Consider the following 135,629-nt stretch of genomic DNA (forward strand, 5'->3'; position numbering starts at 1 on the left):
AGCTCTTCTGCCCCCTGGGAGGGTGGTGGCATCCCAAAACTTTGATGACTCCGTTTAGGATAGTCATGACAAGAACTCCTAATTCGTTTCTTCTCTTTTTTTGGCTTGAGTGGCCTGTGGACCTTAGTTCCCAGACCGGGGATCAAACTCAGGCCCACGGCGTTGAAAGGGCACAGACCCTGAACGAACCACTGGCTGTTGCTGCTTAGGTGCTCTGTGAGACCCTGTTGACTATAGCCCACCAGGCTCCTCTGTCCTTGGGATTCTCCAGGCAAGATTCCTCCAGGGAATCTTCCCGACCCAGGGATTGAACTCACATCGCCTGCACTGGCAGTCAGATTCTTTATCACTGAGCCACCTGGGAAGTCCCTTGACTACTAGACCACCAAGGAATTCCCCTGAGCACCTCCAACAGCCCCGCCTGTTCGGAGGAAATCTGTCGCGTTAAATCATACAACGGCCCACATCACCCTTCCTTCTTGGTGTGTTTTTCTAGGCTGAAGTGGGAGTCCGTTGCAACACGTTGTTGGGAAATGAAAGTCCCATTGTGAGATACGTTTGCACAGTGACAAAATGCAGTTTCCACAGAATACCCGAAAGTGAAATCAGAGGATAGAGGAGATAGGCCCTGTATCGCCCCCTTGAGTCACTGAAAGTTCATTCTTTGATCTTTCCGTGGACTTCGGCCGGGAGCGTGTTTGGGGCAGCACTGGTGCTGATGGAGAGTTTGGAATGACCAGAAGTGGAGGCCATTATGTTTATCCAGCCCTTTGTTTCAGAAGCAGCCTAAGGGTTGCCAAGGCAAAAAGATCCCGAGGGATGTGCCTTGTATTGGGCAACCAATGGTGTAGAGGAAACTTCTGGCAGCAGCTGCCTCATTCTGAGAATCAAGCAGGCCCTCTTGGCTAGAAACTGGATTTTTTTTTTTAATGAAATATTTTAAAACTATTTTATTTTATTTTTAAGCAGAAAAATATATTTAACAAAAAACTTACCATCTTAACTAGGTTTTTTTGTTTTGTTATTTTTTTTCTTTTTTCTGGCTCTACCATGTGTGATGCAGGATGTGGGAATCAAATTTTGGTTGCCCAACCAGGGCTCGAAATCATGTCCCCTGCAGTGGAAGTGCAGAGTCTTAACCAATGGACCACCAGGGAAGTACCATCGTATATACCTTTTGACCCAAAAATCCACTTCTCAGAATTGATCCTAAAGAAATATCTAAGCAGATATGGAAAGATAGATGGACAAGGAAGTTCTAGTGTAACAGCAGAAAAAGTTACAACCATCCACATGTTCAGCATGAGGACATTGGTGGAGAAATTGTGGTTACCTCTGTACAGTGCTGTTCTAAACAGCCATCAAAAAGAATGGAGTGATTTTCAGCATGAAAAATGTCCTCCACATCTTATAAGAAAAAGCGGATTGTGGAACGGTGTAGAATATAATCCCCATTTAAAGTGCATGTTTAAAATAATCTTTTAGAATAATTTTAGGTTTACAGAGAAATTGCCAAAATAGTACACAGATTCCTATAAATTCTTCACCTAGTTTCCCATAATGTTAAGAATCTTACACAACCTCAACACATTCGTCAAAACCGAGAAATTAACATTGATGCGTTAATATTAACCAGTCTTTATTTGAATATACCACGTTTTCCACTAATGTCTCTTTTTTTCTGTTCCAGGATCCAATCTAGGACACAACATTGCATATAGTAAGTGTATTTTTAAGTGATTTTTATACGCATAGAAAAATTGTCTGGAAGGATTCATTACAAACTGGTAACAATAGTTGGGGGTGGGAGATGTATTTCATTTTCCCTTTAGACACGTTTTTCTTTTTTTTCCACACCAAGAGGCTTGTGGGATCTTAGTTCTATGACCAGTCCTTAGCAGTGAGAGTCCTAACCACTAGACCACCAAGGAATTTCCAACACTATTTTTAAAGGTAATTTTTAACACTCTGTAATTAAAAGCCAAAACATTGTACAAAAATCCATTTTTCTTAGCTGTGATCAAGGTGACACACTCAGGGACTTCCCTGCTGGTCCAATGGCTAAGATTCCACGCTCCTGATGCAAGAGGCCCAGGTTCGAACCCTGGTCAGGGGTCTAGATTCCATATTCTGCAACTAAGAGTTCATATGCTGCAACTAAAGATCCTGCATCCCTCATGCCACTGAAGAATAAATAAAGGTCCTGCATGCCCCGACAAAGACTGACGATCCCACATGCCACAATTAAGACGCAAATACAGCCAAATATATATGTGTGTGCATACACACACACTAAAACGGTCACTCACTCAGTCAAGTGGGCTGTAAATGTTGTACACAATTTGACATTTAATAATGAAATAGTGAAAAGTTTTCCCGATCGGCTTGCTCTTTATACCCCTAAATCTCTCTCCATTTCTCCCAATGCACAAAGAAATGTGCCAAATCTCAGCCCGTCAGGGTCTCTCCAGCTAAAGTCTGGCTACAGAGTTCACGCAATGGCAGTAGTATCAGTGTTGCGTGTGTGTGTGTGTGTGTGTGTGTGTGTGTGTGGCAAATATCAGCTGCCCCACAGTTCTCACTATTCTCAATCACACATCGGTTAGCTTGTCTTCCCAGGGTGACAGGTAGAAAGTCCTATATTTTAAAGCACCTATTGAGTATCTGCTATGAATAGTTGGGGGAGACAGGCACATATCCATAAATCTTAACCCTTGTTTGTATTGGAGTTATTTATCTGGGCGTGTCTACCTCCAGCCCATAACACAATTATGTGGTATTGACTGAACTGACTTTATTGTAAAGTGTCAGAGAGACAGTAAAGGTTAGAGATAGAAGAACAGGAACTGGAGTCCGATTAATCTGCAATCAAATCTTTGGCTGTTCCCTGGCTGTGTGACCTTGGGTACCACTTGTCTGAGTCTTAGTTTGCACATCTGTGAAACGGGGCCAATGACACTTCCCTAGATGGGTATAAGGATTAGGGTACTCAGCCTAGTCCCCGTGTATTATGAATACATGGTGAGTGGTAATTATTTTTATTATAGCTATTTTATTATTATTTATGAAAGTGCCCTAAAAATGTCACCTTTCTCTTATAATTTGTGCTTTTTTGTGGAGGGAGGGCATGGGGTCATATTTAGGAAATACCCTTCACCTCACTCTGCCCTGCGAGGTTGTATTTCCTTCTAAATGTCTTAATTTTTTGTTCTTTCACATTCAGCTTTTTAATTTCTCTAGGATTCATTTTTATGTATGAGATAGAAATCCAATTTTCCCCCCATATGGATAATACTTGTCACAGCTCCTATCACCGAGCGGCCCATCTGTTCCCCTTGTCGTGCATCATATTTCCACATATGCAAGTGGCTGTTTTGGGCTCCCTTGTCTATTTCACTGTACTTTTTTTTTGTCCTAGCAGCACCCTGCCTTCATTACCACGGCTCTATAATACGTCTTTGTATCTGTTAGGGTGTGTCTCTCACATTGTTCTTTTTCTTCAAAAGTCTTGCTTTACGGCCAAGTAAAGGGCCAACTCAGCCTTTCTATATAAATTTTAGATTAGTTTTGTTAAGTCACACACACACACTCATGCCCACACATGCACGCACACACACAACCTGTTGGGATTTTGATAGAGCTTACAAATTAATTTTGGGAGAACTGATATCTTTGAGATTGCATTTCCCATCCATGAATATGGAATCTCTAATTAGATTATATTCTTTGATGATTTTCATAAATTATTCCTCAAAAATCTTACACATCTTTTTGTTGTCTTCATATTTTGTTTCAGGCATTGCTTTTGGAAACTGGTTAACAGCCTTCTTCTGAAAACAGATCCCGATTGTCCTCTCTTTCACTTGAATCTGACCTAGAAAGGGTTTATTTTTAATCTTATTTTGAAATCCTCTTTACCCTTTACCCATATAGAGCAAATATGAACATTTTGCTATATAAGCTTTCTTTCTGTATATATGTAATATGTGCATATATGTAATTTGCTATATATTACATATTTATCCATATACATGCACACGTATGTATACATGTACATGTGTTTTCACATACACACATGTCTATTTACACATACATAACCTTTTCCTAAACACTGGGCATCAGGACTTCCCTGGCAGTCCAGTCAGTGGTTAAGACTCCACGTTTCCAACGCAGGGAGCTTGGGTTCGATCCCTCGTCTTGGAAATAAGATCACACATGACTTGGGGCAAAAGAAAAGAAAAAAAAAAACCCACTGGGCATCATCTCTTCTCATGAGGAGGCACATGATGTCCTTTTATCCCACTAAATATAGTGTTTATTCGACTAATGGTTAACTCTGACAACGTGGCTAAAGTGCTATTTGCCAGATGTATCCACTGTAAAGGGGCTTCCCAGGTGGCTAAGTGATAAAGGATCTGCCTGCCCATGCAGGAGACCCTGGTTTGACTCCAGGAAAGGGAAGATCCCCTGGAGAAGGGAAAGGCTACCCACTCCAATATTCTGGCCTGGAGAATTCCATGGACTGAATAGTCCACGGGGTCACAAAGAGTTGGGCACGACTGAGCGACTTTCACTTTCATTGAAAGTTTTAGAAGAATTAACTTTGGCCTCCCCATGGGGCATGTGGGATCCTAGTTCCCTGACCAGGGATTGAATCCCAGCCCTCAGCAGTGACAGGCTGAGTCCTAACCACTAAGCTACCAGTGAATCTGTCTCATAGGATATTTTTAAAGTCTTATTTATTTAGCTCTGTCAGGTGTTAGTTGTGGGGCACATGCTCAGTAGTTGCAGCACATGGGCTTAGCTTCCCCAAGACATGTGGGATCTTAGTTCCTTGACCAGGGGTCGAACCCACGTCCTTTGCTTTGCAGGGCAGAGTCTTAATCACTGGACCACCAGGGAAGTGCCCTATCGCAGGATACTGAATGCAGCTCCCTGTGCTTACAATAGGGCCTTGTTGCTTCCCATTTCTTTGTGTCTGTCGCACCATGTGGCCTGCGGGATCTTAGTTCTCTGACTGGAGACTGAACAGTGGGCCCACAGTAATGAAAGTGCCAAGTCCTAACCCCTGGACTGCCAGAAAATTCCCTGTTTCCCATTCTGAATGTCATCGTTTGCATCTGCTAATCCCAAGCCCCTAATCCATCCCTTCCCCACCCACCATCAGCTGATTGTTAACCTGCACTAATACTTCTTGCCTGCATCTGTTACTACTGTGATGATTGCAAACGGTTATTTTCTGAATCTGTTTCTCCTTCTACAATCATTAGTCTGCATTGTACTATAAGGAAGTCTCCCTTTTTATGGAAAAAGCTTACTCATTTGTGTGTTTTTAGCTTCTGCACGGACACTCATGAATTCTTATTTTTTTCAATGTGCTGTCTTATTGTCTTCATTCATTCTGGTGGACAGTTGTCCCCAGGTGGGCCAGTTCCCACAACCCTACCCCATTCATTTGGCTCCTATGTTCTTCTGGCACATCCTTATCATTTCGTGAGCTTTTTTTTTTTTTTTTTTGCATAACAAGATGTTCCAGATTCACGCTGTACTTTCCCGGCCCCAGTCCTGGAATTAGCCATTTCTCCAAGGAGACTTGAGTCCTGCGTTTAAAGAGGAATAGTATTTTAGAAACCACTATGGGCTTTGGGCTTCCCAGGTGGCTCAGCAGTAAAGAATCCAGCTGCAATGCAGGAGACGTGGGTTCCATCCATGGGTCGAGACATCCCCTGAGCAACCGACTCTAGTATTCTTGCCTAGTAAAGCCCATGGACAGAAGAGCCTGGCAGGCTACAGATCATGAGGGTTCCAAAAGAATCAGACACGACTTAGCGACTAAAGCAACATTACGACATCCGGGCTTTAAAAAGTTTTAAGTAAGGGAAAATGCTCTGAGCTGGTGGCGCCGCTTTGGTGCATTCTGGCCGCCAGGGGGCAGCACTTCTCAGAAAAAATGTAAAAGATCCAGAATCTGGTCTGGTTGGTATGGTGGGGCTGGACTGGCCGTGCTCCCAGGGGTGCTGTCTCTGGTCCTTGTTCTGAAAAACAAGAATACACATGCTCACCGCCACCCGTGTGCATATAGACTCTCACCCAGACTCCCCCTACGCTCACCAATTCTTATCTATTTTTCCCCTGAAGCCCTCCATGCTATGATATGCTTAGTTGCTCAGTCATGTCCGACTCTACGACCCCATGGACTGTAGCCCTCCAAGCTCCTCTGTCCATGGGGATTCTCCAGGCAAGAATACTGGAGTGGGTTGCCATGCCCTCCTCCAGGGGATCTTCCAGACCCAGGCATCGAACCCAGGTCTCCCGCATTGCAGAAGGATTCTTTACCATCTGAGCCACCAAGGAAGCCCTCTAAGAGGGGTTAACTCCAAGGCGGAGAGGGGCCGATGGCTTCAGGGATGCCCTCCCTGGTCGCTCATCCCGTCAACCCCATCCTACTCCCAGCACAATCTGAGAACACAGCTGTAGGACTGAGGGGTCCCTTTCCCAGCAGAGGACACAGTCTCTCCGGCTAGCTGTCCCTCGGGGGCCTCAGGCCACAGCTGGGTCTCTGCCTGTGGGCCTGCTAGGCAGGAAACCCAGGTGGTTTCTGCTGTGGTGGGCAGGCCGCCCAGGCAAGCTTGGAGCTTGAACTCTCATCTGCTTCTCTCCCACCACACCCCCACCTGTGTTGATCAAGTCAGAGGAAGTGGTGGGGGTAATCTCTCCCCTTCATTTATTTTCCCACAAGTTTATTAACAAAAACACACACGTTTATTAACAAAATAACAAGTTTATTAACACAAAAACAAAAAACACCTAGGAAGTATATACTTAAGCAACTTACAAGTATGGTTCAATCCCTTCAGTTAGCGTTAGTTGCTTGGTTGTGTCCGACTTATTGCAACCCTGTGGACTGTAGCTCAGATTCTTTACTATCTGAGCCACTAGGGAATTAGAAGCAAGCATTTACAAGAGCACACACTTCTGGTGGTAGAGAAACCACCTGCCAATGCAGAGACATGAGACTGTGGCTGGTTGCATCCCTGGGTCGGGAAGATCCCCTGAAGGAGGGCACAGCAACCCACTCCAGTATTCTCACCTGGAGAATCCCCTGGACAGAGGAGCCTTGCGGGCTACAGCCCATGGGGTTGCAAAGAGTCAGACTGAAGCAACTTAGCAAGCACGCCTGCACTTCTGGTGCCAAAAGCTCAGCTTCTCTGTACACCAGTGCTGGATCAGATCGCAGAGTTCTGGGTGAGGGAGAACAGGATAACTTTGTTACTTTTCCAGACAAAGGGGGACACAGTGGGCTAATACCCTCAAAACCATGTGTCCCCCCTCTTGGAGAAGACAGTGAAAAGTTTTATAGTAATTGTTCAGAGCAGGCATGATCAGCTCGTGGACATTCTTCTTGGGTTGGTGAGGCACATAGGAGTCAGCATCATCAACCTTCAGGTCCAAATGGTCTGGGGTCTATGTGCTTGTGGGAAGCACACCGTTGGTAATCGTTAACTTCTCCCACCTGGAGGGGCTTTCAGTATCTGCAAAATAGCTCAAAGATACTGTTGTGTGTACCCATTCATGGGGAAAGGGCACCTTGCCCCAAGGCTGCTCTTGACTGTTTCTCCCTGGTCTCAAATCCCCTCCCTTCCCTAATTAACAAGTGCTTGAATCTGCCCATTGGAACCCAGGGAAGGGCATGGGGGCTGAATGAAGTCCCTCTCCTGAAATCAAAGAAATGGGGGATACAGAAAGCCTTTTTGTCCAGGAGCCCCACAGCGCCCTGCTTGGTATCACTTCTGCCCCTAGGAATTTAACGCCGTGACTATTTTGAGTTCTTTCTCTCCTCTTGAAGGAATCTCACCCAGACCTGGCAAGGAGTAGGCCGGTGAGTCCTTCTCCACCTCCCCAACCAGGACCGGCGCAGTAGCCCCCCTGACTCTTGTCTTCAGACCTACCCTTCCCCAACTAGAGCTGGCCAGATCACTCATCTTCCCCACCCTACCTCTCTCACCAAGAATAAAGTCCAGCATCTCAGCCTAGCACCTTTAGGATCCTGCCCCAATTTACTTCCCAGCCCCCTAAACTGTCACTCTGGCCCCTAGGGACCTGAGGCTCCAGCAGCTCTGAGTTCCTGAGGTTTTTCCTCGTCTACCCAGTGCCCTGTCTACACCTCTGTTCACACAGATCCTCTGCCTGAACTGCCCTTCCCTGCTACCTCCTATGCGGTTGAGTAGCAAGGACTTCCCTGGTGGTCCAGCGGCTAAGACGCCATGCTCCCAATACAGGGTGCCCAGGTTCGATCCCTGGTCAGGGAACTAGATCCTGTATGCCACAACTAAAGATCCCACGTGCCACAACCAAGACCTGGTGCAGCCAAATAAATAAATTTCGAAAAATGCAATCTTATAAAAAAAAAAAATTAAGTTGAGCAGCAGCCCACAACATTCCCTGGCCTCCTAATGATACCATGGTTTCTCTGCTTGGAAAGAGCTCCCATCTCTGATAAAATTCTCCTCATCCTTAATCAATCCTTAGTCAACGGCTTTCTCCTGGTCTCCCCCAATAATCCAGGCTTCCCAGGTGGCACAGTGGGAAGGAATACGCATCCAATGCAGGAGACGTGAGAGACGTGGGTTCCATCCCTGAGTCGGGACGATCCCCTGGAGAAGGAAATGGCAACCCACTCCAGTCTTCTTGCCTGGAGAATCCCACGGAGAGAGGAGCCTGGTGGGCTACAGTCCATGGGGTTGAAAAGAGTCAGACACGACTGAGCAACCAACACACCCCTCTCTAAGGATCCAGGGTAGCTCTTAGCTCCCTCTCTAGGTGACTAGGGAAAGGCCAGCAAAGGGTGGAAGGAGGGAAGGGGTGAGAAGCTATGCCTGACCAGGCTACCAGCTGATGCTTCTCAAAGCTTAATGTGAATACAGATCACCTGGGGACGGAGAGGGAGCCCGGTCCTGACTTAGGCGGCCTGGGCTGTGTCAGAGAGTCTGCGCTTCTCTCTTTCTTTGGCCTGCCCGCGGTGCCTGTGGGATCTTAGCTCCCCTATCTGGGGTTGAAGCCATCCCCCACTCAGTGGAAGCGTGCCTTCCTGACCACTGGCCACCAGAGAAGTCCCAGAGTCTGCCTTTGAACAAGCTCCCAGGTGAGGCTGGTGCTGCGGGCCCAGGGGCCACTTTGAGCATCAGGGGCCTGGCCCACTTGATTGGCTGGGGAAGAGGGGCAGTTGGGAGCCCAGGTGTGAGTGGCCATCATCAGGGGTATAAGACGGTGGGTGGCGCCTGCCCAGGAGTCGCAGTAGGTGGGAGTGGCTTCGTGGGCACCATGGGGCCGCGCTCTAGGCTGTTCCTCTGCTTTCTGCTCTGGGGAAGCACGGAGCTCTGCAGCCCCCAGCCCTTCTGGGATGATGAAACCGAGCGCTTTAGGCCATCGAAGCCACCCACCGTGATGGTGGAGTGTCAGGAGGCCCAGCTGGTGGTCACGGTCGACAAAGACCTTTTCGGCACTGGGAAGCTCATCCGGCCTGCGGACCTCACCCTGGGCCCCGACAACTGTGAGCCACTGGCCTCCGCGGACACGGATGGCGTGGTTAGGTTTTCGGTTGGGCTGCATGAGTGTGGCAACATCTTGCAGGTGAGGCTTGGCACCCCCTCGGCAGTCCCGGCTTTAGTGGGATGACACGGGAGGGGGCCGGTGATGTAGAGTGTGGGTGCAAGGTGGGGCTGGGGTGGATCCCTTTCATGCGGGGGAGCTGGGTGGGTGGAGCCGCTGAGACCTGAAGTGGGGCCTTGGTGGCGCTGGGGTGGGGGAGTTCTGCCTCTAGGTGCCAAAATTGGGGAGGTGGGTGGAGACCAGGGGTGGCAGTGCATTTTGCGCCAAACCGGGCAACCCCCACTCTGATTCCTGAGGACTTCTAACACCTAGGGGGCAACCAGAAGACATATAGTCAACATGGGTGCGGGGGCATGCGTGATGGGATACTCTGCAGGTAACCCAGTGCTTTCATGGGGCCCTAGAAAGTTGTATGGAAGAGGTGAATTTTGAAACCTCAGAAAAGCCCAGAAGTCATCACAGGGAAAAAAAACCTATTTTGGTGTCCCTTATTCATGTTAATGGCTTTGAAGCCTTGTGTTAAAAATTGTTTGAGGGCAGGGTCAAAGGGCATCGTGGTTGAAGAGGCTCAAAGTGTGTGTCCTGTGGGGGCGGTCTCAAATGGGGGTGTGTGTGCAGGGGGAAAGCTGAGTAATTCAGGCCAGACAGCCCCCCCCAAGGAGAGGGGGAGGGGCAGAGCCTGGGTAGGAGGGCCCTCCTAGCAAGGGCCAGGCGCACTGGCCAGCGGGTGCACAATTCCTGGATCAGCTTCCTGCTGCCCCTCGGAGGGTCTGTCCTCCCCTCCCTTACGCCCCTGACCCAGCTGGCCCTTGGACTCTGGTCTCAGTTTGGGTAGGGGCAGGGCAAGTTCAGCCCCCGGGGTCCTCCTCGGGATCTCTGGTCTCAGGGTGGTCCCTAGGGCTGGACTTGAAGCCACCTGGACCTCATTTTCCTGGGGAGAGCTTAGGCAAGCCAGAGCTGCTCAGTTAAGGAATTATCCTAACCTAGTAGCTCCCAGTCTTAGGGCATCAGAGTCACCTGGGGAGTGGTTAGAACTCCTGGTTCCCATATTCTATCTGAAATTGGGATGGAAGTGGGGGCAGACGTCAGTATCTGTAAGATTCCCCCATGCCTCCACCGTGGAGCACAGCTGGGCAGCTTGCCCGGTCTCCCAGATGAGGATCACGTGGGAAAAATCACGTGGGGTTCCGGCGGCTTGTGGGAAACACCCCCTGTGCTGACCCTGGGGACCCTGCTTGCTTTAATGTTGCTCCACTGACCTGACTTCTTTCCTGTTGGACAAGGAGCCCCACATTTTCCCTTTGCACCGAGTCCCACAAATATGCAGCTTCTCCACCTGGGGACTCACTAATGGACAGCTAGGACTCACCCCTGAAGTTTGAGCGGTGAGGGCGGGCTGGGCAGCTGCTAATTGGGAGGGGGTTGTTGGGAAAGGATGCAAATTGCCCAGCAGCACCTGCTGGTGCTCTTCCGGCCTCGGGCAGCCACCAAACCAGCTTCCCCCTCTGCGAGATGAGCGTGAGAATAAGTCAGAAGAAGGAGGGTGAGTTAGGTGGTAACCGCTGTGGCAGTGAGTTGAAATTCCTGGAACTTTCTAGCCTCTTCCTGGGGGCCTTCTTGGGCCCCTGGCATTCCCTGGAAAAGGAAATGGTGTATGTGGCTTGGGGTGGGGGGCAGCAGCTTGAGACGGGTGCTCACACCCAAGGCCTCTGGTCACAGGGTGCTGCTTGCTGGTGACACGGAGCTGGTCCAGACCCCCGGGGAAGTGTCACTGTTTTGCGGTGAAGCAGAGTGCCTGTGCAGGCCCTCCCACGGGTCAGCGAAGTGGGCTCTGAGCCCAGGGCCTGTGTTCTCTCCACCTTCAGCAGCCCTGGCCCCCCAGCCCCTTGCCGGGCACACCGGGGGCAGGTGATGCTGGTAGAGTTAACCCCTTCCTTTCCCTCAGGTGACCGACGATGCCCTGGTGTACAGTACCTTCCTGCTCCACAGCCCCCGCCCTGCAGGAAACCTGTCCATCCTGAGGACTAACCGCGTGGAAGTCCCAATCGAGTGCCACTACCCCAGGTCTGTGTGGCCGCCCCTGGCCCAGAGGCTCCTCAGCAAGCATGTCAGCCTCCTGGCAGCACCTGGCAGCGAGGCTGTGAGGACGGGGGAGGGTCTGGGGCTGTGGTCGCCGCCCTCAGTCCTGGTAGAGGTGGCCTTGCGGCCTCTGCTCGGAGCCCCTGAAACTGGCCGGGGCCACAGCTGCCTCCTGGGGGAAGCTGCAGGGCTGCCCTGCCCCCTCAGTTCAGAAAGGGTCGCTTGGTAGAGCAGAGGTGGGTTCCAAGCTCTGACCTTGACCATCACAACCTGCACTCTGTAGCTGAGTGAGGGTCGAGGAGGCCCCAGCATGTGCCTGTGACCTTGGAGCATTAGGCTTGGGGACCAGGTGACTGGCTTATAACTACAAGGCCTGGCCCTGTGTGCTGGGTTGAGTGCAGAGTAACTTAAAGTTGCTCAGTTGTGTCCAACTCTATGAGACCCCATGAACTGTAGCCTGCCAGGCTCCTCTGTCCATGGAGTTCTCCAGGCAAGAATACCGAGTGGGTTGCCATTCCCCTCAAGAGATCTTCCCAACCCAGTGATCAAACCCAGGTCTCCCACATTGCAGGCGGATTCTTTGAGCCACCAGGGACACCTAGAAAGGCTTTGAACTTGACTGTGATCTGGGAGGGAAGTGGTGTTGATTCAATGAAGGCACAAGGAACAAAGCATGTGTGGAAGGGCTTCCCCGGACGAGATCCGGGGGGGCGGTGCTCAGGCAGTTGGGTAGACATACCCTAGAGGAGTGTCTCTAGTAGGGCCCAGAGCCGCACGCCAGGTGCGGCAGCTGCTCGTTTCTTCCTAGGCACGGCAATGTGAGTAGCTGGGCCATCCAGCCCACCTGGGTGCCATTCAGGACCACGGTGTTCTCAGAGGAGAAGCTGGTTTTCTCTCTGCGCCTGATGGAGGGTGAGCAAAGTGGGCTGGGAGGGGGCAACTGTTGGGGATGGGGTGCTCTGGCAGGCTCTCACCCCCGGCGTGCCTTGCAGAGAACTGGAGTGCCGAGAAGATGACGCCCACCTTCCAGCTGGGAGATAGAGCCCACCTCCAGGCTCAAGTCCACACCGGCAGCCACGTGCCCCTGCGACTGTTCGTGGACCACTGCGTGGCCACACTGACGCCAGACTGGAGCACCTCGCCTTACCACACCATCGTGGACTTCCACGGGTGAGGCTGGCCTGCCTCTCCGGGGACCCTTCTGGGATGTGACTTGTGTCACCTCCTCCGTCTCTAACTGGGTTCACTTGCTCTCTTCAAAGCTGTCTCGTCGATGGTCTCACTGATGCCTCGTCTGCTTTCAAAGCACCTAGACCCAGACCAGAGATCCTCCAGTTCACAGTGGATGTGTTCCATTTTGCTAATGACTCCAGAAACATGGTAATGGCTTAATAGCCTGGAATAAGCCTGAATTCTTAGGGTCGGGCTGACCAGGCTTCCTAAGCTGATGCTGTCACTCGCGAGCTGTTCTCTTAAGCAGTGATCTGATAGTTCTGACCTATCCTAGTAACTTAGCAAATAAAGCCATGATCTCCAGTGAGATCTTTGAGAAAGCATAGGCCTTAAGAGACTGGTAGAAAATCCATGTGGGATGGAGTGAGAAAATCCATGAAGGATGGAATGAGTCGGATCCTGGAAACAGAACAAGGTAGAGGGAACCCAGGGGACTCAGCTGACAGGTCACATCAGATGACATTGAGTATCTGGTGACCAGGTCACTGACGACATCCTCACTAAGGTCAGCAGGACTGGAACCCAGATGGGCTGAGTAAAGCAGTTCATCAGAGCAGGTGCCTGCTTTTCTGGAGGATTTCTAGAAGGGGCAAGGGAAACAGGTGTGAACTTCTCATGCTAGTTAGCCTCTCAAACTCGAACATAGGCTAGGTCAGTGACTTCTTGAACCCTGAGTTCATCAGCATCACCTGGAGGGTTTGTTGAACTAGACCGCTGAGCCCATACCCTCCAGGGTTTGGTTCAATAGACTTGGAGTGGAGCCTGGCACCTGCATTCCTAACAAGCCTTCAGGTGCCGTTGATGAACCACTAAGCTAGGAAGCTCAGCTTGACACTAAGGCGGGAGTGAGCTAGAATTCGGACCACATGTGATGACTGTGGCAGGAAGAATAGGTAGGACTGGCAGCTAGCCAGAAAGTGCTGGTAGACTCTTACAAACCAAGACGCTTTCATTTTTCGAATATTCACTTCTGGCTGTGCTGGGTCTTCATGTGGGCTCGTGGGCTCTAGAGTAGGGGGCACGGTCGTTGCGGCACACTGGCTTAGTTGCCCCGCAGCATGTGGGACCCTCCCCGACCAGGGATCAGACCTGTGTCCCCTGCACTAGCAGGTAGATTCTTAACCGCTGCACCACCAGGGAAGCCCTCAAGTAACTCTTAAGTGCGTTTTCCTGAGATAGGAGCGGAAGGATGGGAATTCGGGATAGCTGGTCAAGAAGGAACAGTGATTAAAGCAAGGATTATCCAGCTCTATCTCTTGTACTAACCACCTGGAAAGATCATCAAAATACTGATATTTAATCATCCCATATATTTTCACTTAACTGGGGTGGGGTCTGACATGAACTTTGCTATTCCATTAAAATCTAAAAATATGTGAAGGAGAAAGGGTTTCAAAGCAAAGAGCTATGTACCTACCATCTAGGTTCTGTTAGTGTTTTATGCCGTGCCTAGTCACTAGTGTCTATTTACAAATGCGTCAAAAGCCACTTAAGTTCTCTAACAAGCAGCTAGGTTTACAGAGCACTGAGCCAGAGGCTCACGTGGCTGGGTGGCATTGAGAGGCGAGCTGTGGGAAATTTGTAGATGAGCACACAGATGCTACTTCCTCACCTGAGAACAGAAGTCCTTTGCTACAGCCAGTGATGAAAGGAAAGATGCAACTGAAGCTACTGGGCATTGTCCTGAAGCTTTGTAATGGCAGGTCATGTGTTTGAATGGGGCTGGGGAGAAAGACGAGACGAGGGAAGGGTCCTGGTCCCCAGATCGATGACCCTGTGGGTCTTAGGGTAGAAGATCCTGGTTGGGGTAGGGTGTTGACCTCACAGGTGGTCCAGCGGAAGGAGGAGATGAGGCTTCACACAGGCGCTGGCCATCACGGCCGACACCTGAGCCAGCATCTGCATATCTGAAGATGGGGTGGTACCTAAGACCACAGGAGGATCTTGATCAAGGGAAGGCAGCCTGACCTCTGGGAAGGCTCTCCCTCAAAGGTGGGCAGGTGGCTGGGCCAACTGTGGCTAGAGTACAGGGGAGATGGACTCTTACTCAACAGCTAATGAGGAACCGCTCGGGGGGATCTGCGGCCCCAGATAGCATCATCTGGGAAGAAGCTGAGGCTCAAGGCAATTCCTTTCCTGGAATAGGGATGCTAAAGGACCAGGAAGTGCTGCTCTGGGTTGTGAGAAGTGGAGTCAGATGGACAATCGGGAGTGCAGCCTGGCTGACTCAAGTTTCCGAAATAGTCTCCCTGCTGGTGCATTCGGCCACTAGGTGGTGACCACAGCTTGTGGTTCTGTATGTCGAAGGCTTCAGGACAGGTAGCTGGCGTTCAAGTGCCTTGGCAGGGCATGTGCTTGGGGGGTGTGGGACCCCTAGAGTATGAGGGGGACCTCTGGTTGTGGATGCCTCTACCAAGAGGCCCTGGGCTGACCTGAGCTCTGGTCTTGTCAAAATTCCTCCCATTCCAGCAGCCAAGATGGATTCTGTTCCCCCTGGGCTTGATTCCCTGTTCCTAAGGTTTTGATATAATGAGGCCCTGGGAGTGAGACACGGCTGAGAGATTGGAGAAGTGTGAAAGAGACTAGGAATAAAGCTGATGGGTTGGGTTCTAATTCAGAATCCAATGTGCAACTTGCTCTGGACTTGTAGGCAAGCTGGTCTTTGAAGCTGCCTCCTTCTGTCTCTAAAGTGGGCTTCCGTCCTCAAAGGCTAAGGGTTATTGAAGAACTGGCTTACCAGTCACTGAGCTGCCTAGAACTTTGCCTGGTAATAGCTGCTCTTATTTCCAGATATATATCACCTGTCACCTGAAGGTCACTCCGGTTGACCGAGTCCCGGACCAACTAAACAAAGCATGTTCCTTCAGCAAGTCCTCCAACCGGTAAAGACACCAGACTGGGGTGGAAGACCAGCCACCCTTGCTCATGTTGATTTCTCCCAGTGTGCCCTCTGCTAGCAAACTGCTTCCTGCAGGCGGCACAGCTGTCTAACTTCCTGTATTTCACTCTTAGGTGGTCCCCGGTTGAAGGCCCCACTGACATCTGTCGATGCTGTAGCAAGGGGCGCTGCGGCATTTCAGGCCGTTCCATGAGGCTGTCCCACCGGGAGGGCCAGCCTGTTCCCCGAAGAAGTCGCAGGCAAGGTAGGTCTCGGGAGGCCCCTCCTCTCAGAGGCACCAGCTGTTGCCTTAGGGTGACAGTCCTTTTCTTGTTCCCCATTTAAAGCTGCTTACCCCTAGGGGATGGCTTCCTGGGTGGCGCTAATGGTAAAGAAACTGCCTGCCAATGCAAGAGACATAAAAGACATGGATTCTATCCCTGGGTCGGGAAGATCCCCCGGAGGAGGGCATGGCAAGCCACTCCAGTATTCTTGCCTGGAGAACCCATGGACAGAGGAACCTGGTAGGCTAGTCCATGGGGTCGCAAATAGTCAAACCCTACTGAAGGGACTTAATATGTATTTCTAGGGAATACCATCTTAGAGCTAAGTGGGAGAGGCTCCAAGCCCCCACCTGATGTTGGCCAGGGCCATTCTGCAGTCATCCTGGAGTCCTAACACACAGGGGGTTATTGTTAAGTTGCTCAGTCGGGTCCAACTCTTTGCAACCCCATGGACTAGAACCCGCCAGGCTCCTCTGTCCATGGGATTTCCCAGGCAAGAATACTGGAGTGGGGAGCCATGCCTTAACCCATGTCTCCTGCGTTGGCTAGAGATTCTTCACTGCTGAGCCACCAGGGCAGCCCATAATCCCGGGTTTGGGAGACTAATGCAGCTACTAGAACTAAACCTACTGGTTCAGCTCGTTGAGCAGAACAAAACCCCTCACCTGATTCCTGGCTCGGGGACTCGGTTAACCCTCGGATGTCTTGTCTTTCAGTGACGGAGGAAGCAGACGTCACAGTGGGGCCGTTGATCTTCCTGGGGAAGGTGAATGACCGTGGCGTGGAAGGGCCCACCTCCTCTCCCCCTCTGCTGATGCTGGGCTTAGGCCTGGCTACTGTGATGACCTTGACTCTGGCTGCTGTTGTCCTGGGTCTCGCTGGGAGGCATCGGGCTGCTTCTCACCCCGTGTGCCCTGTGTCTGCTTCCCAATAAAAGAAGAAAGTGAACTTGGTGTGGAGCAGTGACTAGATGGGGGTGAATTGGGAGTGGCTGTGTAGGGGCGGAGGGCAGATAATAACAGAGTCACGGGTTCAAACAGTGAAATCGAAGTACCACTGTCTTTATGAGGCTATATGGGCTTGTCTGGTGGCTCAGTGGTAAAGACTCCGCCTGCCAATGCATCCATCAGTCCCTGGGTTGGGAAGATCTCCTGGAGGGGAAGGTATGGCTGTCCACTCAAGTATTCTTGCCGGGAGAATCCCATAGACAGAGGAGCCTGGCGGGCTACGGTTCATGGGGTTGCAAAAGAGTCTATAACACAACTTGGCGAGTAAACAACGAAGAGGAGAGAGGCCAGGATTGGTGAAGACAAGCCTGTGTTTTCCTGGCTTTGGGCAACTCGTCCTTCCTCAGTCCAGGGCTCGCTTGTTCAGGGGCAACTATAACCCTATGTCTCCAGTGGGCCCAAAATGAGAGAGGTTGGAGGCTGAAGTGGGGTGGGCCCTGCCCCACTTCTAGGCTGGCAGGGGGTCCTGGCTCTGGGCCCCATGGATCTGGTGCAAGGAGTAGGGGCAAGGAGGAAAGGACTTCTAGTCTTTCTCTAGTGGCAGCTGGCAGAAAGCCACATGTCTGTGGGCTAGAAGCTTGAAGGCCATAGGTGATGGCCGTGGGTAGCGCTCATCTTGAGAGCTGAAGCTGCTGTAGAGGAGCCCCTCTGGGGTATGGGGGTGCTGTGGTCTCGGCTCACTTCAGTCACTTGTGTCCAACTCTGTGATCCCATGGACTGCAGCACGCCAGGCCTCCCTGTCCATCACCAACTCCCGGAGCTTGCTCAAACTCATGTCCATTGAGTCGGTGATGCCATCCAACCATCTCATCTTCTGTTGTCCCCTTCTCCTGCCTTCAATCCTTCCCAGCATTAGGGTCTTTTCAAATGAGCCAGTTCCTTGCATCAGGTGGCCAAAGTATTGGAGCTTCAGCATCAGTCCTTCCAATGAATATACAGGATGGATCTCCTTGCAATCCAAGGGACTCTCAAGAGTCTTCTCCAACACCACAGTTCAAAAGCATCAATTCTTCAGTGCTTAACTTTCTTTATAGTCTAACTCTCACATCCATACATGACTACTGGAAAAACCAAAGCTTTCACTAGATGGAGATTTGTTGGCAAAGTAATGTCTCTGCTTTTTAATATGCTATCTAGGTTGGTCACAGCTTTCCTTCCAAGAAGCAGGCATCTAGTCACTAGCTATGGATGCTTCAGGGCTTCCTGTGATGGACAGGAGCTGCTTCTCCACCTCCCCTGCTTTCCCCACTCCCTTCACAGAGGCTTCTGTGCTCTCAGCCAGGCCACAGCCCCTAGGGCTGCTCAGCAAGGGAAGGGCGCCCAGGAAGTTTGGAGCCCCTCTCCAGGGGAGGTGGCCGTGCTCTTTCTGCTGAGGGCTGTGATGTCCCTACCTTGGGCTAGCCCTTTGCTGCCTCCAACCTCGCCCTCAGCTGTGACTCCTCACTGGGTGAAGATCACTGTGGAATCCCAGCTTTGCTAGTCACCTGCTGGGAGCCCTGAGCACCCTTGGGGGCCAAATGGGGCTGGTTCCAGCTGGGCAGGGCTATTGAGGCATAAACTGATTGGAGCCAATGGCGCTTAAAAACATTCAGGGCAAGAGCTTGTTATTCTGTGTCTCAGAAGTAGAGGAAGGCCTCGATCCTTGCCCCTCTGTTGTTGGTTTTCTTTCAAGGTTTTTAAAAATTTGTTTTTGGTTGCACTGGGTCTTCATTGCTGCACACAGGCTTTCTCTAGCTGTGCCAGCAGAGGGCTACTCTCTAGTTGGAATTCATGGGTTACTCATTGCAGTGGCTTCTCTTTTTGTGGAGCACGGGCTTCAGTAGTTGCAGCATGAAGGCTCAGTAGTTAGGGCACATGGGCTTAGCTGTTCCACAGCATGTGGAATCTTCTGGATCCGGGATCGAGCCTGTGTTCCCTGCACGGACACACAGATTCTTAATGACTGTACCGCCAATGAAGTCCATGTGTTTTGTTTTGTTTTGTTTTATAAACACCACTGGGCATCACCTGGGGATTGTGGGAAAGGCAGAGTTTGGGGCCCCATTCCAGATCTAAGATTCTGTGTCTCAACAAAATCCCTGGCTGATTCTGGGCCAAGGGATTTACCTCAAGAAGGAATCTGCCTCCCTTTCTATCAGATATGCTATATAAGGGGAAAAGAGACATGAGGTAGGAAGGGGGGCTTCCTGGAGGTGGTGATCCTGGAGTAAACCCTCAAAGATCAAGCAGGTCCTAGCTGGGCAAAATGGGGGTGGTGGGTATGAAGGGAAGAGAGGGCAGGGAGAACATGGGCTCTGATGGATTGAAGGGCCTGACGTCCAATAAGAGGGAAAGTAGAGAGGGAGGCCATATAGGGCTGATGACAAGAAGAGCCACTGAAGGGCTGAGTGCCACGGATGGACCAGCCCTGTTGGGGAGATCAACCGAATAGCGGAGTACAGTCCGGGGGCCAACAGAAAGCGGGCCACGGTCAGGTCGGCAGTTCCCTTCATCTGTAAGATGACACTGTCTGCAGATTAATAGAGCATTGCCAGAATCCTGGTCAGGACCCCTGGGCCAGGCGACTGGTCTCACATTCCACCTAGCTCTACTCCTGTCTGAGCCCGCTTCCTCCTGCTAAGCTTTATCCTGTTTCAGGTAGGGGAGCTCTCAACTTCAGGGTTATGGGAAGGATTCATGTGATGCTTGGGACGCAGTGTGCATTCAGAGCTCTTCTCCAGAAAAATTACTCCCAGGACCCCTGGGGGGCTGTCCCTGCTGCAGACACCTACGGGTTACTTGTCCTCATGGTCCCAGGTGTTGCAACATCTCAGGAACTCGTCTCTCATTCAACTTCTGTTGTCCTCAGAGGAAGTGGCTGGGTCTGGTGTGGGGAGGAAGCGTGCTGAGGATGTGACCCTGAGTGTCAGCCCCAGGCCGTTGCTGGGGGGCCTCAGCTCAGTGAGCGGAGACATTGGCCTCCAGCAGTAACGTCAGAGGACCCTGCCTGCCCGCCTCAAGGTGGAGCTTCCTTGGGAAAGGGAGGAAAGTGGCAGGCACACAGTTCCCTGGTGTATGTTTGGGGAAGCGTCCTATTATATGCTAGGAATCCCTGGGTGAATCAACACTTTGAAGGTTTAAAACTTCACCCAAAGTCACATAGCACATCCTGGAGGCTCCAGCTGCCCCTTGCTTGCCCTTTTGGGAAATCCCACACACTGTTGCCTGGACCAGGCTGCAGCCCAGCCCACAGGCATTCCCTGCTGGTAAAACATTTAGAAAAATAAGACAACTTAATCTTAAATTTTTGCCTTCCTGATAGCCAGGGGAAAAGGGGAGATATGAAGTATGTTAAAGAACAATGAAGAAAAAAATCATGACCCCACAAATATAAAATAAAAGTGTCAAAGATCTTGTTTTAACTCATTCATTTAGGGTAAGTGCAAGACGTAAAAAAGTGGTTCAAAAGAGAATCAGGAAAAAAAGAAAAAGAAAACAAAGGAGAATTAAAAAAAAAAAAAAAACAACAACCAACCAACAGATTTACAAAGGCAAGCAGGAACGCAGACATGAATTTGCTGATAGAGCAAAAATGGCTTCCGCAGACAGAAGTCAATAGCATCCCTCTGGATAAGAGTTATTTGTATTACTATTGGTTTTGTAAAAGGAAAGGCACAGATTCAAAGAATCAGGTAACTGGGCATTTTCTAACACCCTTTCAGATTAACTTTCTGCCTATTTCAAGGTCTTTTTGGGGGCTTCCCTGGTGGCTCAGACAGCAAAGAATCTGCCTGCAATACAGAAGACCCAGGTTCAATCCCTAGGTCGGGGAAGATCTCCTGGAGAAGGGAATGATTACTCACTCCAGTATTCTTCTCTGAAGAATCCCATGGAGAGAGGAGCCTGGCGGGCTACAGTTCATGGGATCGCACAGAGTGGGACACAATTGAGTGACTTTCATTTCACTTTCAAAGTCTTTTACAATTTTTCCTGACAGGTGTGAGATTTATCAGGTTTTTTTTTTTTTTTTCCAATAGATTCAGAGCAACTCCTAAGGGCTAATGGAAATTTTCAGGAGGAGGTTGGATATCACCAGAAAGATAACCCACTGTCTACCAAGGGACCAACTGCCCTCAGCCTTCAGGTTAGGACACCTGAGTTTGTCCACACACCACAGTGGATCCCTTCTCTTTATCTTTTTTCCCTTTGGCTGCACGGTATGGTATGTGGAGTCTTAAGTTCCCTGACCAGGGATTGAACCCACGCCCACTGAAATGGAAGCTCAGAGTCTTAACCACTGGACTGCCAGAGAAGTCCCTGATCCCTTCTCTCGGGTAACTTAAGATCCCAAATGAATGTAAAAAACAAAATTCAACTGAGTAAATTTAAAGCCCTTATTGGCTTCATTCAACAAGTCATGAGTTAGGCAGCACTCCGTCTAGCAAATAGAAAGACCTCCAAACAGCTGTACAAAATGAAAGGCTTTTATAGGCAGAAGTGGGTGGGAAGAGGAAGTTTTGAGCAGAGTGGGTTATTTCAGGGAAAGTTACCCTCCTACTATGGGGCGCGAAGTGTCTATGGGCAAATCACTTCACTGATACGTGCGTGTTAGTCATTCAGTCGTGTCCAACTCTTTGGGACCCCAAGGACTGTAGCCCACCAGGCTCCTCTGTTCATGGGATTCTCCAGGCAAGAATACTCGAATCAGTAGCCAGTACTCTGGAGATGAATGGGAAGCCTGATCTTGCCATTCCCTTCTCCAGGGGATCTTCCCGATCCAGGGATCGAACCAGGGTGTCCTGCGTTGCAGGCAGATTCTTTACCATCTGAACCACCACTGGTACTTGCTAGGTAATTCCAGATTGACTGGTTAAAGGAGAGGCTGGTTAAAGGATTATTTTCCTGGGAGAGGCTAAAACTGCAATTAGGTATTAAGTCTTGGTTTGCTGTTGTGGGGCTTAGCACAAGTGAGTCCATTTTGGGCCTGTTCGATCTCTCTCTCTCTTTTTCTTTTCTTTCTTTTCTCTTTTTCTCTTTCTGACACCAGGGTGCCAGAGCATTACTTTACAATCAAAACAATAACTGTGGAGTGGGGGCCAGAGGTCAAGTGTGATTGCTTAGATTTAAAACAAACGTCTCCAATGTATTAACTCTGAGTACACATTAGTTATTTCAGACTGGCAGCAAGGGAACTAGTGAGGACAAAGCAATTCATCAAGTCGTGTTCCAAGCGACTGGGACTTACATAAGACAATGCTTTCGGTGGGGACAGCTTCCCACCTCAGGGCTGCAAAGCCATCATGCTCTTGTGGGCTGTGTAGATCACACCTGGATCCTGAGCCAGCACCATTGCCCAGAGATGCCAAGTGCTGCCTATTAATCAGAAATAATGAGCAAGGCAGCTGTGGCTTCTAATCACACAAGCCCTCCGGAGTATCAGATGCAGGCCAATTAGCTGAGGCACCAGGCAACAAAATTCTGCCTTCCCAAGTAAAACATCAGAAAGGGCTTGATCCCCTCAGCGGCATCCCTGGGCTCCAGTGTCTTGCCTTTTCCCAGGTTTACGTTGATCTTTTCTTGCTCCAGGGTGAGCTGGAGGCTGGTTCCAGGGTTGGAGCTTTCGGAAGCAGTAAACGCTGACACCTGGAGTGGGGTTGAAGGACTTTATCTTTTTGGCCACATCACGTGACATGTGAGATCTTAGTTCCCTGCCAGGGGTTGAACCTGGTTGCCTCCTGGAGTAGACGGTCAGAGTCTTAATGACTGCACCCCACGGAAAGTCCGACCATTAATTAATTTATTTTTAGGCTATTTTATTTCTTTTGGCCACACCCCATGGCATGTGGGCTCTTAGTTCCCCAAGCAGGGATCGAACCTGCACCCCCTCCATTGGAAGTGCAAAGTCTTAACCACTGGACCATTAGGAAAGGTCCCCTTATCCCGACTTTATTTTTTAATCTAAGTTCCTTTGGCCACCACCACTCCCCCGTCTATGGGCACCTCTTTCTCGGGCCACATCATTCGTTCTCAGTTGCTGTGTGCGTGTGTGCTAAGTTGCTTTGATCGTGTCCGACTCTGTGCGACCCCGTGGACTGCAGCCAATCTCCTCTGTCGATGGGATTCCCCAGGCAAGAATAATGGAGCGGGTTGCCACGCCTTCCTCCAGGGGATCTTCTTGACCCAGGGATCGAACCTCCATCTCTTATGTCTTCTGCACTGGCAGGCGAGTTCTTTACCACTAGTACCACCTGGGAAACCCCTCCGTTGCTTAGGAATCCTCAAAGGTCCGTAGGTTGCGCAAATGCCGGTCTTTGAGACATTAGAAAAAAAAAGTCTTTCCTTCTGGGCAGATGATTAAGGACAGAGCCTCTGCCAGGAATGTTTCAGCTCCCACAGGGCATACCTAACCTACCCTACTGTGTGTGTGTGTGTGGGGGCAGTCTCATATTTTTGTGATAGAAAAAATTAGCATTGAATATTGCCATTTCCACTTCCAGGGGATATTCCTAACCCAGGGATCAAACCGTGTCTCCTTTGTCTCCTGCATTACAGGCAGATTCTTTACCGCTGAACTATCAGGGAAGCCCAACTATATAGTAAATAAAATAAAAATCTTCAGCTCATCTGTTACCTTCTTAGAGCATCTTAGGTTTCCTTCCAGAAAAATCTCTGCTGACAAGCCTGTGTGTGCATTTTAAATACACACACACACACACGCACACACACACACACACACACACACACACCAGTATTCACTGCAGCACTGTCTACAGTATCCAGGACAGAGAAGCAACCTAGCTGTCTGTTCACTGACAGAGGAATGGATAAATACGTGGTTCCCATTTACAGTGGAATAGTGTGCTCTGTGTTCAGGCATTCAGTTGTGTCCTAACTTTTGGAGCCCTTTGGACTGTAGCCTGCCAGGCTCCTCTGTCCATGGGATTTTTCAGGTGAGAATATTGGAGTGGGTTGCCATTTTCTCCTCCAGGGGATCTTCCCAACCGAGGGATCAAACCAGCATGGCTTGCATCTCCTGCAATGCAGGCAGATTCTTTACCCACCAAGCCATTAGGAAAGCCCAGTTGAATATTACTCAGCCATAAAAAAGAATGAAATAATGCCATTTGCAACATGGATGGACCCAGAGATTGTCATACTGAGGTAGGTAGGTCAGACAAAGACAAATATATGATATAGCTTACATGTAGAATCTAAAAAATGGCACTAAGGAACTTATTTATAAAACAAAAATGGAGTCACAGATGTAGAAAACAAACATGGTTATATGGGGAGGGGGTGGAGGGGGGCGTAAATTGGGAGATTGGGATTGACATATACACACTAGCATATATAAAATAGATAGCTAATAACCTACTGCATAACGCAGGGAACTCAATACTCTGTAATGACCTGTATGGGAAAAGAATCTGAAAAGAATGAATATATGTATACGAATAGCTGATTCACTTTGGTGTGTACCTGCGACTAACAAGACGTTGTAAATCAACTACACACCAATAAACACACACACACACACACAAATAAGTACCTACTCTACTATAACCCTCTGCTCTGAAAGTTCCTTTTTTTTCACATTTGAATAGAAAATGTATCATTTTCTTTTTCCAAGTGTTTTCTTTTTCTATCAGGGGAAAAAAAAAGAGAGATCTTAAGGACAGTTTTCACTTGCTGCCAAATTGAGGGTTGTCTTTCTCTGGTGGTGTAGTCTCTTAAGTTGCATCTGACTCTTGTAACCCCACGGACTGTAGCCTGCCAGGCTCCTCTGTCCATGGGATTCTTCAGGCAAGAATACTGGAGTAGGTTGCCATTTCCTTCTCCATGAAGCTCCTTTTTTACTTGACATTAGATCTCAGCTACCAGTTCCGTCAGCACCTGTGAGTCTTCCTCATCCTTTCTATCTAGCATCCCAGGGTCATTTAACCAGCTTCCTTCTGCTGCGTGTATTGGTTTCAAGTTCAGTTTGCAAGTGGTACATCCAGTTTCCCTCATTTCCAGCTTCTCGAGGGACATCTTGCTGTGACCTCAGGACACAGCACACTCACTTTTTCCTGCCTAAAAACTCAGAGTCCCTGTCCCCTCTTCTCCCTCTTGCTGCTGCCCTATTTTGCCTCTTTCACAACTGGAACTCTTCATTTTTCCCCAAATAAAAATAGTCTTTCCTTTCAGGTTATAAAAATGGAAACTATTCACTGGGACACACTCAAATGCTACAGGAAAAGTACAAAGAAAGTGACTATCACCTGCCATTCCTGCCTTTCGGAGGTCACTGGGTTGGCCCGCATCCTCCAAAGTGCACGCGGCCACGGGCATCCTTATGTAAGTGGCGTCATCCCCCCTGTGGGGCTTTATCCTCGATGGTCCTCTCAATCCCCCCTCCCATGTGTGGAACACAAAGATGGCTCTTGGAAGAGCCGCCTGTACACCCAGGCGTTCCTAACCTCCATGACCTCAGATCCTGTCTCTCAGTGGAAACCGCTGTGCAGTCACCAATGGCCTTTCTGTGCTAAGTCAGAAGTTTGGGACTTTTCTGGAATGTCAGCCGTTGACTGAAAAATGAGGGAGCCCCAGATAGGGAAGCAGGAGCCCTGGGTTCTGGATGGGCTCCCCTCCCAGGGACCAGCAGGTTGGGCCTCTCAGAACTGCCATCACTGAGCACCCCCTTCATGGGACCCTTCTCTTGGATCTAAGCCATCATGCTCACCCCATGTCCCCAGGTCCAGCCTCTTCCCCAGACATTTCTGCCTCTCATCTGTTCTTCAGGAGTCAGCATTCCTCAGGGAATACCCTGGCAGTCCAGTGGCTAGGACCCCCACAGTCCTGGAAGCTGTGGGACGAGGTCCCAAAAAATGGGAATAACATCCATCTCATTGAGAGGATTCACGGAGGTGACGCATGTCCAGTGCTCAGCACCTGCTAGGTGCCTTAGACGGCCTGCGGATGATTATGGCTGAGGTGACCGAGGCTCTGAGAGGGGAAGGGAAGCGTCCTATTCTAATCTGTAGCCACTTCAGGCATCTAGTAGAAATCGCAGGTAAATCGTTACCCTTCATTCCTCTATGGAGAGCTGGCTGTGTGCATAACTGGCTCATTCCCAGGCTCAAGACTGGTGCCCTCTAAGTCAGCTCCTGGGTGATAAGTCAGCTCTGGGTCCTGGCCTAGAGTACCAGAAACTAGGCCTGCTGCAGGCACTCTTTCTCTTCCTTCACTAGCTTTTGATTAGATTATGTAAAGATATTCAATTAGAGTCCAAGATTTAGAGGACTCTGAACCCCCTGGAACTGTATGTAAAAATATCTGTGTGTATACGTATGAATACATCTGAGCATTTTTCTGGGAACAACTTTCTTTAGGAAGTAAAGGAAGTCTGTGATCCAAAAGATTAGTCATTAGCCTGGTTTAAGCCTCATCACTTTTGACCTGGACTATAGCCTAAGCCTCCAAACTGGTCTCCCCACTCCTTTCTCAATCCTCCACCCACCACAAGGGTACACTTCTAAAGTGCAATGCTGCTTCTCTTTCCCCTGCTTAAATCCTTCCATTGACTCCAGTGGACTAAATTTCTTGCGTGATATTTAGTGTCCTTCATAATCTCACCCAGCCATTTCCCCATATCCTGCCACACCCTAATCCATTTTCTCTGTCCTCACCCCGTCCATGTACCTATTCTCTGCCTTAGCTACACAGAACATTTCATTGCTTTCTGAATGCATCAGGCACTTTCTCATCTCTCATCCTTTGCAAAAGTTTCCCTGTACTCCATTTGACAAACCCATACTCAGGCTTCAAAATCCAATTCTAGTGTAACCTCCTTTGCAATGTCTTCCTGACATCCCCTCTTCCTGCAATTAGGCACCCCTTCTATGCTCTTACTCCTTTATCACATTTATCGCACTAGATTGCAGTTGCGTGTTTAAGTGTTTGTCACCCAAGTAGGTACAAAGCCCTTTTTTTTCTTGGAAGAAAACCTACGACCAACCTAGGCAGCATATTAAAAAGGAAAGACATTACTTTGCCGACAAAGTCGGTCTAGTCAAAGCTATGGTTTTTCCAGTAGTCACGTATGGATGTGAGAATTGGACTATAAACAAAGCTGAGCGCTGAAGAATTGATGCTTTTGAACTGTGGTGTTGGAGACGACTCTTGAGAGTCCCTTGGGCAGCAAGGAGATCAAACTAGTCAATCCTAAAGGAAATCAGTCCTGAATATTCATTGGAGGGACTGATGCTGAAGCTGAAGCTTCAATACTTTGGCCACCTGATGCGAAGAGCTGACTCATTGAAAAGACCCAGATGCTGGGAAAGATTGAAGGCGGGAGGAGAAGGGGGACAGAGGATGAGATGGTTGGATGACATCACTGACTCAATGAACATGAGTCTGAGTAAACTCCGGGAGTTGGTGATGGACAGGGAAGCCTGGCGTGCTGCAGTCCATGGGATCACCAAGAGTCGGACACGACTGAGCAACTGAGCTGAACTGAACAGGTGCACATTGGGCTCGGCCCCGCCCCTGCTGCCCCGCCGGAACTACGTTTCCCAGAAGGCCCAGCGTCTTGGGCATGCGTACTGGAACCCGAGGAAGCTGCGACGCCGAGTTTCACTCAGGCTGCCTCCTCGTTAGAGTGGGAGCTACGGCCGGAGCAGTGCCCAGGCCGAAGTGGAGCTTCAGTCTGAGCGCGGCGGTGTCCTCCAGCCGCCTGCCTCGCTCTCTTCAGTCTCGGTGAGAGGGGCGGCCCGGGCCACCTGCTCGTCGCCTAGGGCTGGGGTCCCGGGGACGCGGGGGAGACCGAGCCGAGCTGGGGCCGGAAGGGGGCGGGCGTGGGCGTGAGGGACGGTTGGGCCGGGCTGGAGAGGCGCTCCGGGCTGAGGTCCCAGGGGGCTTGCGGGGACCGGCCTCCGGGTGGAGGTCCCCGAGGGCGGGAGTTGAGGGGATTGAGAGACGCTCGCAGAGCTTTAGGACCGGTCGGGGTGGGGAGCGGGAACGCCGAAGGGCTGGCGAGGGGAGCGGCGCAGACCCTGAGAGTTTGGCCCGTCGGGAGGAGAGTACCCTTTCCCACAGGATCCGGGAGGCGGCGGCGGGGCCACCGGGCTGCCCTAGTGAGGGTGTGGGTCCTGCTGGGATCTGCTTCCCGGTGGGCGGCTCGCTGGAGCCGGGGGCTGTACTTCTGAGGAGTTCGCTTAACTAACTCCGCTTTCTTCTTCTCAAGTGCGGTCCGCCTTCCAGGAAGTGCCTCTTTTGTGGGAGCCTGGCTCACTTTTGCGGGGTGCCAGTAGCTTACGTTGTGAAGAGGACTTAGACTTCCCTCCCCCTTTGCCCCCGAAACTACCCTTTCTCAAGTCAGCTACTGTCCTCCACACTGGTTCCTCTTCCCTCCCTAAGTGCCAGTAGCAGTGGAAATAGTGTGTGCATAGACGCTTGGTCGCTTAAGAAACTCAAAATATTTCTGCATGCCATGTAGCTCGTCTAGAGTTGTAGAAGGTGGTCTTTCTGGTAATCAGGCTTTACTTAAACCATCAGGGTAACTATAGCTAGGCTTCTTGTTCATTTACTGTGTGACCTTGGCAAACTTTTATGTTCTGTAGTTGATTTCTTGGAGGCTCACAAAGCAAACTGGCTCACAAAATCCTTTCAGGCCTTTCTATGGAAGGGCTTTTTTTTTTTTTCCTTCCCCTAACTAGCCCCTTGATTATTGAGTGGGCAGAGGGAGACTACTGTACCTTCTGCTGTGCCCAGGCTGTTGGAAAATAAATCTGGTGGTTTCCAGTCCCCAGCCACAGCACACAGACCCAACATCTGTGCATTCGTTTTCACTAACTGCTGTTTCCCAATTTAAAACTCGATCGTCTTCTTCCTTGTTGGCAAAGGTGCCTTGGAATTTGTGTCGCTGAGTCAGCAAGCCTTTCAGATTTGCCCAGTTTTTGTTGTTTGCGTTTTCTATCAAGATGGGAATCCACACAAGTCATTCCTCCTAAGGATCTGGTATCTTCATCAAGAAGGCACGGTTTGTGCCAGCTTTCCACAGAGAAAAGGTGAGAGCCACGGGGACTTCACGTCGCTGCCTGTCCAATCTGGTTTTCAGTAGAGAAAGTGTGGACTGGGGAGGGGGAAATTTGAGGTCCCCAAGATGAAAGTGAGCCCTGGGAGTGGATTGTTGATTGCCTCTTGTCTCAGATAAATTCAGGTGGCTTCTTGCCAACAGCTTCTCCTGTTTAACCAGTCTTAGAAGCTACTTTCTGTTTTCACACATGCATTATGAGATGAAGGACACGAGTCAGGATTTCTGCATTGGAAATTTTAATTTCCTTGGTCACTTGAGCCTTTACTGGGTGCTTCCTTTTTGTCAGGCCCCCTGCTCGGTGCTGAGGGTGCAGTGACCAGCCACAAAAACTCTGTCTTCCAGGAGCTCATTGTTTGGTGGGAAAGATAAAGAAACCATAGACAGCGACAAGGTGTTGTTGGTGTGATACATATGGAGGAGTGGGTAATCACAGGGCAGAGCCCCCCCCATCCCACCCCTACCCTTGCGCAGGAGGGAAGGTCCAGAAGGCTTCAAGAACGTGAGAGCCAAAGTGAATTGTGAAGGAGTAGGACCCAGGAAGTAGGGGACGAAGCCAGGCAGAGGAGTCAGTAAATGCAAAGTTGTGAAGAGACCCGGCATGTCTGGGTCATTGTAAGTGTGACTCCAGTGTGGCTGGGGCAACGGGATGGCTACATGGCCTAGAAGCCTGGAAAGGTGGGCAGAAGGTTGAGTGTGGGGGCTTTTGCCTGTCATGCCAAGACTTGGGGGATTTTAGCAGGAGAATTCCAGGAAGGGCCTTGCTAAATGAGCACCCTGGCTAGAAAGCATGGAATGGATTGGATTGGATCGTTCTCCTTGTGACTGTTTCCTTACATCACCCCAGCTTCTAGTAGAGGGAGGTAGACAGGGAAGTTTGTGCTCTGGCTGTTCCTGGGCTTGTCAGAGAGAGAGAACGGCCGGAGAGAACTGTGGACGACAGATGCAATGCTGTAGAAGTTGATGAGAGGGGATTTTCTCACAAGAGGGCACAGCACGGCATCCTGGAGGTGTTTAACTGGGTGGCCAAGTGGGTAGGGTGCCGGGTAAAGTTGAAGCAGAGTTGGGGAAACTGGATGTATATGGGGTAGTGGGTCGTTACTTAAACTTTCTGGAAGGAGCTGGGGAGGGGGAAGTGTAGATGGAAGAGGGGGTACTGGAGGGAGGTGTGCCAGCAGATAGTGTTGACAGTGAGGGACTGGGCTGATGGACTTTCCCCGTGAGCCACGGAATGTGAACGTTGTTTCTAGACCTTGAAGGGAGGTGTGGAAGAGAGGGGCAGGACTGTACTTCAGGAAGCTCCGCCTCGCCCCTGTCTCTGAGGTGGTTGAGAAGGAGAGACAAGTGTGAGAAGCCAGATGAGAGCGAGTGCTCATCAAGGTGAGAGGCTGACAGGTCCGAGCCAAGTGCTCACAGTGCGGGCTGAGGAGGCAAGAGCAAGCCAGGGCAGCTGCTGGGCTGTGGGGAGAAGCTGGAGGAGGGGCAGCCCAGAGCCAAGGAATCCGGGAGGAAAGAGAGAGAAGCAAGGAAGGTGAGTTTGGCTTCAGACATATTGGAGGTACCTAAGAGACAGCAGGAATGGAGCCACGGATGAAGCGTCTCTCATTCATTCCACGTGTGCCCAGGAAGTTGTGTGCCAGGGTTTGTGCTCAGCACCCGGAGATGAATTAAACAGTCACCTCTGTGGGTTTGTTTTAATATTCACCTCAGATAAACAGAGAACTGGATTGCTCCACACTGATCACCCATTCACACATGGCCTACTTTTATTTATTTCCTAAGTTTCTTTTTAATGAGTGTTGTAAGTTCCTGCATTTCATCCATCCACAACAAAAGCTGGGATCTTGAGACAGAATACATATCCAGTGTTTGATCTTTCTTCCCATTCCCATCCTGAGATATCCATTATCCCTTTGCTTTCATTTTTATCTAGTTTTATGGTACCTGGGTATTCCTAAGGAACCTAAAAACATATTGCTACAATTTGTCCGTAGTATTGCATATCACTTGGTTCATTTGTCTTGAATATTGAATAATAGTCCATGGTGTGAACAAACCAGTTTCTGCATCTGATCTTCCATTGATGAGTGCCTGGTCGTTTCCAGGTTTTTGCTGCTGAGAGAGAGCTGTTCTGAACACTTCTATACATGTTCCCTGTTGCACCTACTCAAGAGGTTTTCTTGGGTGTGAACTGAGGGGTGGTGCTTTGCTGGATCATAGGGTAAATAAATATTCAACTTCCATAGCTGTTGCCAGACTCTTTTCTGAAGTGGTTATATGAGTTTGCCCTTGTACACTTCCACACTTGCTCCACACTCTTGCCAACACTTGATATAGGCTGATTTTTTTTTTTTTGCCAATGGAATGGATATAAAATAGGATCTTTGGGATCATGGTTTCTATGTCACCAAACCCTAATGTCAAGCATCTCTACATGAGTTTATTGGCATGTGTTTCTGTAAATTATATCTTCTGCCAATTTTTCTGCGGGGTTCTTGGCATTAAAAAAAAAGATTTGTAAGAGTTTATGTATGCTTGATTTTAATCTTTTGTGCTTATTGCACATATCTTTTTCCAGCTTGTAACTTTCTGTTTTCTTTAAGGCACGTTTTGTTGAACAACCATTCTTGATTTTAACACAGTGAAATGTATTTTTTCATTTATAGTCAGCGTTCTGTGTCTCCTTTGAAAAATCTTTTCCTAACCGTAATCCTTGCCTGTAAGGAGCCCATGCCCCACTGGAGGGGACAAGTAGATAATTGCACTCAGATGTCACATGGACATTGGCGGTTAGATGTGGCCGCTTCTCCCTGCAGGGCAGGAGTGGGTCTAGGAAAGATTTCACAGGGAATTGAGAGATGAGTGAATGGACAGGTAGAGTGGACACTGTGGGTGGGAGGGGGCGGGCATGAAACAGCCTGATCAGTTCTGGGCTGTCCTTGGGGTTGCTGATGGCTGGACCAGGGATGCGGGCAGGGTATCTGAAGAAAGACCTGGACGATCAGCGCGCGTGGGATTACTGAAGCGGTGCGAACAGACAAGAGAGTCACGGGGGAGTGCAGCGAGGAGAGGCAGACCAGGGCCTGATTGCCCGATGCAGGAAAGGTGTGGCTCTGGGAAGCAGTTGGGCTTTCCTGAGGAGGCCCGGGCCACATTGCCACCAGCGTGCTCTCAGGTGCTGTGTTTCACCCTCGGGTGTTGGGCGAAGCCCTTCGTGTCTGCAGAGTGCAGGCGTGCCGCAGGGGAGGCTCGCCAGAGCCATAAGCATTCTCCCAGTTTTTAAAAGAGAAACGGGTTCCGAGAAGTACTTCTCAACTATCCGGACGGTGAGAGCATAGCTTGGCTGGCAAGCCATAGCTCACGGGCCAAGTCAGCCCACAGCCTGTTTTTGTAAATAAAGTTTTATTGGGACACAACCACATGAGTTAGTTTACACGTGGCCCATTACTGTTTTCACACTGCAGAGTTGAGTAGTTGCAACAGACACCTTATGTTCTGCCAAGCCTACAATAGGTACCTTCTGGCCCTTTACAGAAAAGGTTTGCTGGCCCCGCCCTGGGGAGTCATAGTAACTGGTAACCTTGAGAGCGGTACCGGCCACCGCAGCGGTACAGCTTGTTGCTAGCTGGATAATGAATCTGGGTCAGCCCTGCAAACGTTGCCAGGTTTTCTGGTTTTCAAGAGAAGCTGGAAATCTGGATTGATTGACTGATTTATCCTAATTTTAAAACATTGGCTCAATCTGTAAAATTTACAAACTGTAGTAGGCTGAGCAGACACATCTGGCAGGCTGATTTGCCCACATCAACTTCTCCCTCTGCAAACTGATTTGGGAAACCTGTGACTGGGTTTCCCATGTAGCTCAGCTGGTAAACAATCCTCCTACAATGCAGGAGACCCCGGTTCGATTCCTGAGTTGGGAAGTTCCCCTGGAGAAGGGATCAGCTACCCTCTCCAGTATTCTTGGGCTTCCCTGGTGGCTCAGATGGTAAAGAATCCACCTGCAATGCGGGAGACCTGGGATCGATCACTGGGTTGGGAAGATGCCCTGGAGGAGGGCATGGCAACCCAGTCCAGTGCTCTTGCCTGGAGAATCCCCAGGGATGGAGGAGCCTTGTGGGCTACAGTCCATGGGGTCACAGAGTCGGTCGCGACTGAGCTGCTGAACACAGCACAGCACGTACCTGTGACTTCTCAGGCAACTTGCTTATCTTTTGCCTCAGTTTTCTCATTTATAAAACAGAGATAATACCCTGTCCAGTATTGTAAAGATTAAGTGAGAACACTTAGAAGATACTTAGCCAGCACTAGCCTGGTATACATAGTAAGCTCTTGTTGCTGGCCACTGTGCCTGCCATTGCTTCCTCGGCTCCCACATTCTGGCCTCAGGGTAGGCCTGGGAACCAGGGCTCAGCCCACTGATGACCTGTGGGTGGTCAGTTTGCTCCTGGCCAAAGAAGGGGCAGCAGGTTCTTGGTGCTGGTGGAGGAGGTTGTCCATGGAGCAACTGTTGGTCACTGGGGCCCACCCTCTGGATACTGTGTGGCTTTCTGAACCCCATTTGGGATAGTCTGCTCAGACCTGCCTTTGGAGGCCCAGACAGGCACAAGCCAGGAGAGGAGCTGTCATTTCCGTCTTGCAGCCCCAGCGTGCAAGGGACAACTCAAGTGTTAGTCCTTCCATCCTTCAGGAGCCTAGTAAGGTCTGAGTGGCACTTGATGGAGCCATCCCTTGTCTAAACCAAAGCCCTACCTTGCAGTGCTCCTGTTGTAATAATCCAGGTCCTTGGATGGTGTGTTTTTTGCACTTTCTGGGAACTCAGGGGTGGGATGTGTGTCTCTCGGCAAGGAGGCACCATGGTGCTTTGACAGGCCTGTTAATGAAACCCCGTTGGGACGGGAGTGGCCATCTAAAGTCAGGATGGTAGGTTAACAGTGGTGGGGGTTTAGTTCCTATTTACGATCTTTTGAAAGTTGTGGGCATTGTAGAGGTTTGTTTCTGATAACAGAAGTAAAACTTTCCCACTTTAAAAAATGGGAAAAGTTCAGAAGTTAAACAGAAGGTCTCCTGCAGTTTCTCCACTCAAAGGCAGTGGTTGTTAGCATTTGGGTACATTTCTACTGAGTTTTCTCTCTGCTTCTCTTTACCAAGTTAAAGTAGTGCTGTGGGGAATAGCTTTATGTTGACGTTTTCCTCTAATCTCCTTAGATAGATTTCTTAATGATTGGGTCAAAGCAAGTGATGGCCTCACCATGGGGCATGCAGGATCTTAGTTTCCTGACCAGGGATTGAACTTGCGCCCTCTGCAGTGGAAGCATGGAGTCTTAACCACTGGACCGCCAAGGAAGTCCCCTGAGTGAACATTTTTAAACCTCTTGATACATATTACCAGACTGTTTTCTGGAAGGGGTTTATCCTTCCCAGCAGTGTGACTTCTCCGTGTACTCTTGTAGGACTGTGTATTGAAATTAAGTTATTTTTATGGCTTTGAGAGGCAGAAAAATAATACTCCATTGTGTTAAAAACAACACGTCTAGCAAAGGAGAACATTTCTTTGATATGTCTTTGCACAGGATTCGACTTTCCCAGGTCCATGGGAATGCTTTCTGACAGTGCCCGGGTGGCCAGCTGCCCATAACAGGTTTTTCAAGGTCATGCTTTGGTTACTGGTCATGCTTACCGTGTCAGCTGGTGGAGTGTGGAGTTGCAGGCCCGTGCTTCTGGGAAAGCACCCGAAAGAGAGGCAGCTTAGAAAATAGGGCTTAAGGTCACCCAGTCTCACTGGTCTCCAACTCGTGCCCCTCAGATGCCTCTGTCCTGCACAGCAGCTTCCTGGGCCTCTCGGAGTCGGAAATAGAGGGCACCTTCTGTGGTAGAGCACCCCACGTTTTTACATTTTGTGTTATTGATGGGAGGTGTACGGTCACATTTGGAAAAGGGTACTGCTGTTTATAGAAGGCTCGAAAACCTATCTAACCCCCTGAGCAGTTGAGCCCAGGAGAGGGACTGTGACTGTCCCAGGATCATTGCGTGTGCCCACTCAGGCTTGGGCTAGGCCGCTTCGTATTTCAGTGGGACTCAAGGGGGAGGAAATGGGTCGTCACATGTTGGCACATTGATAATCCCTCAGTCTGGGCACCAGTTTAAAACCACGCTCGGGGCCTTTTTCCTGGAGGCCTCAACTGTAAGGGGATCCACTCGTGTGGCTCCCTGACTTGGAGGCCCACAATTAGGCGGGATGAGTTTCACTCGGATTCCTGTGTCAGCTCAGATCTTGTTCTAAAGTTTTCCTAAATCCCCTAGGAATAGAAGGACTCTCAGACACACGTAACTCTTCTCTTTTGTGTCAAACACCTCTCTGGTAGAACAGCAGGGTCCTGCTGTGCCTTGGGACCAGGGGCCGGGAAGGGGTTGGTTGTGGCTAAATCTGAGGGAAGAATGCAAGGGAAGGCAGGATGGTTTTTCTTGTGGTCAAGTTGTTAATACATTTTTTAAAGATAATTCTGGTCCGATCATCGTAAGTAATATGATCGTTGTAGAACATCTGCCAGTATAGAGAGAAGTAAAGAACATATATCCCATACTCAACTCCATCGCCTCTAGTAACATGTCAAGATTTGTTCCTTCCAACCTTTTGAAAATTCGCTTATATAAGGTAGAAAGAACATGGGCTTCATGGTGTCACAGACTGGCCACCTGACCTTGAATACATTTTTTATTTCTTTTGGCCTCAGTTCCTGCGTCTGTAAAATGGGGATAATTTCTACCTTCAGGGGTGATTGAGGGTTGAGAGAGCAGGATGACAGGACACTGGGCAGAGTGCCTGCCTTGCAGTAGACGTTCAGTAAACGGGGCACCTGCCTACCTGAGAGCACAGTGTGCGTGCTTACATACCCTGTGTGTTTTATTTGTCAGGAGAGTTATCCTAAGTCTGAAAGCCTTTTAAAGACTCACATTCCATCATTGGGGTGTACCATAATTTATTTCAGAATTCCCTTACTCCATTATTGTAAAGTATTTAGGTGGCCCCCAGACTGAGGCTTTTTTTCCCATGGCCAATTAGAATAATAGTTTTCATAATTAAGAGCACCCTAAATAGCCCCATCATTAAGAGCCAAAACAAATTAGGTTTTTGAACTGCGGCTTGGGAGTGGTTGAGGCTGTAACAGAGAATGGGTGCCTTGACTGGCTGCTGTGTGTGTGTAACTGCTGCCTTTGAGGGGGAACAGCAGTGGGCATCCTGGGCCTCGCCCCAGGCCCGCCCCAGGCCCCTGGAGTGAAAGGTGCTCCTTCCTTGTTGTGTGTGTTTCAGCCCCTCTAGGATTTGGGGTGTTTGAAGAACTGTAGCTCCAGCTTTGGGTCAGCCTCGGCTCTGCCCTCTGGGAGTTCCCATTAGGATGGTGTGGGAGGGGGGACAGACGCTGAAACCAATCAGTGTGGTCCGGTTCAGATAAGCAGGATATGCGGTGAGGACGCACAGGAGGGTGGAGTCAGCATTTTCTGGCAAGCACCTGGTCGGAGGGCTCGGAAAGGGGCTCTGGCTGAGCCTGGAAAAATGGGCAAGTTTGCTGGGGGCTCAGATGCGGAGAGGATGGGACTCGGGACATGGGCAGCAGGGTCCACGGCTGGGAGGTGGGAATCGGCTCCAGATATTTTGGGACTTGCTGGGATTTGATGCAGCTGGACAAAAAGTGGAGGCCTTGTATTAGTGGGGACAGCGGCCGGTCACGGAGGGGCCGTGAGCTGGGTCTTTCTCATCTCTGGGTCTCCAGGACCCTGTCAGCCTGGACTGTGGTGTGCCTGCAGTCTGCAACTCTAGCTGAGGTTCTCAAGCGGAATTCTCAGGCTGTTTGGCAGACTTCTCCAAGTCGGTTCACCTGGGGATGTGTGGACATGCTGGAGCATACCGCATGTGCTGGTAACTGGGAGGCTCCCCCTCTGGCTGAAAAATGAGTGATGCCTGTCAGGAGGTGCTGGGGGAAAGTCTGGGCTCAGGAGTAATTGGCCCCGAAACCAGTCCTGTGATTTGTACCTGGATGTCGTTCCAGGGACCTCTAATTGCAGGCGCTGAGCTAATAAACCCTCTAGCCATCTCAAGGGCATCCCGTGTCTGGTTCTTCAGGGCGGGAGGTGTGCATCTGTTGAAGTGGTTGCAGCTCAGGGGCAGGCCTGGCTCCCCCAGGTGTGCTCAGAGTTATCTCCGGCCTGACTCACCGCCTGTGCTCTCCGGTAGCACGGTGCCGCCCTGGGCCACCGCTCCTCCCCCAGACTCGAGGGGTAGGCAGGGATGGGATGGAGGGGTCAGGGAAAGGGAGGGAGGCCCAGGCCTGTTGATACCTGCTGGTGCCTTGGCACACCTGTCCGTCTGAGCCCCTGAGGAGTGCACTTAGAGTAGAGGGTGGTGTGGCCGTGTCCACGGGAAGTCAGGCTGGGAGGGGCTGGCCACCTTCATCAAAAGACAAGTGGAGCACCGCGAGTAAGCCGTGTGTGGGCGCCAGAGCCCATGCCCCTTCCTTTCCACGTGCTGCCCCAGGTCTGCCTTCCTCGTGGCTCAGATGGTCTCAGCCTTCTTACGGAAACCCTGCTGGAGCACAGTCTCAGGGACAGCAGTGGAAGCCCAGGGTCCCGGCCTCATTAGTGGCCATGTGAGCAAGTTTCTGAAACTTCCAGGGCCTCAGTTTCCTCCTCTGCTAAGTGGGAACAAAATTCGATGCCTGTGCTTAAGGGGGTTGTGTGGGAACTGGAGCAGATCCCGTAACTGGGACCCTCTTGGCACCAGGGCCCTCCGTGGACGTCACAGCTGAAGGTGCTCACGGCTTGAGATGCAGGCTCCTCTTTCCCTCCCCTTCTTGCCTGCTCCTCTCCTCCCTAAGTGGGGCCTGAAAGCGGAGCTCGATGTAGAGCGCAGACTGAGCTTTCCTTGCTGAGAGAAAGGGCATGAGCTCGGGTTGATCTGGGTCTGCACTCTGCTGTCACTCAGCACTGTATGTGTGGCCTTCAGTAATGCCTTGACTTCTTGGAGCCTTAGTTTCCTGTCCATAAAGTGGGAGAAATACCGCCTTGACAGTGTTCCACTTAACTGAGACGAGTCCCTCTGGTGTTTGTCACTGAACGTCGGCCCCGTTCCCCTCGCACCCCTGGAGCTGGTGCTCTGGGCACTGCCACCCTGTGTGTCCACAGCCCCCCCTCCTTCAGACACTTGCAGGCACAGGAATCGTCATCTGCTCCTGAATTTAGCTGTGCTCGGAGCTAATCCCTGTCAAACTCATGCTGCGTGACATGGCCCGTGCTGGGGCTGGTGATGGGGCTGTCGACAAGGCCGACTCGTGAGGTGTCTGCCGTCTGAGGGGGACAGAAAGACCGGGACCGCCATCACCCCCGTATATATTTCATGGTGCCGTGGAGGAGAAGTTCATGCGACGGGTGGCCTGGGAAAACCCCGAATGATGCAGCTAGGCGGGGGTGACTGGGAGGAGGCCTTGGGAGATGGGTGTAAAGTCTCTGGAACTGGCTGCTGGTCAGCGAGGCCCAGGACCCGGGGGTGGGGCTCAGAGAGGCCGGAGAGGGAGGACCTCGGTGCCCGGGGATTTGGATGTCCGTCTCGGGCTTCACGGTTAATGGTGCGGGAGCCCAGGGGGCCCTGGAGGCCTGGGTGGGGCTGGTACCCACCCCAGCTTTGAGTCCCTGCTCTGCCATTGACCCCGGGCTGCCCTTGAGCCCCTGGTCCTTTCTGAGACTCTGTTTTTGTTTTTGTTTTTTTCTGATTTGTAACACAGCAGGTATTGTTTTGTGTCTTAACAAACCTACTTTGGAAACCGTGGCATCCCCACACAGGTGTAAAGCGTCTTCATGGCCCCAGTCCACGAAGGATTTGAGGCAACTCGTGAAAATATGCTGTCAAAAGATACACTTAGTAGCTGGGCCAGAGGGAAAGTATCGGTAAAAGGACAGAAGCAGGGCTGATGGTTAGCACCGAGAATTCAGTCACTGTGTCTTCCTGGACATTTGTAGAGGCAAGAGCCCTGCTAGGTTGATACTGAATTCTTACTGGCTGCCTGAGCAGAGAGACAGGGCGAGGTATTTGGTTCACGAAGCTTTTAAAGTATTAGGGAAAAAGTGACCGGAAAAGCACGATCTTTTACCTTCACCCAGACTGACCCGGGCAGTGCCACCGTGAGTGTGGGTAACCGCTTGTCTGTCTTTTTTACAGGTCTCCTGGCAGCACTGGGCAATGAACCCGAGACTCCAGCCCAGTGTGGTCTGAACCCGTTGGGGAAGTCGGGGAGTCCTGGGGAAGATGGCCATGGCCCCAAGCCCTTCCCTGGCTCAGGTGTACACCAGCCCGGTGGCAGTGGCCGTGTGGGAATGGCAGGACGGGCTGGGCACCTGGCACCCCTATAGCGCCACCGTCTGCAGCTACATCGAGCAGCAGTTTGTGCAGCAGAAGGGCCAGCGCTTCGGACTGGGGAGCCTGGCCCACAGCATCCCCTTAGGCCAAGCCGACCCCTCGCTGGCTCCTTATATCATCGACCTCCCCAGCTGGACGCAGTTCCGCCAGGACACTGGTAAGACCCTTCCTGCCTCTAGCGTGTGTCTAGGTGTCTACTTCGGGCCGGGCATTGTGCTCTGTGTTCGGGTCACAGAGTTGACTCAGCGTCATCCTGCCTCTGAAATGCACAGGGTCAGGAGGCGATGCTGAGTGATAGCAGGTTCCACACAGTGTGTGAGGTACCGTGTTGTGGTACAGGGTGCCTTGAAACAGTGCAGAGGCCGTCCCAGCCCCTTGCCCTTGTCTCCCAAAGCAGAACTGCCTATAGAGATTCCAGGGTCTAGCAAGCAGCAGGCAAGCAGGCCAGCCAGCATGGGGGTGGCACACCGTGCTAGGGAAGAGGGCCTGGTGATGAATTCTGGCTCCTGAAGGACAGCTGTGTCTCCTGGGTGGTTACTCCACTCTCCTGTGCACTCGTGTTTCTTTCCTATGTGAATATTAATAGTAGGGGCTTCCCTGGTGGCTCAGTGGTAAAGAATCCACCTGCAATGCAGGAGACCTGGCTTCAGTCCCTGGGTCGGGAAGATCCCCGGGAGGAGGGCATGGCAACCCACTCCAGTGTCCTTGCATGGAGAATTCTACAAATAGAGGAGCCTGGCAGGCTACGGTCCATGGGGGTTGCAAAGAGTTGGACACGACTGAAGCGGCTGAGCAGCTGCAGCAGCAGTGATCAGCGTTACTGAGAATGGGGCCGCCAGCTTCTTCCCAGAGCTGTGCCTGTCCCTCTAAATTAGTGGTTCTCAGCTGAGGGTGACTTTGTCTCCTGGTACACTGGGCAACGTGTGGGGACGTTTTTGACTGTCAGGACTGTGGGGTGGGTAATACCAGCATCTAGTGAGTAGAGGCCTGCTGCTGCTAAGTTGCTTCAGTCATGTCCGACTCTGTGTGACCCCAGAGACAGCAGCCCACCAGGCTCCCCCATCCCTGGGATTCTCCAGGCAAGAACACTGGAGTGGGTTGCCATTTCCTTCTCCAATGCATGAAAGTGAAAAGTGAAAATGAAGTCGCTCAGTCGTGTCCAACTCAGCGACCCCATGGACTGCAGCCTACCAGGCTCCTCCATCCATGGCATTTTCCAGGCAAGAGTACTGGAGTGGGGGGCCATTGCCTTCTCCAAGAGGCCTGGGATGCTACAAAATAAACACCCTACAGCATTCAGGACTGGCCCCACGACAAGGAACTGTCGGCCCAAAATGCACTGGTGCACAGCCTGATCCCATAGCAGCCTTCTCGGGGGTGTGAGGACTCGGGCTTCCAGGCAGCAGATGCAGATAAAAGTCCCAGCCCTCATGACATTTGCAGTCACCAAGAAAGACAGCGAGCAAGATAAATAATTCGTGACCCATGTATGGTTGGGTCAGTGAGTGTTTCTGTTTTTGAGGGTGTGTAAAGTGTAGGGAGAGGTTATTCTGAGCTTGTGTGGCCTGGTCACCAGGAAGAGCCAGGCACAGGCCAGGGGGAAGGGCAGCTTGTGCAGGGCTTTCTGTCCCTTGAAGGGACTTCAGCTTTTCTTCTGAAAGGAGGAGGCCAGGGAGGACTTGGGCAGAAGAGTGACATCATCTGATTTGGGGGTTAAATGTATCGCTCTGGCTGCTGAGGTCAGGAGACCAGGTAGAGGGTAATCCCAGTGGTCATCTTTCAGCAAGTACTGTTGGAAGCATGGCCCAAATTGATTTTTCCCTTTTCTCCTTTCCGTAATCATGCAGTTTGGTTTATTCATATAAGCTAACCACAGGTGTCTCCTAATAGTTGCTACCTGAGAAGTCCAAGGGAATCCACGTATATCCATGTAAGAAAAGTCTGTAAAAGTTAATGAGTTTCTGGGACTTCTCTGGCTGTCCAGTGGTTAAGACTCTGCGCTTCCACTTTGCAAGGGGTCACAGGTTTCATCCCTGGTGGGAGAACTAAGATCCCACATGCCATGGGGCCCAAAAAAAAAAAAGTACAAAAAAAGTAAATGAGTTTCACAGAGCCTAAGAACTACTTACAGCATAGTACGTGGAAATAGGAAAGGTTTTCACTGATTGTCAGCTGCACCTAAACGTATGTGCTTAGAAGACTAGACGGGTAGGAATATATTGCAGTATATGAAGTGTGCTTTCCACTCGGTGGTTGGATTATAGATGGTTTCATCTTCTTCAGACATTTTTGTTCTGGTTTCTTCAGTCAGCCCACACAGGTTTCACCTTTAGGAATGTTTTGAGAAGCCTCGTCAAGCCTGAGCCACAGCTGGTCTTTAAGCGTCCAGCGTCCCCTAGTCCTGCTGAGGAAGGCCAGTTCCCCTCTGCCACTTCATCCCTTTGGTCCGCAGTTTCTTTGCACAGAGAGTGCTCTCTACCTTTCATCCCAAATTTGGAGAGAGTCATCAGTGTCAGCCTTTAGGCCAGACAGCAGCATGACCCATGTATATAGACTGTGACCGCGTTATCTTATGTTGGCTGTAGGGAACAAAGAGAATTTTAAACCCCCCTGGTTTGAGGGTGGTGAGGGGCCGGCAGATGAGCTGTTGACGTGCGTCCCTCCGTTTAACACAGGCACCATGCGGGCCGTGCGGAGGCACCTGTTCCCGCAGCACTCGGCTCCCGGCCGGGGCGTCATCTGGGAGTGGCTGGGTGACGACAACTCCTGGACGGCCTACGAGGCCAGCGTCTGCGACTACCTGGAGCAGCAGGTGGCCCGGGGCAACCAGCTCGTGGACTTGGCGCCCCTGGGGTACAACTACACTGTCAACTATGCCACCCACACGCAGACCAACAAGACTTCCAGCTTCTGCCGGAGTGTGCGGCGCCAGGCGGGGCCCCCGTACCCGGTGACCACCATCATCGCCCCGCCAGGCCACACAGGCGTGGCCTGCTCTTGCCAACAGTGCCTCAGCGGTGGTACCACTGGCCCCGTGTCAGGCCGCTACCGCCACTCCATGACCAACCTCCCCGCCTACCCCGTCCCCCAGCCCCCCCACAGGACCGCCATTGTTTGGGGGACCCACCAGGCCTTTGCTCCGTACAACAAGCCCTCCCTCTCCGGGGCCAGGTCTGCGCCCAGGCTAAACACCACCAACCCCTGGGCCGGGGCGCCGTCCTCCCTGGGGAGCATGCCCCTCTGCCGCTCCAGCCTCTCCCACCTGGCATTGCAGCACCAGCCCTCAGGACCGTCCGCCACCCGCGCAGCCAGGTATCTTGTGTTCCTGATGGCTGTTGTGTCCAGCCATGTGCTTTGTCAGGGCCTTGGGTTTCCGCCCTTGTTTAGCTGGGAAGGCTCCCCCAGTGCCGGGAAGATCTGGCTCCTGCCTCCTTGGTGGTCCCCACTACTTCCTCATGTCCTCTGCGTGTGTCACATGGTGCCAGGGGACCATGGCCATCCGCAGCCTTGTGTCCCCCCCAACCTCCATGACCTCTGGCGCGTGAGTGCTGGTAGTTGCCACGTGGGTTAACACCCAGTGATCTGTTCGTTGGCACAGGAGAATCGGGCTCTCTGAGCAGTTAGATCCTTTGGCTGTGCGTTTGTGCCCCAGCTGGGTACACGAGGACGTTTCACTGACTCCCGCTGTGTGCCCGGCCCTGAAATCACAGACACAGAAGGGCCAGTCCTCTCCCCGAGCCCAGCGGGGAAGGCTGGAGCCCAGTTTTGGTGTTTAACAATTGGTTGAGGAAAGAGCAAAAAGCTGAGCGTGTGGGGTGGCAGCAGGTGATGTAGGCTGGCTGCTGTGCTGGCCCCTGGGGTACAGTTGGGTCCCTAGGGCACCCTGAGAAAGTGAGGAAATGGGCCCCATCTAAGTTAGGTGACACTTCAAAGTGGGAAAACCTGGAGTGGCCAGTGGTGGATGCTTCTGGGATGCTCAGACACCTGTCCCTGACCAGGGGCCTCAGCGTTGATCATTATTGAGAGTCTGGGGCCTGCAGAACGTTTTGAGGATTCACAGTGGTGGGCGGGATGGGGGCAAATTTCTGAGAGAGGGTGGCCTCAGCAGGCGGTGACTGGACATGGGGACCTGTGGCTGCCCCATTCCCCGGAAAGTCAGCATCTTGGTGCCACCTCGCTCACCCATCCCGGCCCTCCTGACCACGAGGAGGGCCAAAGCTTCCCAGTGTGAGACCTCCTTGGCAGCTTCTGGGTCCTCTAGTGTTTTTTCCAGAGGACCCGTCCGGCTTTGATAAGACAGTGACAGCTTCGCTCACCGAGCACCCGTTACAGCCAGGCTCGGTTTCCCCGGATCCTCCCAACGGCCTGTGGTGGGTGATGTCCCCAGATTCCAGGGGAGCATGTTGAGGCTGGCGGGGTTGGCAGCACAGCCAGGACGTGGCAGAGCTGGGCTCAAACCCAGGCCCCTTGTAGGACACGTGGGGCATGTGGAACTCTGAAAGCCATTTGAAAGACGGAGTGAGAGAAAGACAGGGCGTCCTGATGGGTGCGTGCAGAGGCTGCCGGAGCAGAGAAGAGGGTGGGCCCACTGGGTCCCGGTGTCTTCCTGCACGTCTTTTCCTTTCTGAAGTTGGGGCTCATGGATCTGAGGTCTTTCTGGGAATTGGAAGCATGAATAAGGCTTGGGCCTTCTCCAGAGACATAAGCATGCTGGGCTCTGTGCCAACCCAGTCCTTCCCAGTGCCCTGTGAGGCCCCTTCCAGTACGTGGGTCAGTCTATTTTAGAGAAAAACACGTCATATCTGCCAGCCCAGAAGGGTTATCACTAAGGGTGAAGCCACTATTACGACTCTGTCAGCTTGGCCCAGCCTCCTGGGGCTTGTGTGCTGACGCATTAACTGAGGCAGGTTTCTAGAAGGTTCTAGAGCTGGGATTCTGGGAGGAGCCAGGCGACCACTTGGGCTTTGTTGCTCTCCTCTGGCGCAGGGCTCCCATTGGTCTCCCCTGAGATTTCTCTGGAGTCTCCCCTCCCCAGCCTGAGGGCCCTGTCCAGGCAGGTTGCAGAAGGGAAGGCTGCGGGGCCAGGTAGCCTCACCTCTGCTGCTTGGTCGTGCGTGTTGCTGCTTGCCTTGCCACCCTGCCTTGTAAACCAGGTGGGAACTGGGCCAGCCAGCTCTGGTAGGGGAAGCAGGGTCAGAGGGGCCTGCCTCCTGACGGGGGGTTCACTTTGACCTCCTGGACCATCCCTTCAGAAGCGGGGAGGGGTGTCTTTCACTGGCAGGGGTCAGTCTTCCTGCGTCTAACTTGTGTGGCCCTCTATAATCAGCCGTCTCGAACAGCTGTTGTAGGGCCAGAGGGGGTCTGATTAATCCCTGACCTCTTCACCCAGCCGGGCTGGGAGGATTTGAAAACACTCGGCACCTCAGTTCTCTAGCGGCTGTGGTGCAGCTTCTCCAGGCCAGGTGAACATTAGCAGCATCAGGTTAAAGTCACCAGGTGTGAGGAGGGGAAGGCGATGGGGTGGGCAGCGCCATAGACTGGGGAAACCTGGGGACCAGCAGCGTTTACTGGTAGCCCCTGGGAAGGACCTGTGAGTGAGCGAAATGAAAATTTGTGGAGCCCCTGTGGGTTCTCTTTTTGGAACCCATGTAGTTTCAAATCCCTTCCTGCTCAATCTGGGTAAACCCTCGGCTGATGGACCCGCCTCGTGCCCCAGGAGCCTTTCTCTGAGTGAGTAATCCATGGGGAAGACACGTGCCGCCGGGTTTAAGTAAATTTCCTGGTAGCTGAAGTTTATCCCTTTAAGCACCAAGACTTGTGTTTCAGTGATGGTGGATGGAAGACTTTCCAAAATGTGTCACGCACACGTTGTTTAATAGTGGGTGTGCCGTTGTTTAATAGAGGTGTTAGCTCTCTGCTGACTCGGGGTGGCGATTACGAGCAGCCCTCTGTTGCAGCTTCACTGTAGCGAGGCCTCGGGGGTCTTTGCCCCTGCACTCACCTGGCCTAGGAAAATGGCTCTCATTTTCGTCCATCTGCTCTATTCTTGTCGCTGCTGTTCTCCCAGCCTGGGAAAGTTGCGCCCTGCTCCCTCCTGCTGTCAGTCAGCCTCTTTAAACTTGTGGGATTGGGGTCCTGGACTCCAGCGGGACCTGACTCCTGACTCGCTCACTGTGAGCCCTCGGCTCAGCTCTGTTCTCTCTCTACGTCTCTCTTTTCCCCTTTTAAAATTACCAGGTTGGCCAGGGCAGTTGCAGAAGTTTCCCTTTGCTCTGACAGGGCTGTGTTGGTCAGGATTTGGTGAGGGCCCCACAACTCTCCAGAACCACCTCACTCCACTGGGACCTAGGACGCAGTGGGCGTTTGGATCGTACTGCACACTGAGCCTGGCAGCCACCCAGGGGGCCTTAGGGGATTACTCTCATGTTACAGAGAAAGTAAAGCTTGGAAAGGGGGCTTGACGTGGCCCGCAGTGGCCACTGGCAGTGGGGTCCCCAGGCTTTGTCTGCACCTTAAGCACCTTGTACCGCACGTGCTCAGAGGGTCCCCCATGGGGAGCTGGAGGGAGGCTTTGCATGCCTTGCTCTCCTGCCTCCTGGCTCTGCCCCTTGTCCAGGACTGTCCAATCCTGTCCGAGTAGAAGATGAGAATCTGTCTGTGTTCTCACCTCCACTTGGAAGCTCCTGGAGATGGTTTCTCAGATGCGAAAGGCAGGGAGGGCTTAATAGGTAGACCCAGGAACCCAACAGGCAGGCAGGAGGCTGACAGGAAGGAATTCTCAGAAGGGCACTTCATGGGCAAACGATGCCCACAGCAGAGAACATTCTCTCAGTCTGAGCTCTTAGCAGACAGTGCGGGGGGATCCGTGACCTCCGAGGCTCTGTCTGCCCCTCAGAGTCCCCATCGTGGGAACTGCTGGGTCCTTTCTCTGTCCCTTCTGATCACAGCAGAGAAACGTATGGGGGAGGAGCTGAGGAAAGTCACAGGGGCAGTGACACCGGGAAACCCCTAGGCAGATGGAACTTTGACGGTTCCTGGTCCCACTTCCCTGGTGAGCTGCCTGTTGGAAGCCTTACTGCCTGTCTGCTTTCTGCTCTCATTCTTGTGGTAGAAGCTGAGCCTCGGCCTTCTCTCTCAGATACGGGCCCCTCACCGGCAAGGGGAGACCCCGCTGCCCTGGCCCTGCTGGGTCTGTGGTGCCCAGCCCGCTGGGTTGCCCCTTGGAGCAGCAGAACCAGGCTTTGGCTTTCCCGCTTCCTGGCTCCTTGCTCCCTGTTGAGTTGGCTTAGGAAGTGAAGGACGCCTCCAAGGACTGCATCTTCTCCAAGTCGTTCACTTCTAGAACCTGAGAATTGAAGAAACACACTCAGGAAGGGGGTGGGGTGTGGCTTCAAATTAAACAGCTTAGTGGGGCCAAAGCCTTAGCCGGGTGTCCTGCACGCCCAGCTCTTCCCCCACCACTTTAGCAGAGCATCCAGGCCCAGTTCCATTGTCCCCCTGGGGCTGACGGTAGACATGGGCGGCAGGAAGTGTAAAGTCCAGAAGTGAAAACCAGTACCAGCCAGTTTGAGATTTTCTGATGTGGACCAGAACCAGCCAGCTCCCTGTTGCGTCCACCAGCGGCATCTGTGCCCCGAGGCTGGCGATAGGCAGAGGGCTGGAGGAGCTCCAGAAGCATTTGCCACCAGCAGGTGGCTGCTGGGCTGTTGGCCGTTGCGAGGGTAGCACAGCAGGCTGGAGGTGTCCATCGTTTCCTGAGCACCTTTCCAGCTTCTGGCTGTGTCCTGAGCCCAGTGAACCCAGGCCCTGTCCTGGGGGAGCTCCAGTTAGGGACTGCAGACCCTTCGTCTTGTATTATCTTGAACATGAGCAGGGCTGGAGGACACAGTCAATGGGATGAGGAGGGAGTAGCAGGCATCTCGGGCCATCTGCATCAGCCGTCTCCAGTATGGGGCTCCCCACAACCCATACTGGCATGGATTTATTACCATTTAAAAATATAATGGCTTCCCTGATGGTCTAGTGGCTGAGACCCTGAGCCCCCAGTGCAAGGGTCCCTGGTTCAATCCCTGGTCAGGGAGCTAGATCCCACATGCTGCAACGAAGACCTAGTACAGTCAAATCAATCAACAAATATTTAAAAAATGAAAAAATAGAAATATAATCACACACACACATACACACATATGTATATAATGGCTTAAAGCCAAGTGAGAGAGTTGGAATTAGTCACTGTGGGAAGCAAGACCTTCATTAAAAAATTTTTTTTTCCTTTATTTTAAACTAATTTTGGATTTACAGGAAAGTTACAAAAATAGTGGAGTTTCCACCTCTCTGTCACTTCTTTTGTTAACACCTTTCATGATAACCGTAGTGCAGTTGCCAGAACCAAAGACTCGTCACTGGTGTGGGACTATTAGCTAAGGACTTTTCCGATTTTCATCAGTTTTTTCTGTGGTGTTCTCTTCTTGGTCCATGAACCCACTCTCCATCCAGTTGTCATTCCTCCTCTCCTCCTCTGGATAAAACCGCTCCTCAGTCTTACTTCATCTTCCGTAACCTTGACACTTTGAAAGAGTCACTTTTGTCAAATGGTCTTAATTTGGTTTCATCAAATGTTTTCTCATGATTAGACTGAGGTTATGCTGTTTTGGCAGAAACCACAAAAAGGGTGTTAATTTCTTTCTCAGAACATCTTTTCTTGGAGTTCCTGATGATGTTTGGCCTGTTACTGTACTGGTGGTGTTGGTCTTGACCACTAGGAGTGGTTTCTGTTGGACTTCCGCTCTGGGTACCGCAGAGTCCTCATTTCGGTGATTTGTCTTCAGAGTCTTGTCCAGGAGAGCACTTCGCGGCAGCCAGTGCTTCATTCTCCATACCGCGTGAGAAGACGAGTCTTGTCCCCAGCCGTGCTCTTCCCTGCCCAGTGTCCCACCCCTGCCCAGTGCCCCACCTGGAGTCTGACTTTTATTGGTTGATTTTCACGGAGGAAGTGCTTTCGAGAGTCATGACCATCAGACCTCTTCGCCCGTCCTTTGAGATATTCTTCGTCGGGATCTTTCCTCTTAAAAATCAGAATCCCTCAGCGCACAGAGGCCGCTGTGGGGAAGTGAGACCTCAAAGGGGCCTTAGCAGCGCCAGTGTCTTCCTCACTGGCTGTTTCTGCAAAGTCAGCTCCTCACATTGAGCTCTGTCCCCTTCTTCTCCCCAAGTGCCTCCCTGCCCAGCGGTCCAGCGAGCAGCCCCCAGAGCGTCCCCGCCACGGTGCCCATGAAGATGCCGAAGCCCAGCCGGGTCCAGCAAGCCCTCGCAGGTAGGCAGGTGGTCTCCGGTTCAGACATGTCTGCCAGGGGTGGGACTTGGGGGCGGGGAATGTGTGGGGAAGGGGGAGGAGATTGTGGGGAGGGGGTCTTCTGACCCTCTGTGTTCTTGTGGAAACCCACAGGGGCTCCTTGGGGGGCAGCGCCTTTTTCATTGATGTTGACCCGCCCCCTGTGAGTGAGCCTGGGTGCCCCCTCATTTGTCTCAGTGTTGAGCGGATCGTACCTGATGATGGTGGGTGCCCAGTGCCGACTTTCTCCATCTTTTACGTTTTCACATCACCTTGGGTTATGGTTCAGGAGTCGCTTTTCTGTGCCGACATGCTTTAGGCATTTCCCTACAGGGCCCCTTTGGGGAGTTCCTCCAACTTTTTTGGCTGGAGTTCATGTTTTGAGCAAGTGGCTTTTGTGTCTCACTAGGTTGTTTGTTAACCCTGCCCCTTTGAACTGTTTTCAGAATTCCTTCTGTGGGTGATGGGAAGCCACTGAGAGTTGTTTTTTAACTTAGGGGGAATGTAAACTATGGCAAGGTACACCGAGGCGTCTGGTGAACCGCCATCATTTAGAGGCGGAGGCCGGTGGGGGAGCTAGGCAGTCCGAGTGCTGGGTGAGTCACTGTGATAGTACAGGCGGGTTGGAGGGGCCCAGGCTGGAGGCGGAGCGGCCCTGTGGACCCAGGCTTCGCGCCCCAGGCCAGCTGACCACCGACTAGGGCTGCGGCAGTGGATGGTGGTAAGGGTTTCTGACTCAGTGATTGGACTGGTTGTGAGATGGAAGGAATAGAATGAGGCCTGGTGTGTGCTGCTGACAGAGAAGTCCTTGTGACTAAGAAGCGACTCATTTCATCCCAATAGCAGCTCTGTGGGGGAGGAACTTTGATTCTCATTTTACATTTGAGGAAACTGATGCACTAAGAATTCCAGAAACCTCCCAAGGCCAGGCAGCCTGTCCTGGACAGAGTGGGATTCAGCCCCAGGCGTTCTTGGCCTCAGAATCTGGGCTCTTCGCTATGACACTGTGCTGCTCCCAAGTCCGGTGGGTTCATGGCTGTGGCTGTGGCCGGTGGAGCTGTCCTGGAGGCGGGGGGATTTGGATGGGCAGCTCAGAAGAGGAGTGTGAGGTGGAGTAGGGGGCTGTCTGCCCGCCCAGGAGTGTGCAAGCTTACAGAGACTGGGTGGACCACCAGGAAGAAGAGCACTTGAAGGACATGGAAGGACCAGTCAGAGATGTAGTGGAGATAAGAGAGTAGGGCCAGGAAGGACACAGGAGGGGACGTGCTGCCCAGCAAGCCCTCTGGAACATACTCACCTGCTCAGCCATCAGCCCTCTGGTGGGGCAGAGAGAACAGCGAGCAAAGATGACTAGATAGTTCCTGCCCAGTTTAGGTCTTCTTGTGGCATCACATAGCCCAGGCACTTCAGTTGGGTGTGTGTGTGTGTGTGTGTGTGTGTGTGCATGCACGTGCATACACATAACTGCTGGAGAAAGGTTGCGTGTGTGCGTGCGTGCGTGCGTGCGTGCGCACACGCACATACACGTACTGTTGGAGAGAGGTTGTGGGAGCAAGCCCGGCCTGCAGGTGCCCAGCCCCGTGTGTGTGTGTGTGTGTGTGCGCGCATGTGCGTGTGTGTGTGCACGCACGCACATACACGTACTGCTGGAGAGAGGTTGTGGGAGCAAGCCCAGCCTGCAGGTGCCCAGCCGCATTCAGCTCTGCGGTTGCTGAGGACCTAATGCCAGCATGGTTGCCTCTGCCCGCAGCTTGGCAGTGGCCGGGGTGCTGAGGAGCTCTCGAGGCCGGGGCCCTCTCTCGGCCTTGTTCTCTGTATCCCCACCACCTTTGCACTCAGAGCCATCCTGGAGGTGTTTCAACCTCCCATTTGCTTGTCAGGGAGACAGACCCCGAAGCTCAGGAGTGGCTCCTGGCGAGGAAAGAGTAGACAAATCTGGCCGAACGCCGCCTGCCCTGAACGCAGGGCTCTGGCTCACACTGTGGCTGGGGTGGCTGTGTGGGGCGCCAGGGGACCAGGGACCCCAGCCCACCCGCAGGAAGCGGGGGCTGGAGAGACGTCTCAGCTGGGCAGTGGTTGTGGATTTGGTCATGGATCTGGGAGCACTCGTGCCGCACTGAGGTGAGCACCTGGGCGTGGGGTTTCTCAGGCAGGCTCCTGGCCAGCAGCCGTGCTGCCAAAGGGCTGCGTGTGCCCTGCACTGGAGGAGGGGCTGCCTCCCCGTCTGCCAGGTGCCTCTGGAGATGGCTTCACTGCCTGCCGCCTGACCAGGGCCCCTTCCTCAGGACCGTGGGGAGGAGTGGGCCCCTCAAGCCGGGGCCAGGCTCCCAACCAGCAAGGGAGGAGGAGTGTCTGCATTTTACGCTGCCAGGACCTGCCAAGGCCTGTCAGCCCCGGGGGAGGGGTAACAGCCTCAAAGCCAGGTTAGTAAGGCCAGGGCAGGAGGAGGGTAGGCTGGCACCTTAGCCTAGTCACTAGACGAAAGGCCAACGCTGAGCGTCAGAAAGGGGGTGTTCACACGTCTGACCGGGTGTGGGACCTGCCGGGGGCTCTGGCAGACCAAGATGAGAGCAGGAAAAGCTGTGCTTGTTCGCCCTGTTACAGTTGTTTGGGGATGTTAGGAGTTTGGGGGGCTGCGTCCCTGAGCCCCGGCTCTTGGGGAAGTTGTGATGGCCCCTTGTGGCCCTCCCCCCATCCTCTCCACTGGATGCCGCATTTGTGATGTGTTGGCTGCAGGATGACCCTCACACTTTTTCACAAGAAGGCAGACCGGCAGAGCCAGGGCTGCTTCTCTGCAGGCGTGTGAACTGAGACTCACTGTCTGTGGCTGGAATGAGGAAGAGCGAGTCCTTCGTTAGAAACAGCAGCAGCACTGTCCACGCTGGCCTCTCGCGGGGCTGATGGCGTGGCCTCAGGGATGTCTGCTCCCTAGCAGGCAGAGGCTGGGTCTCCCCTGTGACCAGGGAAGACAGTCAACGAAGACAGAAGCCCACGTTACGTCTGGTGCTGAGAATGGAGCGGAGTGGAGGAGATGAGCTGGAGGGGAACGTGGCCATTCTAGATGGGTGGTCAAGGAGGGGCAGCTGGGAGAGGGGTCTGGTTGATGGCAGGCAGGGTCTGGTGGCTTCTGGGGGAATAAACCACAGTCAGCACACACAACTCCTGGGTTCCCGCCAGGAACTGCTCTCTTTCCATCTGTCTGCACCCCATGCCTGCTGGTCATCCAGGCCACCCAATGTTTAGCTCCCAAGGGAGCCGCATTGAAGCCCAGGAACAACCTTGAGATGCTGTGGCATCGCACTGCCTGCTGAACAAGTGCCCAGCGTCCAGACTCAGTGTTCTGATGGGCACTCTGGTGTCTCCCGTGGAGCCGCCAGCCTCTGCTGCTGTCCTGTGCTGGGCACGTGGGCTATGCTGAGAACCTCTGTTCTCCAGCGGGGGCCACGGTGGGGCCTGATGGAGCCCTGGGCCAGCTCTCCTCTGGCTACTCTGGATCGCCCCTGGAGCGGGCAGTGGGCCCGCCTTCCCTGTCCACGGTGCCTAGACCGTAGGCCAGATTCTGAACACCTGTTAGCTCCCTAAGGGGGTGGCGGGGGGAAGCCCAGAGCCCCTCTCTGGGGCAGGAGGTGCTCCAGGGACGGGGAGGGGAGGGTGGAGGCTGCTGTGGACCGCAGGGCAGCCGAGAGCGTGGCAGGAATGGTGCCTCCAGCAGGAGGACGTGTCCGGTTCCAGGTCCTCAGGGAGCACGGGGCAGGGTCAGCTAGGGTGCGGGTGGAGCACCAGGCTGAGGAGTGGGACGTCTGCCCTGCAGGCATCGGGGAAGGAGTGACAAGATTGGATAGTCCATTAGGGGTGGCCGCCTGCTGCCGCTTCTCCCACTGTGGGCCGCCTCTGTGCTCCTGCCACAGCCAGAGGAGCTGTCTGAGCCTCGGCTGAAGGGACCGGAGAAGGGAGCTCTGGCCTGGGCCCGTAGCTGCTCCCAAGGAGCCGTCCCTGGGGCCGTGGGGACACCTCGGTGAGGAGGCAGGCCCTGGGGCAAGATTCCTGCCTGTTTCCCCCAGTGATGGCTCTGAAGGCACCTAGACAGGCCGGGTGGTGCATGGAGAACAGGCAGCACCCCATGGGGGGCCAGGCGACCGAGGGCTGCGGGGGCTCGGCCGAGGGGGCACAGAGGGAGGCCCGCAAGCTCCGGACCATCCGCGTTTCCATGGCTTGGCTGCACCCTGCTGTGTTGCCCTCTGCTCTCCTTCCTCGCGCTGGCATGGAGAGGCGCTCTCCCCGCAGAACCGCTCTGGACGCGTCTTGGGGTGGCGTTCTGCCCTCTGCCCTCCTGAAGCCACGGCCTCCCCACCTGCATGCTCCGAGCACAGGCTGATGGGGTGCTTGTTCAGACCTTCCTGGAACTTGGGGCCAGGGCTCTCACGAGCTGGCATTTCACTGATTGCTGAGCTCAGCCCTGCTGGTCTGGGTGGGCCCTGGCAGCCTCGAGCAGCTGGATTCCCCGGGGAGATGGGCGAGTCCTGACGGCCATCGACAGTGCCACCTGGGCGCAGCCGGGGTTTGTGGCGGTCATGAGCCGGACGGCTCCTTCTAACGTTTCTCCCCTCTGCATGTCTGATCTCGCACCCCGTGTAGGCATGACGAGTATTCTGATGTCAGCCATTGGACTCCCTGTGTGTCTTAGCTGCGCACCCCAGCCCGCCAGCCCTCCCGCCTCCTGTCTGGCCTCTAAAAGTCACAGCTCAGTTAAGAGATTGAGGAAAATGTCCATGAAAGGTAGTTCCTGCTCACAAATACTCTCTGGCCTCTGCTCAGCCTCCTCCGAGTCTCGCTACCTCTGACTCTTCCCGTACCCGCCGCTCTCCTCTGACCACCTCGGCCCTTCGCCCTCCCTTCGCCTGCGGGTGGTGATGGGCTCAGTGGCCCGCCCTGCCGTCAGCAGCAAGCCTGGCCCCTGGGAATCCACTCCCCTCTGAGACCCAGAGTTCAGTGCTGCAGTGGAAGTGTGAGGGGCCTGTGCTTGAAGACTCAGTGACTGGAAACACAAGTTCGAGGCAAGACGAGGCTCAGGAGGGGGGACAGCTCTGTCCCTTCCACTGGGGCCACTGTGTGTCTCAGGAGGGGTCAGCCCACGTGGGGCTGCTTCAGAGGGGTCCCCAACGACCATGCCATTCCTGTCACATGGCTAGGGGAGAAGGGGTTTCAGAACTGTTACAAGGTGCTGTGTGAGTCAGACGAGAATTCAAGAGGAGGGGCTGCTGCATAGTAAGTTCTGCGCCTGTCGTTTCTAAACTGTGGCTCTGCTGCCATCACTGGGCCAGACAAGTGACTGCCTCGGGGACCTTCCGGATGGCGTGAGCAGGGCTTTGGCCCCGCCAGTCCTGGGTTTGCAGCGCTCGCTCACCAGCTTTGTGATCTCATGCCAGCTTCCCCATTCATGAGCAGTGGGCCTCCTACCCGGCAGACCGGTTGTGGGAGGAAGAGGAAATAAACGCACAGGGGCAGTGCCTGGCACATGGTGACTGTTGCTCTGATCGAGTTCACTGCCTGTCTGACCGTCGGGAGGAGTGGGGGAAAGGAAGCCGGGCAAGGGCTCCCTGAGCGCCCAGCTGCCATCAGCACCGCTAGCCTTGCTCCCTCTTTTTACTCTGCCTCAGGGCTGGATCTGTGGGCAGGGCTGCTTCCTGAGACACTCGGGGTTTGCTCTGAAAACACAGGGCGTGCAAAGCAGACCCTCTGGCCTTCCTGGGCTCAGATGTCCTTTCGTGGGGTAGGCGGTCACCTGGCTGGCCCTCTTTTGAGAAAAGTGGATCATGGAGAGTTACCGTCAGTTCTGAAAGGCTACCTGGGTGCAGGGAGGCGGGAGAGGACGGGGTGCTGAGACAGGTCTTGCCGGAGGGGTTCTGGGGTTCAGCTGGAGACTGGCCTGTCACCAAAGTGGCCTTTTAGACCAGGCTTTTGTGGAAGGTCTCTCCCCTCAGAGTAGAGTTCCAGGTACTAGGCTGGCCACCTGGTGCTGGTAGGGATTGTGCTTTGGTCTGGCTTTCTCTCCACTGAGCAGTCAGGGTCCTCGGGGTCTGTGTCTGGGGATGTGTGTGCGTGTGCTTGGGGGTGCCTGGTCTCCCTAGGCTTCTGGCTGCCTCTCAGGTCCTAGCAGCTAATGCCTTTTCAGTGCTCACCCCTAGGGCTGGCGTCAGGTCCACTGTTTAGATGAGTGACCTGAGACTCAGAGGTGACCTGATTTGGTCCCAGCCCAAGAGCCAGACTCCATCCTGCCCTCATCCAGCCCCGACCCCTCCGCTCCCTCCTGCCTGTCACCGGGCCTCCTCTGGTCTAGAGGGGGGCTCCTGCTGTTGAGCCCTCAGACTTGTAAGTCTCTGTAGCCACAGGCTGATAGCTGGGAGCTTGGGCTTACGCCAGAGCCCCTCTGGTCTTAGAGGCTGGGACCAGGAGCTCCCCCGGACTTGAGGCAGGCAGGCCTCCCGGCGTCGCCCTCCCAGACTGGGCCGGTCTCCCCGTCCCTCCCTCTGCTCCTGTTTTACCACCACTCTGTGACTCTGCTGATTGACTCTCGAGCTGCAGAGGGGAGGTGGGGAGGGGGTGCTTGTCCTTGGGGTGGGGCCTGTTCGGTGCGGGGCCTTCCCCTCCCAGCTTCATGCCCAGGTGCACACAGAGGGGTAGGAGGTTTTGAGAGGAGGAGGCGGGGAGGTGGAGCTGTGGGCAGCTGAGGAATCGAGGAGGCGGGTCACTGGCACTCCAGTCCAGGGACAAGCCCAAGAGCACAGTGGTTGGCCGTGGCCTTGTGGCTGTTCCCTGCGGCCAGTGTGCACACAGATGTCCCCGCAGGGTGGGCGTGCACTGTACGTGTGACTCAGAACACTTACTTCTCTTACCCAGACTTTCTTCTGAGAATATTGAAAGTTGAGTAAAATCACCTGGCCAGAACACACTCCAGAGCATTTGTTTAGAAGCTGCTCTTTGACCCTCCTGCATGTCCTCTGAAGCCTGGGTCTGGGTTCCTGAGTGAAGGTGCGCGGGGCCGTGGCTGAGGCCCCGCCTGTGACTCCTGAAGGCCATGGCCAGCTGCTGTCTCTGCTTCTCTTCCTCCAGGGCTCCTGGGGCTGCCCCTCGCCCGCCCTGCCCCCAGTGGAGCTCTGGACTGTTCTGCGGCTGGCCTGTTCTCTCCTCTCCTGCACACTAACCTTCCTGTCTGAGCCATCCTAACCTCCCTCCTGGTAGCTTGGACCGCTCCCTGTCCTCCTCTCTCCCAGCGTCTCCAGTTCGTTCTCCTCAGGACACCATTTATGTTCTTCTCTCTCCTAGGAGGGTCCCCAAAGCCAGAGCCAGAGCAGGTAATCAGAAACTACACCGAAGAGCTGAAGACGGCCCCAGAGGAGGTGCGTGTCGCGGGGGTTGCACTGCTTTTGCTTTTGTTTGGTAACGGGGTGGCTCAGACGAGGCCCCCAGCCTGTCCTCTGCTGGAAGGTGCCTTGTCCAGAGACCAGTCCTGCCCCCCGGCTTTGGGGAGGGCCAGCCAGGGTTCCTGCGTTTAACCCCGTCACAGCTTCACCTGACCCATGTCTGCTGAGTCTCATTTCGGGGCTGTGATGCCACTGTTCTCCAGCTTGAATGGAGCCCTGGAGAGTCCTAGGGGTGGGTTCAAGGTCATGCATACCGGTTCAGAGCTGGGGACTCTCTGGCCGCCTTCTGCAAGTCAAGAACACAGGAAGCATCTGGTTGGTAAAGGTTTGGACAGAAACTTGGAAGTCCTCTCCTCGGGCCTCCCCTCCTGCCCGCCCCCTTTCACAGGAGTCTGTCTGTCCATCTCTCTGCTCTTGTGCTTACCTGACACAGCTGGGCTGTTTGGCCCCAGCTGCCTCCCTGCCAGCTGCTGATCACACAGCCAGTGTGTGGCTGTGATGGTTTAATACCCGCTGCTCGTGCCATCTGCCTGTTGCCATGTTGTTGTGCTTATGGAAGCAAAGAGATGGCCCCAGCCTTTTCTTGAACCAGGGAGGGCTTGCTGGAGGTGGAGGCATCTTATACTGGGCAGAATGCCCACAGGAGTCTAAGCAGGAGGAATGCTTCTGCTTACTCTGATGTGTAAGACAAAGCCCCAGGCCCCGGTCATGGCCTTCAGGGCCTCCTGGGACCTGGTCCCCTCCGCTTTGGTCACCCCTGCCCTGCAGGTGCACCAGCCCCCAACAGAAACGCCGGTTCCTGCTTCAGTACACTCTCCTCTCTCCTGCCTGCCAGTTGCTGTGCTTGTGCTTCTGACAGGTTCCCTTTCCCTCGGAAAGCCCAGCGCTGCGGGCCCCTCCCGTCCTTTCCTCTCTGCTGGGCTCTTCTGCCACCTTCTCAGCCCGGGCTCCAGGCGTCACAGCAGCCCCCAGGCTCGGTGCCGCCTGCCATCCCCTCCACCGCGGTGACAGTGACTGCTCTGAGGCTGTTGACACCAGTGACCCCTTGGTGCTCCCAGCCTCCAGAACAGAGAGCTGTGGGGTTGACTTAGATTGGGGCCCAGCATTTCTGCAGATGGCGGCTGGTCCTCAAGACTTGCCCCTGTGGCGCGGGGGCTGGGGGTGAGCCTGCCCCGTGTGGGTCCCCCTCCAGGACTGCACCATCTGTATGGAGAAGCTGTCCGTGGCGTCTGGGTACAGCGACGTGACCGACAGCAAGACCATCGGGCCCATGGCCGTGGGCTGCTTGGCCAAGTGCAGCCACACCTTCCACCTGCTCTGCCTGCTGGCCATGTACTGCAATGGGAACAAGGTACCCATGGCCGCCCAGCCGGGGGACGGGGATCGGGGTCACCTGCCCGTCCCGGTTGTGCTGCAGCTGAGCAGGCGACTGGGGCTGCCCTGTGAGGAGCCTGGGGCCCGCCCAGAGACCACCCTGAGATGTCCGCAGTCCTGGCCCTGCAGCGGGAGGGGGCTGGGGGTGGCAGGTGACGCCAGGCTGCCCTGCCTTTGGTGTAATTTAGCCAGAGTAGACAGAGGTCGGGGAGCAGAGAGAGCCAAGGCCCGTGGGGGGTTCGTGCCTGGGCTGTCCCCTGTGCAGCGTCCTCATGCCACACGTACTGGCCAGGACGCCAGCCTCAGCAGTCCTTCCGAAACAGGGTTTTCTGTTCCATTTTAAATATGACTCAACTGTGTAGCAGAGAAGGCGATGGCACCCCTCTCCAGTACTCTTGCCTGGAAAATCCCATGGACGGAGGAGCCTGGTGGGCTGCAGTCCATGGGGTCACGAAGAGTCGGACACAACTGAGCGACTTCATTTTCACTTTTCACTTTCATGCATTGGAGAAGGCAATGGCAACCCACTCCAGTGTTCTTGCCTGGAGAATCCCAGGGACGGGGGAGCCTGGTGGGCTGCCATCTATGGGGTCACACAGAGTCAGACATGACTGAAGTGGCTTAGCAGTAGCAGCAGCAACTGTGTAGACTTTGGTTTATAAACCTAATTTTTCTACCTGATGCCCTTTGTCCCTTTAACGAAAATTGCATAATGAGTTTCTGGGGTAAAACTTGTCTTTCTAAGGAAATTGCCAAAATTGAATTTATTTGCAAGGAGTCTGCCAGGGAGCTGGGCGACTGGCCCAGGACCTGCTGGGTGACCAGGGAACCAAACTCGTGTCCCTGCAGGTCTCTTTCCCATCTAGTCAGTGGGGTGGCTGGCCTGGGTGCCCTCTCGGGGCCACCGGCTCAGTCCACGACCTTCTGCCCTGTCCCAGGATGGAAGCTTGCAGTGTCCCTCCTGCAAAACGATCTACGGGGAGAAGACTGGGACCCAGCCCCGGGGGAAGATGGAGGTGTTCACGTTTCAGATGTCCCTCCCTGGCCACGAGGACTGTGGGACGATTCTCATAGTCTACAACATTCCCCACGGCATTCAGGTGAGGGGGACGGCACGAGAGGAGCCTCCTTGGCTCTTCCTGGAATCGGCCCCTCTCCGGGGCTCTTCCTGTCCCACTCTGTCCCCCGGGGTCACTGAGGGTGCCCGGCTGCCCAGTCAGACTCCCAGCAATCAGGAGGCACTCGTGCTGGGGGCTCCAGCCAGCCCTTAGGGTTGTGGAAGCAAAGAGATGCCCCCTGCCTTTTCTTGAACCAGGGGGGTGCTTCCTGGAGGCAGAGGCATCTTAGCTGGACTTGTACTGGGCAGAAGGCCCACAGGAGTCTAAGCAGGAGGAACAAGCGCTTCTGTTGGGCTAGCTGGTTGGCTGGGGAGCCCACAAGCAGGAACCCTCCCACGGGGCAGAGTGCAGGGCAGAGAGGTGCCTGCAGTGAGGCCTGACCACTCTTGAGGGACCGGCTCAGTGGCCTGATCCAGACCTGTGTGGGGTGTAGAGGAGCAGGGACCTCAGCTGCAGGTCCCAGTGGAGACCCAGACAAGAGTCTGGGCTCCTCAGGTTTCTGCCTTGGACGGGGGGATCTCAGTGTCCCCCAGAGCCTCGTGGCTTGGGAAGATAAAGGAGGACAGGATGTCCCTTGGTTTTGTCCAATTATGTGCTTTCCCTTGGTTGTCCTCCAAAGTGACATTGTGCTCAAAGTGAAACTGGAAAAGTTAGAAACATTCTAGACAGCAGTAGAGCCACAAAGCAGGGGAGGAATTTGGAGTTGTACATGGTGTGTCTCCATGGGCTGAGAGCGGGGCACGGGCCGAGCGTGGTTCCAGCCCTCCCCCTCTGTCTGGCCTGCTGCCGTGGTCTCGGGGCCCTGCTCCATCCGCAGAGAGCGGTGGAGGTGCTGTGCGCCCCAGTGGTGGTGAAGAGGCCCTGCCATCCAGTCCAGAGAGCCCTGTGCCCAGAGGGTTGCCAGCGAGGCCTGGCCTCTGAGAGGTCTAGTTTCCTCAGGGGGGTGGAGGCTGTTAGGGGGTGTGGTGCCCAGCAGAGCAGTGTGGGTTCAGGGAGGGCAGGCGTGGGCAGGCCGTGTGCATGCTGGGTCTTTAGAGCAAGATATGAGACAGCAGTTGATTTGGTCACTTGCGTCCAGGAGGAGCCCCGCCTGGAAGGTGGCGGGGTGAGGCTGGGGAGAGGGGCCCTGTCCCAGCAGCTCTGCGGCCCGCCAGCCCCTTGGCTCCCACTCTCACCGTCTGTGTTCCTCCTTCAGGGCCCTGAACACCCCAACCCTGGAAAGCCCTTCACTGCCAGAGGGTTTCCCCGCCAGTGCTACCTTCCCAACAACGCCCAGGGCCGCAAGGTAAAGGCCCGGCTGCCACCCCTGGGAGCAGCCTCCATGCCCCTCCCCCGCCGCTGGCAAGTCCAGCCTGGCTGCCCCTGAGCAGCAGGTGGCTGTTGGGTCGGGAGAGCTGGCTCAGTGGCCGCATCAGCTCTGCCTATGCCCACCGTACTGCGACAGGAGGAGGAGATGAAGCCTGCGGGCTGGCTAGGGTGTGGGCTGCCCCTTCCTGGGGGCCTGCTGCAGGTTTGGCGTCTGGGTATGGGGCATCCAGGCAGAGACGACCTGACCGCAGGTGCGCTGCGGGGAGGACAGGGGTCTTCCTGCGGCCTAGTGGATGGGATGCGGTGGAACTGGGGCCGCTTCACCCTAGGTGATGAGGGTGGTCTGCGGAGCTGCCTCTGCACTGAGTCCTGACTTGGGGCTTCCCAGGTAGCTCAGCGGTAGGAACCTGCCTGCTAATGCAGGAGACATGGGTTCAATCCCTGGGTCAGGAAGGTCTCCTGGAAAAGGAAGTGGCGCCCCACTCCAGTATTCTTGCCTAGGAAATCTCATGGACAGAGGGGCCTGGGGGCTATAGTCTATGGGTTCGCAAAGAGTTGGACACGACTAAACAGCTGTGAGAAGGCTGGGAAAGAGCATTCCAAGCAGACAGAACAGCCAGGGTGGTGGCTTTGGGGTGGGGACAGCCCCAAGGGCACGAAGAGGCTAAGGGAGGTGAGGGGGTTGTCAGGAGTGTCTGCCCTCCAGGCCAGCCCCTGCAGCCAGGGTTTATTCAGAGCACTTCTTCACACCCTTCTGCTCCTTCCCCGCCGCCCCTTCCCCCCCACCTCCCCCACATCATCCCCTCCCCCGACATCATCCCCTCCCCCCCCTCCCCATCCCCTTCCCCCCTCCATCCCCTCCCTTCCCCCCTCCATCCCCTCCCCTTGGGCAGGTCCTGGAGCTGCTGAAGGTGGCCTGGAAGAGGCGCCTTATCTTCACAGTAGGAACATCCAGCACCACTGGAGAGACGGATACAGTGGTGTGGAACGAGATCCACCACAAGACGGAGATGGACCGCAACGTGACAGGCCACGGCTACCCCGACCCCAACTACCTGCAGAACGTGCTGGCCGAGCTGGCCGCCCAGGGGGTGACCGAGGACTGTCTGGAGCAGCAGTGACCCGCGGCCTGGCTGGCCCGGTTCGCCCACCACGACGGCAGGCTCTCTGTGGAGCACGGGCTCCCCATGCCCGCCGGTCCCCCTCCCTGTGCCCGCCGGGCCTGGGTCTCTGTGGAAACCGGGCGAGCCTGGGAGTCATGTGGGGCCTTCGGCTGCTGCTACCTCAGTGTGTGGGCCCCTCCATCCTCGGTGGGCTGTGTGGGGCCCTCAGTGTCCGGGGTGAGGAGAGGCTGCCTGCCGTGTGCGCCGCGGGGGCAGGCCTCCGTCTGGGTCAGCTGCTCATACCTCAGATGTTCTGTTTGCAATAAATGCTCTAAAGCCAAAGACCGTGGGCCCTGTGGGTTTGCCATTGGAGAGGCTGCGTGTGTACATATGTGTGTATGTATGAAGATTGGATGTATGAAGTCCCGCCCACACATGTCTTGCTGCATCAGAGAAGGAATGGACCTGACAGGCTTCCTGTCCAACCTTTGTTTCTTCCTAAATGAGACACAGGCTGCGGGGAGGCCAGGAGCCGGGCACTGACCCGAGCGGCTCCCCTGCCCCACCCCAGTTCTCCTTGCAGTGGGCCTTCAGCAGCTCTGCCAGGGAGACCCCCCCCACCCCAGCTCCTCTCGTTTACTTCCTCAAGGGTTCTGACTTCCTAAGCGGGTTCTGACTCTCTAAGTGCTGCTCATATCGGGGCGTGTACTGCTGTGTCCACTTTCCAGATGAGGAAACGGAGGTTTAAGGGCACAGTAGTAGAGCTGGGACTGAATCCCAGCCAGGCCTGGTCTGACCCCCACCCTCAAGGTTCCAGTCCTTCCCAGTCTTCTTAGAAAGAGGATCCAATACTCCTAGGCTTCCTGAGGGCAAGGAGGGGTGGGGGTGTGTGCTTGTGGCCTTCACAAGCCCTTTTCTCCCTAAGAAAGAAGCTTAAATTCTGTTTTATGATTTATTGTTAAAAAGATCAGTGTATGTTAGAGTATTTACTTTTCACCTAGAAGTTACTTTCCTTCCTCTTCTGATTGTGAAAAGAAAGTAAGGCAGCTTTGTGAGCCCCTGGCATCATACCCCCTGCCCTGTGGAGAAGCTGGTTTGGGGAGGGCCAGGAGGCCCTGATAGAGAAGCTGGACCCCAACTCTGTTAGGTTCCACAGTGAGACTCGCTCCAGGGCTCACAGGGCAGAGGGGTTGTGTGGGTCCCTGAGTGTCCCGCCCCCACCCTCGGCTCCCACACCACAGTGCAGTGAGAGAGCGGGAGCAGTGTTTGCACGTCGTATGCCTGATCAGACACTCGTGTTCACAGTGTATCAAGAACTGTCACAACTGAACGATAAAAAAATCTTCAATTTTAACGGGCAAAGGACTTGAACACACTTCTCTGAAAAAGCTATACGGATGGCGGACAAGCAACGTCATTAGGCAAGTGCAAATCAAAACCGCAAAGTGGTACCACTTCATACCCACTAGGGTGGTTATGATAAAAAGTATATATAGGAAATAAATATTGGTGAGAATGTGGAGAGATTGGAACCCTCGTCCACTGCTTGTGGGAATGTAAAATGCAGCTGCTTTGGAAAGCTGGCGACCAGAGCCACAAAAAGCAGTTCCCATATGACTCAGCAGTTAAACTGCTAGATAAATATCCAAGAACTGGAAACACGGTCCCGGTAGCGTTCATAACAGCCAAGAAGTGGGGACGACCCAAATAGCCATCGGCCGAAGAATGAACAAAATACGATCTGTCCCTGTAATGGGATGCTATCCAGCCAGAAAAAAGAATGAAATGCTAACACATACGACACGGATGAGCCTTAACACTGTATCAAATGAAAGAAGCCAGGCAGAAAATGACACATTGTGTGTTTCTGTCTATATGAAACATCCGGAAGAGGCGAATCCACTGAGATAGAATGGACATCAGTGGTTGTCAGTGGGGGAAGGGGAATGGGAAGTGACCGTTTTAATGGGTACAGTGTTTCTTTTTGGGGTGATAAAGTCCTAGAATCTGGTGATTTATGGCAATGAAGTTTAAAAGGAAGTCTACAGGGCTTATGTTATATGGAAAGCATAAGGTTTTTCGATAAAAGTGTTTGAGCAACACCTCTCGGCCCCTCCCTTCTTCCTACCTTGAGTGAGAACATGATGCCTGGAGCCACAGCAGCCATCTTGCTGCAATGAAAAAAAATACCAAGAGAGGGAGTTCCCTGGTTGCCTAGTGGTTAGGACTCTGCTTTCACTGCCCTGGCCTGGGTTCAGTCCCTGGCTGGGAACAAGAATCCTGCAAGCTGTAAGGTATGGCAGAAAAAAAAAAAAAAAAAGGTGAGAATTTCAGAGACATGGACCCTAATGTCATTAGACCAAACCCATACCAGCAGCCATCTTTCTCCAGAATTCCTGTAAATAAAAAACCCTTTTTGTTTAAAACAAAAGCAACCTCCCCAAAAAGCAACCCCACCAAAACAAAACCCCTAAACGGTACATTTTAAAGGGACATCTTAGGTTATGTGAATAATATCTTAATTTAAAAAATACCTATAGGGAATTATCTGGAGAAGGAAATGGCAACCCACTCCAGTGTTCTTGCCTGGAGAATTCCATGGATGGAGGAGCCTGGTGGGCTGTGGTCCATGGGGTCGCAAAGAGTTGGACATGACTGAGCGACTAACCCACTATAGGGAATTCCCTGGCGGTCCAGTGGTTAGGACTTGGCGCTTTCACTGCCAGGGCCTGGGTTCAATACCTGATCAGGGAACTAAAATTCCTCAAGCTGAGTAGTGTGGCCAAAAAAATTAATGAAAAATTTAAAAGAATTCTAAAAAGTAAATATATATATACATATATAGTGAGAACCCAAGGGAGTGATGTAAGCAGGGCACTGGCCAGCCACCCTGGCTCTATGATCAAAGGATATAAGGGAGGATGTGGCCTTGTGAAGGGAGGGCAGGACCACTGGGCCCTGAGGGAGCTAGAGCTGCCCCCTTCCTCCCCTGGGTGGGGATGGAAGGCCAGAGGGAGGCTCCTGGTACGTGGGGTGCAGGAATCTCTGGCATGTGGCCCTCCTCCCCAAGGCTGGGGGTCTGGGTGGGACCCAAACTCAGACACAGGCCACTGGGGTGACCTGGCCGGCACCCGGGGATCCAGGGGCCTCTCTCAGCCCTGGCCTGCCCCTGCCCAGCCCCCTCCCCGGGGTGGGCTGGGCTGGGAGGCGGAGTGGGGTGCTTTTATGTTTTCAGGTCTTTCCAGCCCTTGGCCAGCGGGGCAGCCTGACTAACCAGCTCCTCCAGGCCCACGGTGTGTGGGGAGGGGCGCCGCCCAAGGCAGCCGACCGGCGCCAGGCTGCGGGTGTGGAAGCAGACCGGTGGGCGCGCTGCAGGCTGCCATGGGGCTCCCCTCCAGGCAGCCTTGCCCCTGGCTGCTGCTCCTGGTGGTGCTGGGCTGGCCCCAGCCCTGCCTCAGCCTGGGTAAGTGGGGGTCCCGGGAGGGGTGCACCCGACCAGGCCCTAGGGGCTGGGGCACCTGCTGGAGTGACTAGACCCTGGGACCCCCTGCCCCCACCAACCAGGAGAGGCAGCCCCAGGGGCAGTGGGCCCTGGACCCTCACGCCTGTCTCCATGGCCCCAGAGCTCATCCCCTACACGCCGCGGATAACTGCCTGGGACCTGGAAGGAAAGGTCACGGCCACCACGTTCTCCTTGGAGCAGCCGCGCTGTGTCCTAGATGGGCACTCCAGCGCTGCCGACACTGTCTGGCTGGTGGTGGCCTTCAACAACGGTAGGTTCCGGTGCAGGTCTGGGGCCTGGGGTGACGAGTGGGTCTGAGGACAGCTCCAGGGCCCTGGGAGCCCCTCTCAACTGGGTGTGAATGGGGAGTTCGGGCTTTATCCTGCAGGGGATCTGAGAGGTGATGTCTGATTTGTGTCTGGAGGGGCACTCCGGGCTCTGAGGTGTGGAGGGCGCTGGGCTATGGGAGTGGACTGCCTGTCTCCTCCTGCCCTGCAGCCCCAGCTGCCTGTGTCTCCCTCCTGCAGCCTCTAGGGTCTTTCAGAACCCCCAGACACTGGCTGAGATCCCAGCCTCCCCAAGGCTGCTGACCGATGGCCACTACATGACGCTGCCCCTGACCATGGACCAGCTGCCCTGTGAGGACCCGGCGGGTGGCAGTGGGCGCGCCCCCGTGCTTAGGGTGGGCAATGACGCCGGCTGCCTTGCTGACCTCCATCAGCCTCGCTACTGCAATGCCCCCCTCCCGGGCCCAGGGCCTTACAGGTGAGTCGCCTGACCTGAAACCTGGAAGGGAGCTGTACTGGGAGATGAAGGGGTGGGGGTCGGGTTCTGTGACCAGGGCTGCCCCCAACCCCACCCCACCCCACCCCTGCCCCAGTCTCCGCCCAGGCCTCTGTCCTGGCCCCGCTCCTTCCTGGCTGCAGGCCGAGCAAGCCCCTCCCATTCTCCAGCCTTGGTTTCTTCCTGTGTGGGGTCACGGATCTCCTGGAGGGGCAGGTGGCCTCCAGGAGGAGGTGGGAATCACAGAGCTGGTGGGGGATGGGAAGGGGTCTGCAGGCCCCAGCATAGGGGGAGGGGAATGCTGGAGACCGCCCCTCCCACAGGTAGGTCTGGCAGGAAAGTCAGCCTGGTGCTGAGGGTGGAACCGGGGTGGGAGAGCAGGGGTCCAGCGAGCAAGGGGACAAAACCAGACAAACTCAGGGTGACTTAGTGCAGCTGGGGGAACCGGCAGGGGCCACAGAGACGGCAGGGCAGAACGTAGCCGCCTTCTACGCCCCTCACCCTCTCACCCAGTGGCCACTCCCTGACTCAGCCTCCCACCCCGTCCCTAGCGGCCACCAGAGCCAGCTCCCGTCAATGGCAGGTGCCAGCCTGCCTGGATCCCAGAGCCCCCACCCCGAACAGAGATACAACTCAAGTTCTGGGCGGTGCCCCCGGAGCTCAGCCTGCCCGCTCCCCTGATCCTGGTCTCTGAGCACGCCCTGAGCACACCTCTCCCTCCTGGCCTTTGCCTGGGGTGCCCACTCCTATTGGGGGGCCTTCCAAGGCCTCACAGACTCCACACAGCCAGCAGTTTTCCTCTGGAGAACAGGGGCTGGGGCCTCACACACCTTTGTGAGCCACCCTGAGGCCCCCTGTACGTGGCATTTAGTCATGGGACCCTTGAACCAGAGAGGGTGTCTGAAGAGTGGCGGTTCAGATGGTTGAGGGCTGGTGGCAGAGGTTGCTGTGGCCAGAGAGGTCTCGGGGTGCTTAGCACAGGGCGCCCCCCTGCCCTGAACATGACAGGCCCACAGCCTAGCCATCATGAGCTGCCTGGGGCCTGGCCAAGGTGGGGGCCTTGCCCAGAGCAGTCGAGGCGTGGAGCCTCATCCCTGGTCCTCTCCCTCAGGGTGAAGTTCCTGCTGATGAACTCCAGGGGCTCACCCCAGGCCGAGACGAGGTGGTCCGACCCCATCGCTCTCCACCAAGGTAGCTCAGAGGGCTGGGTGCTCCGACTCCACTGTGCCCTGTGGACCAGCCAACATCGGCACCCCGGTTGTGCTCAGCCGGCCCCTCCCCCAGCTACCGTGGGACTGGGGCCCCCAAGTCAGAATCCAAGTCCAGGCCACCCCCTAAATAGAACCTCCCACTAGAGGGTGGGGTACTGGGTCAGCCCCATGGGCAAAGACACCAGCTCTGTCCACCCTAAAATGTTTGCCAACCCTCGGGTGCCCTAGGCTGAAGCCCCATCATGGACAGAAATAGTTTGCCCCTCCTTGAGGGAGCCAACCCTGTGCTGGGCCAGGGCAAGAAAGAGGCTGGAGCCGTGGTCCTGGGAAGCCTGCTCTCAGCAGAGCTCCAAGGAGCAGCGGTTCAGCAGACCAAGAAAACTGCACGTCAAAGGCCGAGTGTCCCATGAGGGGTTGTCTAGGAGACAGGCTGCAGAGGCTGGGGTCGGGGAGGGGAGGGGGCGTGGATCTTGTCACGTGAAGCCCTTGAATGCCAGACTCCAGGGAGCAGGGCAGCACCCGGTTGGTCCTGAGCTCCGCTGCCTCTCTGCCTGCCATGGGTGGGCCTGCCATGGGTGGTGGGAACAGTCCGGCAGGTTAGACCAAGGCAGAGGCTGGCGTGACAGGTGGTCCAGGCTGGCAGAGCGCAAGTGCCCCAGCAGAGAGGGACAGATGAGCGGGCTCAGGAGGCCAGCTGGGGACGTGCAGCAGTCAGCATGGCGGGGAGGTGACCGCCCTGGGGTCTGAGGGCAGCCTCTGAAAGCCGCTGTGTGTGCAGGGAAGTCCCCAGGCTCCATTGACACGTGGCCCGGGCGGCGGAGTGGAGACATGATCGTCATCACCTCCATCCTGTCTTCCCTGGGCGGCCTCCTGCTCCTGGCCTTCCTGGCAGCCTCCAGTGTGCGCTTGTGAGTGGCGACCCCCGGAGGGCCCCTTGCCTCCCCAGAACCTCTCTTCTCTGTCTGGCCCAGCACCTTCTGGGAGCCCTTCGGGAGCCCTGTAGTTTTGAGTTGGTTGGTGCCCCTTTCAGCAATGTGCAGGGAATTTTCACCCTGAGTGTCTCATCTAGGAGCTCAGGAAGGTGGTCCAGCAGGTCCTCTGATGACGGGTTCATAGACGGGGCCACCTTGCTCTGCCTGGGCCCTTCTCCCTGACCGTGCTTTCTCTCCAGTGAGCCCTCAGTTGTTTCAATGAACTGATATCTAGGGAGCCAGGGTGGCCACCTGGAGGAGGCAGGCCTCCAGCTGGTCCTCCCAGGGAGGAAAGGGACATCAGAGGCTACAGGAGGAGGGCTGTGGGAGCTCAGCAGCCCGCTCCACCCAGCAGGGAGACACTCCACCCACAGCCTGTCTCCCTGTCCCCATTCAGCTCCAGCCTGTGGTGGCCGGAGGAGGCCCCAGAGCAGCTGCGGATCGGCTCCTTCATGGGAAAGCGCTACATGACCCACCACATCCCGCCCAGTGAGGCGGCCACCCTGCCGATGGGCTGCGAGCCTGGCCTGGAACGCTTCCCCAGCCTCAGCCCCTAGCTTGGCCCACCTGGCTGGGGCTGGGGCGGTGGGGGCCGGGGGGTGAGTGCACAGTGCACGTATGTGTGTGTGTGTGCGTGTGTGTTCCGCATCGCACCTCCTGCCCTGCCTGAAATCCCACTGCTAGCAGCCCTGCCTTGGGCTTTCTCATTTCCCCCACCTCCAGGAAGTTGTGGGAGGGCCGCGGTCAGGCCAGGCATCCAGCCCCCAATGCCATCTGCCTCTGATCTGCCTACCTCAAGCAAGGCTGGAGGTCATGTGGACACACTGCCCGAAAGGAGGCTTCCAGGCCCCAGGAGGAGGCCTGCAGTGGGCTGGGCTGGGCCGGGCCCATCTTGGGGTACATGAGGCCCCCGTCTGTCCCTCTGTCCCTCCGTCTGTCCCTCACTGGCGGCCGGGGCTGCAGTGAGGCTTTCAGAGGTGCCTCCATCTTCCCTGGACATGGGCCCTTTCTGAGGGTAGCCCTCACTGGCTGGAAGGTCAGACAGTGTAGATTGCTGTGATGATCCGGCTACCACTTCCTACCTCCTTGCACATGCAGATGGCACACACACTCCTGCGCTCACTCCCATTCCACAAGCATTTATTGAGCGGCTGCTATATGCCACACACACAGTGTTAGGCATGGGCCCCCACGCAGGGCTTGCTGCTGTTCTTGGGGTGCTCACTCACTGCTCTGGGCCTCAGATGACCACGTGTCCTGATGCGACCTGTTACTGTTGGGGGGTCTATCACCCCCTCGGACTGTCACGCACCCTCGAGCTTACACTCCTGAGACGATCTGCCCCCGATGGACTCTCCTGTCCAGTAGCCAGCGCCCGCATCACCCAGCCGGAGCCGCTTGACTCTCCAGCGTCCGTCCGCCTGCAAGACCGGTGATTCCCACCGTGGACACAAGGGGGCGCCGTGGCGCCGCGGTTGCCGAGTCCCGCGCATGCGCACGTCTGTGCACAGCTGAGCGTCCCGCCGCTGGACCCGATGTCTCAGTGGCCGCCACGCACCTGGGTCTCTGGAGGTCACGGCTCCACTTTCCACCTCGGCCAAGCCAGAGGATGAGCAGTCACTCTCGTCTGAGGATCAGCGGTGTGTCGTCCCACTGCACAGCTGTCACTGTTTTCTGGATGGAAAAACAGGCTCAGTGATCTGCCCACGATCCACTGTCCCTGCATCCCGTGTCCCCCGGCCGCTCCCAGGCCCTTCTAAGCATAACTGCGGCTCCCAGCATACAGGCCAACCCGAGGAGGGCGCCGAGCGGAGAAATCTACCCCCTTCCCCTGACTCTGGAGATAAATAAATGCAATCTTGCTCCTCCATCCGGGTGGTGCCCGCACTGGCTCTGCAAGAGGGGCAGTTACACGTGTTGCTCAGCCTGGCTCCGCCCTGTGCAGCCTGCCCCTGCCACCAGCCCGGGCCCTGCCCCAAGCCTGTCCTCTAGATTGCTAGCCCTAGCTATGCATTGGGGTACCCGCATCTCCTGATGGCCCCAGGGAAACCCACCCCCAATGGGGTGGGGGGCAGGGCCAGGAAGCCCAGCACTAATGCAGGTGGATTTAGCAGTGCTCCTTCCCAGGTAAACGCTTCACGGGAGTCTGCTTTCAAAACCCATGCACCCCGGTCCCTGTGGTCTCTCTCCCACCCTGCCTGCATCCTCACCAGCCACAAGACCTGCTCTTGGTGCAGTTGGGAGCTCAGGCCCTGGTGTCCTGGGTGATACCCGGCCATGAGAACTAGCCCTGTCAGACTGCCACTTTTGGAATTCCACTGCCCTAGAGCCCAGGATCCTCTTGGATTCTTGGAATTGTTGTTTAGTCACTCAGTTGTGTCTGACTCTTTGCAACTCTATGGACTATAGCCTGCCAGGCTCCTCGGTCCATGGGATTCTCCAGGCAAGAATACTGGAGTGGGTTGCCGTTTCCCTCTCCAGGGGATCTTCCTGGCCCAGGGATCGAACCTGTGTCTGCTGCTTTGGCAGCTAATTCTTCACTTCTGAGCCATCTGAGAGGCTCATTCTTAGAATTGGAGGAGGGTTAAAAGTTGGCCCTGCGCTATGCCAGCTACCACCAGTGGAGCCCGGCCCACGCTGTCCCTCCCAGGCCTGGCCCCAATACCAGACAACAAGGCCCTTAAGACCCAGGATGCCTGGCTTGGGGCCTGCCCAGGAAGGAAATGATAGTGAGAAATAGGGATCCACTGGTGTTTGCTGAGTGAAGAGATGAAAGAACCTGCCCAAAGATGGAGGATCAGCCAGGAGCAGGAATTGCCCCTGGCTCTGGCATGTCCCGGGGTCCTTTGGTGGCTTGTTAGTGCCAGAGTCTTTGTGGATTCTGAGTCCTGTGATGTCTTGTGAGTCCCTGGGGCCGCCCCTCACTTCCAAACAACATCTTCAAGCCCCTCTGAGGAGCTGCTCTCATCGAGGCCACCTGGGCCTTAACCGTGGAGATGAGCTCTAAACAGACATTGCAACAAGGTGAGTGAAGCCTGGGCAGGGGAGGCAACTGACCCCACCTGACGGTCAAGAGGATTAACTAGGGGTGAGATGTGTCTCAGGAGGCAAATGTAAGCCAGATCAGAGGAAAGGAGGAGGGAAGGAGAAAGAGGGACTCGGGGGCCGGGAGCCCAGTAAGAGCGAGGGTGACCTGGTGTTCTAGGCACATGGAATCAGCCCTGAGCCAGGGCAGACAAAGCACATTGGGGAGGAAGAGGTGGATTCTAGAAATATTGGGGAGGTGATTGGAGGAATCCGGCACTTCTTAGACATGAGAGACAAGCCAAAAGGGAGAGGCTGTGCTTGGGTATCTTTCCTTCATTAAAATAAAAAATGTATTTATTTATTGGCTGTGTCAGATCTTAGCTGTGCCTTAGTTGCCCGGTGGCATGTGAAATCTTGGTTCCTCAGCTAGGGTTCAAACCCATGTCCCCTGCATTAGAAGGCAGATTGGTTTTTTTAATCTTTCTTTTTTAATTTTTAAATTATGAAAACATAGTAACACATTTACAGGAAGCATGGAAAATACAGGACAGAGTTACATGTAGTTCCACTTAATTATGGTTGTTTTAGGTAGATAAATTAAGATATTTAGTTAGAATATCAAATTCTCAGAAATTAATAGAATGAATGTACAGAGAAGCAGAAGCATATAGTAGACCTGAAAAGTGCTGTGAATCAGTTCAACATAATTAAGATTTATACAAGAAGGCGGATTCTCAACCACTGGACCACCAGGGAGGTCCCTCCTGTGCCCAGGTTTCTGATGTGGGGATGGGTAGGAATGCAAAACGGGGCCCCTTATGTTCTGAAAGTGGTCCTGTCGCCTCAGCCTTAGAGCCGATCCCCAGAAAACGGGGGTTCTGGGAACGTCATCGTAGGTGAGTGAATCCACACAAACACTAACAAATTGTTAGTATTTTACAAAGATAGACAGCCCTGGTCAGCGGAAGGCTGCCCAGGGAGCCTGCTGGGCTGCGGGCGTGCTGCCCCAGAGCAGGCATGCCTGGGCGCCACAGAGTCCACGCACAGTTGGGGCGGCGGGCCCGGTCATCACCAGCCCAGGCACCGCCACGCTGGACTCTGGGGAGCTGTGCTGGGGCCTTCTGCCTCAGAGTCACGCTCGAGAGGGTCACCAGCTAGACCCAAGCCCCGAGAGGGCCAGCTCGTGACAGCCTGGAGCAGGGCGCCTAGTGAGAACCACATTGCAGAGAACCTCTTTATTAAATGATGTTTTCCATTTTCTCCAGGGCTGTCCTTGGGGAAGTACCTCCAAACCCATTGGCCCATCACATCATGGCTCAGTGGTTAAAAACAAGTTCACTGTGAAGAAGGAAAAAAACAGCAGTGATTGTGGGGGCGATGACTCACAGATGACTCATTGGGCCAAAAATCAAAGGCAGCAGAATGACAGCAGGTAGAAACCAGCCAGCACCCCTCCCTCCCTCTCAGCGTCAGAGTCGCTTTATTCCTCTTATCTCTGAAGCATCCGTTTCTCTCCATCTTCCCTGCAGTCCCCCAGGCCCGCCACCCTGGCTTCTCGATGGGGTGTCAGCAGTCGCCCCTTTGCTGGTCTCCCCGCGTCTGCATCCCTGCTCCCCACCCCCATTCTCCTCCTGGCATCCAGAGGAACTCGATGATACACCTAACGTGTCTCACCTTTGCTTCCCCCTCAGAGGTCTCCTCCCCGTGAGAGCAGGTCTGCTCATTTGCAAGGCGCCGGGGTCCACCCCTTGCTCCCTGAATTCATGCCTCTGGTAGCCCCTCCACCCCACCCTGCCACTGGGCCTCTGCACCTGCTTCTCTTTTGATAGAGACCCCCCTCCATGCCCCTTCCTCTAGATCGCTCCTCAGCTCCTCACACTTCTTCAGGGAAGCCCTTCCTGACCCCTCAGCTCTCCTAGAGCCGTGTTATTTTCCTCCTCGGCACCTTTTCTTTCCATGTTGTAATCAGACATTTAAAACGAGGAGCTTCTGCATCTCCTCCCTAAACCCTCAACTCCAGGGGGCCAGGGACCACGTGTGCTTTGCTCACCAGAGCGCCCCCTAGAGGTAGCACAGTGCCCAGCTCCCAGTAGGTGTTTAATACATATTTGTTGCTTGAATGTTTTATAAAAGAAAGATACCTCTTCACACTGGCCAGAATGGGCTGAGGTAGGTCCCACCCTCTGGGTGATGCAGGGGGAGGTGCAGATACAGGCTCCGCCCCCCGGACCCCACCATGGTGGGGGGGTCCTGGGTGGAGGTGAGGGGACTGAGTCCGATCAGAGACATTTGGGTGGGGGCACATAGCAGTCGGAAAGCCGTGTCCCGGATGTAAGAAGAGCGTTGCAGGAGGCAGTCAGAAGAGCAACCATCTGCCACGCCCGGGAAGGTGGCCAGGCCCCAGGCGCGGGGGGAACACGAGGAGCTCCTGTTTGGCTTTGTGGTTGCGCGTGTGCTAAATCGCTTCACTTCTGTCCCACTCTTTGTGACCCCATGGACTGTAGCCCGCCAGGCTCCTCTGTCCATGGGGATTCTCCAGGCAAGAATGCTGGAGTCGGTTACCATGCCCTCCTCCAGGGGATCTTCCGGATCCAGGGATCAAACCCATGTCTCCAGTGGCTCCTGCATTGCAGGAGGATTCTTTACCACTGAGCCACCGGGGAAGCCCCTTCCTGTTTGGCTTTGTGCTCACGGAAAGAATTTCCTTTCCTGTTGGAGTTCCTCAGAGCCTTGTTGGGGTTTGTGACTCTGTGCCTCCTAGGAAGGGACCCCAGGGCTGGTGTCCCAGCCTGAGGGGCAGTTCATTGGTGCCTCCTCAGGATGGCGACTCAAGCACTTTCTGCAGAGCGCTGCTGTCCTTAGGAGGAAGCTGGAAGGCAGGGAGGGACCGTCCAGCTCCTGGCCCGCCCAGCCCACTGCCTCCTGGGTTCCCTGGGGCCCCTCCCATACTGCTCACAGAACCTGGGGAGCTGCCAGGCCCTTGGCGGAGGGTGGGGCGGGCACCCCCTTCTCGGGAGGGGCCAACGTGAAACAGGAGCAGATGGACAGAGCCACACCCCGCTGCTCACTCTGCAGCCTGGCCTCCCCACCCACCCCCACCCGTCCCCTCAGAAGGGGGGAGGGGCAGCTGCTGGGCAGGACAACAGGTCCAGGGACCCAGTCCAGGGACCCAGCCCAGAGACCCTCCAGGCCACGCAGAGGGAGGGTCAGATCCAGTCCCACCCACGGAGGGGACCGGGGAGTGGACTGCTACAGATGGAACCATGTTCCTCCAAATTCCTATGTTGAAGCCTCGGCGTGTGACTATTTAGTTAGTTCCCTCGAGGCATGGAACCTGTGCCCCTTGCAGTAAAAGTGCCCAGTCCTAACCGCTGGGCCTCCAGGGGGCTTCCAGAGTGTGGCCTGGAAGAGGGTCTTTAAAGAGATAATGAAGTTAAGAGGTAATTAAGTCCTTGAGGGTGGGGATGTGACCCCATCGGACTGGTGCCCTTATAAGAAGAGATTAGGATGCAGAGACACTGGGGTGCTGCAGGGGACAGACCAGGTGAAGAGGCAGGAAGGGGACGATCCAAGGAGAGAGGTCCAGAAGACACCAGCCCTGCCCACGTGATCTTGGCCTTCCGGCCTCCAGAACTGGGAGAATGTAGAGGTCTGCTGTTAAGCTGCCTGGTCTGGGGCGTTCTGCCCTGGTGGGTGGAGCAGACTGATCCACCCACCCTCACAGTGTTGGGGACGGGGCGGGGGGGGGGGGGGCGGAGTATGCAGGGCGGGGGCCCGTGGTGAGAGCTGCAGGAGCAATGTGTGCAGAGGCTTGGAGGCAGGAAGGGCCGGGCTCGCGCTGGCCCCTTGACCCAGCTTTCCCTGCCTCCTCTCCTCCCCAGGGCCCACTGCAGCCGTGTCCTGGCCCTCTCCCCACCGACCACCGCTGCTCCCAGCCTGGACCTCTAGGGACAGGAGCCCAGGGGTCACCCTTGATTCCTCCTCCTCTGGGTGAGCCCTGCAGGCAGCCCTGCCCCCTTCTGCTGGCCTCAGTCTCCCCTCCCCTGTCAGATGAGTCCCCACCTCCCCGAAACCCCACTCCCTGTGGGGTGACGCAGGCTGGAGTTATCCCCAGGAAGAATGTGTCGCCCTTGACAACCATTCTTCTCCCAGACTTTGACCTCTCCCCGCTGAGTGACAGACAGGAATGCCCCATTAATCATCCTGGCCTCTCTCTCCAAGTCCTCAGCCCCCCTTCCTCCACTCCCCAGTGGAGGTGTTGTTTCATGGAAGTGTCAGGCTCACCTTCGCCCTCCAGTCCCTGTGCCCTGAATATAGGCACCTAGGGCAGTGGGAGAGCCCTCGGGGCAGGGGTGGGGAATGGGCTGAGAGTGGGCTCGGGTCATCAGACATCTCTGGGTGCCCCACCCTGTCCCATGAGTCACCCCAGGTACATGGCCAGGTAGGTCCTTGGGAATAGACTATTCCCCAGGGCTAGGTGTGTCCCAGCTGCCCCCCACAGCCCTCCCTGGCTCCCCCAGGCATTCTGGTCCCCATCCCCTTCACACCGGCTTGCCTGCAGAAGCCCTGGTTTGAATGCAGGACCAGGAGCACTCCTCAGGCCCTGTGGGTCTCTGGGAAGGAGCACTGGGCCTGGGGGGACAGATGGAGCCGGCTGGTGCCCCGGGGTGGGCTGTGGGGAGGATCGCCCTGGGGACATATGGAAACTTGACCTGGATCAAGTGAAAAGGGCACTGAGGGTTGCCCATGCCTGTGGCTTGTGATTAAAAATAGAACATTTCAGGGACTTCCCTGGTGGGCCAGGGGTGAAGAATCTGCCTTGCAATGCAGGAGCCGTGGGTTTGATCCCTGGTTGGAAAACTAAAGTCCCAGATGCTGTGGAGCAGCTAAGCCCACACGCTGCAACTAAGACCCGTGTGTCTCAGCCGCAGCTAGAGAGTCTCTGGGATGCAATGGAAGATCCCGCATGAATCAATGAAGACCTGACACAGCTAAACAGAGAAGATTTTTTGAAAATAGCATTTCAAATCAGTAGAAATAGGGCTGATTTTTCAGTATTTTAGTTTTTTTTCAATATTTGCGATTTTTTTTGAGGTTTCATTACATAGGCATGATTGATTAAACCATCGACAGTTGATGATTAATCTAACCTCCAGCCCCTCTCCCCTCTCCAGAGGTCAGGGGATGAAGCTGCAAATTCTTAATCATGTGGCTGGTTCCCTTGGCAACCAGCCCCCAACCTGTGATTATCTAGGGGCTTTCCAAAATCATAGCAACATAAACTCAGGTGTGGTTGAAAGGGGCTTGTTATAGAAAACAAAACAAAACACGCATTTCACCTTCATCACTCTGGCGCTATTTCAGGGAACCAAGGATGCTTCTTTGTGAGCTGCATGCTGGGGACCACAGACAAAGACCTTCATGCACATCAGTGCAGCCATAGGCAACTGACGCAGAGGCACGCACCAAATGGGGAGAGTCGATGCCTTGGGGAGCGCAGAAATAGGATAGGGAAGGGCCAGGAGAGACTAGGAAAAGAGCAAGACCTTGTGCAGAGCAGTAATGAGGGGGCCACGGACCTAGAGAGATGCATGGTCCTTTGCTCCTACGGCCCCTGGGTTAAACACGGATGAAAAGGGGGCCGGTTTCCAACCCTACCACTGACCGTCCACAGGGCCGAGAAAGCTCCTCTCCCTGGGGCCCCGGTGTTCTCATCTGTATGATGAGATTAATAATCAGGCCTGCCTGCCTGCTTCTGGGATCTGAGAAGATGAGTCGATGGGCAAGAATGTACTTTCGAAAGGTTAAAGCCGGCTCCTCCCATGTTCTGATGGCCACTTTCAGCTGCCTTTCAGAAGAGTAAAAGAAGAGGAAAAAAGTAAATCTGTATACTTTTATATACATTATATTAAAATATATTACATGTAAGTGTAATATATACAGTATAAACATATATTTACACATACTTTTTGTAAGTATACATATATATGTTTTATATACATGTAGGTATCTGGATTTCCCTGGTGGCTCAGATGGTAAAGTGTCTGCCTACAATGCGGGAGACCTGGGTTTGATCCCTGGGTTGGGAAGATCCCCTGGAGAAGGAAATGGCAATCCACTCCAGTACTCTTGCCTGAAGAATCCCATGAATGGAGGAGCCTGGCAGGCTACAGTCCATGGGGTCGCAAAGAGTCGGACACGACTGAGTGCCTTCACTTTCACATGTAGGTATATATTGATGTATAGAGAGTAACAGTGTATATATATATACTGTGCTTAGTCGCTTTCGTCGTGTCCGACTCTTTTGTGACCCATGGACTGTAGCCCCCAGGCTCCTCTATCTACGGGGATTCTCCAGGCAAGAATGCTGGAGTGGGTTGCCAGTTCCTCCTCCAGGGGATCTTCCCAACCCAGGGATCAAACCCGAATCTCCTGCACCTCCTGCATTGCAGGCGGATTCTTTACCGCTGAGCCACCGGGGAAGCATAAGTGTGTATGCTATACACACATATATACTATACTCTCCCATAGTGTGTATACACACACACACACGGGAGAGGCTTGGGAACAAGTATAGCAAAATGTTAACCATTGTTGAATCTGGGTGGGGACTGTATGTAAGGGCATTCTTTGTTCTAGACACTTCCAACTTTCCCAGGTGTGACCATTTCTGTAATAACAGGCTGGAGAAATAGAGAAGCTTTTCCGGGATCGGGTCTGCCCGGGACTTGCCGGCTCGTGTCCTCCTCTCTTCTGCCTCCGGGCCCAGCAGCACTGGTCATGTCCTCTGAGAGGCCCACACCTCTGCTTCAAAGTCTATGGATGACCTCCGTGTTCCATGGCTGAACGTCGAGCACAGGATGACCTGCATCTGAAGACCATCCATGTAAAGGGCAGCGCGCTGAAGTGGCTGCTCTGTGGAGGTGTCCCCCGCAACCCGTGCCAGACCTGAGAGCCCACCCCCTCCGCACAGCCATCCTGTGGGGAGGGAGGGGGATTCCTGCCTCCAGGAGCTTCCAGCGGGAGGAGGGCCAGGTGTGTCCAGTTGCACTTGATAAAACAATACATTTTATTGCAACAAGTATATAATAAGATGGAGGTACATGTCAGGTGCTGTGGAAGACATTAAGAGGAGGCACCAAGGCCAATCAGGGGAGTTTTTGGTGATGCCAGACCCTGGGGTAGGTAGGGCCGAAGGACAAGAGCTCGCTGGGAACGCAAGGCAGTGAGGGCCCTCCAGGGAGAGCCTGGCCTGAGCCAAGACATAGAGGCCAGAGGCCTTGGGAGAGGGTGTCTCAGCACCTTTTGGTTGAGGCTCCCCATGAACACCAGAACCTTGTCTGCCTCCCCCCACCCTTTAAATACTTTTTAAAAAATATTTATTCATTTATTTGGCTGTGCCAGGTCTTACTTGTAGCATTCAGGATCTTTAGTTGCCGCATATGGGACCTAGCTCCCCGAGCAGAGATCAAACCCAGGCCCCTGCATTGGGAGCAGCGTCCTACACACAGGACCACCTGGGAAATCCTGTTCCCTGAGTTTTCCCCTCTGGTTTTGGCCCCCAGTTCCCTGGGGGCTAGGCTTCCCTGGTGATTGAGATGGTAAAGAATCTGCCTGCTAATGCAGGAGACCCAGGTTCAATCCCTGGGTCGGGAAGATTCCCTGGAGGACGAAATGGCAACCCACTCCAGTATTCTTGCCTGGAGAATCCCATGGACAGAGGCACCTGGTGGGCTACGGACCATGGGGTCATGAAGAGTCAGACATGACGGAGAGACTAACACTCCCTTGAGGCTGAGTCAGTCACTGGTGAAATACAGTAGTGTTCAATCCTGCAAAGTCTGCGACCATTTGCTAGCAAGTCCAGGTAAACATTTGGTCGAAAAAAGTCTACTAGGTAATAATAGTGTGGGTAGGAATATTTTCCTTTTTTCAAGTTCACTGCAATAAACAATTTGCACATTTTAAGTATTTTGAGAAATAAAGATAGTTCAGGTGGGCTGGCAATCAACTAGATTATATATTTGATTATATAGAGATATAAATCAAATGCATTATAATGACTAAAGAATATAATTGTTTTTTAAAAATTTAAGTATCCCTCAAAGGAGTTTGAGTTTTAAGAGGGTGGCTCTGGTCAAGTGTGGAGCTAGGCCGAGTGGGGTCCCTGTGCTTGGAGCAGAGAACCCCATGAGGGGCTGCTACTCTAGTCCATGTGAGAGGTGCTTGGTACATGCTCCGCCTACCACCCCTGGGCCCCAACTGAGAACCTTCTGTCTGGAAGAGGGATTGTCCTGCTCTGGCAGTGGCCAGAGATGGAGGAAGGAGAGAGGAGGTCACCTGGATAAGGAGAGGAGGGAGGGTGATGTGGGGGAGCCCCCTCCCAGGGCGAGGCTGCAGGAGGGCAGCAGGGAGTCACCCCAGGCTTGCCTTGTCGGGGAGATCTTCCAATTCTGGAGTCTGCCCCAGCAATCTTGGACAAGCCCCCTTCCTTTTTCTGTACCTCATCCCAGAAATGAAGATTACTGCCTTCCGCACAGGGGGGCCATGGGGAGCCCCCTCCCAGGGCCAGGCAACAGGGGCACAGCAGTGAGTCTCCTAAGGGCCCCCAGGCTTGCCTTGGAGGTGATCCTCCAATTCTGGGGTCTGCCCGGCTGGCTGGGTGATTTTAGACAAGCCCCTCTTTCCCCTTTCTGTGCCTCATCCAGGAAATGAGGATTACTCCCTTCCGCACAGGGTGCCCAAGGGGAGCCCTGGGTGCCAGGTTGGAGGACTGTTTGGATGAGGAGATTCCACAGGGCCTGGCAGGACCGCCACTGGGGCTGCCTGGACCCCAGGGCTGCCGCCCCCTCCCGGGGCCCCTCCCTGGCCAGGCCCTCCTGGAGTGGGGGTGGGGTGTCCAGGCTGGTCTGGCAGCACAGCAGCTAATTATTCTGTTCAGACCCCTCCCTGGAGATGCCAAATCCTTGGGGCCAACAGATTCAGCCCCTAAACCCGTCCGACCAGTTGTCTGGGAGAAGGGGGCGCCTGGGAGGGGCAGCAGGAGATGCCAGAAGCGGCCGCCCCATCCCAGCCCAGGGAGCGGAGCCTCTGGGGCTCTGGATGCTGCGGACAGACCCTCGGACAGACAGACGGTTGGACGCTTGTTCTGCCCATGGGGCTCGGCAGGGGACAGTCTCCGCTGCTGATGGCACTGTTGCTGCTGCTGGCCTGCCTCCAGACGGGGATGAGCCTGGGTGAGTGAGGGTCGGGGCAGGGCCGGTGGGGTGGGGAGGGGGTGGTGCCCACCACACTTCAGGCTTCAGACAGAGCCCACCTCCTCCAGCTGCCTCCTGAGTCTGAGTTCTGTGTCTGGGGCTGGGTCCCAGGTGGGTCAGGGGAGAGAGCTCGCCAGAACAGGACACAAGGCAGACACCTGTGCCCCTGCCCCCCAAGACAGGGGAGCAAGGAATGCTTCCTCCCTCTCTGGGCTTCTCATCCCCCTGTCTCCTGAGCCCAGTTGTCACAAGTGGCTTCCCTCCTTCCCCTCCTCCCTGTCCCCGGGAGAGGTTTAAAGAGGACTTCAGCGGACTTCCCTGCCGGTCCCAGTCCCGTAGTTAAGACTGTGCTTCCACTGCAGGGGTGCAGTTTGGCCCCTGGGTGGGGAACTAAGATCCTGCAAGCGTGGCCCAAAACAAATAAGAAGTCTTTAAGGATAACACTCCAAAAGGAAGCTCTGCAAGGGAGTGACAGGCATTGTTCACTGTCAGGCTCTTAAAGTGGAAGAGCTCACAGACACAGCCCCCGACTCCCATTGCTGCTGCTCTGCGCCTTTCCCCTGTTAAGCACGAACATTAAGTACCTGCTGTATGCAGGGTGCCCTGGGCCTCAGTGTTAGAGCCGGGAACTCTGAGAGGGGAAGGTTCTAGCCCTGAACCTTTGGGGCTGAGCTGAATTTAATAGAAATGAATCATACTGAACTGAACTGAACCAAAAGAGAAAGAGGGTTCTGGAAACTTCCCTAGCCCATCTCATCTTTCTACAGCTCTCCAGCATCTGGGGCTGGAGGGAGGGGGAGCTCTGACCTCAGGGGGCCTGGAGAGGAATTAGGGGTTTTGAGCTCTCTAAGCAGAGCCTGAAGGCTGGACAGGGCTGTGGGAGGCTGAGAAAGGGACGGGTTCCCGAAGGAGAGGGAGTCTTGGGGGGGGGGGCAGGAGGTGCAGAGCTCTAGGTGAGGAGAGGTCACCCTGCGCTCTGAGCCAGGACCCGTCCCCATGTCTGGGCCTGGGGTCTTCCTGTGTCACCACCACCCTCCCACCAAGCCATTCACTCCTCCCATCAAACAAACCAACCTGAACCATGTGGGTGGAGCTGCGGAGACTCGAGAGGTGGGTAAATTGAGGCCCAGAGAGTGTCAGAGCTCAAGGTCACTAGGCTCTGCCAGAGTCCAGCCTAGGGTTCAGGCCCCCAAATCTGAGTCTCACCCCAGCAAGACCTAAGATGCCTCTCCCAGAACTGACTATGCAGCTTGGGGAGGGGCCTCCGGAGCCTCCATCTGCCCTGCACTTCCCGGAGACCCTGGTGATTCAAGGGGGCAAGGCTTCCCCCGACCTCCCATGGTGCCCACCCCTAATAGGATCCCAAGGCAGGGGCCAGGGGCTGGACGCAGAGTTGCCAAGAAGCCCTCCTGATTAATGCCTGATTAAAACTCTCAGGAAAAGCCCTAACTCCTTCCTCAGACTGGGACTTCCAGGACCTTGCCTCCCACCTCAGACTGGGGTTTCCCAGACCTTGAGCCTCCAGACTAGACTGTGGGGAGTCGGTCATCATGTTGAGCCTCTTTTCTCTGCCCCCGCCTGGCGCAGAGCGCATCAGCTACGTGCCCCAGCTCTCGAGCGCCACCCTGGCAGGGAGGCTCACCCAGTCCACCTTCACGCTGGAGCAGCCGCGGGGCCAGTTCAGCCACCCCAGCATCTCCGACTCTGACGCCATCTGGCTGGTGGTGGCCCACAGTAACGGTGGGTGCTGCCGGGGCCTTGCTTGTCCCTCTGTGAAGTGGGTGGCCAGGGCTGGAGGGAGCAGGGGGTAAGTGGATGTGGCCGCCCCCACTGGCTGACCCTCGGTGCCACCCTCAGCCACGCAGAAGTTCACGGCCCCACAGAATGTGGAGGACACCCCGGTCCCTGCCGACTTCCCCCAGGGGGGCTACTACCTCACGCTGAGGGCCAGCCGGGCTCTCTACCCAGGCGGCCCGCCCAGCAACCAGCTCCGGGTCCTGCGCGTTGGCAACGATACCCACTGCTCCCCGAGGACAAGAGGCTGCAACCGCCCGCTGCCGGGCCCCGGCCCCTACCGGTGAGCGCCGGGCCAGGCCGGGGGTGTACAGCTCCTGCCTGTGTCCAGACCTTCACCTGGGTGCCTGGGAGCCTGGCTCCAGTACTGCCAATGGCAGGAGGGGACCAGGGAGGCCGTGGTGAATTGTCCCGTCTTCTTGAGCAGAGCCTCCCCCCAACTTGAGCCCCCACCCCATAGGCCACCTGGACCACTTGGGAGGGGTCTCCTCATCCAGTCAGAGTGGGCCCCATCTCATCTCACTCAGGACTTGATTCACTGATGTTCTGTGCTGGGGGGCCTAGCCCACTCCACACTGTCCTAAGTGAGGACACTGAGGGTCCCAGAAAGGGCAGGCCATGCACCCAAGGCCGCACAGCGGAGACAGTCACAACTGGGATCAGAGCCCCTTCCGGCGGACTCTAAGGCCGTGCTTTTAGCTCCAGGCTGTTCCCCCCAGGTCCTGGGAGTCAGGGAGACAGACTGACAGGCACCAGGGTGGGAGGGTTTCAGGTCCCGGGGACTCCCACCCCTAATGGTGGATCTCCTGTTCAGAGTGAAGTTCCTGGTGATGAGTGACAGGGGACCCATGGCTGAGACAGAGTGGTCCAGTGAGACCCGCCTGCAGCAAGGTATGCGGCCAGGTGTGCAGGTCCAACACTAGGCCTGGCGGCTCTTTCGGACTGGGGGTGGGCTGGGAGGAATGGGCCAGCCCCTAGTCCGTCAGAGCCCTTCTCCCAGCCTGGGCCCTGCCCCATTCTTTCCCGGCTGGGCTGGGAGGCTGTTGATCTGGGGGCTGTTCCAGGCCCCTCTTCTCAGGTCGGATCTTTTTCCTCCCTTCCTGCCTTACCCGCCTGTGGCACCCCCTGGCGCCCTCAGCCGAGGTGCTCCAGGCTGCCCCAGGGCCCCAGACCGCGGGCACTGTGGTCATCATTGCTATCCTGTCCGTCCTGCTGGCCGTCCTCCTCGCTGCCCTCCTCACTCTGCTCATCTTCACCTGGTACGTGGACAGGGTTGAAATTCCCCTGGGAGGATGGGGTCCCTGACCTGGGCCGCCTCTTCCCTTCCCCTCGATCCAGACCTCCAACCCTGCTCCCCATTGCTAGCTCTGCGGGAGAGGTTTTCCCTGAAGGCCAAACAGGGGTAACATTTATTGATCAAGGGATCCCCAGCGTTCTAGAGCCAGTGTGTGTGCTTGTGGGCGCATTGACCCCTGCTTCCCTCGTCCCTCTGCCTGCCAGACACCCGCTGATGGGTGGAGCCGGTGGGTGGGGCCAAATTTTCTGAGCGGACACCATCTGCCCCCTGGTGGCAAGAGCTGGAATTGCACGTCGAGTGGGGGCGGGTGGGGGCGGGTGGGGGCGGGTGGGGGACGACAGGGCAGATGGTACAGATGGATGGAGGTGAAGTGCTTTTAGTCTAAGCGCTGAGATTTGACTTGAGCGCTCAAGGCTTTATTCCGAACTCAGATGCTGGGGCCTGGTGGGGAAAGCGGTGTCCACAAGGATTCCTAGAGGAAAGGAACCTGGTCCCCAAAGAGAATTTGGAGAGGAGGGGAAGGGAAGCAGATGGGAAGGATCTGGGGGCAGAAGAGTTGCCACCAAGGCCTGGGCCTTGATTCAAGGCTGAGCTGTATCCTGAAGGACGGAGAGAGCCAGTGGCCGGTTTTGATCAGGGGAAACGCAGATGCTGTTGTGGAGGCATCCTGGGTGTGGGGAATGGAGGAGACCATGGGGGCGGGGTCGTGACAAAGAGCGGGGAGACAGAGCTGCCTTTTCTCAGATTTAGGGGCACAGCGCTCTAGGCTCTAAGCCATGGCCATCAGATTTCAATCGGGCTGTCCGTTCACCATCCTCTCCCTCTCTCCTCTCCCCTCCATGCCCCCCAGGTACGACACCTGCGGGAGCACGCCCATCTCCGGCCCAGGGGAGCTGGTGTTCGTCAGACAATATGACACCCACCACATGTCGAGGCCTTCAGCTGTGGGGGGCTCCTGAGGGCCTCCAGGGGGCCCCTGGTGCAGGCTGGGGGCCCACCCTGCTGCTTCAGAGCCCGCGGAGAGAGTGTTTCTAACTAAGGGGGAGGGGAGGGGAGGGTATCCTTAGCCCAAAGCTTGGGCCTGCTGCTTTGAGGAATAAATGTCCCCAACAGCTCCCTGAGTGGCTGGGTTATGATACATCTGTTGGTCTCCCTGCGTGCCTGTCCCAGCCTCTCTCAGGAGGACACAGCACCAGGGGGGAACCCAGGGGTTCTAGGCCAGCCGAGCCATCCGGACAGTGAGGATGAGTCCAGTGACCCCGATAGGTCTAGTGAGGCCCACCTGGCCTGTGGGCACGTGCCGTCCCTCCCCCCAGCCTCCTCTCTGTGGCCTCTCCTCCTGGCTGGAGGACTTAGAGCTTCCAGGCTTCACCCCCACTCCTGTGCTGGCTCTGGGTGGCGGCGCAGAAGTGTGTGAGAAGCTGTAACTCCTTGGAGATGCCTGGGTTCAGACTGGGGGCCCAAACCCCATGCAGGACGCGGTGCGTCTGTCATCATCCACTCCACTCTGGGCCGAGATGACCCAGGCGGGGCTCTGTCCTCACTTTGCTCAGCGCTGTGGGGGACAGTGTTGTAGCCACGCGTTCTGGGAAACAAACTCACTCAAAAGGACAATGCGGAGTGCAGTTTATTACGCTGGCGGGCCCAAGGCAGAGTCTCCTTTTAGCCAAGGACCCTGACCAGTTTTTCTGAAAACCTTATATACCCTAAGTGTACGTGCCCAAACCCACCTCCCCAAATTCCCTGAAACTAGTCTGAACAAAGGAAGAGAAAGATACAAAGTTAACCCGTGATTCATATGCCTTAAGCCTAGGTAGTTAACAGTGGACAATTATCAATAGGCCTGTGGTCATACCCCAATAAGCATAATAGAATGTATGAATCTATTCAGTTACACAGATAATTAAGGTATTCTTTTAGGCAACAGAGTCTAGGTACGAGCCCTGGGGTCTTCCATCCAGGGTGCCTGGTTTTCCAGTTGGTATGTTGTTTCCATAGATACTGGGCATAGAGCTCAAAGTCCACAGTCTGGCCCAAGATGGAGTCCTGCTTTCAAGATGGAGCTTGTTCTGTCTGTTTCCTCCTTCATTCCCCCCTCTTGACGCTCTTAACTCATCATATGAGCATCATTCATAGGAATATATTTCACCCTGACTCTCTGACCTCCAATTTGGGAGAACGACATCAATCTTTGGGTTAAAAAGTTCATAATACATTGTAAAATAAAGGGTCCACAATGCATACCTATCAAGGCAACTATAACAGTGGTAAATATAGTTTTCCACCATCACCCTTCACCCAGATAGGACCGAAGTCCAAAAAGAAGATTATTATCAGACATAACTCTTACCTGACCTTTCATGTCATCTAGGGTGGCTGATATATAGCCAGATAAATCAGGAATATATACACAACATTCAGCTTTAATTATAGCACAGGTCCCTCTCTGTACTGAAACTATGGTTCATCTCAAGATGGTACCAGCAAGTCCTTGTAGCAGCAGTTGATCGTAGAGCTTCACCTCTTTTTCTTCTTTAAGAGGATTTTGGTTTCACGGGGCTCAGTGGCGTCCTTTTGTGTAGACCACTCCGCGTCCTCTGGGTCTCATGGTATGCTCTCTTCACCCTCATGTGGTGGGTCCAGGGAGTGACGCCTGCAACTTTAACTGCAGTAGGGCTGGTTAGAACAACAGTATATGGACCCTTCCAATGTAGGGCCAAGGAGTTGTGTTTCCAGTCCTTGACCCACACCAGATCACTAGGCACAAATTCGTGAATCTGTTCCCCAAGGGGGAATGCACCCTTACTTGTACAAACTTAGTTAGCTGACTTATTACCTTACCCAGTGGTTCCATCTGCTGTGAAATATCTCCCCTTACCTGAGGCAAATTTGTTGACACCTGTTTTATTATGGGAGGGGCCTCCCATACACAATTTTGTACAGAGAAGAGCCATGGGACTGTGGGGTCATCCTGAGTCTGAGCAGAGCCGTCGGAAACAAGCCCACCCAGGAACAGTCAGTCTCTAAGATCCACTTGGAGAGTGTCTCTTTAAGTGTCCGGTTAGTTCCTTCCAACATTCCAGGACTCTGGGGCCTATATGCTGTATGTAATTTCCACTTGATGTTTAAAGTTTTGCTTACTTGTTATACTAAATCAGCTACGAATGCCGGGCCATTGTCCGATCCAATGCTGGTAGGAAATCCAAATCTGGGAACTATCTCCCTAAGCAGGCACCAGGCTACTTTTGATGCTCTTTCAGTCTGGGTAGGAAAAGCTTCTACCCATCCTGAGAACGTACTTACCACTACCAGGTAATGGTAGTGTCAGTGAGGTTTCATTTCAGTGAAGTCCACTTCCAGGTGTTCAAAGGGCAGCGTGCCTTTTAGCTGAATCCCTGGAGGTTTCTGTCTGTGCCGAGAGGCAGCATTGACCTGTGAGCAGGCAGTGCAGTTCTGAGATTTTGTCCTGCATAGGGAAGAGAGGTGGAGAATCAAGAAATATTTTCAAATTAGCTCTTCCAGTTTATCATGGCCTAGATGGGTCGCTTGGTGTGTTTGGCTTACCAGAGTGGGTGCCAGCTCCTCTGGTACCAATAATTTGCCACTTGGCAATTTCCACCATCCCTTTTCAGTCTTGATGGCCCCTTCTGCTTTGGCTAGTTGGTTTTGGGCTTCAGTGTATTTTGGAGAGTCTAGCCTTAGCTCGGATAGCTCCGCCAATATGAGAGCTTTAATAGCAGCTTCACTTGTCACCCCGAAGCCCTCAACTGCATGTTTCATGGTCTTATCTGCCAGTCTGTTCCCTGAGCCCGGGGGGTTATCCTCTTTTTGACGTCCTCAGCAGTGTATGACTGCAACCCTTTCTGGTTCCCAGGCAGCATCTAATAGGGTCTTAATTTCTTCCCTATTTTTAGTATCTTTTTCACTAGCTGTCAAAGGCCTCTCTCCTTATACAGAGCCCTGTAGTGTGGCAAGAGCATACCTGGAGTCTGTGTAAATGTTTGTCTTCTTACCTTTTGACAGCTGAGGGCCTGGATTAGAGCATATAGTTTGGCCTGTTGAGCGGACCAGTGTGATGGCAGAGAGCTAGCCTCAACGATGGTTTCTTCCATGACTACTGCACATCCCGACAGTCACTGTCCTTGTTTCACCAGGCTGGTGCCATCGGTGTACAGGACCAAACCTGGGTCCGGGATTGGCTGGTCTCTCGAGTCAGGTCTGCTGGCGTATCTCCTTGCAATCATGTGAGGGCCCACCTTCTCCCACAAGAAAGAGAGTGGCCAGATTCAGGGCCTGACAAGGTTCAGTAGTAACATGGGGATTCTCACATGACAGTCCCTGGTATTGGGTAATCTGGGATGTTGACGGCCATTTATGGGGGTCCCCTCGTGGGAGAGTGTTGACCTCATGTGGGACTTTTACGAACAAATCTTGGCCCAAAGTCAGCTTGGTTGCCTCCTGGGTCAGTAACACAACTGCAGCAAGTGCCCGTAAGCATCCCAGCCACCCAGTGGCAGCACTGTCCAGCCGATTAGAGATAAGTCACTGGCCTGTCCCATGTCCCCATAGTCTGGGACAACACTCCCATAGCCACCTTGTCCTTTTCAGTCACGTAAAGTGTGACTACAAGGTCACTCTTAGCAAGGTCAGTGGCTTAGCAAGGTCTGGCAGGCCCAAGGCGGATGCTGACATAATTGTACCGGGTTTGAGTTCTGTTACCAGTGGGACTTGTTTTGCAAGCCTGGTGGGGTGGGGCGGGGCGGTGGGGTGGGGGGGTTGTCTTCCGCCCAGACCTCAGGGAATTGTTCAGTTAACTCTTTTTCTTGACTGTTTAGCCCATCCGGTTTCCTTGCCGGGAGATTGTGCAACCTTCGTTCATCTTGAGGGGTTACAGAGAGGAAGAGTAAATAGGTGGTTGAGCCCACTCGAACAGTGGGTCTTTCTTGAGGGGAAAGGCCACTTGTGCCCCCAATTTAGACAGCAAGTCTCTTCCTAACGAAGGTACTGGGCATTCAGGGATGTATAAAAATTCATGAGTCACTTGGTGTCCCCGCATCTGACATTTTCAGGGTAGGCTAGAGACACAAAGGCTGCAGACCCAGCAGCCTCTGGCTGGGTCTGTTGGCGTATAAAGTCTATAGGCCTCACACAGTCTTTCGCAGAACTCAGAGGGTGATTCACTTTCCCTTTGAATCACTTCGGAGGGTTCGCGATACTCATAGCTTTTCGGGCCCCCCTCTTGAGACCTTGTAAAATAGCTGTTCAGTATCTCTCAGGTGGCTCCCCCTTCCTCTGTGTTACAGTCCCCACTGGGCCTCTCATCGGGGGTGGCTAGCTCTGCCCACCGCTGCGGGTTTGCAGTACCCTCAGGTGCCATTTCTCTTAACCATTTTCTGGCCTCAGTTAGGATCCTGTGTCTTTCCTCAGTGCTGAGAAGGGAGCCTAGTAGTTGGATTATGTCATCCTATGCAGGGCGGTGGGTTCGAAAAATAGTCTCCGTTAGCCTAATCATGGCTTGTGGCTCCCCAGAGTATGGTGGAGCGTGTCTCTGCCAGTTTAATATATCCATAGAGGAAAATGGCCGGTAATAATAGGCTACAGGGGGCTGATGGTAGTGCCCCACGCGTCCTGAGCTGGAGGCTGTCGTAGCTCTCTGAGGGGCATCTGTAGTGGGGTTCTTTCCCCCTGTTCCTTGGCAGAGTGCAGCCTCTGGCTAATTGCTGTTTTCTTCCCCCTTCCCATCAGTACTCACGGGGAGAGGTGGATACAATCTAGGAGGTCCAGCTGAGGTGGAATTCTGGGGGCGTTGACCCGAGGTCTCCATCGCTGGGATTGGAGCCTGCCGAGGTGGTGGCTCTACGAACTCTGGGAGAGCTGGCGGAGGAGCAGCGGCTGCAGGAACTTCACCCGGCCCTGGATTGGGCATTAAGGCGGCCTCCGGTCCTGGTGGAGCACTGAGAGGCAGGCACGTCATTATCTAGTATGGGGGAGGGGTCAGGTCATCCCCGTCCAAATCCTGTAGAATTTCCTTTTTTATCATCAGTCAATTTTTGTGCCATTAATATTTTCCCCTTTCCCTTCTGAATACAGAACCTTGTCCAAGTAGGAGGGTCTTGAGCTAACCCTAGCCGTGAGTCATTATACGGATATTGATCCAGGTGTCCTGGCCCTCCTGTGACTACTGTATAGACTGCTGCCACTATTTTTAAGTTCATGGTGTTCTCTGGTGGCCATCCTACTCCCATAGGGGGCCATTCGACATCATAGAGTATGTGGAGGTGGTTAGGCTTCATCTTCACCCCATGCTGCTGCTGCTGCTGCTGCTGCTGAGTCGCTTCAGTTGTGTCCAACTCTGTACGACCCCATAGATGGCAGCCCACCAGGCTCCCCAGTCCCTGGGATTCTCCAGGCAAGAACACTGGAGTGGGTTGCCATTTCCTTCTCCAATGCATGAAATTGAAAATTGAAGGGGAGTCGCTCAGTCATGTCTGACTCTCCACCACCCCATGGACTGCAGCCCACCAGGCTCCCCTGTCCATGGGATTCTCCAGGCAAGAGTACTGGAGTAGGGTAACATCCAAATCCTTTCTTTAAATTTTGAATCGTGCACTCCAATACGGTTGCCTTAGATTCACTTCCCCCCATCTTGCTTACCTTCTTGGACCTTCTTCTACTTTTCCTTTTCGTTCTGTCGACAAAGTTCTCAGCACCCCATGTACTTTTGATATTTCCACTCAGTGACACTTAAATTGCCATTCTGCCTCCTTCCTAATTGGGGTGAGAAGAGCCTTACCTGCCAGATCCCAGAGGGAGAAGGGGGATCGGTGTGTCTTCACCTGCCAGTCAGCACCGCTGAACCAGAACACCATGTGATCCAAGACTGTTTCTCCCTTAATTTTTAAAGTCCAGTCTGCCTTGGTGGGCTTGATCAGGTGTAGATGAAAACACAGATGGGTTAAATATCCCACGTCCCAGACCGTCTCCAGAAAAGCCAATTTATACTCACTTATGTATCCCCCTCCTTCTAGCCTGACAATTCCGAGGGAGTCGAGAATTTCATAGCAGATGGGACAGCTCCTTGGGGAGAGCAGAATATGACCACACAAAAACCACATTTCTTCTCCTAAAAATCCCCTGGCAATTGCTTGGTAATAATTTTCCCCAAGACGGCGTGGACACCACCTCCTAAATGACCTTCACAAATTTCCTTCCTAAGGCCTAACACCCTCGTCAACCTGTGTACCAAGCAATCGTTGCCACCTGCCTATTCCAGGCTCCTGTGGGTCTGTGCCCCTTCTAATCCCTCCCAGGGGGGTGATCAGGCCCCCTCTTCCACCGTACCTGGTGGGTTCCTCCTCACCTGAGCGCTCAGTTCCCCAGCTGCCGTCCACTACCTGCTAACATGAAAGGTCTGGGCATTGAGAAGCAGAATCCTTCCAGAAGGGCAAGGTGCCTTCCCCCCTTTAGAAGACTCGAGCCACAAGGCCTTGGAGTAGTCCCAAGTGGGACTTGTCTCCTCAAAGTGAGGAGTTTCCTGGCCCATGCACCAAATGTTGTAGCCACATGTTCTGGGCAACAAACTCACTCAGAAGGACAATGCAGATAGCGGAGTGCGGTTTATCACACCAGCAGCCCAAGGCAGAGTCTCCTCTTAGCCAAGGACCCTGACCAGTTTTTCTGAAAACTTTATAGACCCTAAGTGTACCTGCCCAAACCCACCTCCCCAAATTCCCTGAAACTAGTCTGAACAAAGGAAAGGAAAGATACAATCAAAGTTAACCCGTGATTCATATGTCTTAAGCCTAGGTAGTTAACAGTGGACAATTATCAATAGGCCGGTGGTCATACCCCAATAAGCATAATAGAATGTATGATTCTATTCGGTTACACAGATAATTAAGGTATTCTTTTAGGCAACAGAGAGTCTAGGTATGAACCCTGGGGCTCTTCCATCCAGGGGGCCTGGTTTTCCAGTTGGTGTGTTGTTTCCATAGATACTGGGCATAGAGCTCAAAGTCCACAGTCCGGCCCAAGAGGGAGTCCTGTTTCAAGATGGAGCCTGTTCTGTTTCCTCCTTCAACAGGAGAGGGCAACCGGCCAGCACAAGAGGAAGAGGGGACGCAGAGGTCTGAGAGCCAGAAGAGAGGGCTTCCAGGAGAAGGGCCGCACTGTGCCAGGTGGCCCCAAGAAAGGGACCCCGGTGGGAGCAACCAAGCGTACAAAAGCCTGGAAGCCACAGTGACTGCTGGGTGGGCAGGGTGAGGACAGCTGGAGGGTGGGGTGAGGGATAGCGAGGAGGCCAGGAGACACCCCTTGCTACCAGGCACTGGGCAGGGAAGAGGGCGCTGGCTGGGTGCCCAGGTGTCTGTGTCCGGGTGTTGCAAACAGCCCTAATGGGTTTATTAAGCCACTGCAGACACATCCGGCCCCTGGTGGGAAGGAAATGCTCACATGACCAGCCTGGGCAGGGCAGGGAGGAGAGGGGGCACTTGGAATTCCAGCCTCTGCCGAGTAAAGGCTTTCCAGAGCGGCCATGAGCCCCGACCCTGGGGCTGGGTGACCCTGGATGGATCACTTACCCTCTGTGGGCCTCAGTTTCCCCCTTATGTAAAAGCGAGGGTTGAGCTGGGTAACTGTGAGGCCCTGCTCTCCACCAGCACCCAGCATGGGTCAACACTGGCAGGAAACAGATGGCACACTGTCTAATGGGGCAACTGAGAGCATTTACAAGGGTGTGGGCACCGAATCAAGGGGACCCAGAGCACTGATGGGGCCATCAACACTCCTGTCCCCGAAGGACTGGTGGGGTTTCCAGAGCCAGTGAGCCGGAGCTACGGGAAGGGTCTGCCCGGCAGGGACAGGGGGCTGTACGTAGAGGGATTAAATGCTCTGGCCTTTCCCCTCTGGCCTTCTGATCATGCTGCTGGAGGGCAGGGGGGTCTGGATGGTGTGGTCCATGGGGAGTAGGGCTGAAACTTCCAGCCGTTTAGTCACATGGCTGCTTCCATCTTAAAGCCATCTAGGGGGACTGCCCGGGTGGTCCAGTGCCTGCGTGTTGCTCAGTCGTGTCTGACTCTTTGTGACCCCATGGACTATAGCCCACCAGGCTCCTGTGTCCATGGGATTCTCCAGGCAAGAATACTGGAGTGGGTTGCCATGCCCTCCTCCAGGGCATCTTTCCAACCCAGGGATCGAACCCAGGTCTCCTGCATTGCAGGCGAATTCTTTCCAGTCTGAGCCACCAAGGAAACCCAGTGGTTAGGACTGTGATTTCATGGCTGAGGGTACGGGTTGGATACCTGGTGTGAGAACTAAGATCCTGCAAGCTCCAAGATTAAAAAAAAATTTTTTTAAAGCACTCTAGGGGCCCACCCAGAGTCATCTCATTAGCGTAGACTGAGGTATGGTTGATGGGGGCTCCTTATGAATAACAAAATATGCTCCTCTCACCCCGGCACTCAGAAAATTCCAAAGTTTTAAGAGCTCTGTCCCAGGAGCTATACAAAGACCAAGTGTACAGTTCTTATTATATCACAACATCACCAAGCGGTGCAGACCAACTTTGTGCCAATCCTGTGGAATCAGACCCGTCCCCACCTTTGGTCTCCAGACTGGAGCAAGGGGCCACAAAGTCCTGTCCTAGTTAGATGGCTGCCTGAGGCCAGGGTGAGGAGCATGCAGACAGGTATCTGCAGGAACTGACCGACCCCTGAGTCAGGGAGGTCAGGGGTCCTGGCTGCCTCTGATTGGATGGATGTCCCAGAGGACCTCAGGCCACCACGTCACCCCACAGCCAAACCTAGAGCTGTCCCCCGGCCCCCAACCCCCTCGTGTTTCCCTGGGCCTCCAGCCCCCAAGCCGAGTTCTGGAGAAGACCCCGATTAACCACTGTCCCAGACCATAGGCCCCCACGAGGGACAAGCACCGCTTTCTGTGATAGGCACAGCCCGGCCATGAAGTCTTAGCCAGCTCCTGAGCCCAGAGCTCAGCCGTGGGTGGTTGAGAGCCCAGCACGGTGTGGGTAGGGCGACCCCCTACACACACTGAACCCCACCCCAGGGTCTCACTGGAACCTCAGCCGTGCCTGGGCTGGCTTTCCTGGGCTCTTCTGGGGCCTGGGAGTCCAGGACTGGGCTGGAGGGGAAGGCCTCATGACCCAGGGTGGCTGGCCCATAGAGCTGCCGACCGGGATCCCTATGGAGCAGAGAGGGAGCATGAGCCTCAGAGCCGTGTTGTGAGACCTGCCCTCAGGGAGAGCCCCGTGTGGCTCTCCTGTGGCGCTCCCAGGGCCCGAGGAGCGTCCTGCCCCAGCCCCAGCCCTGGCGCCCTGCCTGAGCCCCCTCAGTTCTCTCGTGCATGTAAAGGATGGAAGAGGTGAGCGGTGAGGTCCTCAGGTCACTCAGCCCCTCTCTGTTCACTCATCCATTGGTTCATCTCCTCCTACACTCAGCAGACGGGCACCGGCTCCAGTCCTGGCCTCAAGGCCAGCCCTGCACCAGCAGGGGCTCGACTTGCACAGGGATGACGAGGAGGCCGTCGTGGGACGGGGGCGCCGACACTGTTGCCAGGAGCAGGGGTGGTGGGGTGACCAAGACCACCCAGCCCACTCAGCGCCCCAGCCCTCGGGCGCACAAACCTGGGAAACAGACTCAGGGACAAGGGCCTTGGGCCATGAAGCGACACCCAGTGGGGCACAGGGCCTGTGACGTCAGCCTGGTGGACGGGCGAACAGATGAGGGCAGAGGACCTGCTGTATCCCTGCCCCTCTGTCCCTGTTTTTCTGTCTCTCTGCCTGTATCCCCAGCTCTTACCTGTCTCTGCCTCTCACTATGTCACTTGTCTCTATTTTTAACTCTGACAAGCCATGGGAACTCCCTTACTTCCTGGGGGGAAGCCGTCTGAGCTGGCCCGGAGACGGGCACGACCATTTCCCAATAAACACAAGATAAAATCAGAAAATGTGCTTCTGTTCCAGGTCTGGGCTCGATAGGGGAAAAGGGCAAAATTGAAGCCAAAAGAAGGGTGAGAAAAACAAGGTGTGTCATGGGCAAGGACAGTTCACGGCTCATCACTCCAACCGGCCGGCATGCGGGGGTCCCCTAGAGGCCCTCCCCGGACGCCATTTGCAACCTCCCAGCCCCCTGTCTCCGCACCCCAGCTCCTCTCCAGACACCCAGCTCTCCCCTGCCACAGGAGCCCAGGTGGCCCCACGGAACTGTCGTGCCCCCTTTTCCCAAGTGTGTTTTGGCACTCCCTCTCTTTGGCATGGATCAGGGGCTCCACTGGGAATGCTGGTTCACATGGAAGGGTCTGAAGACACCCGTCAGCCTAAGCTCTCCAGGGGACGTTTCCACCTGGGGCACCAAGATGCGAGGGTGTAACCCGAGAGAGGAGGTCTCTTAAGGGTCCTGTTGGGAGGTCCCTCCTAGGAAGGTAGTCCAGGCTGAGGGCATGGTCCTTCTGAGACACCCTGATTGGCCCCAGGCCGAGATGCAGGCTGCCCCCTGGTGGCCCTGGGGACTTCTGCAGAGCTGCTGGGGACATGGTGTTGCCTGCTGGGTGGGTTTGAGCTGCCCAGAGTCGGCCCCGAGGTTCCGTGTCATTCTGGCAGCTCGAGGGCTCACAAAGGCTGTTCCTTTCACTCTCCTGCTGCTGTTCCCACCTCTCTGCCCCTCTACCTGGAGCCAACATCCCCTTGGTCCTTCAAGCCCAGCTCAAACGTCACCTCTTTGTGGCCGCCTGGGACTTCCTTCCATGGCAAGTTCATTGCCCACGCTGAACCTCAAGGGCTCCAAGAATATCTCCTGGCTGCCCTCAAAACTGCCTCTCCACGCACGCCTGGTAGGATAGAGGCTGAGAGAGACCGAGGGCAGCAGAAAGAGAGACCAGGAGACTCAGACCGCTCCCTCCTCAGTCCCTCCGCCCCACCCAGTGACTCCAGCCCAACCCAGCGAGGGCCACACGCAGAGGGCACAGCGATGCCAAGGATCCTTGTCTGGCACCTACTAGGCACCAGGAACTGGACTGAACAATTCACGTATGTGAACCTCACATCCTTGGGGCAATCCACGATTAGCATCATTTTACAGATGAATAGACAGGGGTGTGTAAGTGCTGCCAGCTGGTGGTGGGACCCGGAGGGGTCTTAGAACTCTGCTGGAGGGGAAGAGGGGGCCACAGGGCCCTTGATGGGGAGGCAGGGGTGCCCAGCCCCCGGGCCCCTGCCTCTGATCTGGGCTGCAGCCAGGGTGGTCCCCTGCCCTTCTCCCATTCCCACCCCCAGCTTCCTCAGTGGGAGGATGTTTCCACTCCTTTCTGGAAGGTTCAGGAGGTTAATGAGGCCAAAGCACGTAACACCACTCGGGGGGATGAAGTTCTGGGAAGAGAGGAACCTGAGTCTGGGCTCAGGGCCAAGGGCGGGGCAGGCAATGGCACCTCTGCTCACAGAGCCTGACCACAGCTTACCCACCTCCCCCGGTCCAGTCACCAGCCCCGTGAGAAGTCTCCGAGAATGTCAGAGAAGGGCCTCAACAGGGCAGGAGACCCCTTCTCTTCCCACCGTGGACGAGGTCCAGCCTGAGCTGTTCAGGACGTGGACCCCTAGGGCCTGGGGAGGCTGGCCGATGTGGCTGTGGTTGTCCCCAGCTGGCCTGCCTCAAGTCCAAGTCTTACCTGGTGGGGATGAAGGGAAGGGCAGGTTCTCGATCCTGCCTGGACCCCAGAGGGACGCCAAGGCTGCAGCAGGGCCCCTGGAAGTTAAAAGCTGCAGGCAGGCTGGACCTTAAGCCTGAATCTCCAGGCTCAGTGCCCAGGGTGGGGACATTCGTCTCGGGCTGCCTTCGCCCATCCCACCTTTCTGTGCATCCTTACCTGCCACCATCCTCCCTGGGCTGTGTGCTGGGCACCGGGGCCAGGAAGAGCTTGGCCACAGCCCCTGTCCTGTGGGAACAAAATGGCCAAGACGGAGGGACACACCCCAGGCAGATGGTCCCAGAGTGCCATGGGAAGCGCTCCCGGTGCAGGAAGAAAGTTCTGTGCTCTCATGGGGGAAAGGGCTCTCGGCTTGCTGACCAACCTCGTGGGTCCTTCTGCTGTGAGAGGGGCCCCTGGGCCCACGAGGGTGGGGGCAGTGAGGTCAGGACAGCTGTCCAGCTCTTCCAATAAGACCGAAGGGCCAAGAGTTTCAGCTACTGGGCTGCTGGAAGGAGGTAGGGGAGCCACCCAGTGTGTCCACTGAGGAGAGGGTGGGGACAGGTGTGACATGCCTGCAGAGGGACAGTAAGGACTGACCAGGCTAGGACCTAGTGTTCTGATGTCTCCCCCAGGACCCAGCAGTTCTGCTCATGGTATTTCCTCTGTAGAGAGAAACACACACCCTCCTCCAACAGAAGTCAGGTCTGAGAACACTCACAGCAGTCTTGTTCGTAACAGGTCCAAACTGGACACAGTACAGAGGACAGATGTCTGTCCACGGGCGAAAGGCATTGTGGGAGCTCTGTCCACACCATGGAAGGCTATTCCGCCATGGCAAGGCCGTGGGTGGCTGTCCTGGATGCCATCACACTGATTAAGAGAAGCCTGAGGCAGAGGAATCCATGCTATGTGATCCCCTCTGTGGGGAGACGAGAAGCGGGCAAGAATAACAGGGTGATCGACTTGGGGTAGAGGTTGTCCCCAGACTGGGGCACGAGCAAGCTTGCTAGGGGTACCAGCAAGCGACCTCGCTCTCCATCCGCATGACCCAGGTGTGGTTGTCGCCGTTTAGTCGCTCAGCAGTGTCTGACTCTGCGACCCCACAGACTGTAGCCTGACAGCCTCTCCTGTCTATGGGATTCTCCAGGCAAGAATACTGGAGTGGGTTGCCATGCCCTCCTCCTCTTCCCGACCCAGGGATTGAACCCACGTCTCCTGCATTGGCAGGTGGTTTCTTAACCACTGAACCAGCAGGGAAGCCCTACCCAGGTGTACGCATGTGTAAAACTCCATCAAGCTGTTCACTTAAGATGTGTGCATTTTACTAAAAGAAAAGGAGTCCGCGTTTCTTCTGCAGGCGTCGGCCACTGTGCGTCATCATGGCCTCGGCAGGGAACAGAGGCCTCTGCCCCAAGGAGCTGGGGGGGCCTGCTCCCCCAGCACTGGGCGCACTGTCAGCCTGGCGGCCCCTCACTCAGGCACAGTCCAGACAGACATGGGTGGAGTCCAGCAGGGGAGGGAGCGGTCAGTCACACAGAAGGTACCAGACTGAGCAGAAGCAGAGATGCTAGGAGGGACAGCGGGGGTCCTGCTGGGGGCGGCTAGGGCAGGGGGGACCCTGGTGAGTTGAGGGCACCCAGAGGCCAGGGTCCCAAGTGCCCAGGTAATAGGGAAGGACCTTCATATTCTATGACAAATTAATCACTATTGTCCATAAGCTGTTTTTTTTTTTTAAATATATTTATTTACTTATGCTGAGTCTTAGTTACTGCCTGTGGGATCTTTAGTTAGGGCTCTAGTTCCATGACCAGGAATCAAATACCGGGCCCTCTGCGTTAGGAGTGCAGAATTTTAGCCACTGGACCATCAAATGAAATCCCACCTGTAAGCTTGTGTTATACATAAGGAACCACCTCTGGGAACCCTGCCACAGGTAACGAGCGTAAAGCTGAAATACCTTAGATGAGCTCACGGGACAGAGCCTGACCAGGCCCACCTGTGAACGGCAGCAGGGGAGGGAGAAATGAACGCATCCCCTCTGGAGTCTGGTCGGAACCAGGACTTTCCCCTTCCCCTCTTAGTAAGAAAAGCCTGGATTCTAACGTGGGGAATTTAACGTGAGGAAGACGGTTCCCTGCGACACTAGTCTCCCATCTTTTCCGTCTGCCGCCTTTCCAAATAAAGTCGCTATTTCGTGCCCCAACAGCTCTTCCTCTCGGTTTATCAGCCTGCCCCGTTGCCAGCAGTTGGAGCTTGGACTGGAAACACCCACAGAGGACCAGAAGCTGTGATGCCATGAAAGCAGAGAAGTTGGTGTCTGCGGCGGTGGAAGGGCGCCCTCTGAGCAGGTGCGAAGGGTGGGCTGGAGCCCCCTGGGCAGGAGTCAGGCTGAGAACCGGGAGCTGCCTCCACGTCCTGTCTCCCCCACACCCGCCCCGTAACCCCTCACCCCACCGTGGCTCCAGGACTCCTGGTTCCTGTCAGCCCAGCCAGGGCCTGTCGCGAGCTGGAGCCGGGAGGCAGTGGCGCCAGAGGCCTTGACAGGTTTATGCTCCGGCTGCGGCTGCTGCTCTGGCCTCATGCCATGTGCCCTGTCATCCTCCTCCCCCCGGAGCTGGGAGACGCTCAGCCAGGGGTCTGGAGACCAGGGTCTCCTGGGAGTCTCACCGTCCCCTCCCCAGTCCAGGGCCATCTCTGCCTGAGAACGATGCCCATACCCTTGTCCCCCACCCCCTTCGCCCTGGCCCTGCTCCTTCAAGTCCAGCCTGGTGTCACCTCTTCCAGGAAGCCCACTTGGAACATCACCCTCTATGGGTAGGGGATGCCTTGGGTTTCTCCTAGAGGCTGGGGCAGAGATCTAGACCCAGACTCTGTATTCCCAACCTTCCCCTTTCAAAACCCAGGACTCCTGGTTTTTCACTTGCCTTACCTCAGTTTCCCGCTTTGGGAGGGGGCAGTGGGCTGGAGCTGAGGGGCTTAAGTGACTGCAGGTCTGGGGAGGCCTCAGAGAATGGGCACCTCTGGGCTCCCTTCTGGCTGCCCGCTTGGCCACTGTTGGGGCCCCACGCTCACAGGGCACCTCGGGGACAGCGGTCAGCGCTGCATGCCTGCTCTAGGCTTCTGCTCAAGGCCGCTCTCCCGGCCCCCTTGGGGCGCCCCAAGGGACCTGCAACCTCTCCCCCGCCACACACAAGGGGTCCCTGGGGAGAATCGGGGGCCACACTCCCCTTAACTCTGCCCCCACCTCAGTTGGGGTCTAGAACCTTCCTCTGTCTCCGCAGTCTCTCTCTCTGACTTCCTGTCTCTCTGCTTCTGTTTCTCTTTCTCTCTGAGCAGGGTCTGTTTCTCTGTCCTCCAGGGAGGGTGAAGCTGTGCTAGGAGAGGGCAACTTCATCTCAGCGCCTCTGCAGGGTCTTGTCTACAAAGCGGACTGACACCAGCCTTTCCGTCTGTGCCTTCCTTATCTGTATGAAGGGGATGATGGGAGCAGCTCCTGGCTCCAGTGAAGACGAATGAGAATGTTCCCGAAGTTCTCAGCACCAAAAAGTGCCTCTTGAGCTCTGCTGACATCAGCAAGCTCTACTTACAGCCACGCTATGGAGGGGGTGCCCCACCATCGCACCACTTTACAGTGTAGGCAAATGAGGCCCAGAGAGGCTGAGTTACTTGCCCGTAGTCACACAGCAGGTCTTGTTGTGGTCGTGAAACCGATTGGTGTCATTCCAGGGGGGCTCCAAAGAGCCCCAATACCATATTGCTTTATGTCTCAGTGCAGTGAAAAATTCGGTGAGAGCAAAGTGGTAGATAAGAAGTGATTTATTAGACTAGGACGCTTGTGAGGCCTACACACTGGTGGGCGAGAGATGCCGTGCCCCAAGAACTTAGTGGGGCTGCAGTTTTATAATCAAAGGAACCGCGAGGAGAGGAGAAGACCTTGTCTTTCTTGAGTAGACGCCATGCTCTCATCATCAGTTCCTCCTCCAGGTGGAGCAGGGGAGTTTTCTTGTGCCTACATGGTCAAGCGATTGTTTTTTGTGTGCAGAGAGCTTGTCTGAGATCATCAACTTACTGAGCTCACGGGGCAGGAGGTGGGTCTCACGCCACCATTGTTTTACTGTTTGGGGGCATGTCCCGTTGCATGGTTTTGTTGCTAAACAACCCTGCTTTCTCAAGTAATCATTAACTTACAGGGGTCTCCCATATCTTTCTACTTATAGTCCCCTAGTGGGATTAACTATTTAATCACCTTTCAATCACCTGTTTTGTCCCTTCATTCTGTCCCTATCAGTAACGGAGCCAGGATTTGAACTTGGGGATCCGGGTCAGGGCCCACACTCTTTACCGTGGGCCTCAGTTTTAAAATTGTATTTAATGTTCTCTGTCTAAATGGGGCCGGGCAAGGGGGAGCTGGGAATAGAACCTGACCGGCCTGTGAATGCCTCTTGACCTGCCTCCTCCAGGCATCTCACAACTGGCCTGTCTAGACCTCATGGCACTCTGCTGTCACTCGTCTGGAGCCTGCCAGGGCTCCCCGGGGGCCCTGGGCTCAGTCCAGAGCCCTGCACCCAGCCTTTGTGGGGCCCCAGCTGGGCCCCCCCCCGCTGCACCCCCCCCCCCCCCCCCCCCGCTGACCTCTGTGGGAGGGCTGCCCTTCCCCGCTCAGCACCTCCGCCCAGCTTCCTCCCCACACCTTGCTTCTCCCTCTGATCCACCTCTCTGACTTTCTGACTCACAGTAATACCAACCTGCCCTTTCCTCTTGGGGTCTGTTTCCTCTCAGAAGTCCTCTCTTGGGGCCCAGCCGAGATTTGGCACTGGAAGTGGGGAGGACAGAATGGGAGGCCTCTCCCCTGAGCAAGGACAGCTTCACCAGGAGACCCTGTGGGTGAGGGGCCTCCAGTCCTTAGCTCTGGGGGAGGGGAAGGTCACTGGCTTCAAAATACATAAGCTCCCCAATTTTTAAAACTATTTAAAAATTGCACCAGGCCGTAGTTGCAGCATACTGGGATCTAATTCCCCAACCAGGGCTTGAACCCGGGCCCCCTGCATCAGGAACATGGAGTCTTAGCCACTGGACCACCAGGGAAGTCCCTCCCCCAATTATAAAAATGGCAAATGTTTCTTTAAATATTTTCTACATGCAATGTTGTGTCAGCTTCACAAATTTAGCATTTTAAGATGTGTCACTGTGCATGAAAACAATCGGTAGGTCACATTTTCTCACTTGGGAAGGATTCCCAAGATTCCTAAGAGTGGACGATGTTTGTGGAGAAATCAAGGTCAGCAGCAAGTCAAATGAGTTCCTGGAACCCGGAGAACTTCCAAAACTAGGTTATAACATTCTTTTTTGAATATTTTTACAGCCACAGAAAGGCATATAAAGTTGAGGGATATTTGCATTTTTTGATTGTGGTTAAAAAAAAAATGTAACATGAAGTAAGTCACCGTAGCCATTTTTAGGGGCACAGCTCAATGCTGCTAAGCACATTCATGCCCTTGTGAGACACATCTTCCGAAGTTTATCGTCTTGCAAAACTGAAACTCTATACCCGTTAAACAACAAACACCCCATTCTCCCTCCCTGAGGCTAGAACCCTGGCAACCACTGTTCTACTTTCTATTTCTGAGACTGACTGTACTAGACATCACACAGCAGCAGAACCATAGAGCACACGTCTTTTGTGACTGGCTTATTTCACTGAGCATAATATCCTCCAGGTTAGTTCATGCTGTAGCAGGTGCTGGATTTCCTTCTCCTTTGTTCAACTTTTTATTTTAATATTTGTTTTTATTTATCCAGCTGCACTGGGGCTTGGTTGCAGCATGCAGGATCTTTAGTTGCGGCGGGTGGGATCTAATTTCTCTGGCCAGGGATCAAACCTGGAGGAGTGCAGAGTCTTAGCCCCTGGGCCACCAGGAAAGTCCCTGAATTTTCTTCTTATTAAAGGCTGAATAATATTCCACTGTATGTGTAGAGACCACCTTATTCATATACCCATCAATGGACACTTAAATCGCTTCTACCTCTTGGGGGAAAAAGATGCGATGAACAAGAGTATGCAAATAGCTGGTCCTCCCAGGCCTTCTGAGTCTCCTCTGATGCTCAAAAACCCAGATTCCACAAACTCAAACACTTTTCAATGTTACTGACCTGTTGTGAATTTATTCTAAACATGCTTTGAAACTCAAGAGCTGCCTCCTTAATGTGCCAAGAGCACCAAGACTTTCAGGAGTCCTTGGCACTCTTGCTGATGTGGGTCAAGACCTTAAAATTTACATCCGCTTTGGTATAGAGATGGATGCCATCCAGGGTGGATCCACTGTTACATATTCATTACTATTACATTCACTTTTTATTCTGATTTAAAAGAAACTGAAACATTTTGTAGTTCCCTAAAAACATCCGGAAAGGGATACTCCATTCAGCTGACCATGTGGGTTAGGGGCAGAGTGAGTTCAGGGTGGTAATGAGACCCACTTGCTAATACTTCAAAATGTGGACTCGCTGAACTTCCAGCACCCAGGTCCATCCACGTCATTCTTGGGCTCTAAACCCTGCCCAGGAAAACATCTGAGCTGCCAAGGCCCTTCATTGGCTGGTTTCCCTCTGCCCTTCCAGTCTCAAGTTCCATAGGCCTCTGACACCTCCCTCTTGGATGTCTCCGGAACACACCAGCCTTCATCACGCCTGCACGCGTTTGTTCAGGCTGCCCCCTCCGCTGGTAGCACCTGCTCCCACCTGGACCACCGTGTGCACCCTGTGAGAGCCAGCTCAAATGTCACTTCCTCTTTGAAGATCCTGGGCCTCTGTATTCCTCCCCTTCTGTATTCCTCATTCATTTCTCTGTTGTAGCATTTACCTGCCCTTTTGTGTCTTTCTTTTCCCTTCAACTGTGAACCCCTTGATCCCATGGATCCCCAGCACCCGGCACAAGTCAGTGATGCTGAACACATGAGTAGATGACTGAATGAAAGAATGAGGAAGATGGGTACTGAGGGCAGGAGGCTCAGGAAAGGGATCTCCTGTATAGCCCCCCTCTACATGGAGGGTCTGGCCTGATGGCAGAGCCAGAATGCCCTCTCCTCCCTGTCCCGCCCTCTGACTCACCCCCTCCCCAGAGACTGGTTTCTGGGAATGTTCTAGAAGCTGGGCTTGCTTCCCTGGCTGAATCCTGTGTCAACCCCATTCTGCCTCAGGAGGCCCTATGGCCTCAGAGGTTTCGCTCTGAGGCCACCAGGCCAGGGAGTGGGCAGTGCAGAGGGAAGGGCCTCTCACATCAGCAGGGATGTGGGTCGGTGGGCGGCAGCCCCCACTGAGCTGCCTCCCTTCCTTCTGAAGTTGAGTGATGCAGGGTGCCAGGCGCCTACTCAGAGGACTGTCACCGGAGCCAAATGGCAGACTCTGTGGGCGCTCGGAGTCTAGGTGGCATCTAGTGGGTGCAGCACAGAGAAAGTCAAGACCCTGCAGGATCTACTGTCACCCTTCGGGGTGCCCAGCGCCTGGACCCCCTTCCTCTGTCCAGGTCTTCCTCCCTCCCCAACCCCACCTTTGGAGGCAGGCCCCTCCCCTCCCCAGGCACAGACACCCTCCCAGCTTTGCGGGAAGGCTGGGAGGGTGGTGGGGGCGGCCGTGTAGCACTGTTGGTATGAGACGAGGGGTCTGGGCTAGGGCAGCGGATGGGGTGTCCACACCAAGCCACGTCTGGCATGTGATTTGGGGCGTTGTTCCCGGCTGGGTGTGGCCTTTGGACCTGGTTCTCTGGCTCTCCCTGAGCATCCATGACACACTCAACAGCCTCTAATGAATCCCTTTCTGTCTGTATTAGTCAGAGCTGGTTTGTGTTGCTTGGGATCAGAAACCAGGAAAGTGTGGCCTCCCCCAAAGCTAAGGAGATTGTGGGTGATATCACTTAAGGTCTAGCGCCCAGAAAATTGGAGGATCTGTTCATGTCTGCTCCATGGAGCAGAGAACACAGAAGGGAGGCCCAGCTACCCTCTGGAAGCTACACTCCAGAAGCTCTTGTGACAAAGTGGAGGTTCTCTGGGGGACAATTCTGGCCTGGGGTCTAGAATTCATAGTAGGGGAGAGGATCCTGACCTGGAGATGAGTAGGCTAAAGGCTCTGGGGAGAACAGTGATGGTTTAGACCCCAAGGACCACTGTGGCAGCTCACGGAGGGGGGTCCAGGCCGTGCTCACTGCTGGAACAGTTTGATGATGGACAGAGCTGCCTTTGGAGTCGGTACGATTGAGGGCAGGAGGAGAAGGGGGAGACAGAGGATGAGATGGTTGGATGGCATCATCGACTCAATAGACATGAGTTTGAGGAAACTCCAGGAGACACTGAAGGACAGGGAAGCCTGGTGTGCTGCACTCCATGGGGTTGCAAAAAGTCCAACATGAGTAAATGACTAAACAACAAAGCTCCCCAGAACTGGAGGTAAGCAAGGACTGGTCCTGAAGCCTGGGCTTCCTTGGCTTGGCTTTGGGGTGAGTCTCCCATCTAGGTGAAGAGAATATCCTTGCAGCCACACCAAACACAAGACTTGGCAGTGACCCTCCCTGCCTAGCACCCACTAAGCAGGCCTCAGTACAGCCTGGTGGGGGTAGTGAGCCCCCAATCTACCAAGAAGCTAACATAGCTTCTTCTCATTCCCCAGATGGTCTGGTCCAAACCCAGGGGTGAGGGAACACGCCTGAGGGATGCCCAGTCAGAGGGGGCAATTGAGGATGACTGATAACGGTCATAGCAAACACCCTCTTCCAACAACACAAGAGAAGACTCTACACATGGACATCACCAGATGGTCAACACTGAAATCAGATTGATTATATTCTTTGCAGCCAAAGATGGAGAAGCTCTATACAGTCAGCAAAAACAAGACCGGGAGCTGACTGTGGCTCAGATCATGAACTCCTTATTGCCAAATTCAGACTTAAATTGAAGAAAGTAGGGAAACTCACTAGACCATTCAGGTATGACCTAAATCAAATTCCTTATGATTATAGAGTGGAAGTGAAAAATAGATTTAAGGGACTAGATCTGATAGATAGAGTGCCTGATGAACTATGGACGGAGGTTCGTGACACTGTACACGAGACAGGGATCAAGACCATCCCCACAGAAAAGAAATGCAAAAAAGCAAAATGGCTGTCTGGGGAGACCTTACAAATAGCTGTGAAAAGAAGAGTAGTGAAAAGCAAAGGAGAAAAGGAAAGATATAAGCATCTGAATGCAGAGTTCCCAATAATAGCAAGAAGAGATAAGAAAGCCTTCCTCAGGGATCAATGCAAAGAAATAGAGGAAAAGAACAGAATGGGAAAGACTAGAGCTCTCTTCAAGAAAATTAGAGATACCAAGGGAACATTTCATGCAAAGATGGGCTTGATAAAGGACAGAAATGGTATGGACCTAACAGAAGCAGAAGATATTAAGAAGAGGTGGCAACAATACACGAAGAACTGTACAAAAAAGATCTTCAAGACCAAGATAATCACGATGGTGTGATCACTCACCTAGAGCCAGACATCCTGGAATGTGAAGTCAAGTGGGCCTTAGAAAGCATCACTACGAACAAAGCTAGTGGAGGTGATGGCATTCCAGTTGAGCTATTTCAAATCCTGAAAGATGCCATGAAAGTGCTGCACTCAATATGCCAGCAAATTTGGAAAACTCAGCAGTGGACACAGGACTGGAAAAGGTCAGTTTTCATTCCAAAGAATGCTCAAACTACTGCACCATTGCACTCATCTCACACGCTAGTAAAGTAATGCTCAAAATTCTCCAAGACAGTCTTCAGCAATTCGTGAACCGTGAACTTCCAGATGTTCAAGCTGGTTTTAGAAAAGGCAGAGGAACCAGAGATCAAATTGCCAACATCCGCTGGATCATCGAAAAACCAAGAGAGTTCCAGAAAAACATCTATTTCTGCTTTATTGACTATGCCAAAGCCTTTGATTGTATAGATCACAATAAACTGTGGAAAATTCTGGAAGAGATGGGAATACCAGATCACCTGACCTGCCTCTTGAGAAACCTATATGCTGGTCAGGAAGCAACAGTTAGAACTGGACATGGAACAACAGACTGGTTCCAAATAGGAAAAGGAGTACGTCAAGGCTGTATATTGTCACCCTGCTTATTTAACTTATATGCAGAGTACATCATGAGAAACGCTGGGCTGGAAGAAGCACAAGCTGGAATCAAGACTGCTGGGAGAAATATCAATAACCTCAGATATGCAGATGACACCACCCTTATGGCAGAAAGGGAAGAGGAGCTAAAAAGGGTCTTGATGAAAGTGAAAGAGGAGAGTGAAAAAGTTGACTTAAAGCTCAACATTCAGAAAACGAAGATCATGGCATCCGGTCCCATCACTTCATGGGAAATAGATGGGGAAACAGTGGAAACAGTGTCAGACTTTATTTTGGGGGGCTCCAAAATCACTGCAGATGGTGACTGCAGCCATGAAATTAAAAGACGCTTACTCCTTGGAAGGAAAGTTATGACCAACCTAGATAGCGTATTGAAAAGCAGAGACATTACTTTGCCAACAAAGGTCTGTCTAGTCAAGGCTATGGTTTTTCCTGTGGTCATGTATGGATGTGAGAGTTGGACTGTGAAGAAAGCTGAGCGCCAAAAAGAATTGATGCTTTTGAACTGTGGTGTTGGAAAAGACTCTTGAGAGTCCCTTGGACTGCAAGGAGATCCAACCAGTCCATTCTAAAGGAGATCACTCCTGGGATTTCTTTGGAAGGAATGATGCTAAAGCTGAAACTCCAGTACTCTGGCCATCTCATGCGAAGAGCTGACTCATTGGAAAAGACTGTGATGCTGGGAGGGATTGGGGGCAGGAGGAGAAGGGGACGACAAAGGATGTGATGGCTGGATGGCATTATCGACTCGATGGACGTGAGTTTCAGTGAACTCCGGGAGTTGGTGATGGACAGGGAGGCCTGGTGTCCTGCAACTCATGGGGTCGCAAAGAGTCAGACGCGACTGAGCGACTGAACTGAACTGAACTGATAATGGCCTTGATAAACTACGTGATAAAACAACCCTAGGTACCCTGAGAAACCATCCTGTTCCATGTGAGAGCCATGCAGTTGTTTGGTGAAAGCAAATGATGGTTACACCCTGCTCATCCACTGACAGGGGACACTGAAGACGTGATGGATGGACCTCCACGTGAAGGAAAACTGGGTAAGCGGCCAAGAGAACAAGGATGCTTTTTGTGTACAGATATGCATGGCTCCCTGAGACAGAATAAGTGAAACTCTCAGAGTAAGCACTAAGCTATTATTTGTGTATAAAAAGGAAAACAATATAAATGTCTGCTGATGCACTGTAGGCAGAGACTGAGTCCAGAAGGACGGACAAGGTGTCAGGACTAGTGGGTGCCTCGGGGGAAGGAATCTGTGTGGCTGGGAGAGAAGAGACTGACTTTTCTCTGAAGGTACTGTAAACCTTCAAAGCCTTCTGAGTTTGGTAAAGCATGTGTGTAAGTGTATAAATAACAAAACAGGAAAATACAAAATGTACCAGAAAATAGAACCTGCTGGGCACCCCCATACCTAGTGTGTCCTTTTGGTAGGTGCTTTTGGTAGGTGTCAATGCTCCCTCTTTGCAGGTGATGGAATGAAACCAGCTCAGAGAGGTCTAGGAAGCCATCCAGCATCACCCAGCAAGGGAATGGTGGGACTGGGGTGAGGACCCAAGTCTGCAGTCATGCTTGGGGTAATACCCCTCCCACCTACCCACACCCCCACCCCTGAGTCAGCTGCCAGAGCCAGTTGCCACTGTGCCAGACCTGGACTGTGACTTCTAGATTTGGGAAGGGGCACACTGAGTCTCAGAGAAGGATCCTGCCGGCCTGGAAAGGTCCCCCAGTCAGGCCCGAAGTTCTGGGGAGGCCTAGCCTAGCCCCACCAGGGGCCAATTGTGAGATCTTCCAGCACATAATTTTTCCTCTGTGAACCTGAGCGATTCATCCAGTCTCTCACTCCGGGCATGTAAAAGGCGAAAATGAGATGACAACTGAGGAAGCCCCTTTCTCCCAAGTAGGTTCCCCCAAATAATCCGGCTCTTTCAGACTAATCCCCACACCTCTGGATCCCCGGGACGTTTGAGTTGCCCCGCTTCACCTCCTTCTGGGTCCCCGAGAGTCTAACACCAACACACCTGTTGTTTGCTAAATTCATCCAGTTGTTTATTCGTTCAACTTACACCTTTGCAGGGGCCTCCCCGAGTCAGCCCCCGGGGACCAGTGCTGTCCTCCTCGCTCGATCCCACCGGCGCATCCCCGCGCTTGCTCACGCCTCCCAGCTCACACTGGGGCCCACACCCTTGAACGCCTGGGTACAGACACTCGGACCACGCCCGTGGCCCATGCGGGTCCTGGCGTACGTCACCTGCGGCCTCGGGTCCCCACTTGCCTAGTGGGGCGCCCCTGGCCCCTCCGCTTCCCCCGCCACCACCAGCGAGCCGGGACCAACCATCACCGCCCCCGCCCGGAGCAGGCCCCGCCCGCACACCGCTTCAGGTGCCCAATGAACGCCTCGGCTTGGGCCGGCCCCGCCCACCCGGGGAGCCCCGGCCGCCGATTGGTCCGTCCGGGCGCTGTGTCCCCGCACGTGGGGCGGGGGCGGGGGGGTGAATGAAGTGGACGAGATTCCCCCGCCCCCGCGTTTACCTCCCCCACCCCGCGGGGCCCGCCCCCCTCCTGCGCCCAGTCCAGCGCTCGCTCCTCCGCCCGCCTGCCTGCCGCTGCACTGGAACCTGGCGTCCGGCTCCCCTGGCTGAGGACCCCGCGTCGCGGACCCGCGATGGCTAAGCGCAGCTCGCTGTCCATCCGCATCGTGGAGGGGAAGAACCTGCCCGCCAAGGACATGTGAGCAAGCCTGGGGATGGGAACCCGAACTGTCCAGGAGGGGTGCTGCCCCTTATGCCCGCCTCACCTTCCTGGGGTCTACACGGCCCGGCCACAAGTAGAGCAGTGGTGGCGAGGGTGTGGCGAGCGCGGCTGCGGTGGGAGACAGGCAGGGAAATAGGGACAGTGAGATTTGCTTGGAACACCGGACAGGGGATGACAGGGAAGGGCCCGGGACTGGGGAGGGGGCGGGGGGGGGGGGCTATAAGGGGCCTTCAGTGAAGGAAGACGGAGGCTTACAAGCGGAAGGGGCTTCTATAGAACTGGAGCGGGCGTGGGGGAGACAGAAAAGGAGTTGTCTCTGTGCACTGCGGGGGGTGTGGCTGGAGGGGGTGGAGGGCCCTCCTAAAAACGAAGGGTCTTCCTCAGGAGTTCTGGAACACTTAGTTCCTGGCAGTGTGCACCCTGCACCCGAAATGCCCTGGGGCTTCCTGCTGTGCCTTTGAAAAGGGAAGGAAGAGTAGCCCTGTTGGTCTAGAGGCAGGATCTGTGGAGGATGGGGTGGCCGGGGAGTCGCTGTTCTTGTGTCCTCAGCTTTGCCTGAGGAGCAGCCTTTAACCCTTAAAACCACCCAGCAAGGCCGCTGTCACTGGTCCATTTTACGGATGGGAAAACGGAGGCTCCGAGAACAGGGAGATGCTGGCCCCAGGTGGAAGAGCAAGGTCTTAATCCTAGGGCTCCTCACAAGCACTGACATCTAGGACCTTCCCTGGCCCCTGGCCAGATTTGAGGTTTCCAAAGCACACCCCTCTCCCCTTCTCCCCACCTCCACCCTTCTCGGTAGGTGCCAGAGCTGAGCTGTCTGATCCCATTGCCGCCTCCCTCCTATGAGCCTTGGGCGGCTCATTGTCCACTAAGTCTCAGTTTCCCCGCCGTAAACTGGAGGTGGAAATCCCTCTCGGTGGAGGGTGATGGAAAGTATGAAGCCTGAGGGCCTGGCTGCCTGGAGGAGGGGCGGGGGCGGGGGCGGGGAGCCCGGAGGCAGCCTAGGGTCCAAAGTCTGCTGGCCGGCAGCTTCCCCACCCCTGGGCTCCTCAGCGGGTGCCGGGATGCCAAGGGGGGGCGGACTCGGGAGTGGGGCGCAGGAGGAGGGGTCTCAGGCACCTCCCTCGCGAGCACAGTGGTCCCCGGGAGTTTCCCAGCGCGCTCAGCGCCACCAGCAGTTCCAGTTCAAGGCCCCCTGGGCCTGAGGAGGCCAGGCTCAGCAGTTGCCATGGCGATGGGTGAGGGAGGGTGCTGGGCTGTGTCAAGGTGGGTTTCCCTGTGTGAGGGGAGGGGAGGGGAGGGGAGCTGGAGCTGGGAATGTGGTCTCTCGGGTGGGGAGGCAGATGAGCTCTGAGAAGGGTCTCGGTCTCCAAGCCCAGCCTCCAAGCACCCACCGCCCCCCGCCCCCCTGCTGGCACCGGTATCTAGGTCAGCTTGGCCTCCTCCGGCTGGTGGCGGCTGGGAGGTGCAGCCCCTCCGTCTGTCGCCTCCCTCCCCATCCCCACAGCGCTGGCCCTAGTGCCTGACTCCAGGCTCTTAGCAGCCAAGGGCAGTGAAACTGCACTCTGCCCACCCTGATGCCCGGTTCCCCAGCCCTGCCTCTCCGCAGGTGAGAGACTCCTCAGTGGGTGCCTCCATCCCCAGGGGAGGGGTCACCAAGTTCTGTGGGTTCTGCCTCCAGAATCTCTTTTCTTGCCTCCTGTGTACTCCCCTCCCCTCCCCTCCTTTGGTCTGTCTTCGCCATAGTGGCTGGTATAGGCAACTCTGACTCATCAAGCATTTCTTAGATCCAGCTGTGAACCCGCGCCACCTCAGGCCCTCACATCTGGGCTGTTGGCCTCCACTGCCCTGCTCTCGCACATGTGTGAGTCTTCCGCCTTCAAGCACTTCCCTTCATGGGCCGCTAGAAAACTCCTATGCATCCTTCAGGACCCTTTCCAAACTTCTGCTTCCCTCCAGAGCTTTCCCTGGTGCCCTTGGGCAGGGTTCCTTGCCCTGTAGCACTTTGGGTCAGCTGGAGTTAGGATGAAGCCCTTGGTACCAGCTGCTCCTTTGTGGGCTGCCCCTGCCACATGATTCTGAGCACAGGAACCATGACTCATTCGTCTCGGCATTCTTGGCGCCCTCAGGGACACCTGCTCCACGGTAGAGGAGATTCAGATGTGTTGAGGACCTTTCCCATGCAGTCCTCTTTGTTCATTCGCCAAGTCGTGTCCAGCTCTTTGCAACCCCATGGACTGCAGCACGCCAGGCTTCCCTGTCCTTCACTGTCTCCCAGAGTTTGCTCAGATTCACGTCCATTGAGTCACTGATGGCATCCAACCATCTCATCCTCTGCTGCCTGCTTCTCCTCTTGCCCTCAACCTTTCCCAGCATCAGGGTCTTTTCCAATGAGTCGTCTCATATCTGCCTTATACAGCTGATCACTGGAAAAGGCCCTGATGCTGGGAAAGATTGAGGGCAAGAGGAGAAGGGGATGAAGAAGATGAGATGTTCGGATGGCATCACTGACTCAATAGACATGAATTTGAGCAAACTCTGGGAGGTGGTGAAGGACAGGGAAGCCTGGCGTGCTGCCATTCATGGGGTCACAAAGAGTCGGACACAAATGAGCGACCGAACACTGCTCCAACAAATGCTACAACAAACGTTTGTAGATGGGGAAACTGAGGCTTAGGACGTGAAAGTCTTTTGCCAGGGCCACACAGCCAGTAGGGAGAGACGTCAGGAGTCAGATCCACTCTTCTGCTGATAGATCAAGCATCCTGTCTGGACCCAGGCTGCAAGCTTGCTGTGGGGCTCAGTGAGGACCCAGCCTTGCAAATGCCATGCAAAGCATTTGGGCATGGCAGGGGTTCAGAAATCTCAGGAGGCCCTCCCTGAGTGCTGGAGGCAGGAGTGATGGTGGTGAGCCTGCACCCTTGGGCCTCATTAGCCCCAAGCCTGACTCACGAGCAACATCCCTTCCAGCTAGCACTTGGATGCCTCTGAGGACAGGGAGCTCGCCTTCATTCTTGGTGATCCACCTTGACTGAGACAGTTCGGAGGAGGGGTGGTCATCACACAGTGGCCACCCGCCTCTCTGCCACTTCCACTCGTGGGTTTTTAGTCCTCTTAAGGGCACGGGGCCCAGCGGTGCTCCCTGAACAGATTCTAGAGCCTGCTTGGTTCTGTCCTGCTTCTTCCCCATCCTCCGGTGCCTGGGCCAGCCAGAGAGGAGCTGAGTCTCATGGTGACCGGTGACCCGCTGGCTCCCTTGCCCAGCGGCCCTGGGGACAGTCCCGGGGCTATTTCAGGATTTGCCCTGATCCTCCCCCTTCTACAGACTGGAAACTGCCAAGGCCCTAAATATAGAGGCCCCGCAAGGAGCCAGGCTGGGCCAGCAGCAGCAGTGAGTGGTTTGGGGAAGAAGTGGGAAGGGCCCCAGCCCAAGGGCCTCATGAGGGCAGAGAGCACAAGTCCCAGCAGCTGGCCAGGGACCACCAGTGGGCTCAGGTCCGTAAAAGCCTACTCTTTTTTTTTTTTTTTTTTTAACAAAAATATTTACTTATTTATTTGGCTGCATCGTCTTGATTGCAGCACATGGGATCTTCTCTAGCTGCAGTGCATGGACTCCCTTTGTGGCTGGAGGGCTCAGGAGTTGCCTTGCTGGGGCTTAGTTGCTGCAAGGCAAGTGGAATCTTAGTTTCCCAACCAGGGGGCAGGGCTCTTGAACAATGGGAGAGGGTTACAAAGGGAAGATCAGAGAGTTCCGGTTGGTGCTAACAGTTACTAAACACAGTCTGTGGGCTGGCCCTCACATCAGGTCAGCCACCCTGTGAGCTGGTGTTACAGATCCCAGTCTATGGGGAGGAGGGACTGAGTCTTGGGAGACATTTCCCATCGGTATCAGGAGAACCTTTGTCTCCAGTAGCTTCCTCTGCAGGAGGATCCCCTTTTGAGTAGGGAAGCTGGGCTTGGAATTCCCCAACCTCCAACATGCAAATCCAACGTCTTCCATTTTATGAGTTGCAGACCTGGAGGGCACTTCTGGAGAAAGTTCACTCCCGCTTCTTGCTCAGGAGAGACCCTGGGCCTGGCCAGGGCTGCCCTCAACCCCAGGGATCCCCCGCCAACAGAGACGGGAGGAACCAAGCCATCTTGGCTTGCCTTCCGTATTTATTCTTTCCCAGATGGCTGGGAGCTTGAGGCTAATGGCTGTCCATTCATTCATTCATTCCGCTCAACACTCCCGGGGACGCAGTCTTGTGCCAAGCCCTGTCAACACAGAAGTGGTCCCTACTCTCGGGTTATAGTCAGGCAGAGGAGGCAGTTGGTGACAGTACCTCACTAGCAGTGCTGGGATGGGAGGGGAGACCTTACTCCCAGCCTCTGGGACAGGTGTGGGCTCTCAGAGGAGGGGAGCTGGGAAGGGGTCTTGGGAGGAGTGGGAAGGCAGTCCAGGCAGAAGGAACAGCAGGAACCAAGGCTCAGAGGAGAGACTGACGTGGTGGAGGGGCTTTTGTGACTGTTGTTTCTGTCCTCCCCTGGACGAGGCAGGGTTTGGGGGCTGTGGGAGCCGGCAGGAAGGAGAAGAGACCTGTCCTGAGCTGGAGAAGCAGTGGCCGGGGAGCCTTGGTGCAGGTTCCTGCCTTTGCCTCACCAGCCTCCTCCCAGACAAGGAGTGGGGGCACACTTTTCAGCCTGAGGCGTCTTTGGGTCCCAGCCTAGGACCTGGTGCCTCAGCCTGGACTGCCCTTTCTCCTGGGGTGGGAGGAGGGGTGCCCATGGCCCGCCCGCCCCCATCAGTCCCTCCCGTCTCTTGCAGCACCGGCAGCAGCGACCCCTACTGCATTGTGAAGGTAGACAACGAGCCCATCATCAGGTACCGCCCCCGCCCTGCCAGCCCTGTCCAGCCCTCCTGCCCCACCCCCCAACTCCCACATCTAAGGGCGTGTGAAATTTGCATGGAGATGGCCAGGGCTTGGAGCTTCTGATTTCTTGGTGCCCATTAGGTCCTGACAGCCTGCTGGGAGGTGAGAAAAGACCGACTAGCCTTGCTAATTACTGGCCTTAACGCCCATAGAAGGATTATCTATGGTGCGCTGGGCTCTCAGCCAAGGGCCTCCCACCCACTCTGTTCCTCCTGACAACTTTACAACCGGCCAAAGGGCCAGAGGATAATGGCTGGTAACCACAGCTGTCACTCAGGAAGGATGGACTCTGCCAGGCCCTATGCTAAACCTTTTGCAGCCTGTTTAATACTTACCATGAGCTCCAATACTTACCATGAGTTCCATACAACAGCATCACATCCCATTAAAAAAAAAGCTAACTTGCGCAGAATGGTCACTTTCCCTGTGCTATATCCCTTTCCCCATGGGCCCCATGATGCTGGGCAGGGTCTTTGCTGTCTGGTATCCTCTCCCACGAAGGCCTTTGCCTCCAAAGTTCATGGCCAGAGCTGCTCCACCCTTCTGCCCACTGGGGCGCCCACTGCTAATCAATAGCCAAGGCGGTTACGTCAGCCCCACAGTGCTTCCCACCTGCAAACAGCATGCCTTTTTCCAGGCTTTCTCCAGAGAATGGACACTGGGGGATGGGGGAAGCAGGGTGGGGAGATGCCTGACTGCTCGGGTTGTCTCAAGGACAGACAGGGAAATCAAGGCCCCAGAGTTCAAGTGGCCTGTCCAAGAAGTGGTTGGGGTGAAGGTGATCCCCTGAGCCTTCATCAAGGTCCTTGGAGGGTTTCAGCTTACCCTGCTGAGCCCTAGGAGTTTTTCGGGGTTTATTTTGGTCACACCGCACAGCATGTGGGATCTTAGTTCTGCGACCAGGGATGGAGCTCACCACGCCCCCCTGCAGTGGGAGCACAGAGTCTTAGCCGCTGGACCACCAGGAAAGTGTCTGCAGCCCTGTGAGTCAAGGGTTCTGCCCTGGGATGAACCAGAGCTGGCTCTGTGGGGCAGGCTCCAGACCTTGGCTCTCAGGTTCCCCCCAAGGAGGACCGTCTGTCCCCAGAGTCAGGTTGGCCATCACCCTGCCTCCACCCTCAGCGAGCGAGTCTCTTCAGCATCAGGAGCCAGGGGAGGCTGGGAAGCTAGGCTTCCAGTCCTGGCTCTGCCATTGTCCTGCTGTGTGACCTGAGGCCAGAGACTGCCAACTCTGGCCTCAGTTTCCCCAAATGGAAAATGGCCTGATAGATGCAGCCAGTGCATCTGCAGTCAGGGCAGAAAGCACGGCCAGGAGGGGATGATGGGCGGCGGACGATGGAGGGACAGGGAGAATCATTACTCAGCAGAGCAGTCATTCCGGGAAGTGGAGGGGGATGTAGGGACGGGTGGGCTCCAGCCCCGCAGCGCCCACCGCCTTGTCCCAGCCAGGGGTCTGTGGGCGGTGCTGAGGGTCATCTCCTGCAGGACTGCGACTGTGTGGAAGACCCTCTGCCCCTTCTGGGGCGAGGAGTACGAGGTGCACCTGCCGCCCACCTTCCACTCGGTGGCCTTCTACGTCATGGACGAGGATGCTCTCAGGTGGGCACAACCCCGCTCCCCATCTGGGGCCTGGACCCCGCCCCCCGTCCCTCTCTGGGACTGTGGGTCACTTTGCCTCTTCTTTACAGCCTGGAAGGAGGGGGAGCCCAGGGGACCTGCAGGGCGCAGGGCTTGGATGTGTGCAGCATCTGTGTCCGTGTGTGTGGATTCGCTATGCTCACACCCCACTACGCGTGCATGTGTGTGCTGGGCTGTGTGTGCATGGGGGTGTGAGCTTGGACACAGGCACCCGGAGAGAAGAGCTGGGCGTGTAGGTAGGCACACGCATAAGTCCACGTGCAGACACATGCCCCCGAGAGGGTCTGCCAGAGGGTCACGGGCCCTGCTCCATGCAGGCTCCTGTAAGTGACCGCAGTGTCAGCCTCCCCGCTCCCGAGAGGGGCCCTGAAGGGGGTGGGGTGTGTTGGGGGTCTCCGGTTCTGCACCAGCCCTGCCCAGCTCGGGCTCCCTCTCCACCCTCCAGCCGGGATGATGTCATCGGAAAGGTCTGCCTTACAAGGGACACGCTGGCCGCTCACCCTAAGGGTAAGACCCCAGGAGGGAGGCCACGCCAGCTTCTCGTCCCCTGCCTTCCCCTACACTGGTCTGCCCAGTCCCCGGCCCATCCCCTGATCTGAGACCTTCCTCTGGGATCTTTCAGTCCCCTGTGCTCAGGAAAGCCGTCACGGCCCTCCCCCGAAGGGCCCGTGGCCCTCTCTGTCGCCTGTTCCCCAGCCTCTGCCCTGTAGCTGGGACCATTCTGCCCCCCTAGTTGGGACCACATCCCCCCGGGGCGATGAGGGGCTGCTAGTGAGATCTGAGACCTCTGCACACAGAGGAAGGGGCCTCTTTATGTTCCATTGTCGAGGGGTGGGGTTCCCTCCTCCCAGTCTGGCTGTCTGTGTACCCCACCAGGTCTCCTCAGCCTGGTCCCCAGTGTCCTCAGTCGAGGGGGTTGGCCTGGGGCAAGGCGTGGCTAGAGAGCCCCTGGAGGATTGGGGGACACTGACATTGTTTGGAGGGGTCCGTCCTGCCCCATCCTGGCCGTGTGACCCGGTGCCGCCTCCTCCGGGCTGAGTCACCATCTGCTGGTGGAGGTTCAGACCAGGAGCTCAGAGGTGCTTCAGGCTCTGCTGGCCTGAGCCCCTGTGACTCCCGGGGGGCCTCCCCGGCACACACCTGCTCCCATCCCTGACACTGGGGCGGGCCTGGTTGCAGGGATGGCCAATGCTGACTCACGGGGCCTCTTGGCCCCTGCCAGGCCTGAGGCCTCTCCTGCTTGTGGCCCCAGCTGGCCGCTCAGGGGCCAGTGGCCCCCGTGATGCCATCCCCTTGTTGCACCCCCATCTGTCGCATCCTCCTCCCGGCAGCCCACTCTCCCCATCTCTTAAGATGGGGAAACTGAGGCAGAGAGGCCTGTCCCAGGATGGGGCAAGGCCAGGGCCACCAGATGCAGCTTGGGACCATGCTGGACTTGGACTTTGACCCCACCGCTGTTCAGCTCCTGACCCTCGGTGTCCCCGCTTGCCACTGGGGGCAGCAGCCCTGGCCTCCCGGGAGCTTGAGAGGTCCTCGAGGCGATCAGGCAGGGGCCTGGGGCGTTTGGGTGGGGCCGCTGTGGGAGAAGGGCCAGGCCCCTGGCTGAGCTGCGGCCCCTTAGGTTTCAGCGGGTGGGCCCACCTGACCGAGGTCGACCCCGATGAGGAGGTACAGGGCGAGATCCACCTGCGGCTGGAGGTGGTTCCGGGGACCCGCGCCTGCAGGCTGCGCTGCTCTGTGCTGGAGGCCAGGTGAGCCATGGGGAGCTGGGCAGGGGGCCCCCCGGAACTAGAGAAGCCCGCCGTGGGTGCTAGGCCTCCTCTCCCTGATGCCACCAGGCTTCCTCCCTGGATGGCGGGCTCTGGGGGGAGCCTGGGGACGTGAAGACGCTGCCACGGTGACCCCGTGGGAGGCTGTCTCTCTTAGGGGCAAGGATGCTGGTCTGATGCTAGACTTCCAGGCATCCTCGAGCTGTGGGGGGTGAAGGGGGAGGGGACCCTGCTCCCCGATCGTCCAGCCCCAGTGCCAGGACTGGGCTTCCCCTGGGTTTAACTTCATTGTCAACTTGGCCTGACTTGTGGGGTTGGCGGGGAACCCTTGGTAGGGTAGGGTAGGGTAGTGGGGGCGGTGAAAGGAGTTGCTGTAAATCTCCAGAGGAAGGGGTGGGGTTCTCCCCGGAGGGAGAGTGACTTGGATGGGAAGCTGGGGCTGTCACCTGTGCCAGGGAACCCCCCGCCTCCACCAGGGTATTTTTAGCTGCAGGCTCCACTCCCGTCGGGGCCTGAGTGTGAGTCACACACACTCTGTGAGAAGCACCTTCCTTTCTGGCTCCAACCCACCTCCACCGGGTCCTTGCCTGCCTCCAGGGTGGGAGTGGGGGCGGCCTGTGGAGGGACCCACCAGCTGGCTGGCACCTGTGGAGTCCCCGCGGGGTGGCTGGCCGCTCTGGAGGAAAGCCTGCCTCCTGAACATGAGGCCTGTGGCTCTATTTTGCGTCCTGGGGCTGGGACATGCACAGCCAGCTCCAGGGAAAATGGCTGGACTTGGGCAGACTTACAGTCAGTCCCCTCGCACCCTGTCATCCTCACAGACCGTCCACCCCTCTGCCCACTCACTTCCGTCCTCAGCCTCGCCCAGGCCAGGCTGTGTGTAACCTGAGTGCTCACACGCTCACATGCACGCTCACACACATGCACACGACTTGGCCGCCTCTTAGGAAGTGACGGGGTTGGGGGCAAAGGGGGAACAGCGGTCAGTTAGACGCCCCTTTGGTGTGTGAGGGGACTTGTCCCCTGCTGTCCTCAGCTCTTGGCCCCTTAGGGAGCTGCCTTTGTTGCAGAGGCAGGAAGAACATTTTCTCCTCCTGTTTCTGGGCAGATTCTCAAGGCCACGCTCTGGAATTTTAATAGGCAGTTCTGAGGAGGAAAGAGAAGCAGTCATAAGAGGCGTAAACTGGAAAAGACAGAAAAGAGCAGAAAATTCTATTTCCGGGGAAGGGAAGGCAGAGGGGGTTCGTTATTCTTCCAAAGAGGGTGCTAAGCCGGGGGAGCCGTGGCCAGATTTGGTCCTGGTGAAGGACCAGCTGCAGGGAGAGGGCAGGATGGTGGTGGGGGTTGCTCCCCAAGCCCCCCCCCCCCAAGTAGGAGGAGGTAGGCATTCTAGGAGCCCGTTACCTCCATTCAAGGGATTGTCTTCTCCACTTTCTTGATGAGGAAACCGAGGCTCAAAGAGGTGAGCCTTGCCTTGGGAACGGAGGGCAGTGAGATGTGCCCTTGGGCCGGGCTATTCCAGGCCGCACTTGCCTTGCGTCCCTGCCACCCAAGGAGGCGCAGCAGCTGGCTGGAGACAGAAGAGGCCTTGGAGGACCCTTAGCCTGGTGTGGGGAACATGTGGGAGGGTCCATGGGGTGAACGCAGTGGGAGTCAGGGTCTAGAAAACGGAGAGACACTGTCCGAAGCCTCCCAGCTTGCGCCCAGGCCTTTCCAGCCTGGTGTAGGGTCACCCCACAGTGGGGCAGGGGGTGTCCACCTGGGTGAGGCTGGGTGACAAGTGGGTGCTCTGGTCCCTTGCAGGGACCTCGCCCCCAAGGACCGGAATGGTGCCTCTGACCCCTTCGTCCGAGTGCGATACAACGGCCGCACGCAGGAGACCTCGGTGAGGACGCTGGGGGGCCGGGAGCTGGCCGGGGGCTCTGGGACCTGCCCAGGCCCTCACGGCCTCATCCTCTATCACCATCACCGGGGAGGTCAGTTGAGGTCTGTGGTCTCTCAGAGGAGGCTCGGGGAAGCAGGGTGGCCTCTCCCAGCGTGCATGGTGGGTCCACCTTTCTGGTGCCAGCTTCTGCGGTCTCTGCTGCCTTTTCGCCCCTGGCCTGGGTGTGCTGCGACAGTCTGCCCACCTAGGGGTTAATCTGCCAAGTCCAACCCCTGCCCACACTGTTTTTTTCTCAACTCTGGGAAACAGCCGGCAGGGGCGGGGTGGACTTGCCCCTGGTGGGGAGGGCGTCGAGACCTGGGTTCTCAGGGCAGCCTGCTACCATTTTGCTGTGTGGCCTTGGACTAGTGTCTTACCCCTTCTGGGCCTCGATTTCCCCACTTGAGAAGTGAGTAGGGATTTGGACACGGAATCGTTACCTCTGCTATCTCGGGGCCTCTGTGCGGACAAGGAGGGGTTGTTGCCTCAGAGCCCCTGCAGGGAACCCAAGGGAGATGTGTGGGGTGGCCCTGCGCTCGGGTGGCCCCGGGGAGACTGGTGGAGTCAGCCCGCCTCCAGTGATCAGGGATTTCTTTTGGGGCAGATCGTGAAAAAGTCATGCTACCCACGTTGGAACGAGACATTTGAGTTCGAGCTGGAGGAAGGGGCTGCGGAGGCGCTGTGTGTGGAGGCCTGGGACTGGGACCTTGTCAGCCGCAATGACTTCCTGGGCAAAGTGAGTGCCCTGCCCCTTCAGGCCACCCCTGCTGGCCTCCGTTCCGGCTGTCCCATCCCACAGCCGGGCACTCAGGAGGCCTGGGATCCCCCGGGTGCTCAGGGACCCTCAGCAGGTACCCCCTCTCCAAAGAACAGTGGTTGGCAAGGAAGAGAAACAAGGATCCCAGCATTGGGTCGTCCCCACCTCTCCCCTACCAACAACCACGGCCTGTCCCGCTCCCAGGTGGTGGTCAACGTGCAGAGACTGTGGGCAGCCCAGCGGGAGGAGGGCTGGTTCCGGCTGCAGCCTGACCAGTCCAAGAGCCGGCGGGAAGAGTGAGTGCTTGGGGCTTGGCCGCAGGGGTGGCGGGTCTGGGCCCTGGGAGGCTGAGCCTCGGCTCCAGCAGGCAGGCAGGTGTGCCGGCTGGGGGTGAGTGAGCGGCCCCTGTTTTCCTGTGCCCTTGTCCACCAGGCTAGCATCTTCTCCTCTTTCCCTTCTGACAGTCCTGGGCTCAGCCCTGACCTCAGAGCTCCAAGGCAGTACGAACCTCCTGCTTTCCGTCTTCTGGCAGATTCTAGAACAAGCCTTCAGATACTTTCCCTTTAAGGGTGTCTCTGCAGACCCTAGACCAGAGTTCAAGTCTCCAGAGCTCTGAGTCAGTGTCCCTGAGCCATAGCTCTCACTCTCCCCCCAGTTTTCCAGGAATGGGGTTGCCAGATAAAATACAGGATGTTTGGTAAAGCTGAATTTGGGATAAACCTTGAACTGATTTTTTAGTGTATGTCCATGAAGTGTATGAGACAAACGTATTTAAGATACTCAGTGTGACTGAGTGCCTTGTATTTTTATTTTGGTGAATCTGGCAACCGTATAAGGAAGCCCTCTGGCCCCCTTGCCCTCTACTCAGCCCGGAAGTGGAGGAACAGCAGTGTCCCCACCTCAAATGGTTCAGCTCTGTGAGTCCACAGGAGGTCCCAGAGCCCCGTCCCTACACATACACCCTCATCAGGACAGGGGTTGGGTGGACCACTGTGTCCAACTCCAAGACATTTCCATAGAACCAGCCACGGCAGTCTTGTCACTCGTCACTTAGCCGGGCTGTCGTGCAGGTAGTGGGGGTGGGGGGCCTTAGGGTCTATCAAGCCTTGGTCAGCAGCCTCCCCAGGAGGGGTCAGAACAGGGGAGCTTGGAAGTTAGGTCTAATGTGGCAAGTTGCTTACCTAGTCTGAGCCTCAGTTTCCCCTGGCAGGTTGTCATGAAGCTTGGGGATTTGCTTCCTGTGTAAAATATACACATGGGAGCTGTTCTCTGGGAGTTGACAAACTCAAGGCCGGGGAGCCTAGCAGGCCCACATGGGTGAAGCCTGGGGTCCTCAGGAGTCTCGAGGTCCCTAGGGAGCTAGGTCTTGAAGACGGATGGAGCTCCCCTGAGGATGGAGGGAGCAAGGGCTTTCCAAACAGAACAGCTGGGGCAGAGAATGGGAGGTGGAGGAGACGATGTGAGGAGACCTTGGTGGAGGGCCGGCTGGCTCAGAGGGATGGCAGGGAAGACAGAGGCAGTGGGGAAGGGGCTGGCCCCGGGCGGCCTGGGTCCCTGGTGGAGAGGTCACGGGCTGCCCGTTCCAGGGGCCACCTGGGCTCCTTGCAGCTGGAGGTGCGGCTGCGGGACGAGACGGTGCTGCCATCCAGCTGCTACCAGCCCCTGGTGCAGCTGTTGTGCCGAGAGGTGAAGCTGGGCCACCAGGTGAGAAGCCCCCGGGGGAAGGCGGGAGACTCAGGGACCGTGGGTGTGTCTTTCCTGTCCTTCTAAACACGCTCTGAAGAGCGAAGATCTGAGCCGTCAGAACCAGCCAGTGCCCAGGGCCCCTCCGTCCCTTGGGACAGTGGGCCGCCTTCTCCGTGGTCCTTTGCGGTCCTCAGAGGGAAGGGTTGGGGTTCCCCTGTGTGCCCTGCAGCCCCGCCTCTCCTCACCGCCCCCTGCAGGGCCCAGGGCAGCTGATCTCACTCATTGAGGAGACGACCAGCACGGAGTGCCGCCAGGAAGTGGCCACCACCCTGCTCAAGCTCTTCCTGGGGCAAGGACTGGCCAAAGACTTCCTGGACCTGCTCTTTCAGCTGGAGCTGAGCCGCACCTGTGAGGCCTGGGAGGGAGTGGCCTGTTAGGGCACCGGGTTGGGGTGGAGGGCCGGGAGCCTAGGACTCCAGGGATGCTCGGAGGTGAGAAATCCCAGAGTCCTCCTGCAGGAGGCCAATGGGTCCAGTTAAGGAGGGAGATGGGTCAGATTCAGAAGTAAAGGAAAAAGCAAAAGGCAGAGATGGGGTGCTGAGTTGACAGGTGGCCAGGAGGCTCTTTACTGAGTGGTTAGCAAGGAGCCCCTAGTCCTAAGCTCCTCCATCCTCTTCCCCAAAGCCTTGTCACTCTCTCAACTCCCTGCCCACGGGAACCTCTGCTTGTAGGTGAGGCGAACACCCTGTTCCGTAGCAATTCTCTGGCCTCCAAATCCATGGAGTCTTTTCTGAAGGTGAGGTTGCATGGTGTATTGTCTTTGTTTTATAGAGGAGACAGATTCCTAGAGGCGGAGAGACAGAGCTGCGCCTTAAACTTGGCTCATCTGCCTCCTGTCCCGGGCCCTTTAAGGCTGAGAATTCCGTCCACTCATTCATTCATTCATTCATGTAGCTGCAGTTTGTTGAGCAGCTTTTCCCTGTGTGCGCCAGGTTCTACCCTGGGTGGCTACAGCAGGCAGATGGTAGCTGGGAGGCCAGCTGCGGGGAGAGAGGGCCGGTAGCCGAAGGTGGGAGGCGGGACCAACGCTGCTCGCGGTGGCCCCCAGGTGGCAGGGATGCGGTATCTGCACGGAGTCCTGGGCCCCATCATTGACAGGGTATTTGAGGAGAAGAAGTACGTGGAGCTGGATCCCAGCAAGGTGGAGGTCAAGGATGTAGGGTGAGGCCAGGGGTGACCCCTGAGGGCGGGGTGGGGGACGGACAGGGGGACGGGTCAGGCCCTTTGGGAAAGTGTGCGTGTGTTTCTTTCTGCCTGAGTCGGCCTTTCGTCTGCTCTGCCCACTTGTGCGTTGACTGTGTCCCTGTCTTGGCTGATGTCTTTCTACACCTGTGTCTCCGGGCGCCCCTGTCGGAGTCGTGGGTGCAGGCGCTGACCTCGATCTTTCGGCGGGTCCGCCCCCGGGGCCCACTCAGGTGCTCTGGACTACACCGCCCTCAGACCGAGGCCGAGGTGCTGGAGCAGAGCGCGCAGACGCTGCGCGCCCACCTGGGGGCGCTGCTGAGCGCACTCAGCCGCTCGGTTCGCGCGTGCCCCGCCGTGGTCCGGGCCACCTTCCGCCAGCTCTTCCGGCGCGTGCGCGAGCGCTTCCCCAGCGCCCAGGACGAGGTGCGCCCTCTGTCGGTGGGGCTAGACGGAGGGGAGAAAGTGGCGGGAAAAGAAGGGGTGGGTGTCTCAGGGCCTGGTAGGAAGGGGCCTGATTGATGTTAGAAGCCCAGGCTGGGACTGAGCTCGGGAAGGTCACGGGAGCGAGGGAGAGAGTCCCAGAGGGAAGGGAGCTGTCAAAAGAGCCCAGGCCTCGCGGAGTCCAGCCCCCCACTCTCTCACGCCCTTCCAGAACGTGCCCTTCATCGCCGTCACCAGCTTCCTGTGCCTGCGCTTCGTCTCTCCTGCCATCCTGGCGCCCAAGCTCTTCCACCTGCGAGAGCGGCACGCGGACGCCCGCACCAGCCGCACCCTGCTCCTGCTGGCCAAGGTCCGGGGCTGCGGATCCTGGCGGAAGATGCCCAGCTGGGTGCTTGACTGGGGCCCTTGCTATGTTCCCCATTGTGTTTCACATCGGCTCCAGGAACGCCTTGTGGCAGGCCGCCGGTGCCCTCCTGTGGCACGGCACTTCATAGTTTTCAAAGCTTTCTCATGGTCGCCCAGTCTCATGATTAAGGGAACAAGTCCGCGAGCTGGAGGGTGCCCAAGGCCTGGTTGCAGCACATGTTGGGAGAACAGGGACCTTCTAACTCCCAGATCTACTGACTCCCAGGCTGCCCTTATCTCCCTGGCACCAGGCTGGGGTCAGGGTACCTGGTGGAGCAGAGTCTGCTGTGAAATCCACGGGTCAATAGACTGGCCCCAAGTGGTCCCTAACTATGGACTTCCCTGGTGGCTCAGATGGTAAAGCGTCTTGCCTACAATGTGGGAGACCCGGATTCTGTCCCTGGGTTGGGAAGATCGCCTGGAGAAGGAAATGGCAACCCACTCCAGTACTCTTGCCTGGAAAATCCCATGGAAACAGGAGTCTGGTGGGCTACAGTCCATGGGGTCGCAGAGTCGGACACGACTGAGCAACTTCACTTTCACTTTCAGTCCCAACTATAAGTTCCCTAAAGACTCTTGCCTGGAAAATCCCATGGACGGAGGAGCCTGGTAGGCTGCAGTCCGTGGGGTCACTAAGAGTCGGACGTAACTAAGCGACTTTATTTTCCCTTTTCCTTTCGTGCATTGGAGAAAGAAAGGGCAACCCACTCCAGAGTTCTTGCTTGGAGAATCCCAGGGACAGAGGAGCCTGCTGGGCTGCTGTCTGTGGGGTCGCACAGAGTCGGACACGGCTGAAGCGACTTAGCAGCAGCAGTAGCAGCAAAGACGGCAAACTGTGACCCGCCCCGCCCCGGTCCCCAGTGGGATAGAGTGGGCCCTTGAGCAGAGCTTGGGTCGCCCCTGCCTCCATTTCTACTGTGGGAGTAGCACAGACAGGGTGCAGGTGGGGGGTGGTGGGAGCAGCCGTCGCCGGGTGTCTGACTCTAGCAGAGTCTGGCCTTTCCTGCTGTCGAACCCCTAGGCGGTCCAGAACGTGGGCAACATGGACACGCCAGCTTCCAGGGCTAAGGAGACTTGGATGGAACCGCTGCAGCCCACAGTGCGCCAGGGCGTGGCCCAGCTGAAGGACTTCATCACCAAACTGGTAGACATCCAGGAGAAAGACGGTGAGTACTTCAGGGCGCGGCCCCGCCCCTGCCCCGCCCACCTCAGTGCCTCTTGCTGCTCCACCCACAGCCTGATGTTGAAGTTTGCTCCGCCCCCGGCCCCGCCCCCCCCGCCTTCCCCCGCCAAGGGCTCAGGTGTTGCCTTCCCTCTCTGGCCCACAGAGCTGGACCTGCAGCGGGCCCTGAGCTTGCAGGCACCCCCGGTGAAGGAGGGGCCGCTCTTCATCCATAGGACCAAGGGCAAAGGCCCCCTCACATCCTCCTCCTTTAAGAAGCTCCACTTCTCCCTCACCACGGAGGCCCTCAGCTTTGCCAAGACCCCCAGCTCCAAGGTGGGTAAGGGTGGCAGAGGGTAAGAGGGGCTCTGAGGGGTTGGAACACCCTGGAGGCACCTGTCCCTTCCTCTTGGCCCATCTCAGGGACCACCGGGGTTGGAGAAGAAAGCCAGGCAGGGGCCAGCTCCTGGTGGCAGCCACAGGGTGACTTAAGACCCAAAAGGAAGAAGGTCCTCTTTCTAGGGGATCCTGGGGTGGGCAGCAGCTGCAGTGTCTGGCCCTGGCTTCTTGGTCGGGGTGTGAGCGAGGTGGGGCACTGAGGCATGCTCAGGCCCCCAAGAGGCCAGGTTGAGTGAGCTTGTACTCTGTCCTGGCTGAGGTCACTCTCAGAGCAGGCTCCTGGGAGGATGAGTCCTCTGGATCCCCGGTGCCAACCCCTGGTGCTGCAGAAGGGGAGACTGAGGCCCAGAAATAGGAAGGGGAGTGACCTCGGCCTGAGCCTCCCTTCCCCTGTCCCCATCCCCCTAGAAAAGCACCCTCATCAAGCTCGCCAACATCCGGGCAGCAGAGAAGGTGGAGGAGAAGAGCTTCGGCAGCTCCCACGTCATGCAGGCTATCTACACGGATGACTCGGGCAGGCTCCAGACTGCCTACCTGCAGTGCAAGGTGTGGGCCATGCGGAGGGAGGCCCACGGCCAGTGGGGGTCCTGTGGGAAACTCTCCCCACCCTGGGTGGGCTGGAGTGAAGGTTGAATGAGCTTCCGACCGCCTGTCACTGCATCAGGCACAGCATGGGTGTGAAAGCTGATGTGAGTGCCGTGGGTGTGTCTCTCGGGGTCTGGGTGCCTGGGAGGCCATGCCCATGTCTGTGTGGCCCTGTCTTGGCACCCGCACATAGGTCCTAGGTCTCAGGGTGGTCCAGTGCGTAGATGAGTGTGTCCCTGTGTCTTGAATCTTCACATTGTATATATTTGTTGGAACTTGTCTTAAGTTGGTGTCTGTGTGTTTCTGTGTGTGTGTGTACATATGTTTCCACACATAACAATCGTTTATGCAAGTGTGTGGCTGTGGGTCATTCTCTCAGATCTCCTTCTCCTCTTCACGTATTAACCCATTCACTTACCCATTGATTCATCTAAAAAATATTCACTGAGTCCTTTCTAGGTTCCGGGCACTAATCTAAGTGATGGGGGTACTGTGGCAGACAGAACAGAGTCCTTGCCTTCATGGGCTTCCATCACAGGGAAGGAGATAAATCCATAAATAAATATTTTAAATGTCAGTGAAAATATTTGACATTATTTTAATGTCAGCGCTTTGTTGACATTGGCAATGGAGACTGAGAGAGAGGGGACAGAGTGGGGTGCGGCAGGGAGGGGAGCTCAGGGAGGCCCTCTGACGGCAGCATTTGAGCAGAGACATTGAACAAGGGGGATGGAGAAGTGGGAGGGGACGTGCTTTGTTCCCCAGAGTGACTGTCTTGGATGCAGGGGTGGGAGGTCACAGACCCGTCTGACGGGGCCCAACTCCCAAGGACTCCCTGATGGGTCAGAGTCTAGAGCCACAGGGGAGAAATGGTGACAGCAAAGCCAGCACACATGACCGGCGGGTTTGGGACTACCCAGGGGCTTGGCCGAGGGGGCCAGTGGGGCTGACATGCAGCCTTCGCTCCCTCACCAGGCCATGTGCTGGGTGTGGGCTGCCTGCATCTGGAGAAAGGGCAGCTTTTTCTAATTCCCCCAAAGCTGCTGAGCCAACTCTCAAGACTATGTAGTCCTGAGAGGCAGGGCAGCTTCAAGGATGGAGGGCTTCCTGGAGGCGGTGACCTCTCATCATGGCCCCTCCCCCTCATCCCCTGCAGTGTGTGAACGAGCTGAACCAGTGGCTGTCTGCTCTGCGGAAGGTCTGCATCAACAACACCGGCCTGCTGGGCTCCTACCACCCTGGCGTCTTCCGTGGGGACAAATGGAGCTGCTGCCACCAGAGGGACAAGACAGGTGGGATGCAGGCCAGAAAGCCACAGTGCTGAGTCTGTCCCCCATAGGCCTCAGGCCCCTGCCTAGGACATGGGGCTCTGGAGCCCCACCTTTGTGGCCAGCTGGGAGCCACCTGGGTACCTGCGGGCACTCCTGAGGCCAGCCAGGCCATGCAGATGCTCTGGGCAGAAAGGGTCCCGTGATCTGGTGGTTTGGGAACTGCCACTTGGTGTGTACAAAGCCTGTGGGTGCCTGAGAGACCCTGGAGGAGGCCAGAGTTAGCATCCCATATCTGCTGCCGTCTAGTCCAGCTCTTTCCAAACTCCTTTCCCAGGGAAGCCTTTTTCAGCCCAATGAAAGAGCTTCTTGCAGAACCAGGGTTCTAAGGAACACGCTTTAGGGATTCCTTGCTAAAGAGGGCTGAAGAGAGCTCCTGAATTTGCATATTGCCACACTGGCAGCCCGATACTGGAGCTGTGAGTTGGGGGTACCCTGGGCCTTGGACCCTAGAGGGATGGCAGAGAGAAGCTTCTAGAACTTTCAGTGATGATGGAAATGGTGTGTATCTGTATGGCCCAACACTGTGTGTGTGCCAGCTGTGGACATGCAGTTGTTGAGCACTTGTGATGGGGTGAGTATAGCCAAGGAGCTGAGTTTTGAATTTATTTTAATTTCAATTCATTTTTATATGAATGGTCTCACGTGGCTAGTGGCTATCTTATTGGACAGCAAAGTTCTTGAAGGTTCCAGATCTTCCTGCATTATCTGTATCTGCTTTACAGAATTTTTGCTCCCCAGTCACAGAGGACACAGCACTTGGAGCAACCCCCTGCCTGCAGGCCGGGCCAAGCCTTGAGCCCCGTAGCTCAGCGTGGTCCAGGCCCTGGGAAGATGGCCCACTCACTCATGCTCAGCCCTGGCTCTGACAGGGAGCAAGGGCAGCTTGGTACGAGCATGTCCCTGGGTGATGGGCCTGGCCTGCAGCCTCCGGCTATAACGTTGTGGCGAGAACCCTTGTCATTGGCGCAGCAGGGCTCCCCAGGGTGCCACGAGGCAGGGCCTGATAGCCGCATACTGTAGAAGGGGAGACAGAGTCTTGGCGAGGGCGGGTGTCTGCCAAGGTCGTGAAGCCAGCACGTGGCAGAGCCAGCTCATTCCAAGGCACAACCCTCCTGGCTCCTCTCACCATAACCTTATGGTTCCTGGCTGCTCCCAGCTTCCTTCTAGGCAGGAATCTTCCAGAAAGTGGTCCAGCACCCTAGGTTGTACCCTGCATAACTTCCACATCCTGCGGTTAGGTCAGTTACTGCTCAGGAGCTGAACAGGAGGGAGATGAGGGGCTGCCCCCTGAAGTGTGGGCACCACCGACAGGCCCTGGGCCAGACCTCCCAGGCTGTGCCCCCAGCCCGCACCGGGGGGCCCCTGAGTCCACCCCTTGCCCTCTCTAGGCCTCAGTTTCCCCATCTGCATTCCAGGAAGTCAGATGTGAAAGCTCACAGTGCCTGCCCACCACTCTGTCCCCTCTCTGCCCCCAGATCTGGGCTGCAACAAGACGCGGTCCTGGGTGACCCTGCAGGAGTGGAATGACCCTCTCGACCACGACCTGGAGGCTCAGCTCATCTATCGGCACCTCCTGGGTGTGGAGGCTGCACTGAGGTGAGGAGGCCCATTCGGGGGCAGTGAGGCCCATGCGGCAGAGCCTGGGCAGCCCCCGGGGATGTGCTGGGGGGCTGGGGGTGGCCAGAGCCAGGATCGGGCTCAGGGCTTCTCCATGGTGGCTGTTCTCTTCCTTCCTAATCCAGCCCCCACACCTTCCTGGCTAGGGCACCCACAGCTGGGGAGGGCAGGGTGCCTGGATCTCTGCAGCACGAGGCTGGCTCTATTTTGGATGAAGGTGCCAAGGGCTGTGGAAGCCCAGGGTCAGGCTGTGGTTGATTCCCGCCCCAATTGACCCTGCCCCCTCATCTGCCCAGTACTTCCGTGGGGCCCTCGGAGCACCGGGACTGCCCTCAGCAAACTCACTCAATTCAGTGGTTCTCAGCCCTGGCTCTGGCTTATTTTAGTTTTATTTCTGTACTTTATTTTTTAAAATATCTTTCGCTGTGCTAGGTCTTCATTGCCTTGCAGGCTTTTCTCTGGTTGCAGTGAGTGGGGGCTGTGCTCTGACTGCATCACGAGGGCTTCTCATTGCGGAGGCTTTTCTTGTTGCGGAGCACAGACCCTAGGGCATCTAGGCTTCAGTAGTTTTGGCTCCCAGGCTCTAGAGCAGAGGCTCAAGAGTTGCGGCACATGGACTTAGTTGCTCCGAGGCATGTGCGACCAGGGATCGAACCCATGTCTTCTGCTTTGGCAGGAGGATTACTTACCCCTGAGCCACCAGGGAAGCCCCTGACTCCAGCTTAGAAAACATGGGGTGCTTTTTAAAAACCACTTTTTGCAGCTACTGAAACAGGTGGATTCTTATCATCCCCCATTTAAGCCAGGAAGCAACAGAGAACGCAAAGATTTGAACCCAACCTACCTGGGGCTCAGGTGAGACCAGTGCCCAGGCTCTTAACCAGCACAGCCTGCCTTGAGAGCCTCCCCACCTCCAGAGCCTCTGACCAGCCCTGGCCCATTCCATCCTGCTGCCCAGAACTTCTGCCCCACCAGGAACTCCAGCCTCTGGCCTGATCACCTGTCCACGGCCCCCTGCTGCACTGGTTTCCTACAGCTGCTGAGGCAGATTATCATACATTTGTTTGCTTAAACAGCACAGATTTCTCTTCTTCTAGTAAATGTTGAAGAAGCAAATGAACAGAGGAGTAAGGGACCAGACTGTACCCCCGGGGTCACCTGAGGCACCTGAGATGGGGGACCTTGTTAGACCTCAGCAGAGGGACACGTCTCTCCCCGAATAGATCCAGGAGACAGTCAAAGGGCTGAGCCCATAGAATTCCTCAATACAGGCACAAGGTCTGCACGAAGGCTGCTCGCCTTCCCTCTGTGTAAGCGCACAGAGGATTGTACTTGAGCGGCCCGGGGTGCCGTTGGTGAACGCGTCAGGAGCCACGCTTGAAACAGCACTCTCAGGACTTCCCTGGTGGGCTAGCGGTTAAGACCCCGTGCTTCCAATGCAGGGGGTGCAGGTTGACCCTAGGTCTGGAAACTAGGATCCCACATGCTGTGCAATGTGGCCAGAAAAAAAAAATCACTGTCTCCTGTTCCCAAAAGAAAGAAACTCATTCCGTGGCCAGTTAACACTAGGGGATGTTCAGGCTCCGCTTGGTCCTCTTCCCAAGGGCCCTCCAAAACAGAGTGACACGGTTCAACCTTGGTTTCCAGACTGCCTTTGCCAGGGTGGTGGGGGGTGAGGGGTGAGGGGGGACCAAGGGAGGGGGCTGGAAGCGGGGACGAGGGCAGTGAGTGGGGGCCAGCTGAGACCTGGGCCCATATCTCTGCCTGTAGATTGGAAAAGTTAGGCCCCTGCCCCCAGGACCCCCTCCAGCTCAGGAGTCCCAGCTGGGGTCACCCTGGGTCCCGTGGGGACATGGGAGCCTCACACCCTGTCCTCTCTCCCCACAGGGAGAAACACCGACAGTTGAGCACGGGCCCAGAGGCAAGCCGCGGGCCAACGGGCCCTGGGGAAGGTAGGTGCTACCCACCCCAGCCCCCTTTCGGGCATTGTGGGTGGGGCCTCCCTCCCTGGGGGGGTCCTCTCTTCTCTGACCCCGCATCTGCCTCCAGCCCCTGGGGACCCACTGGCCGAGCTGTTCCAGGTGCTCGGGGACCTCCAGGAGGCCCACAGGTCCAGCCCAGCCGGCTCGCCGCCCTCGGAGCCGAGCCGCATCCTGGAGCTGCAGACGTGAGGTGCCCCACAGGTTGCGCCGCGCCCCGCCAAGTGCTGGGAGACCCCCGCGCACTCTCAGTGTTTTGCCTCACTTCCTCTTACTGGGGTGCAGGGCCCAGGTCCCTCCTGGGCTGGGGGTGCCAGGGGTCTGGGGGCTCCGGAGTCCAGGGCTGACAAGGCTTTGGCCAGTCATCGCCCACCTGATGTCTCCAGGGAGCTTCAGTTGCTCTCGCTCTTCTGTAAGGCCGGGCTGCTCCCCGCCGCCATCTCTACCACATGCCCCAGGCTGCGCCGGGGCCCTCCTCTCCTGCCCAGGGCAGAGCCAGCCAGAAGCCACCCTTTACGGTGGCCCACTCCCAGATGGACTGACACTTCTCAGATCCAGAGAGGCAGGAGGGAGCCCAGAGCCCAGGAGACCAGGCCTGGACCTCAGCACCCGCTTTGCTCCCAGCCGCCACCCCACCCGCTCCTGGGCTGTGCCCCCCGGGAGAGCATCGAGGTGCTTGTTGCCGACAATAAACCTGTTGTGACTGCGGAGGCTCTGGGGTCTCGTGATGGGGGTCGGCTGCTGGCGGGGATGGCCGAGGACTGGGCGCCAGCATAGACTCTGTGTAACCCCATTGCCTCTTCTCTGCTGCCCCCCATCCTGAGGACTTCTTTCTCCTCCCACCTACTGTCCCCACCACACCCCTCGGTCCCACCCATCCATCCCACAGGCTGTGAGCCTGACATGTCTCACCAGCTGCCCCTCCTTGCGGCCCCCAAACAGGCCCTTCAAGCGGGCCTGCAAGAGGAAGCTGGTCAGAACCTCAGGCTGTTACATAGCCTGGCCCTGCCAGTGTCCCTTATGCCAACCCCTCATCCCAAGCAGGACTTCCTTGCATCACCTCCCTGCCCTCCTCCCAGTCCCTCCCTAGGTACACAGAAACCTTCCACGTAATTAACAAGACAGAGGAGGGACACGGTCTTCCAGCATGTTCTTAAAGGTCTCGTTCAACCAAGCCTAGGGCCTCCCCTGTGAGCCCAGACCTGGGATAGTTCCCAAGGGCCCGGGTCACAGGCAGGACCCTTGACCCAGCTGACTAGCCAGGCTCTGGGGCAGGACCATCTGGGTTCTTTGAGCGGTGGCCCAGAAAGGCAAAGAGGTGATGAAGGTACAAGGGGCTGTCCCCTCCCCTCAACCCTGTGGCTTTTGAGGCCATATCAGACTTTTCTCCTGGCCACAGCCTTGATGGGGGTGGTCCCCCCCAACAGCTCACACCAACTCAACCCCCTGGATGTTCATCGCTTCTTGGTCATGATGCTGCCAGCGTGTGGGCCTCACCAGCTTCTTTGCAGGGCTGGGCATCCCCTCTCCCTCCCTGGCCCAGGGCTCAGGGCCTAGGGGGCTCAGCCTGCTCTTCCCTGCCCCCATCACCAACTCCTGCTTCTCTGGCTACTTCCCTAGGGTCTCACACACATCTCCTGCCTGTTGGCTCTTCTTGGGTTTCAAGGACCTCCTGATCAGGAAGTATGGATCCCAGGGTCTGCTGAGCCCCAAGGCATGGAGTGAAGGGGAAAGACAGGTGTGCTCTTATAAGGGGCTGCCACAAGTAGAACCACAGTGGGGGTGGGGGTGGGCGGGGCTTGGCCACAACCCTTGGCATGTGAGATCTTAGTTTCCTGGCCAGGGATCAAATCCACGTCCCCTGCACTGGAAACTCGGAGTCTTAACCACCGCACCACCAGGGAAGTCCCAGAACTGCAGATTTTAACTGCATACACACACAGCCACCCACTGGCATCACTGGCCACCCTCTCCAGTGGATCTGATGTGGGTGTCGTTACTGCCACCCTGTCCTCCAGTGGATCTGGTGAGGGAGTAGTCCCTGTAGCCACCTCTCCCATGAGTACCCACCCGTCTAGGTTCTCTCAGAATCAGAGCAGAGGTCCCTACAGCCCAGGATGCTACGTTCTTTTTGGAAGTCTCCGGTAAAAAGAGAAGAGACTCCTTCCTGCCCTCAAGTCCAGGCGGTCCTGCAGGTCACACCCTCACCTGCCCAGGGATTCTGTACCACTTCCCTGGGATCACCAGGCCTGTTATTCACCACCACCCCCCCAGATGTCTTGAGAGTCTGACTGGGCCCTCAGACTGAGGCCCGCAGCCCTGGGGCTGGCATTCAGTACAAAGCAGACACCCTGGGAAGCCCTGAGTGGGCCTAGCTCATGTGGTATGTGCATTTCTTCATCCTCTAGGCCGATCCCATAGGAAGTCTGGGCAAATTCCCACCGACCTCCTCTTGGGAAACTCCTGTCAAAATATAATTTTCAAATACGTTAAAAAATGACTCAGACAAATATAGCATGAACATGTAACAAAGATTTATTACACTTTAAGGAGAAAATGAGTGTTGAGCAAATCTGGTTCACAGACTATTTTGAGAAGCTGGGAAAAGTTAGAATAAGATGGTGATATTAGATACAAAACTGGTGGATGAAGTTTTGTCCTGTATGGGATGGAAACCTGCAAGTTCATAAGTAACTTCAGTGTCTGGGCTCTAATTGAATAATAAATATCAAAGTCAAACACGGGTTCATTCCCCAAGATTAGGGATTGCCAGATTTTTCCTCCAAAGGCCCGGGCATGCAGGTTTTGGTCACAGTTATTCTTGTAGCACAAAAGCAGCAAGAGGCACTGAGGAAACCAGTGGGGATGGTATATTCCAGTAAAACAGTCACAACCTAAAAGACTCTTGGCCCAGAGAGTCAGGTTGGTGTGGGCCTCTGAAGTGAAAGTCGCTCAGTTGTGTCTGACTCTTCAGGACCCCATCCATGGAATTCTCCAGGCCAGAATACTGGAATAGGTAGCCTTTCCTTTCTCCAGGGGATCTCCCCAACTCAGGGGTCGAGCCCAGGTCTCCCGCATTGCGGCTGCATTCTTTACCAGCTGAGCCACAAGGGCCTCTAGCATATGACATTTTCTCACTGCAGGTCTCAAGCTCAAGTAGGAAATAGTCCTTCCCAGGAAGTGGTGAGGGAAGCTCCAGATTTCCCTGGGGGCTCCACAGCTGTGGTCCAGACCTGAAGAAGCAGCTAGGGAGCTGTTGCAGCTCCAGTGGCTAATCTGAGACTCTGGCCCCTGCTGCTTTGACTGCTCAGATAGGACTTTTATTCTAAGCTGTAGTCTGCAAAGTATCAACCAACCAGAACCGATTCACACCCTTATCCTCTTGAGTTCCTCTCACAACTGTGTTGACTCAAAACAAAAATACACAACCCAGAAGTTGGAAGTTATGTTTTTTTTTTTTTTTTTGCTGCCCCACATGGCTTGTAGGATCCTAGTTCCCCAATTGGGGATTGAATTGGGCCTCAGCAGTGACAGTGCTGAGTCCTGACCACTGGATAGCCATGGAATTCCCGAGTGAGTTGTTTTATTGGGGATCCTACTGAGGACAATAGCCTGGGAGACAGCCTTTCAGATCGCTGTGAGGAACTGTTCCAAAGAGGTAAGATAGGAGCCAGGATATATAGGAGCTTTTTTGTTTGTTTGTTTTGCTGAAAAACAGAACACATGTAGTCGAGTATCAAAAGATCACTCCTAATCACAAAAGACAGACACTCAAGGATTTCAGTGCTTTTCTTGGGAAAATGCAAGAATGCAGGCTCACTGAAATGATTTCTACATATGCATCCTAACAATCTGGGGCCAGCATCCGGTTTTTCTCCATCCTGAACTCCCCTCCGGGCGCACTGTCAGGGGCTGGTAACTGGAGAGTGGGCAGCCGTTCTTTGTTCACTGAAATGGCAGACATTTTTTTTTTTTGTCCCCACCTGTTTACACCTGCTTCCTCCCCAGCCCTCCCTCCTCTAACAAGAAACTCACTAGGCTATAAGCCCACCTGGAAAGTCAGTTGACAACCCGGCCAGGGGTCTTGTAGCCCTTCGCGTGGGCACGGGGATTGTCTTCATACACAACAGTCTAGCCCAGGGGAAGTTTCTTCCGTCTCTTCGGGTCACATCTGCCCACCACCACAAGGCTTCCTTCTCCATTCAGGAGCCTGTTGCTGTGTACTCCAAGGGCACATTTTCAAAGAGGGATAAAGGGACAAAGAGAGCAGAGGGAAATACACCGCTGGCTTCCCGCTTGGCTTAGACAAGGATGTCTGAGAACTGAAAGAGTACCCCTCAGCGTTCCCACCGAGCGCAAAGGCGCGCCAGGGCCCGCCGGGGCCCGCCGGTGAGCGGAGAGGCGCTTCTAGACTCGCGCATGCGCAGAGCCACCAGCCCCCCACCCTTGGCGGCTTCTCACGCCTGCGCAGGATCCTCCAGACCGATAGGGGGCAACGAGCCGATCCTCACACGGGGTTGGCACTGCCGGCATAATCCGGAAGCAGCCGCTAACCCGGAAGTGGTTGCTTGGTAGTGCCCTGTAGGCGGTGGTGGCTGCTGCAGCGGTTTAGGTGGCCGCGACGCTAGGATGAACGCCCCTCCCGCCTTCGAGTCGTTCTTGCTCTTCGAGGGCGAGAAGAAGTAAGTGGAACCAACCTGGGTGAGAGACAGGGGGAGGGTCGCGGGCCCTTGACCGTCTGCTCCCGCAGATTCTGGGGCTTCTCTGCCCGTCCTCTGCCGGGAGGCAGAAGCAAGTTTTGCTTGAGCGTCTAGTCGCTGAGTGCTCCACACCCGTGTCTGCCAAACTTAAGACATTCCTGGGCGGTGGTGAGCCGCCCCATTTTGTAGATGAAGAAACCGAGGCTCAGAAAGGTTAAGTAACTCCCCCAAGCGCACAGAAATTAGCCGATCTGTATTCGAACCCAGGGTTTCTGGCTCCAGAGTCTTCCCACCCGGCACCGTTATCCTCTTTGCTGCATACAGAGGACAGTCTGATGGCTGTCAGGCTCACACCGGATCTTCATTCGCCGGTGTAAAATCTTCAGTGACTCCTCATTGTCTGCTGGTGAAGGAAAGTGCAGTCCA

At 55.2% G+C, this 135,629-nt stretch overlaps 6 protein-coding genes, 2 long non-coding RNA genes and 1 other non-coding gene across 19 annotated transcripts in view; 6 read left to right on the plus strand and 3 right to left on the minus strand.

Annotated features, from left to right (window-relative positions):
- Positions 1–9,287: 9,287 nt before the first annotated feature.
- Positions 9,288–17,031, plus strand: ZP3 (zona pellucida glycoprotein 3). The gene is made up of 8 exons (XM_004020981.4): positions 9,288–9,630; positions 11,555–11,673; positions 12,497–12,600; positions 12,681–12,858; positions 12,951–13,068; positions 15,712–15,803; positions 15,934–16,064; positions 16,800–17,031. Exons 1-8 carry the CDS (start codon positions 9,322–9,324, stop codon positions 17,015–17,017), a joined length of 1,269 nt encoding a protein of 422 aa, XP_004021030.3. The 5' UTR covers positions 9,288–9,321; the 3' UTR covers positions 17,018–17,031.
- A 5,892-nt stretch (positions 17,032–22,923) lies between these two features.
- On the minus strand, positions 22,924–22,996 carry TRNAG-UCC (transfer RNA glycine (anticodon UCC)). The gene has a single exon. It is a non-coding gene; the product is annotated as a tRNA-Gly (tRNA).
- A 4,682-nt stretch (positions 22,997–27,678) lies between these two features.
- On the plus strand, positions 27,679–61,547 carry DTX2 (deltex E3 ubiquitin ligase 2). 4 transcript variants are annotated; one of them, XM_027961212.2, is made up of 10 exons: positions 27,679–27,806; positions 39,353–39,707; positions 42,226–42,862; positions 48,763–48,863; positions 53,517–53,657; positions 56,205–56,278; positions 57,495–57,653; positions 58,615–58,776; positions 59,990–60,079; positions 60,996–61,547. In XM_027961212.2, the coding sequence occupies exons 2-10, from the start codon at positions 39,440–39,442 to the stop codon at positions 61,221–61,223; spliced, it is 1,860 nt and encodes a 619-aa protein (XP_027817013.1). In that variant the 5' UTR covers positions 27,679–27,806; positions 39,353–39,439; the 3' UTR covers positions 61,224–61,547. The 4 variants fall into 4 exon arrangements, with proteins under 4 accessions (XP_027817013.1, XP_027817015.1, XP_042096452.1 ...); XM_042240518.2 differs by lacking the exon at positions 27,679–27,806 and adding an exon at positions 27,911–29,116; XM_027961214.2 differs by lacking the exon at positions 53,517–53,657.
- Positions 61,548–64,442: 2,895 nt separating this feature from the next.
- On the plus strand, positions 64,443–69,542 carry UPK3B (uroplakin 3B). Of its 2 annotated transcripts, XM_042240520.2 has the most exons (7): positions 64,443–64,668; positions 64,829–64,978; positions 65,235–65,472; positions 66,602–66,681; positions 67,480–67,609; positions 68,070–68,271; positions 68,917–69,542. In XM_042240520.2, the coding sequence occupies exons 1-6, from the start codon at positions 64,587–64,589 to the stop codon at positions 68,227–68,229; spliced, it is 840 nt and encodes a 279-aa protein (XP_042096454.1). In that variant the 5' UTR covers positions 64,443–64,586; the 3' UTR covers positions 68,230–68,271; positions 68,917–69,542. The 2 variants fall into 2 exon arrangements, with proteins under 2 accessions (XP_042096454.1, XP_027817021.1); XM_027961220.3 differs by having other exon boundaries at positions 68,070–69,542.
- A 10,233-nt stretch (positions 69,543–79,775) lies between these two features.
- Positions 79,776–84,168, plus strand: LOC101117044 (uroplakin-3b-like protein 1). The gene is made up of 6 exons (XM_027961219.2): positions 79,776–79,935; positions 81,544–81,696; positions 81,814–82,033; positions 82,565–82,641; positions 82,889–83,009; positions 83,898–84,168. Exons 1-6 carry the CDS (start codon positions 79,854–79,856, stop codon positions 84,004–84,006), a joined length of 762 nt encoding a protein of 253 aa, XP_027817020.2. The 5' UTR covers positions 79,776–79,853; the 3' UTR covers positions 84,007–84,168.
- Positions 84,169–84,656: 488 nt separating this feature from the next.
- On the minus strand, positions 84,657–94,517 carry LOC132658584 (uncharacterized). The gene is made up of 2 exons (XR_009598415.1): positions 87,061–94,517; positions 84,657–86,513 (listed from the first exon to the last, which is right to left on the minus strand). It is a non-coding gene; the product is annotated as an uncharacterized LOC132658584 (long non-coding RNA).
- Positions 94,518–108,468: 13,951 nt separating this feature from the next.
- Positions 108,469–131,211, plus strand: LOC101117299 (ras GTPase-activating protein 4). Of its 6 annotated transcripts, XM_042239779.1 has the most exons (23): positions 108,469–108,628; positions 113,460–113,516; positions 115,051–115,164; positions 115,649–115,710; positions 116,825–116,954; positions 118,776–118,857; positions 119,501–119,632; positions 119,858–119,949; positions 120,490–120,570; positions 121,240–121,357; positions 121,597–121,747; positions 122,071–122,135; positions 122,448–122,560; positions 122,815–123,007; positions 123,237–123,374; positions 124,452–124,596; positions 124,759–124,928; positions 125,400–125,537; positions 126,733–126,868; positions 128,383–128,503; positions 129,331–129,379; positions 130,412–130,476; positions 130,574–131,211. In XM_042239779.1, exons 1-23 carry the CDS (start codon positions 108,564–108,566, stop codon positions 130,848–130,850), a joined length of 2,694 nt encoding a protein of 897 aa, XP_042095713.1. In that variant the 5' UTR covers positions 108,469–108,563; the 3' UTR covers positions 130,851–131,211. The 6 variants fall into 6 exon arrangements, with proteins under 6 accessions (XP_042095713.1, XP_042095715.1, XP_042095714.1 ...); XM_042239781.1 differs by lacking the exon at positions 129,331–129,379; XM_042239780.1 differs by lacking the exon at positions 120,490–120,570.
- A 1,804-nt stretch (positions 131,212–133,015) lies between these two features.
- On the minus strand, positions 133,016–134,937 carry LOC121817828 (uncharacterized). Its single transcript, XR_006057879.2, has 2 exons — positions 134,555–134,937; positions 133,016–134,451 (listed from the first exon to the last, which is right to left on the minus strand). It is a non-coding gene; the product is annotated as an uncharacterized LOC121817828 (long non-coding RNA).
- A 139-nt stretch (positions 134,938–135,076) lies between these two features.
- POLR2J (RNA polymerase II subunit J) overlaps positions 135,077–135,629 on the plus strand; it is a 4,445-nt gene continuing 3,892 nt past the window's right edge. For both annotated transcript variants that reach the window (XM_060405621.1, XM_004020982.4), the window contains exon 1: positions 135,077–135,185. In XM_060405621.1, the coding sequence (XP_060261604.1) occupies positions 135,133–135,185 (53 nt within the window). In that variant the 5' untranslated portion in view covers positions 135,077–135,132. The remainder of the gene's footprint in view (positions 135,186–135,629) is intronic.

Source organism: Ovis aries, chromosome 24, assembly GCF_016772045.2.
Source record: "Ovis aries strain OAR_USU_Benz2616 breed Rambouillet chromosome 24, ARS-UI_Ramb_v3.0, whole genome shotgun sequence".
Lineage (NCBI taxonomy): Eukaryota > Metazoa > Chordata > Mammalia > Artiodactyla > Bovidae > Ovis > Ovis aries.

Bases quoted from the DNA above. Each gene is read 5' to 3' on its own strand.
- ZP3 (XM_004020981.4), top strand. From the start codon at position 9,322: ATGGGGCCGCGCTCTAGGCTGTTCCTCTGCTTTCTGCTCTGGGGAAGC. The intron at 12,601-12,680 runs GTGAGCAAAGTG...CGTGCCTTGCAG, and splicing joins CTCTCTGCGCCTGATGGAGG to AGAACTGGAGTGCCGAGAAG. The intron at 13,069-15,711 runs GTAATGGCTTAA...TCTTATTTCCAG, and splicing joins CTAATGACTCCAGAAACATG to ATATATATCACCTGTCACCT.
- LOC101117044 (XM_027961219.2), top strand. From the start codon at position 79,854: ATGGGGCTCGGCAGGGGACAGTCTCCGCTGCTGATGGCACTGTTGCTG. The intron at 82,034-82,564 runs GTGAGCGCCGGG...TCTCCTGTTCAG, and splicing joins CCGGGCCCCGGCCCCTACCG to AGTGAAGTTCCTGGTGATGA. The intron at 82,642-82,888 runs GTATGCGGCCAG...TGGCGCCCTCAG, and splicing joins TGAGACCCGCCTGCAGCAAG to CCGAGGTGCTCCAGGCTGCC.
- LOC101117299 (XM_042239779.1), top strand. From the start codon at position 108,564: ATGGCTAAGCGCAGCTCGCTGTCCATCCGCATCGTGGAGGGGAAGAAC. The intron at 108,629-113,459 runs GTGAGCAAGCCT...CGTCTCTTGCAG, and splicing joins AACCTGCCCGCCAAGGACAT to CACCGGCAGCAGCGACCCCT. The intron at 128,504-129,330 runs GTGAGGAGGCCC...CATTTAAGCCAG, and splicing joins GGTGTGGAGGCTGCACTGAG to GAAGCAACAGAGAACGCAAA.
- DTX2 (XM_027961212.2), top strand. From the start codon at position 39,440: ATGGCCATGGCCCCAAGCCCTTCCCTGGCTCAGGTGTACACCAGCCCG. The intron at 57,654-58,614 runs GTACCCATGGCC...GCCCTGTCCCAG, and splicing joins TGTACTGCAATGGGAACAAG to GATGGAAGCTTGCAGTGTCC. The intron at 58,777-59,989 runs GTGAGGGGGACG...TTCCTCCTTCAG, and splicing joins ACATTCCCCACGGCATTCAG to GGCCCTGAACACCCCAACCC.
- UPK3B (XM_027961220.3), top strand. From the start codon at position 64,587: ATGGGGCTCCCCTCCAGGCAGCCTTGCCCCTGGCTGCTGCTCCTGGTG. The intron at 64,979-65,234 runs GTAGGTTCCGGT...TCCCTCCTGCAG, and splicing joins GGTGGTGGCCTTCAACAACG to CCTCTAGGGTCTTTCAGAAC. The intron at 67,610-68,069 runs GTGAGTGGCGAC...GTCCCCATTCAG, and splicing joins GCAGCCTCCAGTGTGCGCTT to CTCCAGCCTGTGGTGGCCGG.